Genomic DNA, 141,621 nt, shown 5'->3' on the forward strand with positions numbered 1-141,621 from the left:
CGGCAGGTCAACAGTAATCAGACTTGGCTTCTCTTTCCCCTGCTCATCCGTGGCTGGACGGGCTCCACTCATTTTCTCTGTCTCTATTTCCGGCAGGTAGATCTCTCCTTTTTAAAATTTATTATTATTTTTGATCTCTGCTTTCTTGGCTAAGCTGTTTCAGCCTGTTTTCCCTTTGCTCCACTTTTCCCTTTGGCTTCTACTGTTTTGTCCAAGATTTATTCAGCCTTTCCTGTTGCCCCCCCCCCCTTTTTTTGCAGGTGCAGGTTTCCCTGGCAACCACCTCTTGGTTTCCTCCTTCACTGCCCCATTGGCCGGTTGAGCTGACCTGCCCTTTGGGCATCTTGGCTGTGGGGAGGACACTTGCCGATGCCCATGGATCTCAGAGCACGGAGCGCTTTCTCAAGGCTGCTGCCTGGCTGCTGTGGCCCTGCCCTGCCGTCCAAGCGGTGAGGAATCTCGGCGGGGGAGGCTGCCTGAGGTTTTCTCCGCTGTAATCTTTATGGGATTGGACTGCCAGGCCTGTCACCCAAGAAGCTGCTGGGCACGTTCAAACAGCTGACCTGTCAGTGAGCCCTGAGCCACACGCCACCAGGGCTCCAGAAGCAAAGGCGTGGGCCCCACAGAACATTTCTGAAGCAGAACCTTTCCAGGCTCCAGCACTTCCCAGGGAGTTACCCCAGGACTCAAACCAAACGCCCTGTGCCAGTCAATACTGACTCACGGGGACCCGTTGTGGGTTTCCAGACTGTAACCACTTACAGGAGGAGAAAGCCCAGTCTTTCTCCTGAGGAGCTGCTGGTGGCTTCAAACTCCCAACCACGTGGATCTGAGCCCAACATGTACCCACTATACCACAGGGTCCTAGTCAAAGATTGGGATGGCTTAAAAGAGAAGTTTTGTAAGGGTGGAGATGCAGCCACCAAAATAGCACACCCATGTTTGCATCCACTCAGGGGCTTGGACAAAAAGGAGTCAAAAGTTCTGACAATCCCAATGACCGCATGCGAGAGGCCAGAGGTGGGTGGCCCAAGTATGGCCATGCCTCAAGGCTGGAATGAGGCCCAGAGAAAGAGCCAGAATAAATTTGTACTCGATGCGATAGTCATGCTCCCTGTGGGGGTGATGCTGTCAGTATCCCGGGATGGATTGACTGTGCTGGGAAAGGGGGCATGAAATCCCTAATTCCCCTTCTTGGTCCACAGGACCTCCCTTCCAGGATGGTTACCACGAGGGAGTCTAGTTTCAAGTCGCTTTTCTTGCTTATGGCCCTTGATCAACTCTGCTACATCTACGTAAACATGTAATAACACTTAAAGGTTTGTGTTAGTCTGCATAGACTAGAGAAACAAATTCATAGAGACTCATATGTGTAGAAGAAAGAGGTTTATATACAAGAGCCATTGAATATTGAGAAAACATCCCAGCCCTGTCCTGATCAAGTCCATCAGTCCAATATTAGCCCATCAGTCCAATACCAATCTATAAAGTCCCCTTCAGACTTACAAAACACATGCAATGACATGAAAGCAGGAAGATCACAGGCCAGTGGGTTGGAAGTCTTGTGGATTCAGTGGCGGTGTAAGTATCTCAGCACTGGTGGAGACCTTTACTTGGCTTCTCCGTCTCCAGAGGTCTGGCTGCATCAGGGTAGGTCCATGTGGCTTCTCCAGCTCCCAGGGTGTAGCACCATGTGTCTTGTCCGTAGAGAGTCTCCAAGGGAGTGAGTAGTGAGAGAGAGGATGTCTCCCACCTCCAAGGAGGAAATCCAAGAGTTCCCAGAATTCCCAGGAGAAGGCCATGCCCACACAGAGGCCTCATTGGCTATGATCCGATTGACAGACTAGACTCCACCCCTTCACTCTTAATCCTCTCAAGTCCCAAATGGATACCAGATTATGTAACCACCACAAAGTTGAAGGTCCTTTTGTACAACATCCAACTGCATCTACATCCGGGTCCCATAAGTTGTGTTTTGTTTTGTCTTGAATGAGAACAGCTCTCTCTGGGCTGATTATTTCCCCACTAACAGTGTGAAAGACCCCATACCTCAGCAGTACTGGACCATGGGCAGGATCCAGAAAGGTGAGACAGTGGACTTGACTGGGCAAGGGGTGTGTGTGGGGGGGAGGGGAGGGGTTGCTCTGTGGGAGAAGGGGTGGGGCTCTGCTCCCTCCCTCCCCCCTCACCTCTCCTGCCGCTGCTGCCCCCCTCAGGCCTCTGCCTGCAGCCCCAGCAGCTGCCAGCAGGATAACTGGAAGCAGACTCTCACACCCTTTTAAAACAGTGTTTGCCCAACATCCAAATCACAGGATGTCCTAGCTCACAGAACTTAGTGTGAAGCGACACGTACCTGTATTACATTTTAATTCCTTACCAGATGGCTAGAGTGGGCTATAGACTTTATATATTTTAACCTCAGAAAAATAAGGTATTTTACAAGCAATGTCGAGAAGCCAATATCAGAAAAATAAAATTTGCAGGTGGCCGGAGCCAAGAGGGGGTTCACTCTTCAGGTTCCGGTTTCACTTTCTTCGGGGGCCTCAGACTCCTGGGCAGATGCTTCAGGCTCACCTTTCTCTGTGACAACTTCAGACAGCTCCCTGGGGTAAGAAAAACGACAACGACTCTTATTCCTGAAAGGGGTAAATGACACCTTTCTAAGGACCCCCTCGCGCTACTTAGATTGCCTTTGCTTTGTTATTTTTACAGAGCATATACACAGCAAAACACACACCAAGGCACCCATCCTCATGGCTATACTTCAGTGGCACTGATTGCATTCTTTCAGCTGTACTATTTTTCATCTTCCTTCCCGCAGCTGGTCCATACTCATGAGCATAAACTTCCTTCCTCCGAGCTAATCTTTGAAGTTCCCGTTGCCTGCTTTGCCCCACTATAGACAGATCTTAAAAGAGCAGAGGCTCCAAACAGACACTCTGTACACGTTGAGCTGAACGGCTGTTTGGTTGGAAGAATTGCTCAGGGGATATTATCTCGGGACAATTGTTCCTCCAGCCTTGGTGGCTCCAGAAAGTCTGGACTCCAGGGGAATTTGAAATTCTGTTCTACATATTCCCCCTTTTAGTCTCTCTTCCTTGTGGGCAAGAAGCTGGCATTGCCCCTGGCCATTTACCCTGTGTCCTTGTTGAAAATCTCATCCTCATCAGAGGAGTCTTTGTCGTGTAGCTTCTGTGCCATGTTTTTCTTGCGAGTGGCATTGAGTGGTCTGTACATATCCCGGAGCCAAAGTGGCCGCCTTCTCCAAAAAAAGCCTCCCTCCTAGGAAAGGGAGGAGAGAGTGGTTAACTCTGCCCCACGCCCCACCCTGCGTCTTCTCCCACCCTGGCACTGGCCCCACCCCAGACGCACCTGATGTTTTCCATCTGATTTGCATTTCCTATGCAGCAGATTTCGGAAAAAGCCCCTTGGGGAGAAACACACACATACACAAGACAGTTAGTGCTACATGTCATTTCCCGGGGCCTTTAGAGAGCCCATCTCTAGTCTTAGCAGGGCTCCCATGTTCCCTCCAGCCATGGTCTCCACTAGCAAAACCACCCCAGGCTGGGGGCTGGAGAAGAACTCCAAGCATACTGGATTTCTGGGAGGTCTTTGCATCTGCTCACAGGCACCTCCGGTGTGGCTGGGGAGACGTTTGTGCATGGCTGGGCCTGGAGGCCAGGCTGACCGTTCAGTCTCACTTCCCTCTTGGGTCAAGTGTCCTTGTGCAGCGAACACACTGCACCACCATTCTGGGTAGCCCTCTCCAGGGACATTTCACAGTGTGTCAGTTCCCTTCCGATCTGGTGTCACAGGCTTCATCCTCTAGGAAGTGTGTGTGTGTGTGCGTGCGCGCGCGTGCGCATACGCGTGCGCGGGGACTTGGGGATGGAGGGAGGACATTTTCCTGACTACTTTATCCTTTTCCCTAACAATTTTTTTGGCATATAATTCACCTATCATATAATGCGGTTGTTCAATCACATCAAGAACAGTCGTACAATCATCACCACAATCAGTTTTAGAACAGTTTCTTCATTTGTATTAATTCCCTATTCCCCTCAACCTCTCCTGCCATCCCCCATCCACTGGCGCTATTAGAGATGAATCTATCTATCCTGGATGTGAGACACAGGAAAACATGAAACGACAAACAAACCAACAAGAATAACAAAAAATAAAACAGATCCAACCACCACAGAAGAGAAAGCAGAAAATACTAACAACCAGAACAAATTTAAAGGGATCATAAAGGAGACCAAAGGACAGGGCACTACATGTGAACCTCCACTTTCCAATGCGCGCTGCATGTTAGCAGGACTAGTGTCATCCCTGCTTCATGGTCCGAGAGGATTCACCAGGCGCATAATCCACATAGATTCCTCCTTCACCCTTTTTCCTTTCAATTGAAAAGGCTTTAAAATGAGTCAAAAGAGACACTAGCTGATAACACATGACGTTTTGACCGAACTGCACCTCCCATAATTGACTTTCAATGCTCTGTCTGATAATAGGGCTATTCACAGCCCTTAGCTGTCATTAGAGGGGAGTCTCGGGGGCTCAATTCCTGTGTGGATCCTACGAATGAATTTTGGGCTTCCTTCTGCAAAACTGGTGTTCACAAGCGCTGATACCATTCCCTCCGTCAGATGTGGATGATATTATTTACAATCCTTGAATCACACAGGCTGATGAGCTTCTTCCGTGTGGACTAGTTGATGCCTTGAGTAGATGGCTGCTTGTTTGAAGACAAGCCTTTAAGACCCCAGATGCTATTTTTTCTGATAGCCGGGCACCCTGAGTTTCTCCACCACACTTTGCTCTAGCACACATATGTTCAGTGACCTCGTCATGAGGACGACATAAGAGCTAGAATTAAGTGCAAGCCCAAGATCTAGTCATGAATCTATGGTTTATAGACGTCATTGCCATTTATGTTAGCATTAATTAACATTGCCAATCATGCCCCTGGGGCATCACTTCCACTGCCAGCGAGCCAGGGCATGACAGAACTGGCCCTGCGAGTCTCTGCAGTGGCTCCATGCTTAAGTCAAGCCAGCATGATGGATGTTCATAGTACGGGCATAGTGAGGGGGTTGTGGAATAAGGTCAGAAGGCATGACTAGGATCAAGAAGCAAACCTGAGCAGAACAGAAAATATCCAAGTGCCGTGTGTATAATAAGTGTGTCATTACAACTAACAGACAAATAAAAATGTTGCCATTGGGACATCATCTCACAATCACCACCCCCAGGCGTGTCAGAGTCAAACTGTGTCCGGAAGGGATGTCAGTAGCCGGCTTGTCAGAAGTAGACAGCCGGACTTTTCTTCCGGGTGTCTGTGGGTGGTCTCAAACTTCCAACTTTTCAGTTAGAGGCTGAGTACATTAACCGTCGCCACCACTCGGGGACTCCACGTTTGCTCTAAGAATGACAAGCACCTGTCCGTCTGTGTGGATGAGTCAGGACATGAGATGTAGTGACCCACCCTCTCATCCAAGCCCGTGAGGCCTCCCCTCCCTCCTCCTTTCCCCAGAGCCTCCAAGGAAGATCTATGGCCCAGCCAGCAGCCCACCAGTGGCGGGAGCAAACAGGTACAGCCTCACTTGCCCCCTGAGGGCCTGTGTGTGGCCCCAGCAATCTCAGTTCAGGGAGTTGATTTGGGTCAGACAAAGGGTGCAGGTGGGTATCTTCTTGCCTTTGGCAGTGTCCTCGCTGTGAATTGTGGGGCGTTGATAAGGAGCTCTGCACTCCCTCTGTTCTTAAATTCTAAACCTTATCAATGGATTTTGCTGCAAGCACCTTCAATCACAGTAAGTTTTTCTTGCTTTCATCATTGCCAGACCGATATTTACCTTTCGTGGTCTTCTTTATCTTCCTCGGTCACTGTTCTGTGAGAATAAATCTGTTGGGGGAGAAAGCAGGGTCATGAGTGTCCAGCCCGTTCGTCACTCCTTGCCTCTAAGAGTTCTCTTCCTCTGAGAGATGCTAACCCTTCTGAACACAGGAATCCCGTCCTGCCAAACAGTTTTTTTATATTTTCACTGGAGCTCTGCACACAGTATAATGTATCTTATCGACGGCTTTAGATCCCCCACAGCACGATTCCTATGAAAAACTCTTAGAAATGGGAAAAGGGGAACCACCTGTATCTTTTGTCAAATATCTACCAGACGCGCAGTCAGACACTGCTCTACAGTGAGGGCTCAGGGCCGGGCTACTGCTGCCACTCTTTCCCACCTGACCTCAAGATACTAATCGGTGCAATAAGAAAACCCAAATGGAGTATAGGGATCGGACAGACAGAGATAAAGATGTCATTATTTGCATCTGAGATGAGTTACAACCGCAAAAGCTAAAGACGGCAACGGAAAGTTTTGGGAATATGAGGATTTGGAAGGAGCCCAGAAGCACAGTAGTTCAGCACACAGCTGGTGCCCCAAAGGTGGGTGCTTCAGACCCAGCAGTAGCCCTGCGGGAAATAATGTGACAACCTACTTCTGCATGGCTTATAGTCTTGGAAATCCACAGGCCAGTTCCCCTCTGTACTATGGGGTCACCATGAGTCGGAATGTACCAGCTGACACTGGGTCCAGGCAATGAGGTGGCTGGGTATAACACCACGCCTCATGACAGCTTTCCTACATAGCACCAAGTGCCAGTTAGAAAATGTAATGGGACTGCAATGACAGCGATCACCAGCAATGATCTGTGACTCGATCCACAGGTACAAATGCAACCTGAACAGGTATGGGGGAGAGAATGGGTGCATGGGTACATATAGGTCTGGTGGAGGCTATTTCTACACATGTATTTGTACGTGTTCCAAATATATCCATGTGTATCATATAGGTGTGTACCAGAGCCTGCCAAAAGAACAAACAAAGCGGGTTGGGAAGAAGTACAGCCAGAATGCTTCTTAGAAGAGAGGAGGATGAGGCTTATGTCTCCCATGCTCCAGACCTGTCTTCAGGAGAGCTCAGTCCCTGGAGAAGGACGTCATGCTTTGAGGAACAGCAAAAAAGGGGAAGTCCTACCATGAAATGCACCCACAGAGGGGCTGCCACAAGGGACTCAAACTCCGTCCCTGTGGGGAGGCTGCAGCACTGGGCAGTGGCTGGTTCTGCTGTGTGTGAGTTGCTATGCGTTGGAACCAACTTGAGGGCACCTCACAACAACAACAACATATCTATGTATTTAACATATCCGAAAAAATGCGCATACTTCTCAGCCATCATCAAACGCCTTGAGGAGTCAGTGGGCCTGGCGGCTTAGGACCCCAGAGTCTGAGTCTGAGGCTGTCCAGGTCAACTGCCATTACCATAGCCCATAGACACGATGCTCTACATCCAACTTTGGTGAGCAGTGACTGGGGTTGTGAAAAGCTTACCGGCAGCTGTCCAAGTTTACAACTGTTCCGACGCAAAGGAGGAGGAAGACCAGACAAGCCATTAGTTCACAGGCCTGCTGGAGCACCCGGACCACAGCTTCTGCTAGCCCGAGACCAGACCAACTAGATAGTGTCCTGCTACCACGGTCAACTGCTCTGACTGGATCACAATAGCGGATCCTGGGCAGAGTAGAAGAAAGATGCAGAACAAAGTTCAAAATCATAAAAGAGACCACACCTCCTGGTCAGAGAGAGACTTCAAGCTTAGGAGGGACCCCCTCCCCAAGATCACCTTCCAGCCACACAACAGATGCATCTGTGGGATGTGCCGTCACAGCAGAGAGGAGCACGTCCCTCAAAACAAGAGCTGCGGGAGACCCACAGGGCAGCGTTCACCCCGAAACAAAGCTCAGAAGAAGAGCGAGCAGGAAAGACCGAAGGATGAACGAAAACCAGGAACCCGGGGGGAGCAGCGAGTCCTTATGTAGAGGCGGCTGCAGCTAAGGTCATGGAACAAATGTGCCTAGAGTGTTAAATGGGAAACGAATTTACTCTGGACACTTCCACCCAAGCCACAACTTTAACAATGAGAGAGAGCGAGAGAGAGAGACAGAGAGAGAGGAAGAGGAGCTGGGGTGGAAGAGAGATGCCCTTCACAGTCACCATGGAAAAGTGCAGCGTGCCTAGGGATAGCCGACGTACAAGACCCTCTAGTTCCGCGCGACAGTAAGAAGAACTGACACTGTGGGGTGAGAGGGGCCACGTTCTTAGAAAGGCTCCGCTCTCAAACTCATCTACAAGTTCAATGAAACCCCATTCCAATCCCAACACCGTTGCTGGTTTGCTTTCACAGAAGCTGGCCAGGAAAATGTGGACTAGTTTGACGGGTCTGAAGAGCAGATGAGGGGGCTGGCGCTCGCCCGATCAAATAGCACTCATGTCATAAAGCATCCGGGGCTGACCCGAACGAGGAGAACAATGAACGGGTCGGTGAAGCCGCCCAGAGTCCAAAGAAAGGCAGGATTTTAAATCTCCTTTGGTTACGCATATCCATCCTTTATTTTCCTCGCAGGCCAACATTTTAGGTTTTTTTTATTTTCCCCTCTCTTTATTTATTTATTTATCTATTTTACGTTTTAGGTTTTCACACTTGCTTTTGTCTGTAAGGAGGCCATGAATAACAGCGGCCAAGAGGGACCCAGGCTTTACGGTCAGGCGACTCTTGGTTCTGCGTTAGGTTTGGTCACTGGGGCCTTAAGTAGATCTCTCTCGTCTGTAAAGGAGGGCTGTTCTGAGGCTTAAACAACAACATGAACTCAGCCCTCCGTCCAATGGGTGGCACTGGAATGCGTGCTTGGTTGCTGCTCCTTGCCATCAAGCTGACTCCGAATGCAGTAGTTTAACCGAGTTACTTGGACACTTACACACTGGAAAGGAAGGAAGGAGTTAGGTGTGTCTAACCTCTCTCTGAGAGAACATCTATGTCTTTCTGTTAGGTCCGTCCCCTCCGGTGGACTGCACCACAGGATGGAACAGAATCTCGGGTCATCTCGGCCAACGAGGCAAGAAATCAGTGACAGAATGAAGTGAATACTTTGGGGTTGAAAACAATGTTGCTGTCTGTCAACGCAGCCTTATTTTACTTCTCAGAATAGCCTACTGGCCTGTTGTCTTGGCCATTGAGTGGAGTCCCTTCTTAGCCTCCCTGGAATGAATTTGGCAATAGGAGAACAAAGGGGATCCAAATTCCCGTGACCTGACCGACACAACGTAGCAGTGGGTGGGGAAGTGGCTTGAATTTTCAGGCTGCCGATTCTGAATCCGGAGGAAGACCAAGCCTTCTGCTCCCACGCAGTTTTAGTCTAGGAAACCATGGCGGGGAGCGGAGTGGCATTTCTACTTTGTCCTGTAGGGTGGCTATGAGCCGGAACCAACTAGATAGCACTTGGCTTTGGTTTCCGGGTTCTGACTCTGTTAGCGGCCGAAGAGATAGGTATTTTGGAAATCTGAGTTGCGTCAATTGTCATCCTTACCTCGATGAGACAGAAAATGATAATCAAAATCATCACCACCACCGTCACGGATATCGCCAAGATGAGCTTGTTGTTGTAACCATAGCCCGGAACTTGTTTTGTGAGCTGAGAGAGAGGGAGAGAGAGAGAGATGAAAAGCATCGACACTGACGTCTCCACGTCACAATCTGATTCTGCCAGGGAAATCTGCTTCACGGGTTTGTGAAGAGTCCAGTGTGATCAGTTGTCTTCCCGACTACACTAGGGAGAAGACGGGGCGTTCTCTGAACGAGCAAAGCGGGGAGTGCTTGAGCCCAAGGCAATGGGCCAAGCTGAGATATTCAGCAGGTGCTCGGGCACTCCGAAAGCATGCCCTGAACCCTGACGGGACGTCTGCGCCCCACGTTTCTAGACGCGGCCTCACCTCACTCGCCTCCTGCTCTTTTTGGTCACCCTGGACTTCTGTGCTCTCGTTGATATAGTTGTCCGTTTTCCACTGGTCTGTATCCCAATCCGCTTTTGAGACTCTGACGTCTTGCTGCTCGCTGAGCAGCTTCATCAGGAGGCCTGTCCTGGAGATGAGCTTGGCACAGGCCAGTTGGACACGGGGCTCGGAGCAGTCCATTTTCAAAGTCCGGATCACGTGAGCAATGAGCTTCCTCACGTCGTTGTTGGGGATGAGGGGCCGCAGCTGCTGGTTTAGCTGAATTTCAAATTCATCACCAGCGGACATGAGCGCGTTGTGAGTGGGGCCCTCAGCGGTGCTGGGAGGCAAGTCAGCGTCCGCGGTATGGTATTCCCATTGTGTTTCGTTGGTTTGCTCGACAGTGGGCAGTAACCGGTCTTCGGTCCCAGCAAAGTCTGCCGTGAAAAGATCGCGGGACGTGACGGCTCCCGTGGTCACCTCGCGCGGCTCCGTGGGCTTGGATCCAGTGGTGCTTTCTGGTTCTGAATAAAGCAGGAGTTCTGGAAAAGGGTTTTCGGGAGATCTCAGTTCCTCTGAAGACGCCAAAGCTTCTTGTGGAGGGGGATTGATGAGGCTCCTCAGTGCCGGGTAAGGGGGCCTCTTCCTGAGCACCAGCTTACGGAGCGACCCTGGCTTTCGGGGCCTTTGATTCGGTTTGGCCTTTCGTCTTCGGTGAGCCCTATGAGAGTGAAGTTTATGAAAGGTGTATTTTCTTCTCAAATGTGGTCTCACATGTTTGACTCGCGCTTTAGCATCTTCCAAAATAAGCATGGTATAGGACAGGTCTCTCGACTGGTTTTTCAAGTCAAGCGGGGCTCTTGCAGGCAGCGTGGTAGAAGGCCTGCCCACGGAGTACTGCTTCAGGAAGGAAGAGACGGCTGCCTTGTGGCCCTTCACGAGGGCCTTCGTGTTGAGGGCGTGGCCCCCTAACTTCCTGGGCCTCCGCACCTTGTAGTGCTGGTCCAGCCCCCCTGGGGCTGGCTTCCTGGGTCTTCTTGCCTTGGGGGGGTTCTTGATTTTCTGCTTTCTCATTCGGTGGAGGTGCCGTTTTGGCCCCCGCAGTACTCTGTGCTTCCTCTGCAGTCTTTTCTTGATGCCCGTTCGCCGGATCTTGGCTGGCTGGTTGTCCCCAGGCTGAGGCCTTTCCAGCTTCTTTCGGATGATTTGTCGTTTAAATTTGGCACCCAAGAAGCTGGGGGGTACCAGTCGGGCGGTTTTCTCTTTCTTCCTAACCTCGTTCATCTTCTCTCGGATTTCCGCATCCAACAAATTTTCCAGAAAATAGAGTTTCCTCAAATTGTTTTGGTACGCCGCCTCGTTGGATACGGACTTCCGAGAGAGGTCCCTCCTCGTGCTGTTGGGCGAGTTCTCCAGGGTCCTGTCTCTGTTCTGAACGTTTGAGAAGAGCAGTTTGATGAACGGTAAGAGTGTAGATTCCATATCGGCCAGGCTTCCCTCCGAGAAATACGGCAGTATGTAGTTGAGCGCGCTGATAACATCGCTCTCGTCACTGAACTCCATCGGCTCGATCAGGACGTTGGACAGATTGATGGCACTCTTGTCCGAGGACGTTTGCTCGGGCTCGATCGTCAGCTCAGTGCTGGTGTTCTTCTTGCGGACTTGCAGGGCCTTCATGAAGGTGCCCTCAGCATCCCCTATCGAGGCCTCTTCACCTGCCGGACAAGAGAGACACGTTGGAGCCTGGAAGACTGATGGCGCTGCCGCAGTTCCGGCTCGAACGGATTAGGAATTGAGAGTTGAGTGCCCTTTGGAGAGGAGAAACACCGACCTAAACGTCGGCCCGGCACTGGCAACGGCAGTGTTCTACCACGAGCCTGTCCACCGTGCCTTCCCTGGACTCCTTTGACTCCGCGGCTACCCACCCAACACGGGGCGGAAGGTGAAACCCGGTGATGGGGTCGGGAGCTTGGAGCCCTGGTAGCGCAGTGATCAACTAAGGGTCCAGTGGTGCTAACCAGGCGGTTGGCGGATCAAGCCTACCAACAGCACCTCTTAATGGAAGCCGGCTTCCATCAAGAGCCCCCTTTTCCCAGCCTTGGTAACTCTGGGGGCGCAGATGGGCTTGCTCTGAGACGGAATCCACTCGAAGGCACTGAGTTTATTGGGGATTATTCCTTTGCTCCTCGGGGATCAAGTACCTACTACTTGATAAGAGCCTAAAGCTGGAAAACAAGGGTTCCTGCACTCACTCAGCCCATCTGCCAGGTCTCCTCACATGTCTGTCACGTGCTGCCCTGCCTTGGATGCAGGCGGAGAGGCTTCCGCCCTCCACCTCTGTGTGTGTGCACTCCCGTCTTGCTGCCAGCACACACCACTGACTACTCTGAAAGACAGCAGGGCCACAGCTGCTGACGTGGAGCCCCCAAATCCCACTGCTCACAGGCCCGCATCGGGACAAGTCTTCTCCACCCACCGGCACACCTTCCTTCCCGGTCCCTGCTTCCATACTGCCTCGCTCTCTTAAAAAGATGCTCTCTGCGGCCCCGGCCTGTGCACGAGGCCCACCCTGAGGCTTCTCTGAATATCGGCCTGAGATGTCGGGAGTCGTGGGATCAGAAATGTTTTCCCCTTGGGTTCTATCATGACACTTAAACACGTCTGTTTTGCTGTTGTTGGGAAGGTACACAGCAGACGTACATTAGTTCAATCATTTCTATATGTTCAAGTCAATGACACTCTTCAAAGTGGGCAACCATCCCCAGTCCTCTTCCGAATTGTCCCTCCCCATTAACATCAACTCACCACGCTCTATACTGCCTATCTAAACTGCTGCCACCCCGCTGCACTGTGGACTCCTAGTTCAGACAGACAGTAGCAGACAGGTCATAGCAACAGAAAGAGGAGGCTGTTTGCTTCCATAACGATTTACAGCCTCAGGAACCCTAAATGGGGGTCCCTGTGGAGACCGGATCCACGTGATGGCAGTGGGTTGTATTTCCTTAGTCTTTGGAGACATCGTTGTCACCTGGGCCCCCTGTAAATAGTCCCTCAAAGAGCACACTGCTCAAGGCAGACATTATGAACTAGTCTACCTGAAGGTTTAAAGATGATCTCAGGGAAATAGTTTGGGGGTTCATCCTGCCTCCCTGGCTCTAGAGAGTCTTAAGTATAAGCGACTTTAAAATGGTGTTCTGCATGTTTTCCCTTTTGATAAGGATTCTTCTTTAGAACTCTTGATTAAAATGCTTAGTAACAGTGACTGTCACACACTCTATGAAAGAGTCATCCTCTGGAGAAAGAGCCCAAGCGGAAAGCAGGGTATGTGGCCATAGTTCCAGGCCAGCTGGTGACGCAGGGACTTTATTAGCTGACTCACCAGGGAGACTCTGACCTTCAGCAAGAGAGTAGTTCTTCACAACTACTGAATGGAGCTTAACAACTACTGGATAGGACTCTGAATGAATCGATCAACAAAAACAAAGCATTTCTATTGTTCGCTTTAATTCTTGCCAAGAAGCAATTCAGAAAAAAAAATTTTTTTAAAATGAAGCAATTCAGACTCACTGCAATGTGTGGAATTTATCAGACACCCGCTGTCACAATGTAGCTTGACTGTCTTGCAGACAACTTCAATGGTACTTTTAAATTGGCAGAGGCAGCAGGTCATGTGACTAGGTAGGATTCTGTAAGAGGGAAACGAGGAGAATTAACCGAGTGGCGGAGGAGTTTCTTGAGTCGGTAGAAGCAGGCCGCGGCCAGTGGAATGTGCAAGGAAGAGGTGTTTTCCTTAAATTTTGGGTGAAAATATAAACAGCTGACGATCCACCCATTCAACCTGGTCTACAGGTACAAGGGCGCTTCAAAACCTTCGTGGAAAAATTCCACTATCTTTTCATTCTGTTTTGCCAGGAACTTTCAGAAGTCCCCTCAGACAATTCATTAACGTTGGCGTTGTTCTTCACATTGCACCCCCACTTCCTCTCTCCATATTGTTTCCCCACCACTGACTTAAAGCCACCACCCACTATCGGCTCGTCCATGCTTTGCAGCCACTCCTGTCAGTGATCTCATGTGCAGAATTCTCTGAGACTACGACACTTGTGAATATTCTACACAAATTTTAGCTCAAGCGTGGTTTCATTTAAAGATGTCTTCAAAGAGTAGTAATTTCAGCTCATGGTTTGAAGATTGTCTCAGAGTGATAGGTTTAGGGGTTTCCCCTGGTCCCTTAACTAATCAAGTCTAGATTCTACAAGCATTTAAAATTCTGTTCCACACCAGCCCCCCACCCCCACCCCGCCGCCCTTGGATCAGGTTTCACCTACTAATTCCTTGATCAAAATGTTCTTTAATAACAGCCAGTTATCATCTAGTTCTTTTTTTAAATCATTTTATTGGGGGCTTGTATATCTCTTCCCACACATCCGTCCATCGTGTCAAGCACATTTGTCCATCTGTAGCCCTCATCATTCTCAAAACATTTGCTTTTGACTTGAGCCCTTGGTATCAGCTCATTTTCCCCCTCCATCCCACTCCCCTTTTTCTCATGAACCCTTAATAATTTATAAATTATTATTATTTTGTCATATCTTTCCCTGTCTGACGTCTCCCTTCACCCACTTTTCTGTTGTCCGTCCCCCAGGGAGGAGGTTATATGTAGATCCTTGTAATCGGTTCCCCCTTTCTAGCCCACCTTGTCTCCACCCTCCCTGCATCGCCCCTCTCACCACTAGTCCTGATGTGATCATCCACCCTGGATTCCCTGTTTTTCCAGTTCCTATCTGTACCAGTGTACATCCTCTGGTCTAGCTGGATTTTTAAGGTAGATTTGGGATCATGATAGTGGGGGCAGGGGGTGTTGGTAAGCATTTAAGAACTAGAGGAATGTTGTATGTTTCATCGTTGCTACACTGCACCCTGACTGGCTCCTCTCCTCCCCGCGACCCTTCTCTCAGGGGATGTCCAGTTACCTACAGATGGGCTTTGGGTCTCCACTTTGCACTCCCCCTCATTCACAATGATATGATTTTTTTTTTGTTCTTTGATGCTTGATGCCTTCAATACCTCATGATCACACAGGCTGGTGTGCTTCTTCCATGTGGGCTTTGTTGCTTCTGAGCTAGATGGCCTCCCTAGATGTCTGAGCTAGATGTCTGACCTAGATGTTTACCTCCAAGCCTTTAAGACCCAGACGCTGTATCATCTTTTGATAGCCGGGCACTATCTGCTGTCTTGACCACATTTGCTTATGTCATCCAGTTCTTCTAGTCGTGTGGCAAGCGGTTGGGGAAGGAGACACTTGGACCAGTAGTCAAGTTCCTAGAATTATTGGAATGCTGACTAGTATCTAGCTATTAATAACATATAAAGTTGCACTGAGCTGCCTCGCCCCTTTGGAGGAGCCCTGGTGGCACAGTGGGTTACTAGTTAGGCTGAAAACAGAAAAGTCAGCAGTTCAAAACTGCCAGTCACTCTAAGGGAGAAAGATGAGACTATCTTCCCGCGAAGATTTACAGTATTAGAAACTCACAGGGGCAATTCTGCCTTGTGCCCTTGGATCGCACGCAATGAGTCAGAATTGACTTAATGGTAGGGGATTTTGAGTTGAGCCTCTACTTAAAAAAAAAAAAAAAAAGAAAGAAAGAAATGGTTGTAAATAACTCTTATTTGGAAACGTACAGAAAAAGCTAACCTTCTTTAAGAGGCTGGGATGTGTAAATATCGCGTATGATGGAAGCAACGCTCACACACTTCTAGTGGGAAGGAAGACGGTCAGCCACTTCGGAAACCCGTTTAGTCGTTTCTTCGAAAGTTGAACACAAGGGGCTTTCAAACGGTTCATGGGAAAATTCCATTTCGTTTCATTCCCTTCCCCCGCAAACTTCTTCAAGCCCGCTCATATGCACAAGCGATGCCCCGCTTCAGTGTTTACCACAAGTAAAATGAAAGGTGGATTTACACCTATCCACGCAAAGACCCGTCCGTGGTTTCAGCACTTTTATTCACAACCGTCAGTGAGTAGAAAGAACCCAAACTGGCCACCGGCGGGTGAATGGCTGAACACGCTGCGGCACAGCCGTGTACCACTCAGCAATTCAGAGGAGCGGGCTGCGGGAGATGGGACGCACGGACAAGGATCAGAAGGGGTGTGCTAACAAAAGAAGTCAGGCCCAGAGGCTCCCTATGGTTTCATTCTGGAAAGACCAGTCAGTCAGGATGCACATCAGATCGCTGGTTGTCAGGGGCTGGTGGGAGGAGGAGGAGATTGAAGGCAAAGGGGCAACAAGGGGCCTGTGGGGAGGGACAGGATGCTCTAATTTCCATGGTGATCGCAAAACGACGTACATTTGTCGGAACTCATTGAAACGTACACTTAACGGGGCCAATTTCACTTTGTTGAAAATCGGACCAAGAAACGGGAAAAAAATCAATCTAAGAAAAACGGCTTACAGTCTTTCTAACTCGAGCGTCGTTATGAGGAGGCTCTCTACTGTCGCAAGTGACACCTGCGTTGTCCCCATGTCTCTGAAAGAGAAAGCCCAAACGTTAGGACACGGACCCACAGACGCTTAGAAGGCAGATAACTGCACCTCCCAGGACAGTCGAGTAGTGCCACGATCCCACTTCTCATTTCTATGTCGTATCAGCTTCTCCTGATCCCGTGTTCTTTCCCCTTGAATAATGTACACCCGAATCCCTCTACTGCTCTGAGTAACCGCCCTGTCTGGATTTATCCCCATATTCCGTTATCCACATGTGACCTCCACCCTGCCCTCTTCCCCTCTTGCTGCCTCGCCCAGTAGAGGCCCTTCCGTAGTCCTTTTCTCCGCCAATACTTAAAAAAAAACAAAAACTGAAAATGATGACATTCTTGCCTAAATGCAAACTACCCAACTCTCTGCTGCAAGTAAAAACAAAGAGTGGGCATCAGGCCAAGGCCCAGGAGATCGTGGCCGTACTTACAAGTACTTCAACGCTGGTAGTTTGAAAAGATACGTGTCTTCAACAGTCGTCAGAGGGTTGCGGTTGAGAATTCTGAAAAAGTGCAATTGGAATGAAAATGAGCTGCATTTCCAGTAATTTCCATCCAAGTTCATACGCATTTTTGGTTTGTTATGGTAGGGATGTGAAGGTTAAATAGCAACAGTAAGATTCTGTTTTTAACTATAAGTCACTTTAGGATTCAAAATGTGCCTTCCCATGGAGAACTCTAGAACAATAGAGGAGAGAGAGAGGGAGGCAGCACAGAAACACACACCCACAGGGTTTTGGCAGGTGACCCTGCAAGTGACCTCCCTCTGTAGAAAATACCAGGGCTGCTGTCCCTCAACGTGCTCTGGTCTCAGTCTTTAGAACTTCCAAACATGGCATGACTTAGTTCACCCAATTTTAAAAAGAGGGTCAATTCTTTGGCCTCGGAGCCAAAGAAGAGGGGATGCATGTGAGAAGGAGGAGGAGGAGAAAGCCATAGTTCTCATTGCTTACTACAGGGTCATTCTCGTGCCAAGGCCAGGTTACATGTGCGCCAGCCTCCCGAGGGCAGGGACCACAGGCCCCCCCCCCCAGTGCCATCCCTGTGCCTCGCACGGTGTCTGCTGTTTACTACAGGCACTTAACAAACATTGTTGAAATCACATTTTACTCACACAGTAATACATAAAGAGATTCATTTTTACACCAAGTCTTATGTCAAAATGCTAGAATAGAACTTCTTCTCGATTCTTACGAAAGTTAGAAAAGAAACAGAAAGCAAGGAAGAAAAAGAAGAATCTACTGGGCTCCCAGGTGCTATGGCCAACATTTCTTTTATTTTGGGAAGAGAACACCTTTTATTTATTTACTTACTTATCTATTTATTTATTTACAAATCATTTTATTGGGGGCTCATACAACTCTTATCACAATCCATCCATCCATGTGTCAAGCACATTTGTACATTTGTTGCCATCATCATTCTCAAAACATTTTCTTTCTACTTGAGCCCTTGGTATCAGCTCATTTTTCCACTCCCTCCCCCACTCTCCCTCCCTCCCTCCCGAACCCTTGGTAATTTATAAATTGTTATTATTTTGTCATGTCTTACACTGTCCGATGTCTCCTTTCACCCACTTCTGTGTTGCCCATCCTCCAGGGAGGGAGGTGACCAACATTTCACATTCAGTCCTCGCAATAACCTTTTGTGGGAGGTATTAATACCACTCTATTTCGTAAATAAAACTGAGGCTCAGGGAGATTGTAGGTCACCAAACTAGTAGGAAGCGGAGCTGGGATTTGAACTCAGTCCTGTCTGACTCCAAAAGCCTGTGTTTAACCGGTATGAAGAAAATGGGGTTTAAAATCAGTTACAGACAATAACAAGTGTTGGCAAAGACGCAGAGACGTCAGATCTCGCATCTACTGCAGACAGGGATGTCGAAAGGGCGCGTGCGCGGGAGGAGTTCGGCAGTTCCCCAGCAAGGTACACATCAACGATGGGCTTTTATCTATGACGGCTTTTATGTGCACATTATTCGTGCATATAGTATAGCCTCGCAAGTAGACTCGTAGGTATGTGCCCAGGAGAATGAAAAGCGTCAGTCCACACCAGCATCATTAATACTGGCCAAACATGGAAACAAACGACCTGACGATTAAGTGATGAGTATCATGAGAAAATGTGACCACGGGACACTAATTGGCCATCAAAAGGATGAAGCCGTGATACGTGCTGCCACACTGCACTGCGCGCACGCAGCCAGACACGATTGCCGCGTGTGTCCGGATTCCTTGACATGAACGGCCCCAATAGGCAAGCCTGTACAGACAGGCAGCGGGGGAGTGGGTGCCGGTGGCTGGGAGGAGGGTCTGAGGTTTATTTTTGTGGCAGTGAAACTCTCCCAGAGCTAGGGAGTGGTGACGGCTGCACCGCGTGGCGAACATGCTAGAACCCCTGAATTGGCTAGTTCCAAACGGTGAACTGTGTGGTCGGCAAATGGCACGTCACGGAGAAAAAAGAACCCCGTTGTTGAGGGACCTCGTCTCTCACCGCCGTCGAGTCCATGCTGACTCAGCGAGACCCCCGTGGATTTCGGACACTGGCACTGCTAACGGGAGCTGAAAGCCCAGTCTTTCTCCTGCAGAGCTGCCGGTGGTTTTGAACTGCTGCCCACGTGGTCCAGTGCATAGCCACTACACCGCCGGGCTCCATCGTTGAAATACGTAGGGCACCACTTGCCAGAAGACCACATGTGGCTTTTGTCCCCGCCCCCAGTTTGGCTGGCATATAATTCACATATTATGCCATTCAAAAGTTCCATCACACCGAACGGCGTGGTACCAGCATCACAGGGCAGCTCTAGCACATGTTCTTCCTTCTTGTCCTCCTCAGCGCTAGCTCCCCATTTCCCTCCAAATTCCTCTGCCCCTAAGCCAGGCGCTGTTCTCTATAGTCACCCATCCTGGGCCTCATGTACAGAGAAACATTCGCAAACAAACCAAACAACAATAACAACTCACAAGAAGAACGAAGGAAACCAAAAGAAAACGCCTCGATCAAAAAGGAAGCAGGAACTATTAAAAACTAGAACTCCATGAAAGGGATCCTGAGGGAGATCACACGAGAGGGTGCTAAATTTTAACCTCGCTGCACCTACACCCATCCCCTTTCCGATGCATTCTGCATGTTAGCAAGGTCAAGTGTCTCGAGCAAAGTTCACTTCCTTCCCCAAGTCAGCCCGAGCCGGAGGTGTGTGGCTGGGAGCCCGGAGCACTTGCTTGCCTTGTGCCCTCCCTATGCCTTCTATCTCAGCGCCTCCTTCCAGATTAGACGCGGCCCCGTGGACTGGCTTGGCTTAGACCCGCAGTGAACACTCAGTCCGGGGGCGGTATGAAGTTGAAGGTCCTGGTGACCTTGTGCTCTGCTCTTTTATCCAAGTCTTGACGAGAGTTCCCTGTGCTGGCACAAGAAAAAAGGGGCCCTCAGATTTCCGTCCCCAAGTTCAGAATCAGCAAATTAATGGCAGGAAGAGGCAGTTACAGCCTGGCACCTGCAGGACCTGTGAACTCAGCTCCAAGTGCACCCTGGACACCCCCATCCAACCCAGGCTGAATGGTGTCCACGAGACGGTCTTCCCCCAAGTTGGGCTGCGAGCAGCCTGACCGTCCGCTCCCCAATCCCACACTGAGCAGACCCATTAGGGTTTGCTGGCGTCAAAGAGAAATCAGAGTTTTCTAGCTGGAAAGGAGTCCATCCCGCACTCCTTGTTTGAAGAGCCGTCAGGAAAGGAAGCATTGGGAATTAGGCTAAAGGAAGCCATTGTCTTCTGGACCATTTTTCAGCATGATAGCTTCACACAGACGCCATCCTTCTGCGTGTTTCCGAAGTTCCTACTGCCCTAGATAAGACCTAACTTTTTGGAAATGCTATGTACTAAAAACAAACAAATACACCAACCCCTTTTTATTCAACTGAGCATTAGGTGAAGGTTTACAAAGCAGGTCAAGTCTCCCAGGTGGTTTTCACCATCTCTTCTTGTTGGATACTGTCTTCCCCTTCACCCAAGTTGACATCCGGGTCCCCGCTAGCTGTAGGGTACACAGCTGAACCCTACTGAACTATCCACGTCATGACAAGTTTTCAGGAAGTCACAATCTAAAAGAAGCCAATGGCAGAGAAAGGCCCCTGACCGTTTGTCCCCTGGAGGACTCTGGGCCACGGCTTGTGCGTGGCAGCTGTACATTGCAAACATTTAGGCAGCGAGGAACTTTACGTGTTAATTCAAAAATAGAATTCCAAGGGCCGTCCACACATCCCCGCAGCCTGGAGGGGATGCCCCACAACAAAGCTCATTTGCGTGCTACCTGCTTGGCGACTTTTACTGACTGCGCCAGGAAGATCCATCCTGGAGAAAGCAGAGGGCGGCACAGAGGGGCTCAGCACCTCCTCCCTCAACGTCTCTGTACCCAAGTCTCCTCATTGGAAGAAAATGGATCTTAAGACACACACCGTTCAGAATTTCTACCGGGCTTACAGCCAGCTGACCCAGGCGAGGAGATGTTTTTCCACTTAATAATCTTACAGAAATAAAGGATCTTTTCACATGTATCCATCTTCTCTTGCACTTACATCTTGTGTAAAAACTGCATTCCGTGCCATGCCTGAAAGGTTCCAAAGGTGAGTTCCGTAAGCAGATTGCAGCCAAGATTTCTAAAAAAAAATGATAGATACAAGCAAAGGGGTGGGGGGAGAGATTCTTTCAGAACACCCACTCTTTGGCAAGAACCCCCGCTGACCTACGATGAAAAATAACTCCCACACAGCTACCACTCACCAAGGAAATCGCATGTGCTCTGAGCCTATGCTTTCGGATCAACACACGTGATGGACTGGGCACCAACACGACATGATAAATACGGGGATTAACGGATTCTTATTTCTCTAGAGCGGGGTTTTCCCAACCTCGGCACTACTGGCATTTTGAGCCTGGTAAACGTTTGCTCCAATGACCAGGAAGACAGGGCAGGACCAGCAGCACTGTTCTCTTGATCATGGGTCACCAGGAATGACCGCCGACTCAGTGGCACAACCAGCAGAGGTTTCTGTGGTGGCAGTGGGAGCTGTCTGGGGCACCGTAGAAAGTTAGCAGCATCCTTCACACCCAAAGGGGGACCAGAAATGGCCCCGGACATTGTCAGATGTCCCTTGCGCACACACTCACTCCAGCTGGGAGCCACTGCTCCAAAATGACTTACTCTTATCTGTGAACGACTTTGCTAGGGATGAAGGAGGATTGGCTACAGAACTCTGGTGGGTTTCCACAAAAGGAACTTCGCTATTTCAACATGAATTGCCAAAAAAATTTTTTCACAATGCGATTTTTAAAATTCTAACTATAATTTCAGTTATATTTGTAACTTACATAAACTGCAAAAAGGGCAGTGGTTCAAATGTACGTCTTTCAATAGACTGTATTTTATTGCAGGACAAGTCTCTAGGAAAAGGGAAAGATTGCCTCAATTAGTTATTTGATACCAGATTCGTAGGAATAAATGTCAGAGTTTAGAATAACATGGAGTCAGTTTTGGTCTCAACTTGAAACCTTCGTCATGGTTAGCTCACCTTCCCAAGGCCCCTTGATTCTGCCCTCACCGCTCCCACGAGGCTCACCTTCGTGACTAGAAGACACAGTCACGGTCTTGCTAGATTTGAAGGTACGCCTCCTTGAGAGCCAGAAAATAGGTGACCTTTTGTGGTCCTATCAAAATCTAGGTTCAGTGGCCTTAAATGTTTTACTTCTTGGTCTAATTATTTTTTTCAATTTTATTTTCTTAATCGTTTTATTAGGGGTTCATACAACTCTTACCACAATCTAAACATACATCAATGTTGTAAAGCACATTTGTACATTCATTGCCCTCATCATTCTCAAAACATTTGCTCTCCACTTAAGTCCCTGGCGTCAGCTCCTCATTTTCCCCTTTGCTCCCTGCTCCCCCTCCTCAGTCTAATTCTAATGTGTGGCATTAAAAGGAACAGTCTCCTATTTAGCTGTTTGGTTCCAGCTTGCTTTCATGTCTCATGTATGCAGTTGCTGTCATGATACAGTGGGTGGCCTAGGAAAGACAACACGGTACTGGATTTTTGTTTGAAAATACACTTTCTGGACTACACTTCGTCCTCTTACTTCCGTGGCCTCTACTTTAGCCCCACTTTTCACCTGGATGGGTGTAAGGGTCTTCGGACGTCTGCACAGTCACGCTGAGCAGATGACCTCTCCCAGTGGTTCCTGAGCACTGACATTACCCGGGAGCCGACCGAAAGCACAAATTCTCGGCCCTGCTCCAGTCTTACTGATAGCGGTGAAGTCCAGAATATGTGTGTAACAGGCCCTGGCTCTGGTGCGGGATGAAAGCCTGGGAAGCAGCTGTCTTAGAGCAGTGCTGTGGTTATATGGCACCCCATCATGGCGCTGGGGCTTGGCAGTCACAGGCTAGAAGAGCTGGCTCCAATTTCTTACTCTCCTATGTGGGCCCACAGACACCCAGGGCATTTTTCAAACCCACAGTCCACTTCCTTCCTGCGAACCGCCTTTCCCTCACTCTCCTTTTGCACGCTGGAAATAGTCAGTAACCAGTGGCCCTTGGAGGCTCTGTTCAAATGGCTTTGCTCTCGTAACACCTTCCCTGATCAAACTGGGAGTCCTGGCTCCCGTGCTCCAGAAATCAGGGCCCGCTCCGTACCCTGTGTGTCTCCTTCTAATGTAGTGTGTCCGCATCCTCTTTCCTCCGAGCACACATTCCTTGAAAGCCTGGCCTAAGTTTTCCTCATCTGTGTTACATATAGTGTTTAAAACCGGCAGGTGGGTGTAAAGCACACTGAATCATCTTTTCTTTCTTGAATTTAAGGGATGGATGGTTAAGGAGTAAGAAAGGAAAATGACTCAACAGAAACGCAGGGTTGTCCCTTCGCGGCCCCTCCAAGCCCCTAGAGCACGTAGTCCTTGACTCAGTGCCGGTGTGGCCTGAGCTTGGGTGTTTGCCTCCCCTGCCCCACCGAGTACCTAAGCAGGCAGGACCCTGTGCTCAGGCGTCTTTGCACTGCCAGCCCTCAGCGTGCTGCTTAGCATCCTGCTTGTTAACTTTTTTCTTCAATTGCCATTTTATTTGACAACTGACAATAATACACCAATGAGCACGAAATAATTCGCTTCCAAAGCATTTCAAAGTACAAGTGATGAGGGCCTGCTCCCTTGAGCAGTTGTTCCATTCTTTTTTTCCCCCAAATCGTGTTGGCGAGCTTTGGGAGCCAGATGCCAGAGACGCCCAAGATCCCTGCAATACTGGTCTTGCCCTGAAGGCCTAGGGGGTTCATATTTAAAGAGCTACTTTGAGGATCATGGTGCTGAAGGAAGAAGTTCAAAGTGCGCGGATAAAGGCATTGGGCCAAAACAAGGCTCCGGGGATTGGTGGAATGCCCACCGAAATGCTTCACCAAGTTGAAGCAGCACCAGCGGCCTCACTTCTTTGCCAGGAAATTTGGAAGGCAGCTCCTTGGCCAACTGACCGGAAGAGGGCCATCTTGATGCCCATTCCACAGAAAGGTGCCCAACAGAATGATCAACCTCGAGAACGATGTCATTTGATACCGCACACAAGCACAATTTTACTTAAGATCATCAACCGCGGCTGCAGCAGCACATCAAATCGACAGGGAACTCCAGAGTTCAGGCCAGACCGAGAAGGCGACGTGGCACAAGGGGCCTCCTGACTGCTGTCAGATGGATCCTGGCTGAAAGCAGAAAATACCAGAAAGAGGTTTACTTGCTTGTGTTTCATGGACTAGGCCACGGCATTCGACTATGCGGCCCATCATAGACCGCGGATAGCCTGGGGAAGAATGGGAATTGCAGAACATTCGCTGCGCTTGTGCACGGGTGAAGAGCACAGAACAGGGAGCCCTGCATGGTTTAAAGCCAGGAACGGCGTGTTGGGGTTGGATCCTCTCACTCTGTGCGCTGAGCACATCATCAGAGAAGCCGGAGTCTAGGAGGAAGAGTGAGGCCTCGGGACTGAAAGAGGCTGATTGACGACCTGCGGTGTCCAGGGGACACAGCGTGCTGAAAGGGAGGCGGACTTGAAGCACTTGCTGATGAAGATCAAGGGCTGCCGCCTTCGGGATGGATGACAAAGCAATGTGAGGAAGACCCAAATGCCTAACAGCTGGACCAAGAAGTCACATCACGATAAATCAATGGAGAAAAGGTGGAAGTTGACAAGGACTTTGTCTTACTTTGACCCACAATCAACACTCCTGGAAGCAGCAGCAGCGAGACCAAAAGACGTACTGCATCCGGTAAACCTGCTGCACAGACCCCCCTAGTGGATTAAGGAGCAAGGATGCGGGAGGACGTGGGTGTGCCTGATCCAAGCCACGGCCTTCTCCGTTGCATCGTGTGCAGGTGAAAGTTGGACACTGAATCGGGAAGACTCAGTGCAGCTGATGTGTGGGCTGGAGAAGAACATCGGGAGCAGCGCGGACCGCTCCGAGGACAAACTCATCTGTGTCGGAAGAAGTACGGCCAAGTGCTCCTTAGAAGCAAGCCAGGGTGGCAGGACTTCATCTTACAGACTTTGGACATGTGGTCAGCAGAGACCAGGCCCTGGAGAAGGGCATCCTATTTGGTAAAGGGGGTGGGCGGCGAAAGAGAGAAAAAGGTCAAGCCCTCGACGAGATGGATTAGCACAGTGGCCGCAGCAATGGGCTCCGGCACAGGGACAGCTGTGAGGCTGGTGCAGGACCGGGCAGTGTTTTGTTGTGCAGGGCACAGAGTTGCTAAGGGGCAGAGCCCACTCAATGCACCTAACAACAAGACTCTTTAATGCCCACTTCCCTTAAGCCTCTATAACATGCAAGGAGGGCCCATTTGCTCATGAAAATCATTAGCTAGCTTCAGTCAGTCACTCGCTCACTGCCATCAAGTCCATGCTGACTCATGGTGACCCTACAGGACAGGGTAGAACTGCCCTGTAATCTACAGGAGTAGATAGCCTCGTCTTTCTCCTGAGGAGTGGGTGGGTGGTAGTTCCGAACTGTGAACCTTGTGCTTAGTAGACCTTCGTATGGGTTAATGATGCACATAGCTCTAGACTTCATGAACAAAGACTAAAAGTCGAGCTTTTGACAGATTATCTCCTTATCTCTAAACAGAGATAAATATCACACAGGTATTTCCTCCTCGGCAAAAGGGCTGGAGAGATCTTTATTACATATTTAGCAAAGGGTTAGGAATATTTCGCATACGCTAACTTAGAGGAAGCCTTTCTAGCGCAACTACTTGTTCTTGCTTAAAACATCTATTTGTGATACGGTGAAACAGCTCCTGCCCTGAAATCCTTAACGCCAGCCTCTTCTCTCGGCTGGTAGATGCGTTCTTTATATAATCCACCTGTGGCATTCCATCTTTGGATGTCAAGTTATTGAAAATGTTGGGGTTAATGCTATTCAAATTCATGATGGTATTCTATATTCACTTGTCCTTCAGGCAATACATAGAGGTTAACTTTTATTCCTCTGATTTGACTAAACTAGTTGCTCCACGTGTTTTCTGAAGGCCGGATAGCAAACATGTCAGGCTGTGCCAGCTGCAAAGAGCCTTGGTTGATGGGCTCTGTGAAAGCGGACCCTGGACTGCAGACTGACCACCAGCAGATGGGCACAGCGTTCATATGGGTGCCTATAATTACTGAGACCCTATTTCCACTTTTCTTCTCTCACTGAAGTCCCCCCCCCACACGCCCCTATCTGTATCTTGTCTCTAGAATTAAAACTGGAAATGCACAGGAGGTATGTAATGCTAGAGATGAGCCGGGCCCTCACAGACTTACAGAAATGCAGGAAACACATTTAGGTTAGCTGGTCTAAGATAGGCTTCTTACTCAGAAATAAATATGATGAACTAACTTACAAATACTGGAGGGAGAGCAGGCCTTCAAATGAGTCCTTATGTAATTCGCTCAGATAATTATCACTGAAAATTCTGGAAAAGGAAAAGGTTATTTGTGCATCAAAAATGCCAACCGAAGACAACCATGTGATACATAGGGCTATTCTACGAGGGAGGGGCCTGGGCACTGGTGCCGCACCAACCCCCGAGTTTGAATTGAATTAGCTTTGGTTCAAACCTTTCTTCCCATGTCATCCTGTGTCCATTGCCCTGCTCCATCCTCCACCCTGCCCCCACCTCCTCCTTCCACCCCATCCCCAGGACCCCCAGCCATCGCTCTTCCCACCAAACTATATATTTAGATCTTAGAGCTCAGCTCTGGGTGGCAGCAAGATTGGCGGAACTGCCATTTTCCTGGCTCTTCTCCAAAGCCTCGGGTGGAAGGCACACCTGGAACGATGTCGGGGCTGCAGGTGAGGTTCTTTGACTCACTCCCCCTTGAAAACAGCCTTTTTTGAGGACTCATACATAAAGTAAAGGGAACACGAGCGCGCCCCTTAACAACTGTAAGCACCACGTGAACACCATTCATACAGGTGTGGCTGCCGGGCAGGCGGCTGTGGCTGGTGGCTGGTTCGAGTTGCGATGCTCTGTAAGTGTGTAAAACACAGGCCAGAGCTCCAAGAATCAGTGCCCAACAAATTACATACAGCTCGCTGATATTTTCTCTTACATTCTGAAATGGTATTATTGAGTTAAATAAAATATAGGATCAAATTTATGAAAGAAGAGATTAGAGTGAAATGTTTAAAACGTTGAAAGGAAAACAAACAAACACCCTCTCGCCAACCTAGAATTCTGTGCAGCGCAATCACTGAGCAAGAGCGAATGGAGAGGATGTGTGGGCAGCAAAGCCGCCTTGCCTTGCAGGCAGTGCTAAGGAAGTTCTTCAGTGAGAAGACAATTGAGACCGGTTAGATCCTCTGTGGAAAGGAGCATCCACGAAGGAAAAGTGAAGGAAAATGAAATCCTTTTTCATTTCTGACTCCAAACTGGCCAGACAGCTAACAGGTTGCTTAAAACAATAACAGCAACAACAGCTTGCATGACGGTAGCTTACAGATGAGTGAAATGTTTTTGGTAGCAGTGTTGTTGGAAGACAGACTTAGAGAAATGCATACTGCAAACTCCAGGGAAACCACTGGGGGAAAATGAAGTATGATTGACATACGAAGGGAAGAGAGAAAATGAAATCAAACAATTAAAACCAGACAAAGGAAAAAAAAAGCCCTAAGAGAAAACTGCAAATATAAACCTATTGTAGAGCCTGCCACGTAAATCCTGACTCACTGGGGCCCCTCAGGACTGAGTCAAACTGCTTTACAGGATTCACAGTGTTTCTGAGACTGTACCTTTTCTTTTTTTTTGAGACTATTAATAGCCTCATCATTTCTCCCAAGGAGCAATTGGTGGGTTTGAACAAATGACCTTTCTGTTAGCAGTTCAGAACTTAACCCACTACAACAAAGTTTAGTTATATCTATAATAACTTAAGTGTGAATTGTCTAAGTGTATCAACAGAGAAGCTAAGAGTAGATTATATATAGAAAAACAAACAAAACACACACACACACACACACACATACACAAACCAAGACCCAACTGTAGCTTGTCAATTAGAGACCTCCTTTAAATTTAAAAGACACAGTTAGGTTAAAAGTAATAGGATGGGGAAAGATCTATCATGCCAACACTGATCAAAAGAAAGCTGGAGTAGCTATGTTAATTTCAGATGAGGCAGATTTCAGACATTAAAAAAATGTGTATGAATTGCTAAATGGGAGCCGTTATGCTCTGTGTATCTTCACCCAACTCACAGTAGAAATTTTGTGGGTCGTTTCTTTTTTTTAAGAGAGAGCTTACAGGGTATTAAAAAGCAATAAAGGAATCAATTCTGAGATATAACAACCCTTAATGTATGCTCTAAAAAGAGAGCATCAACAGTGATTGACCTGCATGGGGAAAGAGACAAATCCACTCTTAGAGTTGGAGACAGTAAGATCCCACTCCTAGCAATTGATAAGGAGCCCTGGTGACATAGCGAGTCAAGTATTGGGCTGCTGAACGCAAGCTTGGTGGTTCAAGTCCACCAGCTGCTCTGCAGAAGGAAAGCGAGGCTGTCTGCTTCTGTGGAGATCTACGTCTCCTTAGGTGGAGAACAGATGTTTGGAGAAGGATGAGGGCAATGAATGTACAGATGTGCTTGACACAATGGATGGATGGGCTGTGATAAGAGTTGTATGACCCCTAATAAACGATAAAAAAAAGATCTACGTCTCAGAAACCCTAAGGAGTAGGGTCTACTCTGTCCCAAAGGGTCGCTGAGTCTAATCAACTTGACAGCCATGGGTTTTGTTCTGTTGATGTTGCTATCCGTAATTGATAGACCACGGGCAGAAAATTCATAAGGGATATATCTGAGTTGGATGACCGCTTATAGGCTAGCTATCCAGCAGCAGAGTACGTTCTCTCCAAGCTAAAAGGGGACATTTGCCAAGATAAACCACATCCAGGCTCAGAAACACCCCTTAATCAACTTAAAACAATGAAAATAATATGATACATGCTCTCAAACCACAGTGAAGTTAACCTAGCAGTCACTAACAGAATGATAGTAAGAAAATATAAGACCTTTTCGGAGATTAGATAACACAAGTGATAATATACAAATTCGTGAGATGTGACGTGGGGACATTAGAATCCTTTCCCTGCTGGTGGGAATACAAAGTGGTAGCACCTCAAAAAGTAAAACTGGAACTACTACATGATCCAGCCACGAGGAGTAACGAAGTCTTGTTAGATGCTACCGTATGAACGGAACTGTAAGATAGTAAGTGGAATGAAATAAGTCAATCACAAAAGGGCAAACGTTGTTTGACCTCACTTACAGAGAAGAAATCTTACGAGCGGCTATCAGGGAATGGGTAAAGGAGTCCTGGTGGTGTAGTGGTTACCCATTGGGCTATGATCCACATGGTCGTCAGTTCGAAAGCCCCAGCAGCAACTCGGGAGAAAGACCTGGCTTTCTGCTCGCATAAGCAGTTACAGTCTCAGAAACCCAAGGTGGGTCACTGCGAGGCAGCCTTGTCTCCATGGCAGTGAGGCTATGATTTTTTTTTTTTAATCGGGAGATGGAGGGAAGGAGAAAGAGGGAGTTTTTGATGATGGAAATGCCCTATCAATTAAGGGTCCGATTTCACAGCCGAGTATTGATTATTGTCACTGCTCTCAATAACTGGTACACTTGTAAAAAGGTGAATTAGTGAAAGTCGTGTCACATAGTTACCAAAAAGGTGGGGGGGGGTAGTTGTTGAGGCTGCTTAAGTACAGTCAACACACCTTGGGCTCCAGATGCTTGGTTTATAGTTCCTACATTTAGCATCATGATTTCAGGGGACATTCCCGTGGATTAGTCTAATCATGCGTCTAGTGTTTCTGCTCCGGAGTGCGGGGGGTCTTAAAAGCTTGTTAGTGGCTCTCTCAGATCCAACTACTGGTCTCTATTCCCTGGAGCAACATAGGGAGGAGGATGTGGGATAGGATGAGGCTATTGAGTGTTGGCCAAATTGCCTCCAGCAAACACTACCTTCCTTTGCTATGAGACCACAAGAACAGAATGGTGCCTGGCTACCCGTTACTGAATACTTTGACTACAGATTCTAAAGAAGAATTCTGATCAAAACAGTTGAAATGTAGAACAGAATTTCAAATTCTCATGGTCTTCAGACTTTCTGGAGCCTTGAAGGCTGAACAAATTCCTGAGACTATTAACCAAAAATATACCCTGAATTCTCCTTAAGACCAAACAATAGTTTAGCAAGTATGACTGCCTGCCTTCAATAGTAAGCTATCTTATTTTTCACATTATTCTGCATACAGTCATCATCACAATCAATTTGAGATCATTTTCTTCATTCTTATACGTTTCCTATTGGTTTTCCAGTATGCCGCAACCTAACTTGCCAGGACTCCAAGGGCCTATTAATCTAGTTTTCTGTCTCTATAGATTTTACCTATTCTAGATTGTGCAAAAAGCAAATCATACACCCCCAAAATCCCATCAACAACCAAATGAAGCAGAGAAAAACCTCACTTCAAGAGAAAACAGATGATAGCAAGGAGAAAAAATTAAAAATGGATCAAAAAGGAAAGCAAGTGACGAGATGTTAAAGTTTAACCGGCTGCATCTGCAGCAAGTCTGTCGGCAGGCAGACTGTCCGCGCCCTGCGATGGCGCAAGGGGCCTCAGTGGAGGCTGAGCTCAGGTGGGCGCTACATTGGGATTTGCGCCTTTCCTGTTCATCTATAGCACTCTGCAAGTGGGTGCTCAGAATTTAAGCTCTAGTATGATTACCTCCTCTAATTTGGAATTTATTATCTACAATTCAGATCCACACCGGCTGATGTGGGTATAGCTGGTACCTCCCTTAGATGGTTGCTTATTTTAAAACAAGTCTAAACAATATGCTCTTTTAAGAATTCCGTATATGGGCTTTGAAAATGATGAGGGCAAAGAATGTACAGATGTGCTTTACACAATTGATGTATGTATATGCATGGATTGTGATAAGAGTTGTATGAGGCCCTAATAAAATGTTTTTTTTAAAAAAAAGAATTCCTTATATGGGATCAAATTCACAAAAACAACCTGAACGATAGAAACCTTATGGACATTTATGAGAATTTATGTTAATGGAGGAGGAATAATTCAGAAAACAAGGGTAAGAATATATAATGTGCAGAGAATAGGAGATATTTGGGAACTCTGTACAATTTTTATAAACTTACAAGTGTTCTGAAAACTCTATTAAAGAGAGAACCAGACAGACAATTAGACGTTGTCTTAAAAGAAAGAAAATCTGATTCAGTTGAACTGTCTGACAGTGAGGACTAACTTTGCCGATTAGATTATAAGGCATCTTCTACAAACAGTGAGTTATAGACTGAAAACACATGAGGGGCTGCAGATTGGAACAGTTCATGGAGAAACGGAAGGGGAAGAGAGTGAGAATAGTCTCTACTTAGAGTAGACTGTATGGTAAACTACTTTTATAAGAAGAATATTGACAGATCTCGTGTCCAAGGGCCAGAAGTGGACTCTACCCTGGCAAGGGCTTTTAGAAGGGGCTCCATCCAATCCGGCCTGGCTCCTGTTGCAGTCAGGGGCAGGCAGCCTCCATGCAAAGATGCTGGGAACACGCAGCTGGGTGTGGGCGCGGACGGGGCTTCCTGAGCGGCCAGCTGCAGAGACGCACCACCAGGTCCAGGGGGTGGCGGCTGGAACCCTCCCTTGTGTCATTGCCGAGAGACCCAGGGAATAAAGAATGAACCGCCGGAAATGAACACACCCAGCGGGCACCACTACCAGAGGGCACCAGCCCCTTCTTCACCACTCTTTCCCAACTTCCAAGAAGCTGGAGGCAGAGACGCGGGGCAGGGAAGCAGAGAAGCAGCCAGCTTGGTCCCCTCGCCACATGGCCAGCTTCTAAGTTAAACGAAATGCCCAGGCTGGGGGAAGGGCGAAGGCTTAAGTTCATGGCGAGCGTGGACGTCTTTTATCGAGACCTTGGACTGAAACTCAACACGACTCTTGTGACTGAGCGTCATCAGAGGAAGTTTATCATCGGGGTGATTGGAAGGTATAGAGCTCCCCAAGTTTCACCCATGAGATTCCCCCCACAGGACCTGTTCCCGTGTCCTCAAAAGAAAACCAGTGCGCCAGTAAACATTCCTCCCTGGAGAGAGAGATACAGCTACTATAAAAACAAACAGGCAAGAAGGCTTTTCTGCTACATGCGAACATGGAGGTCGGTAAATGTAGGGAAGAGAGTATAGATCAGGCTAAACACGAACCTCAGAGAAGCAGTTTCTTCAGGAGTGAGGATTAGGGAACAATAAGGGGCTGCACTATACCTTGAAAATAGAATTGTTTATCACTTACTGTCATGGAGTCAATCCCAACTCAGAGCAACCCTGTAGAAAGGGCAGTCTAGAACTGCCCCCTGGATTTCTGAGGCTACAACTATTTATAGGCGGAGAAAGCCTCATCTTCCTGCCTCAGAGCGGCTGGTGGTTTCAAACTGCTGATGTTACAATTAGCAGTCCATTACATCACTCACTGCACCAGGAGGGCTCCTCAGAATCACGTATAACTTGTTAAATAAGACGTCAACTTAAATACCTTACTGAAAGAGATCCCACCAAATGAAAATGTTTCCACTGCCGCAGAATGGTCATCGGTGGAGGTTGATGTGGGATGTGGAGAGCGCTCGAGAGAGACGGACCCCAACAATGCGGACCGAGAGGGGACTGGCACAAAGGCCCCTGCCGTACACTTGGTCACTCTCCTCCTGTTTGGACAGGATGTACTCACAGTCTCTCGGTCCAGCGGTATGCCTTCCAAACATCTTCATCGATATAAGAAATAGAATTTCCTTGGAAGTTTCTGTGAAGAAACAGTTTATATCTTTGACTAGGTAGGAAGAAGAAAGGGCAGAGTAAGTATAAAGAAGCATGACAAGCCTTTGGGGAATATTCCAATGCACAAAGGGAAATAAAAATCAGCTTTCTCATGTCCCTGGCAGTCAGCTGCCCAAATTGGCTCAATGATTAGTAATAATAATTTTCAAAAGACTGGTGGAGGGAGGGAGGGAGGCAATGGCACAAACGGTAAGGCCAGCCCCTCGGAACCTGAACTCCTATCTGTTTGGTTGCGTCTCCATCCGCAGCAGCAGCAAATATGTAGAAAGGAAATGCATGGCAGGCTGCCCCACAGCGTTGGCCCAGAGTCTTCTATGGAACCTTCTCTGGGGGTTGGAAGAATAAGGGAATTTAGAGATTAGCGGGACTCATGTACCAGGGTGGGAAAGATCTCTTAGACCTAGATCTGGCTTAGTGAAAAAAATTACAAGCCACCCAGCAAGAAATATTACATCATTAGAAACAAACAAAAAATGTATAAACACATCAATGTATGTAAATGCAAAGGGAACAGACTAGAAAGGCCTTATCTGAAAATGGCGGCACAGTTGACCTTACCAGTCAGAGAGAGGAGGGGTGGAAAGAGGGAAAGCGGGGTAGATTTTCCACCTTTTATCCTGTTTACTTCTGTGGCACTTCACGTCATCATTAGGCAGTGGGAGGGATCCCTAAGTGGCAGGTGTTTAAGACAAACTGTTAGATGCCTGAGGTCCAGTCACCACCACTAACCGTGATGGCTTTGAATCGTGACCTTCCGCTCGGTCCTCGTCCCTCGGCAAGTGAACCTATTCAAGTCACACCATTAAATAGGGGACATTTGCGTGAAAACTCAAGTTCTCTTGCCTGTCTGTGGGCATTTCCTCTCCACCAGCAGCTCCTTGCTCCCTTTCTGCTCTCCAATGAAAGGTGCCTGACCTAGAATCGGTCTTCCTTAAATGGACAGGCTACCTCGTTTCCATCGGTGTGGTCGCACGTCGTCAATCTCCTCCCCATCCGGGACAGAACATTGGGAGGCCTATTGGAGGTCTGCTCTTTGCTCTGTACCTCTCTTCCTCAATGAATCACAAAGAATTCTAAATAATCTTCCTGACTTAATTATTTATCGTCCTTCCAAAAGGTCTCCCTAGGGACCCTGTGGGTCGGCCGGCCTCCCCATCATGGCAGTGAGATCTGATACCCAAGGCTTCTCACAACCTTACCTTTCACTGCTTCCGCACCCAATTCGTGGCAGTCAGACTGGTCCATTACATCCTGACCGTTTCTGCCACCAGGCCTTGGCCTGGGCTCTGCTCCCTGTTAGTCTCTGTTTCCAAACTTCTGGTCATTCTTTAGGGTAAAGCTCGGTCTTGACCATGAGGCTTTCTCTGACCTTCCCATACCAGTAGTGACGGGTTCCGGTGGACTACTGTCCCTGTGGTCTGCATCTCTTTTAGTACTTAATTATTGATCATTTCCTTTTCATGAGTCTATCTCTTTTCTCCTGTCATTATCCTCATATTTCCAAATTAATATCTTGTACATCTGCAGCTCTCAGAACCTAGGTCTGAATTGAGCATCTCACAGGTGCTACATGCTCCGTGGACTCACACCTAGCAATACCCGTGAGGCTGGTGTAGGACCAGCCACGTGCATGGGGGCTCTGTGAGACGGAGATGACTGGGCAGCACCTAACAACAACAATGTATGAAAGCCAGGGACAAAGATGAGGCCTGGACAGGACTGAGGGACCAGAAACAATAATCGCTAACCCTCCCGTCTGCCCTAGGCACTGATGCGAATGCGTCACCTTTATGAGCTTATTGAAGTCTCACGGCAATCCTAGGAGATACACTGTTCTGGGTGAGGACACTGAGTCACAGAGCTGAGTTTAAACCCCAGCTCTGCTGTTGACCACTTTGCTGTATTGTCACCAGTGCAGTGGACAGAGAAACATGCCCCTGTGGAGAGGGTGGAACAGCTTTGGACTTGAGCAGAGGTTAAGGCATGAGCACTAGCCAGAGACCAGAGGAACTTAGCTGGTGCCCAGCTACCACTATGGCCACTCTGTCCACACTACCGGGTCCTGGACAGGCCTAAAAGTGCATGATAACAACCAGAAAAAAATCAATCACCTATGACCATAAGGGCGGCATTTGCCCCATCAAAAAAGCTGAGAAGGTAGGAAGGGGAAGAACAGGTGGGCAAACGGAAACAGGAAATCAGGGAAGAAGTGAGCGGAGTGCTGGTACAGTGAGGGGATCGCAACTACTGTCACGGAACAAAACGTGGATAAATTGTTGCATGGGAAACTAATTTGCTCTGTCAACTTCCACCCAAATCACACACAAAAGTGTTTTTACACAGGTAGGGGCAACTATTCCGGGAAATCACAGGGAAGAAGTGGAAAGGTGGACACAGTAGTCAGGAGAAGCATGAGACTGTCGGGAGACACACAAGGTACAAAAGCAAGTCAGTCAACTGGGTAGAGAAGATGAGGAAGCCCAGAAAGCACCCAAGGTCGAGAACAAATGAACAAAGGCAATCCTTACAAGACCGTGAAGGTGCCGTTGTACACGCTGGGCTCCGGCACAGGCACGTGGTGGAGCCTCCTCTCCGAGAGGAGGCCGGTACAGGACAGGGTCTCATCTTGGCAAATACAGAGCTCACATACGTCCACATTCGTTCTCCTGGGGGTGCTCTGCTCCCATTGCGTTGGTCTCTCTTTTGGGGTGTACTGGGTGGCAGTAGTCCCTTCTGAGGACACTGTTAAAGTCACATGCACCCTTTCTGGGAGGCTGTGTGTGGTGGCAGTCTGTCCCTCTTGCTCAGCTGGAGTGTGCCCACTTTCAGAAGACATTGAGATGCGCTGACGCAGGGAAATAGCTTCCTCAGACCATTCCAGTGGTGGAGTGACCGATTCCGGTTGTGGGGTGACCGATTCCAGTTGTGGGGTGACCGATTCCGGTTGTGGGGTGACCGATTCCGGTTGTGGGGTGACCGATTCCGGTTGTGGGGTGACCGATTCCGGTTGTGGGGTTACCGTAAACTCTAGCTCCGCAGGGTGAACTGTAATTGGCTTGGGAGATGTTGAGGTCATCTGCGGGGGGGTAGCAGGCTTCACCTCTGTAGCGGGCTCTGGAGGGATAGGGGGCCATATTTCCCCAGGCTGACTTGAGGCTTCGTTTGGAGGTGCTGGAGTCATCTGCAGGCTAGTAGCAGGCTTCACCTCTGTAGCAGGTTCTGGAGAGACAGTAGCCCATATTTCCCCAGGCTGACTTGAGGCTTCGTTTGGAGGTGCTGGAGTCATCTGCAGGGGCGTAGCAGGCTTCACCTCTGTAGCGGGCTCTGGAGATATGGTGAGCCATATATCCCCAGGCTGACTTGAGGCTTCGTTTGGAGGTGCTCTGGTCATCTGTGGGGGGGTTGCAGGGCTCACCTCTGTAGCGGGTTCTGGAGATACGGTGAGCCATATATCCCCAGGCTGACTGGAGGCTTCCTTTGGGGGTGTTGGGGTCATCTGTGGGGTGGTAACAGGGTTCAGCTCTGTGATGAGCTCTGGAGGGATGGTGAGCCATATATCCCCAGGCTGATTGGAGGCTTCCTTTGGGGGTGTTGGGGTCATCCGCGGGGTGGTAGCAGGGTTCAGCTCTGTGATGGGCTCTGGAGGGATGGTGAGCCATATATCCCCAGGCTGACTGGAGGCCTCCTTTGGGGATGTTGGGGTCATCTGCGGGGTGGAAGCAGGGTTCAGCTCTGTGATGGGCTCTGGAGGGATGGTGAGCCATATATCCCCAGGCTGACTGGAGGCCTCCTTTGGGGATGTTGGGGTCATCTGCGGGGTGGAAGCAGGGTTCAGCTCTGTGATGGGCTCTGGAGACACGGTAAGATCCACATCCACAGTTTGAGCTGTGACTTGTTTGGGAGATGGTGTGGTTTCCTGCAGGATCACAGAAGGCTCAGTCTTAGAAGTGAAGCCGGAAGTGATGCCAAGTTCCAGGTCCACAGGTAGAACTGTAGCTTCAGTCAGATTTGGGTGCTGCGTTTGAACTTGGCCTGCAGTTACAAGCGTCACCTTGGGACTCTCTGGAGAAGCTGTGACTTCTGGAGTTATGGCAAACCCCAGCTCCACAGATGTAATTGTCACCCTTTGTAAGTTTGAATACTCAGAGAGATTTTGATCGGTGGGTGGCACTGTCACCTCCTCATGCACTGGAACTTGAATTCCAATCTCCTCAAGTGACTCTGAGGGCTGAGTGGGGATCTCCTGGCTGGTTGGAGAAGGTTCGACTTCAGTTTGGGGTTCCGTAGTTAAGGTGAGCTCCAGATCCACAGGTTTAAGGGTGACACTGGGCAAGTTTGAATACTGAACATTATCTTGACCTGGAATCTTTGAGACCAACACCTCCTGACGTGCTGAAGAGTGAGCTACCATCCACGCGGGACGCTCTGGAGGCTGGCTTGCAGTCTCCTGCTTGGTTGGCGTCAGCTCCATCTCTGTATTGGGTTCTGTAGATATGGTTAGCTCCAAGTCCAAAGTGGGGACTGTGACGTGGTTTGGAGCAGCAGCTATGGTCTTTGGTGGAGTTGTAGAATATTCAACCTCGGTCACAGTTTCCGAAGTCATGGTCAAGTCGCCAGGCTTTTCTGTGACTTTGGGCAAAACAGAATAATACGTTTGACCCTGACTTGGGGACGGAGATGGGGTCTCCTGTAGGGTTGGAGAAGGCTCAACCTCCATATGAGGTTCTGGAGTGACAGTGGCCGCCAAGTCTGATGGTCGGACCGTGATTTCAGGCAGGTACGGCAGCTTGGTCTGAATCTGGTCTGGCTGCCCGAGTGTCACCTCAGGGTACTTTGAAGGAGGAGGTGTAGTATTCTGCAAGGTTGTAGACTGTTCATGTGGCACGGTGTGCTCTTCGGTTACGGTAAGCACCAGGTCCATTGATTGAGGGGTGGTGCTCGGCAAATTTAAGTGCTCGGCTTGGTATTGACCTGTTGGTAAAACTGTGACCTCATCAAATACGGGATATTGAGCCACACCTTCCTTAGGAGGCTGTGTTGGACCTTCCGGCTGGATTGAAGTTTCCACCTTATTAGGGGGCTCAGGAAGCTGATACGAGGTCTCTTGCTGGGCTGGAGAAGGTTCCATCTCCTTAGGGGGCTCTGGAGTCGGCACGTTGCTCTTTGGCCAGATTGGAAATGGCGGTACTTCTATGGGCTCTGGGGGTTCCTCCTGCTGGATGGGAAAAGGTTCAATTTCCTTAGAGGGCTCTGGAGGTGTGGTCGTCGAGGCTGCCTGCTGGGCTGGAGATGGTTGAACATTCTCCACCGGCTCTGGAGCCTCCTGCTGTACTGGAAAAGGTTCTAACTGCATGGGGGTCTCAGAAGATGGAGCTGGGGCTCCTTGCTGGGCAGGAGAAGGCTCGACCTCCTTTGGAGGCTCTGGAGGCTGAGACGGTGCCTCCTGATGATTTGGGCCCTTTTCCACCTGAGCAGCATACTCTGGAGGAAGAAGTGGGGTCTCCTGCTGAGAAGGTGGCTCTCCCTGAACAGACGATTCTGGGGGTTGCGTTAGTCCCTCCTGCGGACCGGGAACAGGTTCTTCCTTCTCAACGGGTTCTGGAAGATGAACTAGGGTTTCCTGCTGGACTGAAGAGGCTTCAACCTTTTCCGGGGGCTCTGGAAGCGGCGATGAACCCTCTAACTGGGTTGGGGAAGGCTGAGTCTCGGTAGTGGGTTGTGGCGTTATAGTGAGCTCCAGGTCCGCGGGTTTACCTGTGACACTGTGCAGCTCGGAATGGTGAGATTCGTTCTGACCTGTAAGAGGGATTGTCACCTCATGATGCCCGGTATGTTGAGTTACCATCTCTGTCGAGGGCTCTGAAGTCTCCGTGGGGGCCTCCAGAATGTTTGGAGGAAGTTCATACTCTTCCGGTGGCTCTGGAAGCTGAGTTGGAGCTTCCTGATGGCCTGCAGGACCTTGGACCTCTTCGGTGGCATCTGCAGGCTTTGTGGGACCCTCCTCCTGGACTGGAGACGATCCAATCAGGTAGGCGGAGGTAGGAGACTCTGGAGGCAGAGTCAGGGCTGGAAGTGGTCCATACTCCTCAGTGGACTCTGGAGGCTGTGAGGAGTCCTCTGGATGGTCCTGGGGAGTTTCATCCTCTGGAGGATGCTCTGGACTTTGAGCTGAGTCCCCCAACTGACCTGGAGAAGATTCGCCCTCATCAAGGGGCTCTGGAGCTTGAGATGTGGCTTCTTGCTGGACTGAAGGAAGTCGAATGTCTGTATTGGGTTTAGTTATGGTAAGCGTCACATCTGGAGAGTGAACGGTGACACCGGGCTGTGGGTGATCGGCTTCATTTGGACCCGGCGGTGAAACCATCACCTCTTGATACCCTCCCAATGGTGTTACAAGCTCTGTAAAGGGATCCGAAGATTGAATTAGGTTCTCTTGCCGGACTGGAAAAGATCCAACCCCCTCAGTGGGTCCTGGAGAGAGACGTAGGGCCTCCTGTTGAGTTATGGAAGTTTCATCCTCTGTGATGGGATCTGGGGGCTGAGCTGAGTCATCCAGTTGGATTGAGGAATGTTCAACCGTCTCAAGGAGCTCTGGAGGCTGAGTTGGGTCCTCCTGCTGGGTTTGAGAGATTACAACCTCCTTATTGGGAAAGTCAGGCGGTGGTGGGTCCTCTGGCTCAAGAAGAGGCTGCGATTCATCAGGGGGATCTGGAGGTTGAACTTGATGCTGTTGGCGGACTGGAGAAGGTTGGGAATCGTCAGGTGGATCTGGAAACTGATCTGCGACTTGCTCCTCCATTGGAAAAGGTCCAGTCTCCTCAAGGAACTCTAGATGCTGAATTGGGGCATCCCGCAGTGTTGGAGAAAGCTCAACCTCAGGTTTAACTGATACTTTAGGTAAGACTGAATGCTGAACTTTAGGATGACCTAGATGTTGAAGTGTTGCTTCATCACGCAGTGAAGGTAGCATTAAACCCTTCTTGCGGGGCTCTGGAGGCTTAGCTAGGTACTCTTGCTGGGTTGCAGGTCTCACCTTTTGAGGAGGATGTGGAGGCCGAATTAGGACATCACGCTGGATTGGATATGACTGGGTATCTTTAGTGGGCTCTGAGGTTATAGTGAGCTGCAGATCGGCAGGTTTAGCTGTAACTCTGGGGAAGCTTGAAAGATGAGGCAGATTCTGACCTGGTCGTGGAAGCTCATGACTCATGGGAGTTGGAGCTACAACTCTTTTTGGAGGCTCTAGAGGTTGAGCTGGGGCCCCCTGGTGGACTGGAGAAGGTCCAATGATCTCAAGAGGCTTAGCAGTATGAGCAGGGACCTCTTTCTGGTATGGGGGACGTTTGATTCCCCCCAAGGGCCTTGAGGGCTCATATGGAAATTCCTGGTGGCTTAGAGAAGGTGCAATACCCTCACAGGGTGTTGGGGGCTCTACTGGAGCTCCAAGTTGGGTTTGAGGTTTAACCTGGGGAGGCGTTGGGGCTCCCTGCTGGACTGGAGGGTACTCCTCAGAGGGTACTGGAGGATAAGCTGGAGCCTCCTGCTGGACCGCAGAAGTGCCAACTGTCTCTAGAGGCTTTGGAAGCTGTTCTGGAGCTTCCTGCAGGACTGGGAAGGATTCCACAGGTCTTGGAGGCTGTGCCTGGGTTTCCTGCTGCACCGAAGGTTTACACTCCTCGGGGAGCTCCGGCGGAGGAACTGGGGCCTCCTGCTCTGTGGTTGGCTTAATTTCTTCGAAGGATGTTGGCGGCTCAGTTGGAAGCCTCAGTCGGTTTAGAGAGGGTTCCATGCCCTCAGGAAGCTTTGGAGGGTGTGTTTGAACTTCATGATGTTCTGGAGGAGGTCCCGCTTCCCCAGGGGACTCTTGAGGGCAATCTGTGGCCTCCTGCTCAGTCAGAGAAGGTTTAACCTCATGGGGAGGGCTAGGAGCCTCTGCTGGGGCTTCTTGCTGGACTGGAGAAGGCTCTACCTCCTCAGGGAACTCAGGAGTGGGAGCTGGAAGCTCCTGCTGGCCTAGGAAAGGTCCAGTACCCTCAAGGTGCTCTTGGGCGGGAGCTGCAGCTTCCTGCTGGACTGGGTAGGGTTCAACCTCCTCAGGGCACTCTAGAGGTGAACCTGGTACCTCCTGCTGAACTGGAGAAGAAGGCTCCGCCGGGTGATTTGGAGGAAGAGCTGGGGCTCTGTGCTGGTCTGGAGGTGGTGCAACAGTCTCAAGTGAAGGAGCTGGGGCCTGCTGGACTGGAGATGGTCCAGACTCTTCAGGGTACTCTAGAGACGGACCTGGGGCTTCCTGTTGGACTGGAAAAGCTTCCACCTCCTCAGGGAATTCTGAAGTAGGACTGGGGACCTCCTGCTGGGTTGGAGGTTTCAACTCCTGTGGACGCACTGGAGGCTGTGTTGGGGCTTCCTGCTGGGTGGGAGGTGCTACAACCTCCTCTGGGCATTCTGGATGCAGAGCTGGGGCCTCTTGCTGAGCTGGAGAAGGCCCAACCTCTTCAGAGGGCACTGGGTGATGAGCTGCAGCCTCCTGATGGGCTGGAGAAGGTCCCACCTCTTCAGGGGACATTGAAGGCTGAGCTGGAGCCTCCTGCTGGCCTGGAAAAGGTCCAGCCTCCTGAGGAGGCTCTGTTGGAGCTTCCTGCAGGATTGGAGCAGGTCTAGAATCCCCTAGAGGTTTTGTTGGCTGCGCCGGGGCTTCTTGCTGGACCTGGATAGGTTCAAGCTCTTCAGAGGGCATTGAAGGTGAAGACATGGTTTCCTGCTGAGTTGGAGGTTTCGCCTCCTGGGGATGTTTTGGTGGCTGTGCTGGGGCTTCTTGCTGCGTCGGACATGACTGAGTCTCCTTAGTGGGCTCCGGAGTTACAGTAAGCTCCATATCCACGTGTTTAATCGTCGCATTGGGTAAGGTTGAATGAGGAGCCAGATGGTGGCCTGGAGGTTCGAGAGTCACCTCACGAGGCACAGTCCAGTGCTTCCGCTGGGTTTGAGAAAGCCCACTCTCCCCATTTAACTCGGCAGAGTGATCTGGGCTCCCCTGCTGAGGGCGGCCGAGAGACAGGTTGGAGTCCTGGTGATGAAGGGAGGAAGACTGCTCCTCCTCAGGAAGCTCAAGGTCTTCCAGTTTGGGCAGAGTGGGTTCCAGTTCATTCTCCTTAGGGGATTCTGCAGGGTGATCTGGGGCCCCTAAGAATCCCAGGGGCAGGGTGTCTTGAGGGTACTCTATGTCCACATTTGGATCTAGAAGATAATCATCCTTGGGTTGGTCTAGTTGGTTAGACAGTTTTCCAAATGGGCCTGAGGTCCCCACACCCACCTTAGCAAGCCGTCTATGCTGAGCTGGATCTTTTTTCGGGTTTGGGGGTGGAGTAAACTTTGCTGGCTTAGAACTGTGACTATCTAGGGATGGAACAATTAAGTCAAATGACTGGTGACCGTCAGCCCGAGTCATACCTGGCGTTTCGATCTGACTTTGGGGTCGAGGAGGGAGCGCTACGGCCTGATTCTCATCCCAATCTAACATTGGGACCACCTTCGGGAGCTTCAGATGTCCAGTTGGATCAGGCACGTCGTACTGTGTGCCGGCAAATGGATTCGGCCTTAGGGACAACTCGGGGTCCGAATCCGTGTCCAAATTCTCGGGGAACTCTTGAGGCTGCGCCAACATCTGGACCGGAGCCGAGGAGTCCACGTAGTCAAAGCCCCCCGGATCGGGCGGCGGGCTAAGCGTCTGGGGCGATTCCGGGGGGTGATCAGGGTCAGGCGAAGACCAGAGCTCCTCCAGCCCGGGGGGCTCGGAGGGCATCTGGTCCAGGTCCGAGGCTGACTCTGGGGGCTGGGCTGCGGGGACCAGCAGCCACAGCGGCTGCAGCGTGAGTAGGAGCCAAGAAGCCCAGACGCGCTGCAGGGACATGACATGCGGAGGCTCGGGGCGCCCGGGTGGCGCCCTTCGCAGGAGCGGAACCATTGTGGGGGTCGCTCCACGCATGCGCACCGCTGACCACGGCGCGCCCCGCCCCCCAGCCCCACCCTTTATTTACGACAGACGCGCCTTTGTTTACGCACCACCTTTATTAACTCAGAGAGCCTGTCCAAGCCATGATGGCCTCTAGCCCTTTTCCTGGAGCCACTGGGGCCCTGGCAAAGGGACAGACTTCATGTCCCCCCACTAGGCAGGATTAGGGATGTCGGTCCTCGCGCTCGGCGCCAGCAGCCCCCCTCCAGGCAGCCCAGAGGGCTAGCCCGTGCCTGGCAGCCATAACGCGTCCTCCTGGGCGCCGAGATGCGGACGGTCTTCCTCCCCGTGGCCGCCCTGCTCGCCGGCAAAGGAAGGGACCTGCGAAACGAGCGCCGCTGTTGGGCCGCCTAAGAGGCTCCCTACTCTCGTGGCGATCCCGCCGGCCGCGGACACCCGCAGGAGCAGCGCTGCCGGCCCTAGGGTCCCTCCCGCGGGTCGGAATGGACTCGGGGCAGTGAGTGAGTGACGAGGGGCGCGGACACACGCGCGGGATCCTAGTCTAAGGCTCGCCATCTCCGCAGACCCTGCACCCCCTCCCTCTGTGTTCCCTGGTTGAGCACTCATTCGCCACCCTTGGGTAGGGGCTCCCACTGAACGGCCAGACGGTAGGAAGGGTCTTGGGGTGGCCTGCAATCTGTCCAGCGTTTGAGTCCCAGAGGGCGGCACTGAACCTCTCACGGCCCCATCCCGCTCGGCCTCAACCAGCCAGCAATCTAGGAAAAGTACCCATCCCATCCAGGGGTACCTGGAGAAACGGCATGTCAAGGCTTTTCCTGAAACCCCACTTTAACCGATAACCCTTTTCTTGCTTTTCCAGTCCTTCCTCTTGACGGTTCTTTGCGAGAGGGTTTCCAAAAGTGAGGAAGAATCCCATTCTCGTTGAACCTTTTGAAGAGCTCCTTATGTTCTAGCAGCACCGTCCCTGGCTTGTGCGCTCTAAGATAAGGGGGGGGGGGGCTTCGGCGTCCTGGCCTGTCTGCTCAGCACCACAGGGCTCATTGGATGGGTCTTCCTCGGGCTCCTGACATCTTCAGCACTGATCCTGAACCTCATCTCTCACAGGGAACTAGACTGCTTGTAAGCCACAAGTTCCCTTGACTGGGATTTAATTTTACATGCAAAACAAACCAACAAACTCTGAATGTTTTTTTTTTCCCATAAAGGCAAGCCTTCTCTTTTTATCTCTTTCTCTTCTAAATAAAACAATTTTTAACTCTGGAGCGAGTTAAATAATCAAACATTGGGCCTGCCAATTAAGCACACGCAGGGGTGGCACTGTCGGCCGAGCACTGGGCTGCTAACTGCAGGGTAGGTGATGCAAACCACCAGCTGCTCCCCTGGCTGCTTCTGCAAAGATGGACAGTGTTTAAAACCCTTGATAGAGGGTCAACGTCAACTGGGTGGCTGGGGTTTGGGATCGACCCTCGTCTTTCCCCCTCTGACGTTCCTGCTATTATCCATATTACTAAAGGAAGCATCTTGCAGGCGGTAGTTTCTTTTGGAAATGGCCGTGCCAGGGTCATGCCTCAAGCATTCAAAGAACAGATTTTCAAAAGGTCCTTTGATGAAACTTTTCATACAATATTTGAGATGCTGAGACAGAGGCAAGCCGCCTTTATTCAAAGGCATCGTGCTTTTTAAAGCTGTAGGAGAATCAGGCTTAATTAAGACCAGAAATACTTCATGCCCAGAGCTCTGGGATCCTGTTTAAGGGGCACTCTCAAGAGGCCTGTGTTCACTCCGGCTAGCACCCATGATGTCTGCAGGGAGAGAGTGGCCCTCACCTGTGTCCATAGCCGTGGGAGGGCTCTGATGCCTCTCAGCCCTACACCCAAGCTTTAGAGAAGGGTCAGAGCTGAGGGCCAGGACGTCAGGAGAGCCTTAGCAATCCCTTGCACTAGGAGAGCTCTCTGCGTGGCAGCATGTCCCCAATCCTGCTGGTGGTTTGAATCACGGCCACACTACCCATGCAGCCCTCCAGCTTTAGCGCCACTTACGTGCATTACGTCCTGCAGCGACTCTGCTTCGGTTGGGGCATCTATGACCTCCTCACTGGGTCGGTATTCCACAGCTATTTTACCGTTTTCTGAAAGAAGATGAATGGACAATTCAAACCCATTCTTTTTTCCCTTCAAGTCCTTTCTTGCTCTAAAACTTCTAGCACACAAAAACACCCACCCAGTGGCTGGCACCGTACCCTCCAGTCACCTGGCCCTCAGATTAGCAGCCACATAGGATGGTGACACCCAATAGTTAGGCATTCTTTTGATCCCTAAAAGTGGAAGCACTCTTTTCCTTGAAGTTCCCTTGTCTCACACTGCTGTTATCGTAAGCACTTGTTGGTGATACGTGTTATCAACTGTGTTTAACTCAAAGGTTTATGCCACCTTAGAAACAGGAGCTATGATGTTATATAGGAATGGAAAGCTGTGGAAACAAAAATATTCAACTGCAATATGATGAGCTAGTAAGGCATTCGGTGGAGACAAGGTGAATCGAAAACTAGGAAAGAGGAGGTACTTCCTATGCGAAGTAAGTGCTGAGTGTCTACTTCCAGCAGATTTGGGGAACAACAAACTTTGGACAGAAAGAGGACATTTGCGTGCCTTCTTGTTAGTTGTCATCGAGTTACTTCCATTGAATTCCGCGGGGCTTGCTTAGCTGTAATCTTAATGAAAGCTGATTGGCCAGCTTTGTCTTGCAATTTGCCACTGAGTGGGTTCAGTGTGACTCTCCAACCCTTTAGGTTAGTATTAGTGTGCAACCACCTACGGCCCTCCCCTGACCAAGACTGACCAAGACTGAACCCACGCACATCAGAGAAGATAACTCCCCTGCAAGGTGCACAAGAGCCCTAACCAAGAGCTGGGTGTGAGTGTGTGTGCACAGTGAGTATGCCAACATATTGTTCACTGCCACACAGTTGATTCCAACTCAGGGGAACCCGTGTGTGCAGAGTGGAACTGCCCCACAGGAGTTTCGAGGCTGGGGTCTCTGGAAAATAGATCACCAGCCTGCGGCATCATTGAGTGGGTTCCAACAGCTAGCCTTTTGGGCTAGAGCTTAAATGTCTTATTCCACCAGGGACTTCTTCGCATATTAGGGAGATGTAAAGAACCCGGTCCTTTGGCTTGGTTCTTGGAGGCTGTTAGCCAGCGTCCAACAGAGTTGCTTGTGCTCCATGACCAGAGCCGTCAGGCTCACTGGAAAGGCTGGAAGGCACAGTGGCATCTCTCATAAACAAGCAAGGTTCTCTGACAAGTTAATGAGGGTTACTGAGCCTCTATGCCAGCAGGGTGATGAAGTAGGGGAGCAATTCTGTGTAAGGATTCTCTGCTCATCATAAAGTTTCCTTTGGGCCGTAGTCGATAACATTAACCCCTCCCCACCCCGAGATAAAAATCCAGAGAGCACAATCCATGCCCATCCAATCACATGACCACTTTAAAGGGCAGGTACAGACTCACACGAGAGCAGCTGACTCTCAACAGCTGAATCCCATCTCAATCCCATTGAGCACATACCCAATATGTCAGTGCCCGGAGGGGAACCAAAATGAAGATGCTTGATTCAGAGGACATACTCTAATGCTCTCTTTAATAAAACAATAATGATAAATAACAAAGTGAACATATTTGGCCTGTTTCCCATGTCGCTGGCACACTGCTAAGCTTGTTTCCATTGCTCATGTACTCTTGCAATGCCTCCATGAACCGGTAATTACCAAATCCTATTTTCCAGGTGAGGAAATGGCAGTCTAGAGATAGTAAATACTTTCAAATCTCTCTGGCTGTGAAAGCTAAAAATGTATCCACAGTCTAAAAGACAGAGCTGGGACTCACACTAAGTGTCTAAAGCATGTAATCACAACACCATTCCGCATGATAGGTGAGGAATCGAGAAAGAAGACTGGGTCAGACATTCTTACTGTGTGGCCTGAGACTAGTCGGCGTGCACCTGGAAAGGAAGTCGGTAATATTTGCTGTCACTTTTCTCACAGATGTGATGAATTTGAGACCGTTGCTATAAACCAGTTTGGGAAGTATAATAATCATCTGGAGTGCTCTAGATAGCCAAATGTCCATCCAATTCACTTTTCCAAATGAGTTCCTGTGCTCACTGAAACGGAAGCACCTCAGAGATCGTAAAGAAAGTCTTACCTAAAACCACGACCAATAGTTTCTGGAATGCGTTGGACAAAGCCTTCTGAATGGCCAGCTTCTGGGTCAGCTTCCTTTTCATGAGGATCGACAGTGGTCCTATTTCCAACCCAAATAAATAGATTAAAGTCTTAGCTGAACGATCATCTTTATGTCATGCGTCAAAAAAGAAAAAACATCCATCTGTAATTCTTAGAACATTATCTTGAAGACTAAGGGCAGGGACTGGTTGGACAGCTGTGTCGTAGCTACATCCTGGCGGGCAGAGGACACGCTTGCTGCTCCCTCTAGTTCAGAAGTCCTCAAAAGTATTGGAAAGGACTGGCCAGGAACTTAGCAAAACTCTCACATCTCACGATGTTTTTGACCTGACAAGTTGAGGCTCTACTCCCGAACAGCTGGCCTCGCTTCCCCTGGGTCAGGAGCTGGAATCGCACATCAAGGAAGCGCTGGGTGAGGTGCAGATGATATGGACTGCCCCTGGGTATCACCCTTGGGTGCCCACTCCACTCCACTCCCTACCAACCATGCTGACTTAAATCCCCAAGTCTGAGTGTCAGGCATTTGGGAAAAGTCCCAGTACTGATCAGTGTCCTTTCAGGCACTTACATGTGACGGTTTCCACTCATGTTCTTCCATGAGGAAGCCAAGGGTTGAATGTTTGCTTGAGTATATTTAGATCTGGGTGGTGATTTTGCTGGGCTAGCTGAAGACTATGAAAGATCTATAGATGGAAGACTACTTTAATACAAAACCAAGTTCTTATGCCAAAACTGGAAAAACAATATTCTTCCCTTCCACCAAAATGCTTTGCAAGCGGTCAGTGCTAGCATTACCAGGGGAAAGTTCTGCCTACCTACGGGTTAGAGGGAAATCTGCATTGTAAGGTGCAACAACTCTCCTGGGAGCTTTAGTGGTTAGCACAGGGAGGGGTGATGATCCCTCTGAAAGGAGTTTTAGAAAGAAAAGCCCCCCACCTCGGCCCCCTCGAGAAACAGACCCTCTTCCTGCTTATCCAAAGGCTCCTCCGCCAGGCCGGCTCCGGGACTCCTGCACGCATAGGCTGGCAGTACCACCTCCAGAGCACAGAAGAACCTCAGGCTCTGCTGCTGAGCTGTGGCCCTCTCTGCAGTTTCCCCTTCTTCCAGGTCAGAAAGATTCTGAAGCTGTGCGAATTTGAAATGAAAGTTCTTAAAATCTCCAGGTAGACTTCAAAATTGGTTCTTAGGAGAAGTCTCTCGCCTCCAGCCGTCTCAGTTCATAGTCGAAGTGTCTGATCACTTCAGATTCAGGCAAGAAGCACAAAAGAATGACTAAGATCCGGACAGCCAGCTCTCATTTTTTACCAAACAGTGGGGAACATTGTGGCCACTACCACCCACGGCGTCGAGACTAGGGGTTCATTAAGGGGGGCAGGCCAAGGCTCTGTTAACTTCCATGTCCTGCCTCCTCCTCACAGCTCCGTTCAGTCCTCCTCTCAAGTCTAGGATTTCCGTGTTGAGAGTCTGGTAACTCAAAAGCAAGCCTACAATGGTTTACCTTCATGATCCTTGTTGACCATCCGTTGAAACCAAAGTAGTAGTTTGCAAGTTCTTGGCATCGAGAGCTGTTTAGGGCAAGGGCCCGATGGTGAACTGCCTTATGTTTGGTGCCAAGATGAACCTAAAGACACAGGAGACAGGTCCACAAATACCGCAGTCTGATATGGAGACTTTACTTAGGGAAAACCTGCGATTTATTTGTGCTGGTTTCATACAGTAGTTGGAAAAAGTGTGATCACAACAAGCCCTAAATGTTATTTATTATGCTTAAAGAGCATGCTTTTCTGCGCCATCCCCAGGGCCCCTGGCTAACAGGCAGGTTTTCCCTGACCCCTGGTGGTGAACAGTGGAGGTGACCACATCTGAGGAAATCCTGCTGAAGCAAATTCTAGCCTGGTGACTTGCAGAGAAAATAAATGGTTTCTCTCCCCCCCTCAACGATGGAAAAAGCAGGAAGGTGGAACCTTAATCTGCAGTATGCCTCCCCTCTTTAGAAAGGGGAATACCCTTATCGGTCAATATGAAGACAGACAAAACAAAAAACTAATTGCTTTCGAGTTGATTCTGATTCGCGGAGCCTCCTGTGTGTCAGAGAAGCACTCTGCTTCACAGGGTGTTCAGTGGCTGATTTGGGGGAGTAGACCACCACCTGGCCTTTCTTTGAGGCAGCCTTGCGTGGATGTCAACCTTCAGTCATTTGCACCACAGCAGGTTCCTAGCTCAAAGCACAGAGGCTCATTTGCATTGGCAAGCTCCCTGAGAAAGCAATTATCTCCTGAGTGCTAACTCTATGGACAACTTAAACATTGGAGGGTCAGTCAAAAAGACCCTCCCCAAGCTAGATTAGGCTCAAACATAACTCTCGTGAGGACAGGACAGAGCAAGCAACGGTTTATGCGATTGCATAAACTCATGCCCATGGAGGTGATTCGGATGCGGACTGGTCTTGCAGAGTGGAACTGCCCTGTGGGGACCAGAGGTGGTAAGTCTTTATAGGGCAGAAAACTTCACCCTTCTCTCGTGGAGCAGCTGGGACGTTTGAACTGGCACCCTTGGTTAGCAGTCCCTGAGTTGGAAGCAATCGAACAAAAAACAATACCAGATTCCTTGATCATATAATGAATGGCATCATTCGTCCTAGCTGCTGCTTCTGATCTGCCACAGATCACAGGATGGTATGTGACTGGGCAGCAGTTTCCTTCGGTTTCTATGGGGTCATCCTGAGCCGGGGTCAACTCAGCAGCAGCTCAAGACAACAACATGCATTCCGTACATCATGAATTCTTTCTTAAATGTCTGTTGTGTATTTTAAGCCCAAGTGTAGTCTATGAATATATATTTTTAATATAAATCATTTTACCGGGGGCTCTTATAACAATCCACACATCAGTTGTATCAAGCACATTTGTGCACATGTTGCCACCAACGTGTCTATATTCTTATTGGCATCTTCCTCTTCACTGGTTTATAAGCTTCTGAAGGGCCGAGGGAACCATAGCTCATTCTTTACTTATTAGCAGAACTCCAGAGTTTTTAGGCATTTAATAGGGTCTGTTGAGTGAATGAGTATAGAAATATAAAATGACCCCCAGCCCACCAACCCCGAGGACAATATTCCGGCTCAGAGCAGCCAAGGCACAGAGGGGATCACAGGACCGGTCCCATCACGAGACAGGACGTGTCCCTCACTGACACAGCGCGCTAAGGGGGACAGCACTGGGGACATGGTGTGGGAGACGTGCCTGATCTGACCCACTGCACGGGTGAGCACTACGGGTGTACAGCAAAGCAGCAAGGGGAACAAAGCTACACTAGAAGGGTAAAGGGCGGGGAGTAATGATCGACATATGGTCCCCATTCCAGGAGAACGGACAGCAGAAAAGTGGGTGAAACGAGACAGCAGTCGTTAAGACAGGGGAAAATAAAGAATAATTTATAAATTATCAAGGGGACACGAGGAAGGGAGGGTGGGGGAGGGAGGGTGAAAAATGAGGAGCTGATGCCAAGGGCTCAAGTAGAAGATGTTTTGAAAAAGATGACAATAGACGTGTTTGACAAAATGGATATATGTATGGATTGTGGTAAGAGCTGTAAGAGCCCCCAATAAAATAAAATTTAAAAACATATACATATATATAAAAGGACTTTCCCAATCTGAAGCTGATGACTGGGATGGAGAGATGAAGGCTAACGTTCAAAGGTTGACTGCTGCCTTGGTTACAGTGGCATATTTCTGGGTAACTAGAGCTTCAGAGGAGCTCCGAGTTCCTGGGAAGCAGACAGCGGGCAGTTCTTGGGTAACCGTGCCACCGATATCGCTGGCAACTATGTCCCTCAAAATGCTCTCCAGTGCCTTGGGCCATTCCCGGATCTTATTTCAAAATTCCTCTTTCCAATATTTGTAAATGGTGAAAAAGACCAGAACTGTATATACTTGCCAAAGTATAAAAGACCACTTTTGAACTTTGGAGGATAGCAACCTAAAATACCAATGCCAAGCAATCCTGGGGGCACAATGGTTAAGCAGCTTGGTTGCTAACTAAAAGTTCAGCAGTTCGAATCCATCCCAGTGGCTCTGAGGGACAAAGAACCGGTTATGTGCTCTCTTAAAGCCTAGGAAACCCTGAGTTACTTATCCACCCGATGGCATCCAAAAACAACCATATACATGCCCTCCCATCTCATCAATGAATTGATCTTTAGAGGATTTCCTTCCCACTCTCTCAGCGATGGCCAAATGCTATGAAAAACCTACAAACCTACAGTGCATGAAATAGTCTGTGTCCACAGAGCACTAACAACTCACCACTCACAAGCAAACCCATGAACTTCGTCAGTCTTCCTGCTGCACTGTAACCGCTGAGTGGTTACAAGCAGGCAGATCGCAGTCTGAAAATTAAAGGGTGCCTAGAGGTAATAATTTCAAACACGGAGTGGAGGCAGGATTGGGGAGGCATTGAATAGGATCCCTGGACTTACTACCAGACAAGTTCCCAGATTAGAAAGTTATATCACTGAGGAAAGAAATAGGACAAGGATGGGGGAGGGAGGGGAGAGATCGCATGAGGGCAAAAGAAGGCTATCAAATTGGGTGCAGCTTGGGAAGAAGGTTTAATGCCAAAGGTTTAGGCTATCTAAGCCTCATTCACATATTCAGAGGAATTGAGAGAGTCCGGGATTAAGGAAGGGCCTTTGAACAGATGAAGGGGAGAGCGTTCCGGGCCTCTGGGAAAGTGTAACTGGCATATGACGCAGTGAAGGATCTTTTATCCGTCTTTGGGAACCTAAATGGAGCTCCAGATCGTGATGATGGTGATGAGGTAATGGAATTTAAAGCCCCCATAAAAGCCAAAGCAGGATTCTTCTTCTGAAGATGTTTAAAATTCAAGGGCAGCACAGAATGGCCTGCTTGTTAGCATCAGTACATTCAACTGCCATTGTGCCTGGGTGACTTAAGATCCAGGTGTCACTGCGCCTCACAAGGAGCACCTGCAATTTTTTTTTTAAAGAGAGGATATGAGAGGGGCCCATTTGGTGTGGACCTGTCATAAGAGCTACTAGCGGGTGTGAGTGGCCTCCAAGCCTCTCCATAGCCCTACCTACCCCAGGCCGGTCTCTGCACTTAGCTAACCTCCAGTTTCAACAATTATTGTCCTTAACCTTAAGAAAATCACACAATCACTCTGAGTGATTAAAAATGGGGAAATGGAGGATCAGTTCCCTGCATCTAAAAAATAGGGAACTCCAGGATCGATACAGTGGGCTTTGCATCCGAAAGCATTCTGTAAACCAAAAACCTCACTCCCGTGGAGTCGATTCCATTCATAACCCTAAAGGTCAGGGGGGTGGGGGAGATCGCCCCTGTGGATCTCCAAAAATGTAAATCTTTATGAAAGCCTCATCTTACTCCTGCGGAGCAGCTAGTGCTGTCTACCAAAGGTGGGGTGCAAATGTGGTTGGGTGCCACGGAGTCAGCGACCCCACGGTCAATCAAAGGAAACCATGCCGGATCCTGCAACGCCTCCTCACAATTGTTATGTTTGCCCCGTTGTTGCAGCCACTAGGTCAATCCATCCCGTTGGGGATGTTCCTCTCTTTTCGTCCACTTTACGCAGCATGATTGGCCTCTCCTGGCAACGTGTCCCACCTGAGGAGAAACGAACTCCCTCTCTCGCTTCCACGGAACAGAACTCCGGCAGTGCACACGCGCTCGCTCCTTCTGACGGAATTCAGCGGGCCACCCTGGTGGTGCTAGGAATTCCACCTGGAGACCTACCTTCACTGGAGAATTCTGAAAAAGCTGCTTCCGGTCGCATGCCTTTTGCGCTCTGCGAGCATCCCTGGCGGAATAAAACTTGACGATGGCATAGAAGCCAGGCCGGGCCACTGCGGCGTTGGGGAAGACGCGGACTGAATACAGCAGGCCAAACGGGGAGAACACTGCGAACAGAGAACGCTGTGGGGAGGGCCCACGCAGGTGAGTGCGGCAGCCCCTGGAATTCCCAAGCCCGGGTACCCCTCAGGGAGCGGCTCAAAACACTCCCCAGTTCCTGCACGCGTTTCCTCTGGGCGCCCCAACTCTGAGGAGCCTTACAGGCAATGTGTCCTGGAGGCGATAACATCTGGGGGGTGGGCAGGTGGGCTCTGCTCTAGAGAACGCAGAACCCGGTACCTGGGCATTCAAATGAGGGCAGGTAGCAATTCAGGACGGGCGAGGGGGGAACTCCAGACCTTGGGACCCCGTCAGTCACCAGGTGGGCGGCTTTCCCCATCCCGCCCTTCACCTTGGCCCCGGCACACCTGCAAGTCTTCGGCCGAAGGCCCAGAGCTCAACTCCCACACCACCAGGGTCTTGTCATTCTCGGTGGGGACCGCAAAAGGTACCAACTCCGCCATCCGGCCGCCACTGCGCATGCGCGGCTAAGCGTTACGTGCCACTGCGCCTGCGCCAGGGCAACCGCGAAAATTTAAAGGGAGCGCGCGGGGGGCGGGGCCCGTACGGCGTGGGCGGGGCGTGGGAGCAGTTGAAGGGCGTCGGCGAGCCCCGGGCCCATCCCTTGCCCCGCCCACTCCTGTCGGACCTGCGCGTTTAGTTCCGCTGCAACTGCTCGCCCCCCATCAGTGCTTACATTAAGGTGGGGTAGCGTCCAAAGGGTGGGTTTATGTGATCACAAAGTGGACATGCTTACAGGCCGGCGTCACCTTCGTTCCTAGAGCAGGGAACTAGAGAACGAGGTAGAAAGTACCTACGAAACTTTAAAAGACTTCCAGACACAAGTCTGGATAAAGTCCTTGGACTTGGCATGCTTACAAGGAGTTTAAACTATGCAAATAATCACTTGGTCTTTTTTTCTTCTTCTAGACATTTTTTCTTTTTTTTTTTTTTTAGTCATATTATTGGGGGCTCCTACAACGCTTATCACAATCCATCCATCCATTGTGTCAAGCACATTTGTCCACTTGTTGCCATCATCATTCTCAAAACAGTTTCTTTCCACTTGAGCCCTTGGAATCAGCTTATTTTCCCCCTCACTTCCTCCCTCATGCACCCTTGATAATGTATAAATTATTTTTTTCCATGTCTTACACTGTCCAATGTCTCTCTTCTCCCACTTTTCTGTTGTCCGTCCCCCAGGGAGGGGTTTGTATGTAGATCATTGTGATCAGTTCCCTGTTTCTCTCCCACCTTCCCCTTCCCCTCCTGGTTATCTCTGTTCTCATTATTGGTCCTGGGGGGTTTATCTGTCCTGGATTCCCTGTTTCCAGCTCTGATCTGTACGAGTGTATAACCTCTGGTCTAGCTGGATTTGTTAGGTAGAATTGGGATCGTGACAGCGAGGGGAAGCAAGCATTTAGGAACTAGAGGAAAGTTGTATGTTTCATCGGTGCTACATTGCACCCTGACTGGCTTGTCTCCTCCCCAAGACCTTTCTGTAAAGGGATGTCCAGTTGCCTACAGATGGGTTTTGGGTCTCCACTCCGCACTCCCCCTCATTCACAGTGATATGATCTTTTGTTCTTTGATGCCTAATACCTGATCTTATCGACACCTCATAATCACACAGGTTGGTGTGCTTCTCCAATGTGGGCTTTGTTGCTTCTGAGCTAGATGGCCACTTGTTTATCTTCAAGCCTTTAAGACCCCAGACGCTATATCTTTTGATAGCCAGGCACTATCAGCTTTCTTTACATTTGCTTATGCACCCACTTGTCTTCAGCAATCGTGTCAGGAAGGTGAGCATCATGGAATGCCAGTTTAATAGACCAAAGTATTCTTGCATTGAGGGAGTACTTGAGTGGAGGCCCAATGTCCATCTGCTACCTTAATGCTAAACCTATAAGTATATGCACATAGATCTATTTCCCGATCATCATATATACATATATTTGCATATGTACATACCTGTATTTAGACCTCTAAAACTGCCCTTTGCCTCCTAGTTCTTTCTTCTATTTCCTTTTATTTTCCTCTTGTCCTACTATCCTGTTCAGCCTTCAGTAATTCCTCTAGGTTATGTTGCCCTTGATCAAGCCCTACTAGGCCTCTTACACCCTCCTCACCATCAGTTTTGGATCAGTTGTTGTTCCCTTGTCCCTGGGTTTGTTAAGACCCACTTCCTCCTTCACTCCCCCACCCTGCCTCCCACTCACCCATGCCCCCCCATCCCTACCCTACCCCTCCATCCCCTGAAATGTTGGTCACGTTGTTTTCTCCTTCAGATTGTTTATCCTGCCTATCTTATCCAAATAGACCAATCACTAAGCCTTAACATTTTGACTCAAAACCCTTTAGAAGCATTCTGAGAGTCCTACATGATTCTGACCAATTATCTGTGTATGTTTGTGGGAGAAGGGTAAATGGGAAATTGGGGTTGATCTGCAAGATAAACTTGGATAATCTAAGAGTAGATCCAACCCCCCAATTGGAACTAGTGGTGCCTGAGGTGGGGTGTTTTGGGCATTTTGAAAGTCATTTATTTGCCAGAATAACACAAGGAGTTATTGGCTATATAAAGGTATTTGACTGTGTGGATCATAACAAACTCTGGATAACACTGAAAAGAATGGGAATTCCTGAACACTTACTTAATTGTGCTCATGCAGAACTTGTACATGGAGGCAGTTATTCGAACAGAACAAGGGCTGTTATTGAGTGGCTTTAAATCAGGAAAGGTGTGTGTTAGGCTTGCATCCTTTCCCCATGCTTATCTGATCTACATTCTGAGCAACTATCCCAAGACCTGGACTACATGAAGAAGAATGCAGCATCATGGTTGGAGGAAGGCTCATCAACAACGTGCGATAGGTAGATGACCCAACCTTGGAAAGCAAAGACGACTTGAGGCACTTCCTGACGGAGAGCAAAGACTACAGCCTTCGGTATGGATTACAACTCAAGGGAGGCAGAACTCCTCACAACTAGACCAACAGACACCCTGACAAACAGAAAAGATGGACGTTGTCAAGGCTTTCCTCTTACTTGGATCCACAGCCAATGCTCCAGAGATCAAGCGCATTGCACAAGACTCGTTCCATTGTGTGCTAGCAGAAAGAGACCTCTAAATTCAAATACAATATATTACGTCTTCAACGGGACAAAACAAGGCAAAGATTATCATCCAGATTAAAGAGACCATCAGACTGAGGCTATCATGCTGTCCAAGGATTCACCGTCCACTCAGCTACTTAGAGCACAAAGGAAACTGGGGACAAAATCCTGCTGGACACATCAATCATCACAGTTGCAGGTGGGACTACAGAATCAGGAAAGGGACCAGGATTGGAATATGTATACGTCGTTTTTAGGTACCATCAAGTCTGCTCGGACCCACGGTGACCCTGCGTGCAACAGAGCGAACCCTGCCCGCACCTGCACTGTCCTCGCAATTGTTCCGTGCCTGAGCGCACTGCTGCAGCCACTGCGTCTGTCCATCTCCTGAGGGCTTCCTCTCCTTCGCCGCCCCTCCACTCACCCATCACGATGCCCTTTTCCAGGGGCTGGTCTCTCCCGACAACATGTCCAAAGTAGGTAAGAGGAAGTCTCGCCAGCCTTGCCTCTGAGGAGCACTCTGGCTGTACTTCTTCCCAGACAGATGGGTTTGTCCTTTTCCCAGTCCCCGGTGCTTTTAACAGTCTTCTCCAGCACCAGAGTTCAAAGGCGCGGGGTACACATGTACCAAAAAGCTTGTAGGATTGGTCAGGATCCTCCGACCACCTTGGATGGGGTACGACTCATCACCATGAGTCTTAGTACCCCATTTTCCATCCAGGACACATATGGAGGAGGGGGACCCTCCAGACAGATGCCTTGAGTTTGGGATTTGGGACTGACACGCAATTAGCACCCACATGAGCCATTTTTCTTCACCCCGTGAGTTCTGTGTGGCACCTGCAGCGATTTTCAGACCCCGGGGACATGTGGGAATATACGGAGGGGAGGCTCGGTGGTTGATATCAGGGGTAACAGAAGGGTATAGCATTTTTGAAAAGTCGGACACTTGGGATATACTTAACCTTTACCTTCTTGGGACTAGTCTTGTGTTAATTTTCCTTAAAAGTTGATTTGCTTTTCACAGGTGGCAAACATACTTTGTCTCTGGGCAAACCTTTGCACAGATAATGGTCTGAAAGAACACAGTGCTAGTAGACTCTGTCTGAAGATTCTATATGTTCTGTGATGCTCACCCTCCCTCCCGACACGATCTCCGAAGACAAAGTGGGTGCATAAGCAAATGTGGTGACGAAAGCTGATGGTGCCCGGCATTCAAAAGATATAGCATCAGGGGTCTTAGAGACTTGAAGGTAAACAAGCAGCCATCTAGCAGAGAAGCAACAAGCCCACAAAGAAGAGGCACACCAGCCTGTATGATCATGAGGTGTCGACGGAATCAGCCAACAGGCACCAGAAGATCCAAAACAAAACAAAAAACATTTTGTTGAGAATGAGGGGGCTCAGAGCAAATCCAACACCCATCAGTAGACAATAGGACATCCCCTCACAGAAAGATCAAAAGCAAGGGCTGTGTCAACCATGGCCCAGTATAGCACCAATGAAACACAATATTCCTCTAATTCAGAGGTTCTCAACCTGTGGGTTGTGACCCCTTTGGGGGTCAAATGACCCTTTCACAGGGGTTGCCCAATTCATAACAGTAACAAAATGACAGTGATTTAGTAGCAATGAAAATAATTGTATGGTGGGGGGCATGGCATCACAACCTGAGGAACTGTATTAAAGGGTAGAGGCATTAGGAAGGTTGAGAACCCCTGCTCTAGTTCCTTGAAGCTTCCTCATCTCCCCACTATCATGACCCCAATCCTGCCTTTCAGTTCTGCCTAGACCAGAGAATATACACTAGTACAGATAAGAGCTCAAGACACAGAATCCAGGTCAGATAAACCCCTTAGAAACAGAAATGGGAGTAGAGATACCAGGAAGGTAAGGGGAAGGTGGGGGAGAAAGGAGGAACTAATCACAATGATCTACATATAACCCCCTTCCTGGGGGATAGACAACAGAAAAGTGGGTGAAGGGAGACATCAGACAGTGTAAGACATGAAAAAAATAATTTATAAATTATCAAGCATTTGTAAGGGAGGGAAGGGGAAAATGAGGAGCTGATACCAAGCGCTCAAGTAGAAAGCAAATGTTTTGAGGATGGTAACAAATGGACAAATATGCTTGACACAATGGATGGATGTATGGATTGGGATAAGAGTTGTATGAGCCCCAATAAAATGATTTTTAAAAATGATGGTAACATATGTACAAATATACTTGATACAATTGATGTATGAAATATTATAGGAACTGTAAGAGGCCCCAATAAAATGGTTAAAATTTTTAAAAGGACTCTTTATGGTTTTAAGACTTCTGCTCTAAATGGTAGCTCTCTGCAAACCCAGGGCTCAGGCTTTGAGCTCTAGTACAAGAAGTAAAAAGCAAGTATGTCCCTTGAGAAGTAATGTGCACCTGATCTGTGCTATGGTATTTTGAACCACATCAGCCATATGTGAAAGCTGGACAGTGCATAAGGGAGACAGGAGGGGAATTACATTAATTCCAGTGCATTAATTGTGTGGGTGGAAAATATTGGAGAGAGCAAACCAGTCTGCCTTGGATGCTGTTAGAAGCAAGGATGGTGAGACTCCTTATCATGTACCTTGGACGTGTCATCAGGAGGTACCAGTCCTAGAAGAAGATGTCATGTTCGTAAAGCCCCTGCCTGAGATGGAATGACTGACACCGTGGCTGCAGCACAGCAAGGAGTGTGGGCCTCATCGGTCCGGGCAGTATTTTGCTCTGTTGTCCACAGGGTTGCGATAAGCCAGAACCTCACAGCAACAACATGCCTCGAGGGAAAGTGTGTTCACGACACAAAAGACCTGATTTGTAGCAGACGGGACTGGCTTTGCCAACACGACAATGTACCTGCTCATGCAGCCAGCTCAGTGTGTCAGTTTGGGGCAAAAAACAGCAGGCCTCTCTTGCTCCACGCACCTTACTCACCTGACCTCGATCCGTGTGATTTCTTTTTGTTTCCGTGGATGAAGAGGGGCATGAAAAGACAGTGAAGAGATGAAGAGAAAAGAGGGAGGTGCTGCCAGCCATCCAAACAGAGGGGTTTCTGGGGGGAGGGGACACCCCCTCACACAGAGCCTCAGCCCCACTCCTGCCACCTGCACAAGATCTCTTCACCTTCTCTCACTTGGACTGTGGATCCTGAGACTGCGTCAAGCGCATCCTGGTAGGTTTTCTTCTCCATTGCAATGATCTGCGCGTGTCTCCGTGCCCCGCCTGGATTCCGAACACTTGAAGAGCAGTCCTTTTGTCCTGTTTCCCTTCTCGTTCCTAGCACCCTCCTATCATGTCAGGTACGTCACGCCACATGGGATTAATGATAACGTAACACAGTGTTTGTACAAGGATTACTTTAACAGTTTAACAAACCCAGACACTGCCTTGTGTTCCCTGTTGGCTTGCAAATGACGGTCGGTCAGGAGCCTGAGTTCTAGGCCTGGGTGATATGACCAGGAGGCAGCCTGGGAGAGCAACGCACTCCGGGGCCTCTGGTCGCCGTTAGGGGGGGAAATGACAAGAAGTGGAGGCAAGAGGAAGAAGCAAGGAAGCAGCCCCAGGTGCGGGTAGCAGATCTGCACAGCAAGCCCACGCCCCATCTCAGGCCAGGGAGCAGCCTGTCATCCAGTAGGAGAGGGGCCGCCCGGAACAGTGCAGCTTCCAGTTTATCCTGTAGGGAAACAGAGATGAGGCTCTCGGTTGCTGCTTCTCCACACACCTGGCCTCGCTCTGCCAAGCAGAGACACCCAGATTTCCCTCGGTCCCTAGCTTCCCTCTTCTTTCCCATTCAGCCTGTTCCCACAGTTTCCTGATTCAAAGAGTTGAGAATCCATCGGGGGTGGGGGGGGTAGGGGGCTCTCCTTGAGAACGGATCAGCCTTGAGGATAGTCGTCCAGGCATTGACCTCCTTCCACCCTCACCGTCGGAGCTCTGGCGAAATAGTTTTACGCATTGGGCTTCGATCCACATGGTTGGCAGTTCGAAACCACCAGCCGCTCCCCAGGGGCTTTCAACTCCCCTCCACAGTGACAGTCTTGGAAACTCCCAGGGGAAGTTTTACCCTGTCCTATAGGGTTACTATGAGTCGGCATCGACACGTTGGCAGTGAGCTGGGATTCTCACTGTCACCTGCAGAGCTCTGCAGCCAGTCGGAAGCACAGAGAGGTTGTGACCATCTCATCCCACGTGGCCCACCATCAGTGAGCTGACAGCTCCGGGGGTGGGGCTGCCTGCCAATGGACACCACCTTGGTTTCAGGACAATGTTGCTCTCGATTTTGAAGAGAGGGGCCCTGTGGCAACTAGGATGGTGTTACCTAGCTCCTCCCATGGCTGAAGCTGATTGGCCCTCAGGAAGACACCCGATCCAAATTACACCAATCAGATTCTTTATCACAGGAACTTGGCTTGGGTGATAGCCTCGTTAATTTAAGCCTATCTATAAGCTTGGGGCAGCCTCACTGTCGTGTGCCTGGGGGCGCAGAGAGGCTTGTGGAGGGCTGACTGAGGCCCGGCTGCACCCAGCGTGTGCACTCCGGGGTACATCTCTCATGCTTATAGAATGCATTTCCCTTAGCTAACTTTTTGTTTTCTGTCACTGAAACCAGGAGTCTTGTTAGGGAAAAAATGGGATCCCAGGGCTTCTGGGTTGGGCTTCCAGGCCCGTGCCCCCTTCACCACATTTCTCTAAATGCTGACAGGGAGCACAGCCACCCCAGCTGGCCCACTACCCTCTCTCTGTCTTGTTCAGGTTCTTGGAGGCGCTCTGCCCGCTCGCTCCCCCCCACAGCAGCCTGCTCACCAGTTGTTCAGCCCGCTCTCTCCAGACACGATCTTTTTTGCACAGTTGACGGTTGAGAGGAGGTCCGGGTTCAGCAGCTCTGAAAGGGGAAACCATGAGGGCACAGAGGGCCCTCCCAAAGGCAGAGAGGATGGAAACGGGGCCTCCCCATGCCACCCCACATGGTTGCTGGAGGTCAGGGCTGAAGAACATGCGGGTGGGGGGCCCACCAGGGCTGAGATGTGGGTCTGTTCACCTCCTTACATCCTAGCCGGGCAGGTGGTAGTTCCCCCCCAGGGTGTGTCTCCTGGGGGAGGAAATTCCAGAGCAAACACCACAGAGACCTACTGAGGGGGCTGTCCGGGTGGGGATCCCAGGAACACAAGCAGGAGGAAGTCAGGGGCAGAGTCATGGACCCTGAGAAGCTGCCTGGATCACCCTAGAGGTGGGGCGTTTGCACTTGGCCTTTGGTCAGGTTATGAGCCAAAGACAGTGGTACCCAGTGGTTGGAGCCAATGCTTCAAGGCCACCAGTCTAGCAGTCAGTCAGTCAGTCTCGGTGCTTTCTGGGAACCTCGGTTTGTTCATCTGTAAAGCGGGGATCATAATAGCTCCCATTGCATGGAAAGTTGGCAGGATGAAGACAGCTGGACATGGGGATGAGGCAGCTCTCAATAAGTGTTGGCCGCAGTCACTGCTGTCCTCCTCCTCCTGGCTGTGCAGAGCCATTGTGGACCCTGCTTGAGGACTTGCCGAATCTCCTAACTGGATCGACATTCCCTAATTTCTTAGGCCAGCCCCCTGCGGCCTCCCCAGGCTATGGTTCGAGATCCTGTGAATATAAGCTAGTGCTCCCCCCGCCCCCATCCCCTCTGCCCCCACCACCACCCCACCACCCCGCCATACCTGTACAGTCCGTTTGGCAAAGGTTTTCCGAGTGACTCAGGTAATCATTACACCAGTAGTGACTGTTGATCTGGAAGACACCGTAATCGAAGCTGCCGTCTGCATTTTCGCTTATCTTGGAGGTGTTGAACTTGCTTTCCACAAAAGCCAGGCACAGCCCTGAGATGGGGAGAAGGGGGTCAGGATTTGGAGACAAGGACTCAGAAGAAAGGAGCCAGGTGCCAGAGGGCTAGACAGAAACACCCACTGGCCTTTCTTCCCATCCTTGCTCCCATCTACCCATCCAGCTCCCTACTCAACAAGACAACACTCATCCAGCTGTCCAGCCACGCTTCCTTGACTCAGTGAGCACCTGCCACATGCCAGGACCTGTATAAGGCCCAGGGAAGGGGTATTAAACTGGGCCAGACATTGGTGCTGCCCTCCAGGGGCAAGTATAAGGCAAGCTATGAGAGGATAAAAGAACGGGACCGACAGTTCCAGGGGAGAAATGGGAGAGGGGGAGGGGGGGAAACGAAGTCGGTGTTAACAAACCCAGGGACAAGGGAAAAGTGATCCAAAATCTATGGCAAAGAGGGTGTAGGAGGCCTGGTAGGGCATGACCAAGGGCAATGTAACCAAGAGGAATTACTGAAATCCAAATGAAGGCTGAGCATGATAGTGGGACAATGTGAAAGTAAAAGGAAATAGAGGAAAGAACTAGGAGGCAAAGGGCATTTATAGAGGTCTAAATACAACCATGTACATATGTAAATATATTTATATATGAGGATGGGGAAATAGATCTATGTGCACATATTTATAAGTTTAGTATTAAGGCCGCACATGGATATTGAACCTCTACTCAAGTACTCCCTCAATGCAAGAATATTTTATTAATATTAATTATAATATTAATATTCTATTAAACTGGCATTCCATGATGCTCACCTTCTTGATATGATCACTGAAGACAAAGTGGGTACATAAGCAAATGTGGTGAAGAAAGCTGATGGTGCCCAGCTATCAAAAGATACAGCATCTGGGATCTTAAAGGCTTGAAGATAAATAAGCGGCCATCTAGCTGAGAAGCAACAAAGCCCACATGAAAGAACACACCAGCCTGTGTGATCATGAGGTGTTGAAGGGAACAGGTATCAGGCATCAAAGAACAAAAAATCATATCATTGCGAATGAAGGGGAGTGTGGAGTGGAGACTCAAAGTCCATCTGTAGGCAACTAGACACCCCCTTACAGAAGAGTTGCCAGGAGGAGACGAGCTAGTCAGGGTGCGTATGCTTCCTCCCCCTCACTATCATGATCCCAATTCTACCTTACAAATCTGACTAGACCAGAGGATGTACACTGGTACAGATCAGAGATGAAAACACAGGGAATCCAGGACAGATAAACCCCTCAGGAGCAGTAAAGAGAGTAGCTATACCAAGATGGTAAGGGGAAGGTGGGGGAGAAAGGGGGAACCAATCACAATGATCTACATATAACCCCCTTTCTGGGGGACGGACAGCAGAAAAGTGGGTGAAGGGAGACATCGGACAGTGTAAGACATGAAAAAATAACAGTAATTTATAAATTATCAAGGGTTCATGACAGAGGTGGGGGGAGTGGGGAGCAATGAGGAGCTGATACCAAGGGTTCAAGTAGAAAGCAAATGCTTTGAGAATGATGATGGCAACACATGGACAAATGTGCTTGACACAATGGATGGATGGATGGATGGATGGATGGATGGATGGATGGATGGATGGATGGGTGGGTGGATGGATGGTGATAAGAGTTGTATGAGCCCCCAATAAAATGATTTTTTTTATAAAAGACAGAAGCTATATATACCTAAACCACCACAGTGCAAGGGAGGAGGCAAAAGGGTTGTAAGACAGGTAAGTACCACTTCTGGACCTCGTGCGAGAGACAAAGGCTCATCCTCCTTCCACGGAGGAAGGTGGATGTTTGCACTGGCTGTCCCTCTCTCTGCAAGGCTGCTCCAGCAGACATCCCGTGACCTGGTTCCTCACTTCCTTCAGCACCGTTCAATGCCCCCTCCTCACAAGGCCATCCTGTCACCACCGCTACTTTCTTCGTCACAGCATTTGTCCCCACCAGGCAGACCTGGATCTCTTTGTGTTTGCTTACTGCCAAGCTCCTCTGCTAGGCTGACTGCTGTGAGGGCTGGAGGGACTTTGGACATCTCTGTTTCCCCTGTGCCTGTCGCAGCTCCTCCCACGGAATGCAGGCTCAGTTCATGGCTGCTGGACCAGGAGCCTGCCTTTGGGACTTGGTGGGGAGAGGAGGAAGGAGTTCACCCCGGGCAAGAGGAGGGGAAGAGAGGCAGGCTGGAGAAAGGGCACTCACAGTCATTCAGGGTGTAGCCCTCAAACCCATGCAAGTCCTCCTTATAAAGCAACTTGGCCATGTCACAGCGTTGGATAATTCTGGCTTGATGTAGGGCAAGGAGACAGCTGACCAAGGAGACAAGCAGCGCCCTTGTCATGCTTGGCGGGAGGAAGGTGGCACAGCCGAGGGTCTTCTCTGAGGGCCTGAAAAGCCAGGAGAATGTGGTCACCAAGCCTTGCTACTCACTGCCCCCTCCAGACTCTTCCCTCCCATTGCTTGAAAATAATGAGAATCTATAATAACGAAAAAGAATTATTTCTACATAAAAGGATTTTTAAAATATATGTGAAACAACAACAAAAAATATGAGAAACATCTATAAAAGAAGAGAGACTTGTATCTTGAGTCTTCACGCACTCAGGGCCCAGCTGCCATGACCTGTGGTGGTTCCTACCCCTCTTCTCTGTTCATGTTGATGGGTCCCCCTCGGCTCCGGGGGAGTGGGGGGCGAAGCAAGGCTACCAAAGGCCATTCATGAAGACCACGGTGGCACAGTCGTACCCAGTTGGGCCGCGAGGTTAGCAGTTCGAAATCACCAGCCGCTCCTTGGGAGAGAGGTGTGGCTTCCACCCCCCCTGGCTCCCCCGGCCCCCACCCCGCAAAGAGCAGGAGTCCTGGAAACTCAGGGGGCCGTTCTACTGCCTGTCCTAGAGGGTTGCTAAGAGTTGGTATCGACTTGATGGCCATGAGTTTGGTTGTTCTGGCCCAGATCTGGAAGCTTCCCTACTACTTATGCCAGCAGTTCTCAATCTGTGGGTGGTGCCCCCTGTGGAGGTCAAACAACCCTTTCACAGGGGTCGCCCAATTCCTAACAGTAGCAAAATGACAGTGATGATGTAGCAATGAAAATCATTTTATGGTTGGGGGTCATCACAACCTGAGGAGCTGGATGGAAGGGTCGTGCGTGAGGAAGGTGGAGGAGCACTGACTTGGGTGTCTCACGGAAAATGTGCTTCCGGAGGAAGCGCTTGGCCTCTGGGTGTTCATCTCCCTCCTGCTGTGGCCCCTGGGGCAATGCACTTCACCTCTCTGATCCTCATTTGCAAATGGAAGCTATGCTAATTAATATCAAGTACACACACTTCAGACTAAGAGGATTGTCAGTCTGCTTACTGAAGTGATAAGTACCCAGATCTTGGTTTTAAAATAATGTTCCCCCAAAAGGGAACCAGGACTGGAAAATGGCTGGTTCTCAGCTCAAGCAGGGAACAGTCTAAAGGCTGGGATCTCATGCCAGAAAGCAAGGACTGTCGGTGGATATAAAAGGCCTGCCCCCTGGCTAAATCTGGAACAATTATGTACCAATAAAATTTGGTAATAATGTTATTGTGATATAACAAATGTCCCAAATAATTCACTTTCAACTTTTTAGTACAGCTATCACGAGGCACAGTTTTTGTACATTTTCATCAGCCTGTACCCATCCACAGCCATTCCCCACGACCCTCTCCCGCAAAGCCCTAGGCAACCACTAATCTATTGTCTGTCTCTGGATTGACCTAGTCAGGCAACTTCACGTAAATGAAAGCTTATACTACGGGCCCTTTTGTATCCAGCTCCCTTCATTTAGCATAATGTTTTCAAGGTTCACCAGCTTGTATTCCTACTTTATTCCTGTTCCTCCTTGTATGAATGTACACAATTTATCCATTCATCAGTTGATGGGAATTTGAATTTTTCCTTTGTGGGGGGCTATTATTAGTAATGATGTAAACACCCACGTACAATGTTTTATAGGGGTATAAAATCTCCTGGCCACATGCCCAAGAGCAGCTTCCTGTTTTGTTATGTTGGTGGTTGCGGGAACATTATGTTCAACCTTTTGGAAAACTCTGTTTTCCCAGGTGGCGGTGCTATTGTACATTCCTGCTAGAAATCCCCGAGGGTCCCTGTGTCTTACATCCTTGGAAACACTTATTATGACCTCTACTTTTCATTACTGCAATCCGAGTGAGCATGAAGTGGTACCTCAGGGTGGTTTTGATTTGTGTTTCCCTCAGGCTGATGATGTCAATTGCCTTTTCAGGGGTCTATTGGCCATTTAGGAGCCCAGGTGAAGTAGCAGATACACTTTAGGCTGTGATCCCCAAGGTCGGCAGTTTGAAACCACCAGCCACCCCATGGGAGAAAGAGGAGGCTTTCTACTCCTGTAAACAGTTAATCTCAGAAACTCAAATGGGTAGTTCTACCCTGTGCTGTAGGGGTGCTATAATGCCAGTGAGTTTGGATTTGGGGTTTGTTGATTTTATATATATATATAAAACTTAATATATTTATATTTACCTAAATGTATTTGTATTTATGTAAATACATATTTATACAAATCTATATTACATTTATGTATAGAATTTAATTGGGTTATTAATCATTAATGAGCTGCAATAGTTCTTTTTTTGTAATAGTTGTTTAGACATAGGCATACGTTTTAAGAGATATGATTTGCAAAATGTTTCTCCAGCTCTTTGGGCTGCCTTCGCTTTGGCAATATGCCATTTCTCTACTTTTGTTGCTAGTGTTGTTTTTGTTTGGTGTGCCCCATCTGGGTCAAGCTTAAGGTTTCTCAGATCATCTGGGACAGTCTGACCATCAACATGAATAATGATAGATGCAAATTACAACCACTGGGAAACACAGAAATCTATGTGTCCATAATCACAAGTCAACAGATGAACGATACATATGAGGGTGGAGGGAAGGCTCTCCCTGACATCTCGGTCTGCTCAGTGGGAAGCCGTCAGGAGCTGGAGAATCCTTCTGGAGAAGGCCCCAGGGTGGCAGCAAGAACCATGGGTGGACGTTACCTTGAGGCGGTGGGAAGCTGGATGAGGAACCGAACGCGACCTACCGGTGTCCCTCCAGATGGCACCAGGGAAAAATGGAAGCGTAGTGCGGAGAGACCAGTTGGCACTCGGACCTTGCGCTAAAAATTGACAGCAGGAATGAGGGACCTGGGTCACTGTGTGCCTTCAGATGCGACCCCAGAAAAGGACATGGCAATCAGGTGCCACGTCTGCCCGATCCGAGGGCCACATCAGACTAGCCAGAAGGAGGAAAGAGCTAGGACACAATTGGCCTGTGACAGGCATTGGGCAGTGTGAAGGCTTACCATGCCCAGCCACTAGCAGAGAAGTTAGAGGTTCAAGTCCCAGAGGAGGGTGTGGTCATGGACTCCCTAGAGAGCAGCTATGGGCCACCCTGAGGGGCCCTGGTCTACTCTGACACACGTGGGTTGCCATGAGTCAGTATCCGCGTGATGCCAACTGGCTGGGTGGACTAGTCCTTGAACTGCTGGTGCTGGAAAACCGTGTGGGGAGGTGGATTGTACTGTGCGTGCATGCGCGTGTGGGCACAGGTGCTCTGCCTTAAGCTGGATGGCGTGTTCCTGAGGGCAAAGGCCAAGGATCCTTCACCCACCAGCGTCAGGGGTCAGGCCAGCTTTGGTGGACAAGACTGTGGCCCTGGTGGCTCTGTTTCCTCATGTGTCTTCTGAGTTGCCTTCCAAGACTCACTCCACCCTATCCAGAGCTTGGGGGAGGGGAGGGGTAAGGGGAGGGGCCATGTTTTTCCTTCTCTCTCCTTCCTAAGGGTTGTCAGATTTAGGGACTAAAACCTTCGGGTGCTCAGCTAAAGGAGACTTGCAGATCAACAAGTAGTTGTTGAGTCTAAGTATGACCCAAGCAATGTTTCTTTCCTGGGAACCCTATACCCCCAGGTCTCATGGGCTCCCCATCTCCACCCATAAAGCCCTTTCTTGGGGTCCCGTGGGAGAAGACAGACCAAGTCAGTGGTCCCAGCAGGTGGATTCCCACTTCTGTACGGAAGGTTAGCTCTCTCCCATCCCTCTCTGACTCAGGCCCCAGCTGGCCCAGGACTTCCTGTGGAACCAGGTGGTTTGAGATGTCCTCTTCCTCTTCCTCCGGAACTATATTCCAGCCCCGCCCAGCTCACAACTCTCCAGGTTCTAAGGAAGGCTGGCGCACTGGGGCCATCGCAGCCTTCTGGAACCTTAATCTCTATGATGTCACCCCTCTCATGGGAATATACTGCTTGAACCATGTAAATTGACGCAGACTTGAGACTCATGCAAGTTACAGCCCAAATGGCAGATGAGTCTTGAAGGGCAGGGGACAACTGTGTCTAAAATTTCTGGGTAGGATAGGGTAGAAGGGCACAACGTATTCAGTCTGCCCACCTTCATTCCTTTCGGGGAACAGCACCCCATTTCTCCCAACCCACATGCTCGGCATTGAGTTCCAGTGCGGCTGCCAGTCAGAGCCCTGCCCCCAGGCATCAGGGTATGTCTGTGCCCCATTAACCTGAGTAATTCTTAGTGGATCTAGCTTATCTGCGAGGATAAAGCCCCGTGGTTTCAGAGCAGAGTCCAGGCAGGATGTGAGCCCTGGAGGCCACCTTTGTCCTTCCTGCAGTCCCGGGAGTCAACCAGTGTCCCTTCATGCACAAGCAAGTTTGACTCGGGTTTCTATTTCCTGCAGCCGCAAAGGCCAACCTATTAGAGCCCCGGTCAGGTTAACCAACCCTCTGTGGGATGGCTGACCGGACAACCTGCTGCTGCCTCTTCCAGGCCGCAGGTGGCTCACTCTCGCTAGTCACCCAGGAAATCTGGAAGACACGCACAGCAGCTGTAGCGAAGAGGAGGGAAGCGAGAGAATGTTTGGTCCCAGGTGGCCAATCTCCCCTCGGAGACGGAATGATAAGGTCTGCCAGAAAGCAGGAAGGGGCTTTCTGTGTGGGCAGTGCCGTCCATGCCCCCCCTTCCCGCACCCTGTCTGGCTTGGGCTTATCCTCCCAAGGGGCAGCAGCAAAGCACACCCCAGACTATGAAGCCAGTGGCATCAGGAGTGCAGGGAGAATCCCGAAACAGGGCATTCTGGGAGCACCACTTCATGAGCATGTTAGACAGGGTTCTCTGGAGAAACAAAACCAGGACACTTATGAGCTTACATATATGTATATAGAGAGATAGACAACATACGAAAGAAACAGCTAATTAGTCCACAGAGCAGTACAAATGACTCAGTGCACTCACTTCCATGAGACAGCTAATACACTGGCAGTCCTTCAAGTCTTGAGGGCCATTGGGTGCAAGTCAAGGGAGCAGACCGCTGAGTGCTCTTTAGAGAAATTCAAGCAATCAGGCCACAGGCAGCAAACAGCAAGGCAGGTCAGCAACAGTCAGTCAGATGACAGGATCCAACAGTCCCCAGCTCAAGTGATGAATACTCCAGTAGCGTGGCAAAGCAGGTCTTGAAGGAAACTCAGACGACAGCGACACAGTCCACGGGTTAGGTGTCCCACAGGTAGTGTAGCTCGCAAGTTGAAGCAGAGAACCAGCTAAGGCAGCCGCACACTGGCCCGATCATCAAAGAGCAAGAGACAAGGAAGGCAAGGCTCACCGAGCCATCTACCTCTCTGCCCTTCAATGAATCCCACATGTGTTCATTGGCCAGGTTGGCACAATAAACCTATCACAATGAGCTTCGGCTAGCAGCCAATAAACTATAAGTGGCCTAGATAATGCAGAATAAACCCATCTCTGTAGAGTTCGTGCTCTAAGCAGGAGGTGCCCCTCCTCCAAGACCTGCTTTCAAACAGGCTCATCTCTCTAGGTACAGGGCTTAGGAATTCTGCATAATATTTTTTGGTGTGGGGGCAGGATAAATTCTATCTATAATGTCTGTTACGTAAAATACGGTAGATCTTTCTACCTTGACAATGATTCATCCAAAGTCAAACTTTTAAAATGCATGGGAGGCAATGGTTTCTCTGAATCCATGTGGCTTAGTGTAGGGCAATTCTACTTCAATGAGGCTGCTTAAAAAATATTTAGAAATCACTGCCATCTGACAAGACCAGATGTTGACTAAGGAGGTGGGAACACAAAATGGTGTTGCCGCTGGGGAAGGCAGCAGTTTTTTACAAAGACAAACATAGTCCTCACCATACAACCCAGTAACCACACTTTTAATGCCTTAACCAAATTAGCGGAAAATTTACGTGTATCAAGAAGCTGTCACATGAATGTTTATAGCAGTTTTATTCACAATTGCCCCAAACTAGGTGCAACCAATAGGCCCGCCAATAGGTGAATGGATAGGCAAAGTAGTATATCCATACAGTGGAAGATTACTCAGAAAGACATCAAAAAGAACTATCATATATATGATATATATATCATATTTATATGCCTTAAATACACATTTCTAAGTGTAAGAAACCAGCCTGACAAGCCTACATAGTATATGACTCCAACTATATGGCCTTCTAGCAAAATGCAAACCCACAGAGACAAAATCAAAGCGGATAGGAACAGGTGGGACGCAGGGGGCATTTAGGGCAGTGAAACCGTTTAGTATGATTCACGAAGGAGAGCTACATGAAATCATGCATTTGGCAAAACCCATAGTGTGGAGGAACGCAGAGTGAACTCTCATGCAAATGATGGACTTTGGCTAATAACAATGTATCTCTATTGGCGAATCAATTGTAGCAAACATACTACTCGATGACAAGATACAGGCGCCTTGGAGAGTAGTGGTTACACTTGGGCTGCAAACTACAAGGGCAGCACTTTGAAATGACCAGCCCCTCCTAGGGCGGGAGTTGAGACTTTCTACTCCCCTAACGAGTTACAATCTCAGAACTCCACAGGGACGGTTCTACCCAGCTCTACACGGTCTCTCTGAGTTGGAATTAACTGTGTCAGGGAGCGTGTTGGGTTTCTCGGGTGGAAAAACAGTTTTGGCTTTGCGCGAGAAAGAATTCACTCTGAAGCCTGGTTTGTGATCCAAGTGAGTTTTCTAAAGGGTGGAAATTGTTTCAGGTTTTACACAGGCCCGCTCAGGGCACTTCACACCCACACATGGGCAACCTAAGGAGACCACCGTATGGCCGCCTAGGAGCAGCTTGATTAAAAGAGGGCCTGGGGCTTCAGATTCTGGCTTTACCAGGCCCTCCACGGGGAGGCGTGGTCAACAGGACTGGTTGACCCCATTGGCTGATTTAAGCTCACCTGGCCCAGATTGGGGCCCACCCAGGTGTACCACCCCATCCTGGCTCAAAACCTGAATTTGGAGCGTGCCGGTGGACACCCTGGTCCCTGTTCTGGCTACCTAATGCGAGTTTCTTTTTCTTGTTTTGGGGTGTGTGTGACAATATATAAGACAATACATAATTCGATTCAAACCCACTAGCTCCTCCCAGGGAAAAAGATGTGGCCGTCTGCTTTCCAAAGGATGATGACCTTGGAAACCCAAAGCAACAGTATTCTTCAGTTTTTCAAGGTGCTATACGACTGAACCAAATTGTGAGCACCACACTAAGACAAGCTTGAGAGAAGGACCAGGCTTTCTACCTCCACGAAGAGTCAGAGTCTCGGAAACCCACAGGGCAGGTCTTCCTGGGCCTACGGTGTCACTACGAGTCCGTATTGCTCGACAGCAGTGAGCAGACAAAATATTTAGTGTGTATCTATCTATTTGGGGAGGGGTGCACGTGGGCTGTTTTCTGTTCAAATTTTCTCTAAACCTAAAACCGCTTTAAAAAATAAAATAGATTCATCTTTCAACGTCACTATCTTTACACAAAGCACTTTTTATGGAAAGGGGAGCTAGCTGATTCGGGCATGATTCAGAATCCCAGCATCAGGAGAGCGCTCACATTCCCATCTTTAGTCTGACAATTCACCCCGTGGCCACCAGAGGCCAGCAGCAGCCTGTGTTAAGTAGGGGGTATGGGACCGGGTGGTTGCCTGGCACGCAAGCATTAAGTACCAGCCTGGCAACCCAAACCCCTGCTGCTGTCCAGTAGGTTCTGATGGATAGCAAGCCTACAGGACAGGGTGGAACTGCCCTCCCCCAGGGGCTTCCGGAGACTGTAAATCGGTAGAGAAGCAGATGGGCCGTCCTCCCCCTGCAGGGCAGTTGCTAGCTGATTGTTTCCCATTGCACCACCTGGGCACCTACCAGCCTGATAAGTGAATGGAGAGCTGGGGTCTGGGCTGTGGTCTCCGGCTTCTGATTTCACCCTTGTTGGGTCTTCAAGACCACAGGACCTCCAGGCTCACAGCACCCTCCGTGCTGGCCTTCCAACCTTCCCTGGGTTGAAATTAGGCGACTTCCTAACAGCCTGGACAGCCATACACCTGCCAGTCAACCTCATTCATCCCCCAAGAAGGCTCCTTCTTGTTTTCCTAAAGACGTTGTTGCTTCTGATGTAACGGATGGTAGCTGGCTCACCAAAAAGTATCTTTTTCCTAAGGCCCGCATCTCTTGAACGGTGTCTCGTCCATGTGATTTCTTCTGCTTTACTGTCCAAAAGTCCACTGCACATTCTTGCTTTCCCAGGATTCGTTTCAGCTCAACCCTCTGCTGAGGACTGGCATTTATACTCCAGGTAGACTGAGTCAGAATCTGCGATTAACGGGACTGTAAAATGGTAACGTCACTGTGGGAGACAGGAAGACATGTTCTTAAAACAGTGGAAATAAACATGCCATAGGATCCAGCCATCCTACTCCCAGGTCTGTCACATAGAGGAAAAGGAGCCACGACATGAACAGGTACATGCACATCCGTGTTCAGGGCAGGACGTACCACCCACAGTGGCAAAAGGATGGAAGCGGTCCAAGCGGCCACCAACAGCAGAGGGATGAGCCCACTGGGGGATGCGGCGCACTTAATGGCGCGCTGTGCGAGGCTAGAGGGCAGTGGGTCTGTGGAACACGTCATCCCCCAGACGGACCTGGAGGGTGTGGAGCTGAGTGAAATCCATCAACCACAGAAGGAAAAGTATTGTAAGAGGCCACTATCATAAGAAGCCAATGTACAAATTATCAAGGGTTCATGAGGGGGGGGGAGAATGAGGACCCTAATACCAAGGGCTCAAGTAGAAAATGTTTTGAAAGTGTTGATGGCAACCTATGTACAAATGTGCTTGACACAATGGATGGATGGATGGGTGGGTGGATGGATGGATGGATAGATGGGTGGATGGATGGATGGTGATAAGAGCTGTAAGTGCCCCCAATAAAATGATTTTTAAAATATATGAATAAATAAAATAAAAAGCCAAGGAAAGATTTCCATACTAAAAGAAACAGCCTTTGATGGTGACGGGGTGGAAGGGGAGGTGACTCACCAGGGGGTAGACATATTCACCCACTTGCGTGAAGTGGGAGGCAGCATAGAATGGGCGGGAAGTCAGCCAAACCAGACAGTGAGAGCAGCTGTCTTGGGACGATGACAAGGGTTAGAGGCCACAGAAGAGCAAATCCCAAGCCCACTGCCACTGAGGTGGTTCTCGCTCAGGGTGGGCCTGTCGGGCAGAGCTGACTGCACATACTCCTTAGAGGAGCTGAGAGTGGGACTCTATGGGAGCAGACAGGCTCATCTTTCTCCCGCAGTGCAGCTGGTGGGTTTGAACTGCTGATCAGAAAGGCAGATACACACTTCTCTCTCTGCTACACATACCCTTTGACAAGCCACGGGGAGCTACGCTGATGAAGCCAGAGCCCTGGAGCTGGAGGAGCCACACACCAGTGCTTAGGTGCTTCCACGTCACTGGATGCACAAGACTTGCCACCCACTGGCCTGTGATCTTCCTGCATTCAGCGTCATTGCATGTGTTGCCTGAGTCTGAAGAGGACTAGACTGGTATCAAACATATGGACTAATATCTGATTTATGGACTTGAACTGGATTGGGATGTTTCTTCAATAAACAATTGCTCTGTCATCTAAAGCTCTTTCTTATACACACACACACACACACACACACAAAGGTAATTACAATTCTATACTCACTCACTGCCACTGAGTCGACGTCGACTCACAGCGACCCCTACAGGACAGGGTAGAACTGCTCCTGTGAGTTTCCAAGATGGGGACTCGTTTTCTCAGGCAGAGCAGCTGGCGGTTTTGAACCGCTGACCTTATGGTTAGCAGCCCAATGCGTAACCACGGCACCACCAGGGCTCCTTACAAGGGACTTCAAGAATTTTGTGAGGGCAGGGGTGGGGTGGGGGAAGGAATGAAAAGGTAATGAAATTTCCCCACCAGCTTTTGAAGCCCCTTCATAAACAATTCTGCAGTAGCAATCATCTACGAGAGGATGGACAGACATCAGCTGAGCAGGCATGGGAGGGAGAGGGACAGGAGGACATTTCTACTTATGTGTCTCCCTGATGGAGCCCTGGGATCTGTGTGGGCTGCTAGCGGCGAGGTTGGTGTTTCAAACCCATCAGTTGCTCCACAGGAGAAAGATGAAGCTGTTGGTGCTCGTCAAGACTGACAGTCTCAGAAACCCTGGGGTGCCCTTCTACTCTGTCCTGTGAGGCTCCCACAGGTCAGAATCAACTCGCTGGCACTGGGTGTGACTTGGTTTGGTGGGTATTTACCTATGTTGTCCAGAGATCTATAAATGTAGTAGAGAATGGAGGGGTCCGAGTTATGGAAACTCCTTAGCCATAATCAAACAGCTTGAGGGCTGGGCCTGTGGGTTCAGGACCATCATCTTGGTGTGGGGGGTACCAAGCCAGTTGGCATAACTAAGTCCACAGAGAAGTTCCACATCTTACTTGGGTGAGTGTGTTAGTCTGGGTACACTAGAGAAGCAAATCCACAGAAACTCATATGTATAAGACAGAGTTTTATATAAAGGGTAAGTGCATATCAAGAAAACATCTCTACCTAGTGCTGCCCAAGCACACAAGTCCAACATTAGCCCATATGTCTGACACCAATCCACAAAGTCTTCCTCCATTTCACAAAACACACACAGTGATGCTGACTGCAGGAGGAAAGCTGAATCAGTGAACGTGTAAGCATCTCAGCGCTGGCAGGAGTCTCCACACAGCTGCTCCAGCACCCAGGGCTGCATCGGGGTAGGTCCATGCAGTTTCTTCTAGGGGATGTCTTGCAGGAAGTGAGTTTTGGCAGTTGAAGCAGGGAACTGGCTAAGGCAGCTGCACCCTGGTCCGACCATCAGAAAGCAAAAGACCCCAGAACTGGAAAGATGAGGCTCACCGACCCAACCATTTATCTCTCCACCCTTCAATTAATCCCATCTGTGTTTATCGCCCAGGTTGGCACAATAAACTTTAACTGTCTCAGTGAGGATTGACTAGACTCTTTAAAAGCTTTTGAGCAGCCATCTGTAGGACAATTCTTAGTTTCTCCTCCTCTGGGGCAAAGAAAAGCGAAGAGATTTTGTCCGGTGAATTCATGGACCCCACATGCCTCAGGCTTCACAGCCCTGAGATAGGGAGTGTCTTGCTACCACCACGAACTCTTCTGAAAGAGTGTCAGAAGGTCCTGGATAGAACGGGAGAACAACGTAGACCCAAGCTCAACCTCACCAAAGAGACCAGGTTTACTGGCGAAAAGAGATTGACGGAAGCCCTGCAATGACGCCCCTTATCTCCGCTTCAGGTCTGGAAATGAACTCACCCCCATGGCTCGATTCTCAGCCCAGCAGCAGACAGGAGACAGTAACACGAGGGAGGGACACACGCCTTAGAATCATCAACCACTTGAGATCGGAAGGCAGCATCTGCCCAGGGACAGAGTTCAGGAGGCAGGAGGGAGGAGGGAGGAGGGAGGAGGGAGGAGGGAGGAGGAAGGCTCAAGGCCCTGGGAGAGATGAGGGGACATTTCGGGGCTCCATAAATAACACCAAACAGCATGTGAGTGGATTGTTGAATGAAGGCTGACTTGCTCTGTGGACCAGCGAAGCCACAGGGCAAAGTGGGGGTGCGTGGGGGATCACGTAGGGATCTTGTGAAAATATAGATTCTGATTCAGTAGATCTCTCCTGGAAGGGCACATTCTCAGCCGGGGGCACACTGGAAGGAAGTGACTCTGTTTTTATCAAAAGATTATAAATGGTCTATCAGCAAAAAGCAGCTTTGTAATACTTGCCGCAATTTCTCTTGAACTGGTGGTGGATTTGCAAATGTGTGTGTATCTGTGTGTCTCTCTCTTTAAAAAGTAGGTCTCTTGAAACCTCACCATGGTCGAGCAAGGCATCTTTCTACTCAACAGTCTTTCCGGGCCAAATGCCAGGCAGTAGGAGGGAGGCTGGAAGGGGTCAAGCACTCCTCTCTTTGGGGCCAGTCTCAGAATGGCACAAACCACGGCACTCACCTGCTAGTGGCCAGAACCAGCCACGTGACCATGCCTGGCAGTAAAAGAGGATGGGATAATAGAGTCATGGGCCAAGTAAAAAATCTGGGAATCTCTGCCCAACCCAGAGAGCAGTGGGCACCCTGCCATGTTCCCAACGACCTTAGATGCATGTGGCTGCATCCACCACTGGCCTGTGATCTTCCTGCCTTCCCAGGTCACCAGTCTGCATGATCAGAATGCAGCTAGGTGAGTCGGAAGAGACTTATGGACTAGCATCAAACGTATGGCCTTGACTTGGACTGGGCGAAGATGCCTTCTAGATATATAATTACAGTTTGATATAAAGCTCTTTCACATAAATAAAATAATAATCATCTGAGAACCAGTCACAGGGCAGCAAGAGACCACACCTGCAGTGGCCCCAGAAGTCCATGGGGACTTTGAAACCCAGGCCCAGGGCTCAGGCTGCAGCTCTCCTGTATTTCTGCTCTCCATCCTGGAGTCATGTGACTTTGGCTGCTGGCGGGGGTGGGGAGCTAGAGAAGCTGGCCACAGGGCCGGCCTGTTTGCCACCGTGGTCACTGCAGTAACAGTGGGCACTTGGCAGTCAAGCTCCACTTCTGCCCAGAAAAGAGAAGCGTCTGTGTTTGAAAGCAGCTTCGCCTGCTCATCAAGGACAAGCACAGGCTGAGAGGCAGCAAGTGCTTGCTGCTGTGAAAAGGAAGGCAAGTGCAGGGTCGCAGACTGCCTTTTCTCAAGAGCAGGGGATTGGCTGATGGCAGCTGCCTTTTTTTCCCACTTAAAAATTTTTTTATTTAAAGATTTTTTTAAAACTGTAGAATACATGCATAGAAAGAACACTTTGTGCTATTAAACTGGCATTCCATGATGCTTACTTTCCCGACATGATCACCGAAGACAAAGTGGGTGCACCAGCAAATGTGGTGAAGAAAGCCGATGGTGCTCGGCTATCAAAAGATATTGCGTCTGGGGTCTTAAAGGCTTGAAAGTAAACAAGCGGCCATCTAGCTCAGAAGCAACAAAGCCCACATGGAAGAAGCACACCAGCCTGTGTGATCACAAGGTGTCGAAGGGATCAGGTATCAGGCATCAAAGAACAAAAAATCATATCATTGTGAATGAAGGGTAGTGCAGAGTGGGGACCCAAAGCATCTGTAGGCAACTGGACATCCCCTTACAGAAGGGTCTCGGGGAGGAGATGAGTCAGTCAGGGTGCCGTGTAGCAAAGATGAAAATACAACTTTCCTCTAGTTCCTAAATGATTCCTTCCCCCATTATCATGATCCCAATTCTACCTTATAAATCGGGCTAAATCAGAGGATGTACAGTGGTACAGAAAGGAACTGGAAACACAGGGAATCCAGGACAGATGAACTACTCAGGACCGGTGAGAATGGCGATACCAGAAGAGTGGAGGGAAGGTGGGGTAGAAAGGGGGAACTGATTACAAGGATCTACATATAACCCCCTCCCTGGGGGATGTACAACAGAAAAGTGGATGAATGGAGATGTTGGATAGTGTAAGAAATGACAAAATAATAATAATTTATACATTATCAAAGGTTCATGAGAGAGGGGGTGCAGGGAGGGTGGGGAAAAATGAGGAGCTGATACCAAGGGCTCAAGTAGAAAGCAAATGTTTTGAGAATGATGATGGCAACAAATAGACAAATGTGCTTGACACAATAGATGTGTGTATGGATTGTAATAAGAGTTGTATGAGGCCCCAATTCAATGATTAAAAAGAAATGTTGATGGCAACATATGAACATGTATGCTTAATACAACTGAATGATGTATTGCTATAAGATTTGTAAGAGCCTAAAAGAGACTAAAAAAAAGATTTGTAAGAGCCCCCCAAAAAATTAAAAACATAAAATAAAGAAATAAAAGTGTACACAGCATAAATGTACAAAAATGAACACATCCAAGTAGCCCAGCACCAAGAGGAAGAACTGGAGCATGACCAGAACCCCAGACACCTCCCTCCACCCCTTCTACAGACACTGCTACCCTTCCTTCCCTCCCTCCTCTTCCCAAGTAAGGAAAACACTGGCCTGCAATCGGCAATTTTACATCTTCCCAGGTGGGTCCCAAGTCCTTAGGGACACCATGCTTGACTACAGGCTCATCTCTGTGTTTTTCCTAACTGAAAAGTTTCTAATTTCCTACGGTGCCGGCTCGTTTATATTTTTGTATTTATTACAAAAGAGATCATCTTCATGGTAGAAGACGCAGAGAATATAGCTAAGAGAAACAAGTCATCATCCACACTGGTCCCTGCTGTTCATCTGTGGGAGGAGCCCTGTTGGCATATTAGCTTACGAGTTGGGCTGGTAACGGCAAGGTCCCCATCGAGGGGGGACGCTGAGGCTCTCTATCCCCCGCAGAGATTTAGAGGCTCAGAACCCCCATGGCAGCAGCGCTGCTGTCAGAAGGCTGTCCGTGGTAAGGAGTTTGGTTTGGGTTCGTCGATGCCTGTCTGTGCCCACGCGTGCAGGAGCCCCGGTGACCCAGTGGTTACATGTTGAGCTGCTAGCCACAAGGTCCGCAGTGATGGAATCTCATCATCCTCGTTTCCAAGGAGCATCCGGGCTGTACTTCTTCCAAGACACATGTGTTTGTCCTTTGTCTGTCTAAGGTACTTGCAATATTCTTTGCCAGAGCCGTCATCGAAAGGCATGGATTCTTCTTGGGTCTTCCTGTAGTCATTGTCCACTTTTCGCATGCAGGTGAGGCTGCTGGAAATACTACGGCTTGGGTCAGGTGCACCTGAGTCCCCAAAGCAACATCCTTGCAGTTCGATACTCTCAGGAGGTCTTGCACAGCAGATTGACCCAATGCAACTCGCCTTTTGATCTCTTGACCAATGCCTCCAGGAGCATCGATTGTGGATCCCAGCAAGGCGACATTCGTGACCACTTCCGTTCTTGCTCCGTTTATCACGATGTTCCCTATGCTCCACACTGGAGGCTGCCACCCTGATCTTCACCAGGAGCCTCCCTCCGATGTTCTTCTCCCACAGTCCCACAGTATGCCCCCCCTCCTCTTTTACTGTCTCCCTTAGATCTGCATCCTACCTTTTCGCCTGGTTAATTAGCTAGTAACCCGTAAACTGGCCTCTTGGATGCCAGTCCACTCTACCACCACACGGCAGCAAGAGTGATCATTTTCCTGTGTTTGGGGCAAAATAATATTATTCCTTCGGATGATAGAAGTTACACACATTCCTTACCAATTAAAACAAACAAACAAAAAAAAAACAGGACAGGCTCTTGACAAACCTATACACAGCAGCTGTGGTCGTGGATGCCAACCCGCGTGCGCACAGCAGGGATGCGCTCCACAGGATTCTTCAGGCTGAGGCCTTTCAGAAGCAGGCTGCCAGGCCTTTCTTCCGAGGCCCCTCTGGGTGGGCTCGAACTTGTCAGTTTCAGTCAAGCACTGAACTGTAGGCCCGGCCTGGGGACACATGTAAGTATCCGTTTTTAAATCCCTGTAAAATGCCAGATTAGCAGTGCCTCCCTCTTCCCCCAGTAGGCTGGCACCTGCCTTACTCTCCTGACCCCTCCTCCTTCTCACTGCCTGCTGCCTCGGGTTCCTCCACTACCTGCCTCTGAGCCACTGCAGGTGCTGGTCCCTCCATGAGGTTGCCCTTGCTGCCCAACTCTCGGAGCTCTTCGACTTCGCTCTCTCCTCTCTCCCGGTCTTCGCTCTCAGAGCTGAACGTGCCAGGGCAGTGGAGGGGAAACCGCCCCACGTGGGGTTCCGTGGGGGTCGCCTGCTTGCCCATACAGCAGCTCAAGTATTTTCCTCCCTCCTCTCTCTGGGGTCTCAAACGCCCTCCATCGCGTCCGAGCTACACCAGGACCCCGGCTCACCCGCACACTGTCAGGATGGGTGGGCACGTTGTTACATTCCCCGGATGAGACGCCTGGCCGTGAGGCTGGAGCACGAAGGGGGGGCCCAGAAGGCAAACACTTTCTCTCCCCCTTTCCTTCCTCCGGGTCTTTCTCTCTGCTCGGGAAGCCAGATGCTTTGCAGCGTAATTACACGATGCAGCTGGAAGCCCAGAATGTCAGGGCTGGAAAGGAAAGACCTTATTATCAATAATAGCTACCAGCATTTACTGAGCACTTACTCTGTGCCAGCATGGCCGTGCCAGGCCTGATGCCAGGCACAACCTCATTTAACCTTCCCACCGGGGCTGGGGCCACAGGTGCATTGCTCTCCCTGTCCTAGGCGGAAGGAAACCGAGGCCGAGTGACGCCACGGGACAATCCCCAAATGGTGACACAGAGTACCAGTTGGTGTTTAGTCAGAGAGCGGTCCCGGGTCCACGATTGCCTGCCACACCGAGTACTGTTAGGAGCTGGCCAGTGGATCCCCGCTTGTGCCACTCGGTCCTTCCTCTCACAGAGCCACTCAGTGGATTCCAAGGGTTAGCCTTTCAGTCAGGGGCCACGTGCTTACCTGGCGCACTGCCAGGGCTCCCGACAGCCTGCACACTCCCTAGGGAATTCACAAGTATCAGCCCTCTAAGAAGCCCCATATTAACGATGTCTCTTCCCTGCCAGGGCAGACCCCCCTGAACTGGACTCTCCAGGGAGCACCATTTGGGGAGGGTGGCTACTGACTAACCCCATGTTACAGATGAGGTGATGGAGGTCCAGGTAGTGCTTTTAAGGGCCAGACCAAGCCAGACGTGGGCCCCATGTCTCTGCCCCCATTGGGTCTATCACTTGTTTTTGAAAATAAAGCTTTATTGAAGACACTATGACCCCACCCCCTTGACCCACAGATGAGGCAATCAAGGAAGATGGCTGGCTTGCCCCAGGTCACCCAGCCAAGTAGGGGCCCGGGTCGAATTCAGTGCCAGATCTCCCTACCCTGGGTGGTCTCGGCCCTCCAAATCAGACAGGTAGTGGGAGTTGGGGTGCGAAGCTTCACCGTCCTGTCTCTGCTCTTCATGGTGGGGCAGGAGGTACTCAACCCAGGCCCACCCCCTCTCTACTTCTTTTTAAAGATGATTTTTATTTTCTTTTCAAAATTGCTATCGAGAGTGAATACATGTATCATGCCACGCCACATAGTTCAATCACATCAAGCAGTATTGTACAATTGCAACCACTATCAGTTTCCAGTCATCCCTTTTCTTCCTGGAAACATTGTCTCCCTGTTACCCACCCCTTTCTACTTCTGCAGAGAACCCCCCACCTCCAATGCATTCCTGCTGCTTTGGGTAAAGCCCCCTGGGCCACACTCTGGGTGAGGAGACCAGGCAGGGGCCAATTCCAAGGTTTAGATTAAGGAGCAAAGGCTGGGCAGGGTCATGCTTATTCACTTCTGCAGCAGGTGCAGTAAAATCACAGTCTCTTTCCACTAGCCACGTAGAAACGGGAGGTCATATGGACAGGAACCCGGCAGAGCTAACCTTTGCCCGTTTCAGGAAGCTTCGTGAAGCCACTGGATGGAGCATGCACAATCCTGGGACTATTGCAAACCACTTCCGGGAATAAATGATGCTCGATGGCTCTGGGGGCTCCCTGAAGTATACGGACCCATAAGGCCTGTTTTTCGGGGGGGGGCAGGGTGTAATACTGGAATATGCAAATCAAATCACTCTTGTCCTTTCATCCAAGTGGTTCATACCAAGAGCAGGTCATTCACCTGGTTTGAAATGGGAGCTTTGGCAAGCTCTGCAGATGTAAGCTTTTACTTAAACAAGGCCTAGCCCCAGTGTAGTAACCGAGGGGATCAGGTACTCCCTGCATGGGGCAGGGAGGGAGGGGGCATTTCTTACCGGCCTTGGCTGGCCGAGGCAGGCGGAAGAGCTGAGGTTTGGCTAGAAACAGCTGCAGGGCACAAATGGTGGCCTTCTTGTGGAGCCGCTTCCTGGGGCAGCCAGACTGCCCAGATGGCCCTTCCAGAACCGGGAGATGCAGACTGTCACTGAGGTAGAGGGTAAAAATAGTCTCGTGTGGGTGGCTGCTGGCCCTGGAGGACTCAGCGTGCTTGTCTCTCCAACAGGAGGAGGGAGCCTAGCCTAGAGCCACCTCCTTCCCGCTCTTAAGCCCCTCTGAGCCCTCAGGGCGGAAACGTCCCTAACTACTTAGCAGCCTGCCCTCTACTAGGTGCTGGAGAAAGCTTGGACTTGGTTGCCAAGCAGCAAAGGGCTTAAATCCGGGCTCTGCAGGCACCGGCTTGGCTCAGTGTCTCTGGGCAAAGCTTCTCTCCTCTCAGGGCCTCTACTTCCTTGTTGGTTAAACGGGACTAGCGACTTCTCTCTGCAAGGCTGGCTGTGAAGATTAAATAACGACAGCTGCCACCAGCCTCCTTCTGCAACCTCACTCTTCCAAGTCCCTTTCCTTCCTACACGATGCTCGCCTTCGAGCACCTTCTTCAAGAATGGCTCCGAAGGAAGCCAGCTGTCCTGTTGAGAGTCTTGTGGTCTTGCTGACAACTATCAGGCATGGAGGTTTCTCCACCGCCCCCATTCCCCCACCCCCACACAGACAACAGCCACAGGAGGGAATCATCTCGGAAGCCTGCTCTTGAAGCCCAGTCAAGCCTTCAGACGCCTGGGCTACAACCTCACAAGAGAGTCAGGGCCCGAACACGGTCCAGCCAAGCTGCTCTGGAATTCTTGACCCGCAGCAACGGTGCGAGAGAATAAGTCTTGCTTTTAAGCTGTTACGTTTGGGAGTATTTTGTTACCCAATAATAGGTAGCGAATGCACTTTCATTCAGGGATCACAGGGATTCAGCATCAGTCCATCTCCTAAGGTAAAGGCAGTACCTGGGCTGCACATGTCTGCCTCACATGATTCCTACTTGTCCTCTACTGCTAACAGGAAGTTGTCCTTACGTTGAAACAACCGAGGAGCCCTTGTTGGGCTGCTCACCTCAAGGTCAGCAGTTCAAAAACACCAGTCACCCTGCAGGAGGAAGAAGAGGCTTTTCACTCCCTTACCCATCTCGGAAACTCACAGGGAGCAGGTCTACACTGTCCTACAGGGTCACTCTGCGTCAGAACGGACTCGATGGCAGTGAGCTGAAATAAGCGAGCCAACCCTCTCAAACCCCAAACCAAACTCCCTGCCGCCGAGTCGATGGCCACTCAGAACACTCTCTAGAACAGCTCTGTGGAACTGCCCCTCTGAAGTTAACTGTTTGCCGCAACAGAAAGCTCCATCTTTCTCCCGAGGGGCAGCTGGTGGTTTCAAACTTCACACCTTATGGATCGCAGCCCAACGTGTCACAACTGTGCCCCCAGAGATCTTGCAGCAGGTTCTTATCACAATGGTTGTCACTCACTACACATGCCGCTTTGACATCGTTGAAAAGGCTTCCCGTCTTCTCGCGGTAGAGGAAGGCTAAATCAGAGCTGTGAGCAATTCTTCCAGACCACCTACAAATTCCAGCGAAAGATACAGTTAGGACCTGCTCTCGTTTGGAACACGGGACTGCCCGGCGGTTCTTACTCAGTGTGGTAAGTAGTGTTTGGGGTCTCAAGGGCTTACACGCAGCCATCTAAAGTGGTGGCCGTTTTTCTGGAATAAGAGGAGAAACCTAAAGAATCAGAGGAGGAGCCCTACTACACAGCCAGCTGTCCTCAGGGACCACCGTGCCCAGAAGAACTGGACGGTACTCAGGGACCACCGTGCCCAGAAGAACTGGATGGTACTCAGGGACCACCGTGCCCAGAAGAACTGGACGGTACTCAGTGACCACTAGTGACCACCGTGCCCAGAAGAACTGGACGGTCCTCAGGGACCACTAGTGACCACCGTGCCCAGAAGAACTGGACGGTACTCAGTGACCACCGTGCCCAGAAGAACTGGACGGTACTCAGTGACCACTAGTGACCACCGTGCCCAGAAGAACTGGACGGTCCTCAGGGACCACTAGTGACCACCGTGCCCAGAAGAACTGGACGGTACTCAGTGACCACCATGCCCAGAAGAACTGGACGGTACTCAGTGACCACTAGTGACCACCGTGCCCAGAAGAACTGGACGGTACTCAGTGACCACTAGTGACCACCGTGCCCAGAAGAACTGGACGGTACTCAGTGACCACCGTGCCCAGAAGAACTGGATGGTACTCAGTGACCACTAGTGACCACCATGCCCAGAAGAACTGGATGGTACTCAGTGACCACTAGTGACCACCATGCCCAGAAGAACTGGATGGTACTCAGTGACCACTAGTGACCACCATGCCCAGAAGAACTGGATGGTACTCAGTGACCACTAGTGACCACCATGCCCAGAAGAACTGGACAGTACCCAGTGATCACTAGTGACCACCATGCCCAGAAGAACTATATGGTACTCAGTGACCACTAGTGACCACTGTGCCCAGAAGAACTGGACGGTACTCAGTGACCACTAGTGACCACTGTGCCCAGAAGAACTGGACAATACTCAGTGACCACTAGTGACCACCATGCCCAGAAGAACTCGATGGTACTCAGTGACCACTAGTGACCACTGTGCCCAGAAGAACTGGACGGTACTCAGTGACCACTAGTGAGCCTCGGGACCCAGGACACAATAGATGGAGCCTAGCAACACCAAAGGAAAATGAGGAGCAGAACTTCACATTCTTACAGAATACAGACTTACAGGGCCCACCTCGTGAAGCTGGCCTTCCAAGTCTCTGGGAGAAGGTCCTGAGCTACTCTCCACACTTTGAACTGGAACTGTCCCCTGAATCACCTTTAGACTAAAGCACAGGTTAGCTCGAACAGTAAAGACTGTCATACCTGGGTATTACACTCTTTAAAAAAAATTAAAAACAGCTAACCCATCATCTACAGAAGACCAAATGGACGGCAGCTACTTGAACTCTAGACGAAAAGGCTGGGGAGCAGAGAGGTTAAGTTAACCGAGGGGAAAAGGCTAGAAGACAAAAGGAAACCCAGAATAGTGACACAATGTGAGGTCTGTAACTAACGTCACTGTCATTATGAACACGCGCTTCTGAGTTTCTGGGGGGAAAGAGGAGGAAAAGGAAAACTGAAATAGATTGGGGGTCTTTAATGACAAGTTCATCGCAAACAAAAAGACACTTTTGAGTGAGACTGAGTTTTCCTGTGTACAAGTGGGTTTCAAAACATTCGTGGAAGAAATGGAATGAGAAGAAAAGAATCGGCACACATTAAACAGCAGTCAGACAAACAGGGATCTAAAAGGGCAGAAGAGAGAACAGAGCAGGAGCATGCAGCTGGGCCCAGACCAGGCAGGGACCCCACTCATGAACTTGAAAAGGAGTTCAAGTTCTCTTCCCTTCCTCCTGTAACGCCAAAGTAACCTCTTCCCTTTTTGCCCAGGTCTCAGGAGAAACAAGTTCAGGAGTGATAGAAAAGAGGAGGGCAAGGTAATTTAGAGAGGAACATCGGGACAGGCCAGATCAGGGTTTGAATCCTTGCTGCGCTGCCTAACTCGCTGTCTGGTCTTGAAGAGGTCAGCTGAACTGCTCTGAGCCTCTGAGCCAAACTCCTACCTCCCACAACCTCTTGCTAAGCACCAGGGTCCCATAGCTCCCCTTCACTCAGCCCTACTTCTTCCTAGCCAGCCGCCTGCCTCACCGAGATGCAGCCAAGGGCATGGTCTCCAGGTTCAGGGTATGTCAAAGATCAGGGGCTGATCCCAGGAGAAGGAGGAGCAACCTTTCTTGAAAGAAACCCAAGTGGCCCAAAGCAGAGGACAAAACGTCCTGACTGGCTACCCAATGTCTTACTGCTCTGTACTGGCTCTGAGCTGTGATCAGGTCAGGGAGACCCGGGCCCAGAGCACTCTGAGTGCCCTGATGTCTGGCCAGCTTTCCTGGAACTGGGAGGGCAAGTCGGGCCATTCCCAGCCTGTTCTATGTGTGTGTATGCACCTCCATTTCTTCATCTTTACACTGAGACTCTTCCTAGCGCACCAGGATAACTGCACACATGAATCACTGCTCCGCCAGAGGGTTTTCCTTGGCTGTTGCTTGAGATGTCTTTCTTCCTGGTCCGTCTTAGTCTGGAAGCTCTTCTGAAACCTTGCCACGCCAAGTGACCCTGCTGGTGTTTGAAAAACAAACAGTGGCAAAGCTTCTAGAAACACAACAGCATGCAAGCCACAATAGCCCGACAGAGGAACTGCGCACTCAAAATACACCACACAAAGATGGAGCAGATGGTGCAGGGCCAAGCATTGTTTTGCTCTGTTATACATACAGGTTGCCAGGAGTGGGAAGCAGATCAATGGAAACTAACAGTGTGTGTGTGTGTGTGTGTGTGTGTGTGTAGGAGATGACTTTTAGATGCTTGTAGGTTGGGAGACCTGAGTCCTTCCCTCATCTGAGCCCGACTCCCTCCACTTATCTCCTCCCTCACCATCAACTCTGAAACACAAGTTTCCAGTCAACTACTTTGCCTTACTGTTGCAAAAAAACTGGTGATGTAAGGAACCCTGGGCTGCTAACCGCAAGGTCTGAAGTTCAAAACCACCAGCTGCTCTGAGGGAGAAAGACAAAAGACTGGGCTTTCTACTCCGGTAAAGAGTTACAGTCTCGGAAACTCACAGGGACGGTTCTACCCTGTTCTACTCGATGGCAATGAGTTTGGTGTCGGAGTTGCAAAACCTCCTAAGGATTTCCCTTTCTTCTCCAAGACAAGCATTCAAATTATGAAAATGAGCCCAAATGTGATCAAGCCTCCCCCATGAACTCCAGCAAAGATTAAAAAATAATAATAATGTAAACGACCCAGAGAAGGACATCTCGTTTGGTGAAGTAGTGGCATCGAAAAAAAGGGCAAGACCTTCCCCCAGATGGACAGATTGACACAGTGGCTGCATCCCTAGGCTCTCGCATAAGAACAATTGTGAGGACGGTGCCCGGCCAGACAGTGTTTCCTTCTGTTGGGCACAGGGTTGTTATGCTCCGGACCGACTTGGTGGCACCAAGTCATGTTGGGGAGATGGGTCCGCTGCCCCCAACCCCACCCCGAAGCAGTTAACTGGAATGTTTTTGGTGGGACATTTGGAACGATGTACTTTTCCATTCGGTAGGTCCATTTTCCAAAATGTAATCTACATTTTAAAACGACAGTTTCGGCACAGAGCTTTGGTGGCCCGACTCCTTATGGTAATATTATTTCTCCTGAAAACAGCGCGCCCCCCCCCCACCAGCCCGATCACCACAATAAAACACCTCTTAGACATTCAAAAACAGGGGGCCTCAGCCATTGCTGGAAACACCATCCTGCCTCTAAAACTGACCGGCAGCTTTCACACCCCCTGGGAATTTGTTACAAATGCGTGTTCTTGGTGACTGAGAAGCCTTGGTGGGGTCCAGGAATCTGGGTTTTAAACCCCTCTGGGAAGGCTTGCTCCAAACCCCATGCCCCACCGCCATCCAGGCGATTCTGTCTCCCAGTGACCAGAAGGCAGGGCAGAACTGCTCCTTAGGGTTTCTGAGCCTCTTCCTGGGGGAGATTGGGGCCGACTTCCCGGAGAACCTGACCGCTAAAAGCGCCCAACCCCGGCTGCACAGCTAGGAGGTGTTTCCAGTCTCCAACCGACGGCGGCTGACCTAGGGGGCCGAGCTTTCCCATTGGGAGGACGGAGATCAGAGATCGGCCCGGTCTCAGCGTCCAGGCAGCCCTAGAACCCTGGGGCGGCTGCGCTCGCCTGGGGGTCCCCGCCCCCCGGGGACGCGGCAGGGTCGGGGGCGGGGCCTCTGCTAGGGGCGGGGCGGCCGGGAGGACGCGGAGAGCTGCGGGCGACAGCGACGGCGACGCGCGCTCTGCTCCCCGGCTCCTGCTTCCGCGCCGCCTGTTGCTCCCCACTCCGGGGCGCCGCTTCCCGCCGGGTGTCCAGGGGCAGGCGGCCTGAGGGGGCTTCGAGGGCGCGGCCAGCTTCGCCTCCCCCTGCCCGCGCCCGCGCCGACGGTCCCGCCGGGAGCGTCCACCCCGCCGAGAGCCCGGCCATGAACGCGACCTTCCTGAACCACAGCGGCCTGGAGGCGGCGGGCGGCGTGGGCGGCAGCGGGGTCGCCCTGGGGAACCGCAGCCACGGGCTGGCCACGTGGTTGGGCTGCTGCCCCGGGGGCGCGCCGCTGGCCGCCAGTGACGGGGTCCCCGCCGCGCTGGCGCCCGACGAGCGCAGCCTGTGGGTGTCGCGCGTGGCGCAGATCGCCGTGCTCTGCGTGCTGTCGCTCACCGTGGTCTTCGGCGTCTTCTTCCTGGGCTGCAACCTGCTCATCAAGTCCGAGAGCATGATCAACTTTCTGATGCAGGAGCGCCGGCCCTCCAAGGACGTGGGCGCCGCCATCCTGGGGCTCTACTGAGGCTCCAGGGCCCTGGCCCGCGCGGCGGCGGCGGGAGCGACCACAGCAGGACCCCGGCCCCCGGCCCAGCGAGGGTCAAGGCCGCGCTTCGGAGCCCCGGGACTGGAGGCGGCGGCAGCGCGCGAAGGGACTTGGGCGCCGGCTGGGTCCTGCGCGCGCTTCCGCGTGAGGGCTGCACAGGTGGCCGGTGGGGACTCGCCATGGCTTTTTAGCTGAAGTTCGGGGCGGGGTGGGGGCAGTCTGGGGGCTGCGTGTGCTGGGAGCGGGACCCTGGGGGCTGGTCTCGCTCTGGGCCGGGGAGAGTTGCAGATCCCGAGCTGGGGGCTTTGTTGCCCTGGTTTTGCATGGTAAAAGGAACGTCGTAATAAAACTGCAGCCGGTGGCCCTCCGCGGGGCTTCCCAGCCGCGTCTCTGCCAGGGTTGTGTGTGTGTGTGTGTGTGTGTGTGTTGGGTGTGTGGGTGCGAGGGGTGGGCGTGCGGGCGGGCGCTTGAGAGCCCATATTTTGAACTGTTCCGGGAAACCCAGCCCTTGCAGGGAGGCTGCTGGTGGGCAGAGTCGCAGCTCGGAGCCCCGAGGGAAGAGCGGCGGTTTGCTCCCGCTTCGTGGGCACTCTCGCGGGCAGGGTTTGCAGGCCGGTGGCGGCACAGGGTGGGATGGCTGAAACCCACCCGGAAATCTGAGCCTTATTTCGTAAAGGGAGGGGGAAAACTTCTGTGAGTTGAGTCTTCAAAGGGGCAAACAGCCCACGAATACATCAGGACAGAAGACAACTCGCATTCTATTTACGGAGGAGACAGCCTACTTTAAAATTGCAATTATAGGGCAAAAGCCCCGCCCCATCTAGGGGCTGGTTTGGGCCCCTCCTCCTAAGGAGCAGGTGATCCTCCTTTGTGGAGAGCAAGACCCAGGGTGTTAGGCGGGGTGGGGGAGGGGGCGCCGGGAAGAACCGCCCACTGTGAGTTGGCTGTAGCTGTGCCTTACTTCAAGGCCGGGAGAGAGAGTGGGAGGGTGGGGCACTTCCCTCTGTAGACAGGGCTGGCCTCTGCGTGCCCCAAACCATAATGCCAGGGGCACTGGGGCATTTGGTCCATCATCCCCTTTGCCAGTGGGGATGAAAAAGAATAAGAAACTTGGCCGAAGCCTTAACTGGCTTTAGGAACAGAAGAGAAAGGGCTGTGGCTTTGTTACTGGTTTCATGGGGTGGGGGTGGGCGGGCAGAAGGTGGGTCTACTAAACTTCTTTAGTAACTAAAGTGGATGGTCCCTGACCATGAAGGATCTGGAATCGTCCTGGCTCCCTAGCCTTCCTGGGCCATTAAAATCACCACAAAGTGTCCCCATTCCCACTGCTGCTCTAACTCAGACCTGGGCACTTTTGTCCAGCTGGGCACCACAGGCCAGCAAAGGCCAGTGGCTCAGGGCCCCAGCGAGGAGAAGGTGTCATTGATGGTTTGGGAAGAGCATTCCTTGGTGATTTAGGCCACATGGATACTTGGCTTCCTGTAGGACAGGTGGCAATCCCACGGCCTTAAGGGCACCAGTCAGACCGCCCTGCCATCGAGTCGATTCCGACTCAGCCACCTGATAGGGAAGGGCAGAACTCCGGGACTGTCACGCTTAGCAGGAGTAGAAAGGCTCATCTTTTTCCTGAGGAGCAGCCAGTGGTTTCGAACTGTTGGCCTAGCTGTTAGCAACCCAATGTGTAATTCACCACGCCACCAGAGACCGCGTGGTCAGTCCGAGTGACTGGGAGATGTGGCTTCTGGAGGAACAGACTGATTTCTGTCTGCTGGCTGCCTGAATGGTGGAAACATTTCCTCTGATGTCCCGGGTCTGCTGGGAACTGCGACTGGGGGAAGAGGAGGGTTATTCAAGGGTTAAGCTCCCTGAATTGTTGCTGGGAAGGGAAAGCCTTAGTGGGAGAGATGTGCATGATCTTCTCGCTGCTTACAAAGAAGACCACAGTGAGGACACGCGTGTTTGTGTGCGTGCTAACACGTGTGTCTTAGGCCTTCCATCCCATAGCTAGACACCATCGGTGTCCAGACGAGCACACAGAGCACACCCTCCCGGGCACAGGCATTCTAACATAGTCATGAATTCAGGCGAGAGCAAAGGCACAGGCAAACCTCAAGCGTGGAGGAAGGCGGCATGTGCCTTGGGGTGGGAGCAAGAGATCACTTTTGTAGCCCATGTTGGTTTGGTTTTCCCGAAGCTCTAATGTCCTGCAGCGTGTTTACTGAGCAGCCTTATATAAAACGAGGGGGCGGGGTGAGAGCGCTGCATTACATAAGAGTGGATGAGGCATCGTGCTGGGGGAAGGGCCAGACTGGATCAGAATCCTCAGCTTGGAGCATCCTGGTGGAGCTTACAGACGTGCCTCCTTTCTCAGAAGCCTTGCCCCCACCAACCTCCAGGCAGCCAAAGCTCTTCCTTCCCAGTCCACCCAAGACATAAGGCCAACTCTCAGAGGGTCCTGGGCTCAGGACAGAGAAGATCTGACATCCTAGCCTTTGACATCTCATTTCTTCTGCTCCCGTGCTGGGTGGCTTTTGGGAAGTACCTCGGGCCCTCTGTGCCTCAGTTTCCTCATTAAAAACCGGAGCCATACACTCCATAGCTCATGTGACAAGTGCACCAATGTCCAGCACAGTACCCGGCACCCAGTAGATACTCAGGGAAGATAATGACTGTGGGTACTGTTATTTTTGTTTATTTATGGACACTTCTCCCAATCAAACGCAGCATACGAGGGGGATCCAAAACAAGTGGAATGACAAGATCATGGAATTTTCCCATGAACTTTTTGGAAGCCCCCTTGGACATCTCAGCCAGACTTTGTGTGAGGTTCAAGGTTAGCAGAGGATGTAGGGAAAGTTCCGTTTGGGCTGGGTCAGCACAGAGTGAATAAGTGGTTTCAGATGGGGCCTGCAGGCGAGGCCAGCGTGAGCCCCCGGGGGAGGCTCAATTAGAACCCCGAGCCAAGGATGGCAGCGGAGCCAGGCCATTGACTGGCAGCACAGAGGGGATAAAGAGCCCAATCTGATCGTGGTTTCCGCTAAGATTATAGAAGAGTCACGGACACGGAGAGCAACGCCAAACAAGAGGGCAGCCATGGCTTCATGGCAGAGTTCGCATCTGCTGTAAGGGAGACCACGGAGCCCTGGTGGGGTAGTGGTTACGGCTTGGGCTGCGGTCTGCATGTTCGACAGTTCCAAACCACTAGCCGCTCCACAGGAGAAAGACTGGGCTTTTTACTCCCGTGAACACTCACAGTTTTGGAAACGCACAGGCGGTCATGTTGAGTCAGCATGGACTCGATGGCCGTGTGGCAAGGGGAGACCCAGGTTCGAGTCCGGATCCGTGCTCCTCACATCAGAGGAGGTGTGTGTGTTCCAATCCCAGCGGGGCGCCCAGACTGAGACCACGAAGAAAGGCCTGGCGATCTGCTTCCAAACATCATCCAGCGAACACTCCTTGGTCACAGGGAGGGTTGGGGGCCAGCGCAGGATGGACCAGCGTTTCATGCCGTTGTACACGGGGCTGTGGTGAGCTGAGGTAGCTCGGATGGCCAACGACAGCAGTGAAAAGCAGTAGCAACCGCTTTGCCACCTAGAGCTGTTGTGAGGTGCTCTGACCCACAGCGACCCGGGCACATCAGAACGGGACACCGCCCAGTCCTGCGCCGGCCTCACCACGGTTGAAACGAGAGTCACTTCACTCTTTGCCCTGCGCCCTTTCATGGTCAGAGAAAGTTAAGATGGATTTTCTTTTTTAAAAAAAGGTGATCGTAGGACCGGTGCAGATTCGAATGTGTACCATGGTGCTGCTTTTCCTTCGCAGCTCCTCAGGGGGGTGGCTTCCCACGGCCGTAATGAGTGTCCAGGCCACCGCTGTTTTAAGAATGACACTGGTCTCTCTTCTGTATGTGTGACACTTTCTTTAAGCAGTCCCCTCCTGGGGGACACGAGGCTGTTTCCAGGTCCCTGTTCAGGTCCCTGCTTCTCAGGTAGCAGCCATGGAAAGGTTTTAGCTGGGGACCAATGGCAGCTGGTGTCCCCTGCCCCAGCTCCTCTCTGTCTGCTGTCCTGAGCTCTAGCAGGGACTGTCTTCACGCTCCAGGACGAACCTGCAGCGACTGGAAAGGGACCGGAGTGACCCAGATGGGGGAAGGTGGGAAGGACCCAGCAGTCACAGCGTCCACCTGTTAACCAAACACTTTACCGAGATGTGGCCGGCCGTTAACTCTCCCAAGAACTTTCTGCACGAGGAGAGTCCTATGTTACCGATGGGAAGGCTGAAGCTTAGGATTCGGTCCTCGCATGCCTGACTTCAGTGCCTGTGACAGGCCATCACTAGGGGAGCCAAGGGTAAAGTCAGAGTGCAGAGTGAGTAGAGCCAACTAGCCAGCTCCTGGTGACCGGCTCCTCTCTCGCATCCAGACACGAACGAGGTGGGACTGGGGTGAAGTTGCAGCATTCCCAGTATTCCCATGGCTCAGAAACCCTGATCCTCAGAGCAGGCCTGGAAACGCCCAGAGGCGCCCCATCACATTGGCTGACAACTACTCACCATGAGCTTCTCTGAGTTCTTTGTTTTCTCCCACGAAGTCCTGAAGTACTCGTTTTAAGGCATTGATCTGCCAAGCCCGCTCCCCTTGTAACAGAAGAATGGACTTGAGAGCCACCTGCACTTGTCCACTGCCACTGACTCAGTCCTGACTCGGGAGTGACCCCACGACCAACTGCCCGGTGTGCAGTCCTAAGGCCTGCTCACAATCGTTGCCTATCATTGCAGCCACGGTGTTGATCCAGCTGGTGAAATAGAAGAGGGGCTTCCTCTTTTGAGCCAAACTGCTATTTACCAACTTTATCGTCCTTATCTGGGGATTGATACCCCCCCCAATAAATTATTCTAATGTACATGAGACAAAATCTTTGCATCCTCGCTCTGGCCCTGCTTCTTCCAAGACAGATTCTGGCCCTGCTTCTTCCAAGACAGATTTGTTTGATCGTCTCATAGCCCCTGTATATCCAGTACTCTTTCCCAACACCATCATTCAAAGGTTATGATGCATCTTGGGTCTTCCTTCTATCTTGCAAGCGTAGGAGGTAGCTGACGACACTCTGGCTTGGATCAGGTGCACCTTAGTCCTTGTCTTTGCCTTCTAACACTTTAAAGGGTGTCTGCAGTCGATTTGCCCAACGTAATACGTCGTTTGAATCTTAGACATTGTTTCTGTAGGCATCGATGCATTGATGGCCATCTATGATAGCTAATAACACTGTAACCATCAGGAGAGAGCCCCCAGCATTAAAACCTGAAGGCTGTGCAGCTGTCTGGGGTCTCTGGACTCCAGAGAGTAGCTCTGAGTTCTCCGTGGGGCCTCCCTCGCAGCCCACTTACTGTGGAACAGGAGATTCCGAGGCCCAGCTAAGGGAGGAGTAGAACCAACACTTGCCTCAGTGGCTGCCTCATTTCTGGCCACTCTCACCCCAGGACCCACTGCCCCCTCTCTTGTCCAAACCAGTCAGCCTCCCTGCCCTACTTTGAGTGGGCTTCATGGGAGGACAAACAGGATTGAAGCTCTGGCACCAGGACCAGGGAAGAAGCAGCTTTAAAAAATTCTGATGGCTGGGGGGGGGGGGCACTCCAGAACAACTAAATCAGCATCTCTCGGGATGGGGTGGGTAGGGTGGGGTGAAATGGGCATCAGAGTCAGCAGTCTTTCCCAAGGTTCTGTGATACCAGCGGGTGCTAATGACAAGAGAGAGCCCTTGGCATTTCAGCTGTATGTAGTCCCAACTTTTCTGTCTGTGTCATGGAGCCCCTTGTGATAAAGTGGGCAGGGGTGCTGGGCTGGGTGGCAGTTGGAGAGAATGGAAGGCGTTCAGATTTTAAAATTACACAGGATCAGCTGTGTACCCAAGAGAAGATGGGTTCCTTTCTCTGAGCCCCCTTTTTCTCACCGATCTAATGGGGCCATCAAAGGGGCTGACCACCCTTGCTTCTCAGGAGCGTTCTGGCTGTTCTTCTCCCCGGACAGATTTCTTTGTTCTTCTGGCAGTCAAGATTCAGTGTTCTTCATCAACATCATCAATGCCTCTTTGGTCTTCCTTATTTAGCGTCCACCTTCCACATGTATATGAAGTGATTGAAATGACCATGGTGGCTTTGGTCAGGCTCACCTTGGTCCTCCAAGGATCGTCCTTGGTCATTAATACATTAGAAGTCTTTTGCAGGACAGCTGCCCAAATGCAATATGTTGTTCAATTTCCTGACTGCTGCTTCCCTGAAGCTCCAGGCAAAATGAAATCCTGGCCAAATTCAGTCTTCCCCCACTAATCATGATCATGTGTATGGGACCAGTTGTGAGGATTTGGGCTTTCTGTATGTTGAGCTGCAACCGGTAGTGAAGGCTGCGTAAGTCTTCGTGCTGAGCGAATGACATAAGAAGCGAGACTCTATGAGGGAGGATTGGAGGAAGGCTTAGTAACAGTCTGTTGGCGAGCATCCTGGTGACTCCCTGTCCCCATGAAAAAAATGACTCGCCATTGTCTTTGGAAAAACTCTTAAGCTGAATGTTTAGTTGTTGTCTATAAACTCTGAAAGAGAGCTCAAGACGGTGGCCTAGAGCCCTCTGCCAGCCAGATCAACCTCCTAATAAACACCGAGACAGCTGCCCAGAACAATTTGCAGCATTTCTGAAAATAGAAAGGATCTTTCCAGTGGATGAGAAACCACGAGGTCTTCCTGGAAAATGATAGCAGATGAAGGGGGTGTTCACACTCTTCCGGTCAGGGAAACAAGATCTGCAGCGGAAGATGGGAACAGCCCTACCGGTCCCAAAGCAGGGCTGCGATGGACAGATGGCGCTCCCAGGGCATCCTAGAGGTCTTTCAGCCAGAAGAGTCGGCCCCTTCCCTTCTCACTCCAGCACATCCTGCCTATGGACGCAACTCTGATCCCCTTGGTACCCCTCCACGGGCAATACGGAAGATGTAGAGAGGAGACAGTATTTATGCTCCCGGTGGGCCTCAGATGCTCAGGGCCGCCGAGACAGGTGAGGAGGTCTGGGATGGCAGAGGGAGGGCAGAGTTTCCAACGGCCACTCTGGGTCCTCTTCTCTGGGCCCTGGACCCTGATCCCCTCTGGGACCTGCCCTGCAGACGTGGATAATGAAACACTCCCCTTCTTAGAATGTGACTTTATAGGAATTTTTTATGGAATGTACATATGGCCAGGCGCCTGCGTATTTACCAGAAGGGTGAAAAACTCCAATGAATTGCCATGGCGATGAAACCTGGAGCGAGGTTGCCATAGTAACTAAGTTGTTTCTGAAAGATCACATCACCTTGGGGGAGTAGGAAGCTCCTGTCAAGGACTTGGCAGTTCGAGGCCAAGTCACAGACCTTCCCACCGTCTTTGTAGTTGCCTCTGTCTACTTTTCTCCTCTGCCCAACCCCTTGGGGCAGAGGACTGGGATCCTGGAGATCTTGATTCAAGCTCCCACTGAGCCACTCACAAACCCTGGGGTCCAGGTAGCTGAAGAGCCACCCCCGCGGGCTCTGCTACAACTCAGTGACCTTAGACAAGTCACGTCTCTTCGCCTGATTCTGGGCTGGCCACTGTCCTAACGAAGGGACTGGCTTTGCTGTTCTCTAAAGTCCCTGCAGTTCCTTCAGCCCGCACCGGGACGCCGTCTCCCTGGGCAACTGGCTTCGGAGCTGTCCGCGGTACCGAGCGCTCACGTGACTTTAACGTGTGGGCTGCAGAGCACTTTCCAGGGCAGGCTGCGTCTGCTGCAGCTGGAGAGGAGGCTCCCCGGGAGCTGTGAACTTCAGAGAGCCCGGGAGCCCGAATTTGGAGCTTGTCCCTAACCCGACTCTTGTCGTTTGTCCTCGGGTGGGACCTATCGTGCGGACCTGTCTCCCCACGTGTGAGACGGAAATGGGGGCTGGCCGTTTGCCTGGCAGTGGGGGCACGGAGGGCCCATAGGGTCTTAGCCATGCCCCACTGGCCCGGAAACTCAGGCTTCTCTGGTGGGGACTGTGGGCGGGAACAAGACATGCTCCCTCGTCAGGAGCATGTGTTTTTCTGTCTGGAAGAAGCAGCAGGCTGTGAGCAGATGTAGCATTTACATTTTCTCAAACGACAACTGAACGCTGCAGATGATCAGTGCCTGTGATGAAATGTGTCAAAACTATTATAAAATCTCCAGCTTATATCATCGGCCTACTTAGCTGATCATCTTTTCAGACTCCGCCACACTCCTCAGTGGCACAGGATGACAAGACCAGGGAGGGAAAGCTCAAAGGGAGTGCACCCTAGGAGGCAAACGGCCCTCGGAGACTCACTCTGGAACATCTTGTCTCTGTCATCCAGAATTCTCCCACTGGGCTGCACAATGCCATGGTTGGGCGTGTGGAACCCATGATCAAGAAACCTAGTCGCAGCATCTGTTTCTGCTCCTTATTAGCCGTGTGACCTTCTCTCCAACCTTCAGCTTCTTCCTTTGAACACGGGGGTGAATGATACCATGTGCCTCTTCGTATGTTTTTTGGTCGTTATCATGCTTAGGTTTTATTATTGACTGCCCTCAACAGTCAGACATGTGTGAAGGTACCTCTTAGTATTGTTGAAAGGATTAAATAGCATCATGATTAGCAAGTACATGATCTGCCACACACGGAAGGCGATTGATTTGGTTATCTGTCGGTGCACAACACACGACCTCAAAACGTTCTGGTTAAAACAACCCCATTTTATGATCTCTGAGGATCCCGTGGGTTGACCGGGCTCAGCTGGGCAGTTCTTCGTCACGTGACATTAGCTGGGGCTGCAGCCATCTCAGGGTCAACCAGCGGAGGTGACCAAGCTGGATCGTGGATAACGATCTCCTAGTAGTCTCCATCCTCCAGGTGCTTCTCCACCTGGAAGGTGATCGCAAGCAGAGCAGTCGACCTTGTTTCCCGCCCCAAAGCAGAAGTTTCCAGGCCTTACAACGCTTAGTTCTAGAACTGGAATATATTCTCTATGTGTGAAATCGTATTTATCAAAGCAAGTCATAGGCCTGTCTGCTTCAATGTGGGAGGCATTGTGTATTTGGGAGGCCTAATTTATTGGGGGAAGTGCGTATTTGGGAAGCCTAGTTTATTGGGGGAAGTGAACATCTTTGAAAACCAACTGGCTTTTATTTTGAAATTCCAAGTATGTTTCACTCCCTTATCCCTTTTTAAAAGAAATATCTCTAATAAGCTGGCACAGAGGTACTGAGCCGAATCAATTCGACGTGGCTCTGCTGCTACTCGTAAAGGTCGCCACTGGCCGTTTTCTTTCGCAAGTAGCCACCAGGCCCTCCTTCCAAGGCTGTCTTAGTCTGGAACCTTGGCTGAAATATATTCACCACATGGGCATCCTTGCTGGGAGTTAAATATCGGTGGCATCCTTCCAGCACCCCGAAAACACACAAGCCACCACAGTAAGATAAACTGACAGATGAATGGCCGTACACAAGGTCACTGTGGGTCAGAACCAGCCCGATGGCATCCAACTCCAGCAAAACAAAGACATTCACTTGGAGTCACTGGGGCCGTCGCCTCAGAGCGGAGCTTCTGTTCCTTCCAAATCAATCCACAGGCCGGGGGCGGGGCGTGCTGGCCCAGGTAGACTAGAGAAACAAATTCATAGACACTCATATGTGTGTAAGAGAGAGGTTTATTTACAAGAGCAATTAAACATTGAGAAAACATCCCAGCCCAGTCCAGATCAAGTCCATAAGTCCGATATTAGCCCAAATGTCTGATACCAATCTATAAAGTCCTCTTCAGTCTCATGAAACACATGCAATGATGCCAAATGCAGGAGGACCACAGGCCAGTAGGTTGGAAGTCTTGTGGATCCAGTGGCGTTGTAAGCATCTCAGCACTGACAGGGGTCTCTATGTGACTTCTCTGGCTCCAGAGGTCTGGTTGCATCAGGGTAGGTCCATGTGACTTCTCCAGCTCCCAGGGCATAACACCATGTGTCTTGTCAGTAGAGCATCTCTCAGGGAGGGAGCAGAGAGAAGTGTCTTCTGCCTCAAAGGAGGAAAACCCAGGAGCTCCCAGAATTCTCAGGAGAAGGTCATGCCCACATAGAGGCCTCATAGGCTATGATCCAATTGACAGACTTGACTCCACTCCTTCACTCTTAATCCTCTCAAGTCCCAAATTGACGCCAGATTATGTAACTATCAAATAAAAGGGGCACAGTGGGGAGGACACCAGTTTTCTTTGGGCCCATCTTCTCATGGTGTGTCATTTCTTTAGTTTGTTCCTTCCAAGGCTCCTGTGCGGTTCTAGTTTCGGCATGAATCACATGACTGGGTTCTGTAAAGGCCTGATTGGTTACTGCTGAGTTTCATCTGTGTTCCATTACTGTGCTCACTGTTTGTGTGGACTTGTCTCGGCCGTCTTACTTAATGTTGCATTTTTATCATCTTTTTATTTGCTTCTTTCGTGCTTTCTACTTCTCTGGAAGTCATACGTTTTCTGTTTTCAGTCGTTATTCCTCAATTTCTAGTGACATTCTTGACAAAGCAGTTAAAAATGAATCAATATCTGTAGCTTCATCTTTTTAAAAAATCACTTTACTAGGGGCTCGTATAGCTCTTTTCATAATCCATCCATCCGTCATGTCAAGCACATTGGTACACAGGTTTCCATCATCATGTTCAAAAGATTGTCTTACAACTTTAAGGACTTCAAATGTTTAAACCCCAATTACGTCTTCCGTCTACCAAGTTATTTTTGTCTAGGATTTTATTCCAACATTTTTTCCCAACGCTCCCAAATTAGTCATTATAAATAAATCTTTGTTGTTGCGGTAAATGTGCTTACAGTTCTGAGGTGGGGCGGATGCTCGGGGTCTTTCGATCGCAGACACAGCCACGCTACAGGGCAACCCTGGAGTCTCAGGAAACCTCCCTGTGCTGAGTGAAGTCAAGCCCTCCCACCCTCGTCCCTTGATCTCCCCCAAGGGGCCTTCTTTTCTAGACTCTCAGGTCACAAGACGCGTCTGATTGGCAGCCTGCTCCTCTTACTTAGCTGAATTCCGTGCAAGTTCACCCTGTTGCTGCTGCCCGTGCCCCTGGCTTCCCTCTTCCTGCCAGGTAGCTTCCACCCTGTGACGGTTTTCCCCATTTATTTATTTTGTTTTAATCTATCTCCAGCCGAAGGCCATTTGTGTGGTACCCAGGGTTAGGGAATCATAAAGGAAGGCATTGTCAATATTCATAAGCCGCCCGTTTTTACTAAAGGCCGTTCCTCCTGGTCTGTGAAGACTTACGAGTGGGATTGCCGGCTCATCTAGCAAGTGTGTTCAACTCAAGACCCCACTCGTCTGGCTTCCACAGCAGACGCTCCGTTTCCCACCCTCACCCGCCATGGTGCCCCCCCTCCCTCCTCCCTGAAAAGGGTCCTGTTCAGGTCTCAAAGGATTTGTTTTATTCCTCTTTAATGAATTAATTTTACATGGTTCTCATCTTGGGTTTCTTTTTTCTTTTAAAAAACCATTTTATTGGGGGCTCTTACAACTCTTCTAACAATCCATATATCCACACTTGTACATTCGTTGCCATCATCATTTTCAAAGTATTTCCTTGGTATTAGCTCCTCTTTTTTTCCCTCCCTCCCCACTCCCACCTGCGGAATGCTTGATCATTTAGAAATCATGTTTATTTTCGTCTTTGCACCGCCCACTGTCTCCCTCCCCCCACGTCGGTCTTCAACGTTTCGCGATGTTCGTTGAAGAGCCTGACAGACGTAGGGCGTGGGAGCAGTGGGTCCTCTGCTAAGTGACCATGCTGAGCGCCTTTTCACGGGCCTGCTTGCCACCCAGACAGCTCCTTTGGTGAAGTCTCTGTTAAACATAGATCGGTTGTTTTTCAAACCAGGTTGTTTTCTTATGGTTGGGTCTGGCTCATTCTTGGCATCCTTTAAATACAAGTCCTCTGGCAGCTGTGTGGACCGGTTGACCTGCGCTGGGGTGGTGAGCTCGGGTCCCTGGCGAGCCCAGCCAGCCACCCTTTGCCCTGCTCTCTCGCTTCCTGCTCAGCCTAGAAAGGGAGTCAGTGACCTGCTTGGGGAGATTGGCTTCTGAGACACCTGCACGCCCACCCAGGTCCGGAGGGCTTTCCACCGCTGGGGAAACAGAGAGAGAAGGAAGAGTTCTGGAGGGGTGGGAATCGAGAACCTGGGATGGGAAATGTGCCTAAGAAACGCTCCCACTCAGTCCCTTCTAACCTTAACTCGGTGTGAGGGGGTGGCTAAGAAAAGTGGCACTTTAACAAAGCCGCTGAATTGCATGTTGCTAAGTCAAAGGAGGATAAGGGAGGTGGCTGCCCACGTAGGACTCCAGCTACATGACATCCCGAGAAAAGCTCAACTTTAGACCAGCGGCTCACAACCTGCGGGTCCCAACCCCTTTGGGGGCGTCGAACGACCCTTTCACAGGGGTCGCCCGATTCATCACAGTAGCAACATGACAGTGAGTGATGAAATAGCAACGAGAATAATTTTAGGGTTGGGGGTCACCACCCCATGAGGAACTGGATGAAAGGGTCGCGGCTTTAGGAAGGCGGAGAACCGCTGCTCTAGACACAGTGAAATGATCACCGGTTGCCGGGCTTCGGGCAGGGGAAGAGGGGTCCCTGGGGGAGCCAGGGCATTCCCAAGGCACCGACACGCTCTGTCCCAGGCTGTCATGGTGGGCACGGCACAGGGCTGTGCAACACTGAGAGGGCCCTCGAGTTTTCAGTGGCAGCCCTGTGGAGCGTGGCCACGCAGCCTCGATTTTTTGACTTTGGTCACAGCGTTTCCCATCCCCTTTGCTGCCTCCTGCGGTTCTGTCATAGCTCCAGATGGCCTGGACATTTCCCTGCGGGGGAAACAGAGGGGTCACACAGCCAATCTGAGAGGGGAGGAGGCTGGGGCTGTTCTCTTGAACCCTCGGCTCACAGGCAGCCGCAAGTTTCCTGGAGGAGGCTCGGGCAGCCCAGCAAACAGAGGCCGGCCTCTTCCCCTGCCCCAAGCCCTCTGGCGGCCAGGTGACTGCTCCGTGTGGGAAGCTGACTCCCAGGGGGCCAGGCCTCACCACCCACGGGCTGAGGCAGGCTCCAGGATACCCTGGCCTGTGCCCACAGCACTTCCTTCAAGTTGAAGAAGAAGCGGAAGCCAGGCTCTGAGCCTCCACAACTCTGTTCCCACCCCCGGCTCGTCTTTGCTGGCTCCTGCTGCTGCGACTCTCAGGAGTGGGTTTGTGGGGAATCGTTGCCATGGAAACTCTCGAGTTCTTGTGAAGCCCTATTCCAGCTTTCTCCTTATTTGGTGTGTGGTGTGGACGCCCCTTCAGTGTAGATGTGGAAGCCGCTTTCCCCTGTCTTCTCCATGAAGGTCGGCCCATGCCAACGTCCTGTGAGGGCCCTTGGCCAGCCACTGCCAACGGAAAGAAGTGCCTGACTAGCTGAGGACAAGGAGGGCGCTTTCCACTGGTTATGGGTGAGGAGGCTACAAGTTCATGACATTTGGCAACAACTGACCCCCCCCCCACCAAGATAGCCCAGACTCAATGGCACTCTGTCCCTTGAGGGAGCACTGAGCTGGGGCTCCCCGAGCCTCCTTCCAAGGCTGTGCACACAGTTCTGCCAAGATGTGCAGCCCATCTCCAGACTGAGGGGCACTCACCCAGACCCGCCACTCCGCCCTGCGTCCGGACCATCACCACACCGGTCCCTTTGGCAGAACCCCAGGTTAGGGGGTCCCTCCCAAGTAGACCCGTTGTCTTTCTTTTGATCAGTCTCTCTGCTGTCCGAAAGCTGGGACATCTCCCCACCACTCTTTCTACCAAAGCCCGTCGCCACCAGCTCTCTAGGACTGCCACCAGCTCCTTCCTCGCTCACCAAGCACACCGGCCCTCCGGGGCCTCCCCTTGGCCTCTGGCTCTGTGCTCCCTGGATTTCTGATGCAGCTCTCTGCAGGCAGCTCCCCCATCTCCCACCCGCTGCCCTGGCTAAGACTGGCACGCCTTCAAGACTCAATGTGGGCATCTGACTGCACCAGCTGCTCATTGGTTTGCGGCTCCTACTGAAGAGGCTCTAGGCTGGGAGCAGAGAGGGGATGAAGCTAGAGCCAGCAGAGTAAGAAAAGCAGGGCTCTGGGGTCCCCCGCCCGCTGTCACTGCTGCCGGCAAGGCCAGCTGTTCCAGGAGCTCCAACAGGAGCTCTCAGCTACCAAACCAAAAGCTGCCCCCTTGACATCTACTCAAATGTGACAAGCTGCCCGGTGATGGGATTCCTCATGACATGCCTATAAAGGAAGAGCAAGAGGGAAAGCCAAGAGCCAACGCTGGCCCAAGGTGGGTGGAGCTCTAGGGCCTCCCTGGAGCTGAGTTGGTGATGAACAGGTCCTGAGCAGATTCATTTTCTTCTTGGGAGTCACGGTCAGAGCTGAGCCTGGCTCATGGTGACCTTGTGCGCCATCTTCCCGATTGGTGGTGGTGGTGGGGGGGGGGTTTGAGGTCATTTCCGTGGCAGTAGTGTCATGACATTTGAGGGGGGGTTCAGCTGGGGTTGGCTGACCCGCTTTTTTCTTTTTTAAATTTAATAAATCTTTTTATTGGGGCTCAAACAACTCATCACAATCCATACATACATCAATTGAGTGAAGCACCCTTATACATTCGTTGCCCTCGTCATTCTCAAAATTCGCCTTCCACTTAGGTTCCTGGAATCAGCTTGTTTTCCTTTTGACCCGCTTTTTTCTGCCATTGATTTTTCCCCCCTGATGACAGGCCCCAAGGCAGAGAGCCAGCCTCCCCACCCATGCTTCTACGGAGCCTTCTGGCCGTGTTTCTTCTCTGACTGATGTGTTCTTGTGTTTTTTGAGTTACCGACCTAATCTTCCTGGAAGGTTAAGCCAGACTCCTTTTATAGCCACTCACCGTTTCTTTTTCTTCTCTCACCCCCAGTTCGACATAGTTGGGGTGCAGGTCATCCTTTGTTTCTCTTCTGCTGAGGGTCCATGAGGCATGGAGAGACGGTTTGTGATCATGCTGTTCCTACCCACGTGACCGGGAGAGGGGCTCGTCCCTGCTCGCGGGAAGTTCCTAGTCTGAGGTGAAGGCATGAGACACACTTAACTGTACTCACACGACACATCTAGCCAAGTACCTCTGGACCAAGGCGGTAACAATAGGAAACCATCCCGATGGTGGGACGGATGCTGCTGCCAGGATTGGGGCTGGAAGGTTTCTTGGAGCCAGTAAATGCTGGTGAGAGAAGGGGCTCCGTGCCACTCACCGCTGGGCCTGAGACAGCACGGGGGACTGATGAGCTGTCCCAATGGGGAGTCTAGTTCAGGAACAAAGTCCTTTCAAAGTCGTCCTTGCCTCTGGTTGAGTAGAAGGATGCTTTGTGCTCAAAGGCTTTTTGAATGCCTGTTTATTGTCTTCTGCGCCCAGGATCTCCTAGACAGGTGACTGGGCTGGGGAGCAGGAAGAGCCTAACTGGTCCCAAGGAGGGTTTCACTCAGGACTCTTTCACTGCGAGAGACAGAATCCAAGGAAAACCTGCCTAAGAAGAAGGGGAATGAATTGGTTCCCCATATTGGGAAGTCTTGAGGTGGAGACTGCCTTTAGGTGTGGCTTAGTCAAGGGGCTGGCTTATCCACGTGATCGTGGTGTTCTCTCTCTCTCTCTCTCTCTCTCTCTCTCTCTCTCACACACACACACACACACACCATCTCTTGGCAATGTCACTCTCAGAGAGGTTCTCCATGTAACTGGGGAAAATGCTGGACCCCACAGAAGAAGTGGTCAGTTGGCATTGAGTCTAGAAGGGCATGCCAATTGAGAGTCTTTCTTTGGAAACCCTCTCCCAGAAGTCCCTCTTATGGATTGCCCGCATCTTATTGGCCAGACTGGGTGACATGATCCCCGCTGGTTACAAGAAAGTCGGAGGGGGTGAGCCTTTGTAAGTGGGCTTCCTGACAGACCAATGAACTTGGGGTTCCATTAGTACGACACAAGGGTAGAATGACAATTTCATCAACTCGTCAGCAGTGTTGAAAGCGATCCCTGGGAAGACTCTGAGTGGCTCTGCATGGTCATGGCCAATCTCTATGGCCCATTGATAGAGTCCCTTGATTGGCACTTATCCCTGTGAGAGGTGGCAGCCCTACCTGAATCCCATGAGATGGGCTTTCCATGGGAAGATTAGATATTACCAGCACAAAAGGGCTTGTAGTCTAAAGAGGGGGTGCTGGGCAGACGAACCACAGACGTCTACTACAGGAACTGCCCAGTACAGGGGAAAGACACCGACATACAGCGTGGGGGGGGGGAAGGGGGGGAAGGAGCTTCCAGAACTCCCCCTCTCCCTGATGCAATACCCATACACGAATCAACTATCGCTACACTGTAGGTGCCAGAAAGACGGTCTGAAGAGGAATTCGCTCCTGCTGGGAGTGGATGTGGAGCTGGGGCGTGAAGGTTAGTGCCTGGAGAGAGAAACAGAGGCCAAAGCCCAGAGGCAAAAAGCAGCAGAGTGAGGGGCTGGGCGGGTGGGAGAGGGAGGGAAGATGGGCCAACACATCCCCGTTTTCCCTCCCAGTGGGGCCGGGGAGGTCCAGGCAGCTGGGAGCTTCCTTTCCCTTGGGATCAGCAGCTGGCTTGGGGTGGAGGGGCAAGAAGCAGCCAGTTGAAGCAAGTTTCTAATCCAAGTGAGAACTGAGGGCCAACATGTTGCAGGGTGCTGTCTGTCAGTCGGCTCCAACCCACAGCGACCCATGAACAACAGACATCCCGTGTGGGCCTTGCTAGATCGGAGCTCACTGTTACAGCAAGCAGCTACATTGTTTCACATTCCTGTAGAAGCCAGCCACGCTCTTCTGTGTGGGGGTCCTCTATGCAGATCGAAGCGAGCTGACACTCGGGTCCAGGCCTGGCGGCGTAGGGGTTACACAGGTCAGCATTTTAAAATCATCAGCGGCACGGCAGGAGAGAGATGCAGCTCCTGTGAGAATTTAGTCTGGAAACCCACGGGGCAGGTCGACTCTATCCCACAGGGTGGCTGTGAGTCGGAATTGACCTGATGGCAGTGAGGGATGGTCTATGAACTGCGCACCCGCATTCTGAAAGTACGAGATACTGTGAGAACGACCAAAATATGTCAGAGACATGAAGGGGACACGCACTTTTGGGGAAACAGTGCCTGTAAACTTGCCCAAGTCAGGCTTGCTGCAAACCTTCAAGTTGTTTTACAACACACACACACACACACATACACACACACACACACACACACATGTGCGTGCAGTATCTGTGAGGTGCAATAAAGCAAGGTGTCCTGTATGGGACTTTCAAGGTCATGCTTGTTAGCAGGGCCCTCCCAGGCAGCCCACTGGCCACAACTTACTCACCGGAAACCTGGGAGCTGGCGCTGGTGGCTGAGATAGCAGGGTGAGGGGCCCAGGCTCAGCCAGCCAGGTTGGAAATCTTGAAGGACGGAAATGATGGATAAGGAGCTTGCGGTTGCCATGGGAACTGACTCTGGGTGGATGAGACATGGTCAGATGGGTAACCCGTGGGGAAGATGCCACCCACCACTGCTTCACCTGCACCTGTGGATCCCAATGTCCCAGCCACGTGCAGGGCCCTGTGCACCCCATCTGCCTGCCTCCTATGGGGGGAACCTCACAGCCTGCAAGGTTCATGCTGGATCATGTTAACATATGGTGTGGGGGGCAGGGGGCGGGAAGCACGGCAGGCTGGGAAGACATCGCCAAAGCACCAGAACCTTTGACACATGCCTGCCAAGGAGCCAGTACAGGGTCAGGCTGAAGGCCACCACCAAGGCCTTAGGGTGGTGGCCTGGTCAGAATGTCCACAGGCAGTAGGGTGAGATAACAGAAGAGCAGTCTGGGAGGGGCCCTCCACTCTGAGCCCAGAGGGCTGACCCTTGGCAGCTGCCCGCCCAGCAGCTCAGGCCCGGTGCCCACTATTCTGGGCTCCTCTCAGGCTACTGTGGAGGGGCCCAGCCAGCAGGATGCAGGGGCAGCGATGCTGTCCTGTCCCCCCACCAATTGCCTTGACATGATCCTGACTGCCCCCCAGCTGCCCTGGCATGATCCTGTTCCCCCACTTGCTGCCCTGGCATGATACTGACCCCCCCCAGCTGCCCTGGCAGGATCCTGCCCCCCCCTCACTGTCCTGGCGTGATCCCGTCCCCCCACCCCCAGCAGCTGCCCTGGAGTGATCCCAGAGAAGTGAGACTGCTACCCGTTGCAGTGACTCCTCGATTGCCAAGAGGTGCTATGCTAATTGGGCCTTTCCTGGGACACGTGTGAAGGAAAAAGCAATTTGCTGAATGGGCTCATGGGGACTCAATTCCCTCTGCAGCCAGCCCCCAGCAGCTGGCCAGCCTAAGAGGGGCAGCTCCACAGTTGGGAGGGAAGCTGTCCAACCTCAAAGGGCGGTGCTAATAGTCCCCACTTCTGCAACATCCCCCCCCCCCCCAGACTGCAAAGCCTCCTGGCCGACCCACCCAGTGCTTCCCAGCTTCCCACAGCCCACCCCAACCCCAACCCCGGCCAGCAGAGAGCTGAGCCCTCTCGAAGCAGCTCCTCCCCCCAAAAGCAGACAGCTCACAAAAACCAACCGGCACAGTCCGACCTGCCTATCCTTTCTCCTCCTCCTCCTCCAAGAAGCCTCCCTGACCACACCTGCCCCCTGGTCCAGAGTTGTTTCTGGCCCACTTGCTTGGCACCCCGTTGCTACCTCCTGGCAGTTCTCACCATGATTCAATTGACTTTTGATGCCAGAAACTAGGCCTGGGTTGTGATTTGCACCCCCTGGGTTGTGATTTGCACCCCCTGGGTTGTGATTTGCACATCCAGGCCTCCTACATCTTTCATTTCTGCTGTCCCCTCCCAAATGGTGACTCCCGAGATATCATCACCCCCTCTCTTCCTTATGCCCTGACCTCCCTCTGGACTTCGGCTCAGGGTCCACCTCCCCGGGGCCTCCGGGCTGCGCTTGGACAGTTTCCTGGAGAAATCACCATGGAAATGGAATCGATGCCCACTGCAGGCCTCAGCCCAGGGCGTGGACAGCACCCAGGACCATGACTTCTGATACAGCACCTGCGGGGGCCTAGGGGCAGAGACGTGCCATGGGCCCAGGAAACTTTGAGCAGTCACGGGGTTTGGATGAAGAATGGGGAGTTCATTGGTGGGCCGGGGAGAGGAGAGGAGGGGAGAAGTCGCCTTCTCACAGCCCCTGCCTGCCTGTCTCTGGTGGGTACTGCTCCGGGATGGGATGCAGGGGCACCCTCTGGCAGCAATCACCTGTGCCAGAGCCAGGCAGGGGGCTGCTAGAGTGAAAGGCTAACAAACCAGGTGCCCTTGGGGCGATTCTGGGCACAGCCTTGCCAGTGCTGCCCTCCACCGGGCTTCCAAGGCCGTGACCTTTTAGAAGTAGACTACCAGGCCTGTCTTCCCATGTGCCTCTGGGTGCAGACTGCCTGCCAGTCTTACAGCTCACTGTCATGACTCGACACATGTGCCACTGGAACGCCTAGCGGTGGATTCCAGGCCCCACAAGGAAACCCACTGCTGTCAAGCCCGTGCTGACTCAGCCACCCAACGGCAGGCACAACTGCCCTCCCTCTCCCCCCCAGGGCTCCCCAGGCTGCGCCGTGGTCTGTGGAGCAGTTGGTGGGGCTGAGCTGCTGTCCTTTGAGTTAGCAGCCAAACAATCACAGGGGCACCAGGGCCTCTCAAGACTGACCAAACTAAAGCTGTCACCACGGCGTCAATGCCGACGCAGAGGGACTCTGTGGGACAGGGTAGAACTGCCCCCGGGGGTTTCTGAGACTACGTCCATACAGAAATAGATGACCTCGTCTTCTTCCCGTGGAGTGGCCCAAACTGCTGCCCTTAGGGTTGGCTGTCCGATGAGTTTCATTCCCCTAGCCTGTCCCCTTCCCCTGAAGCTTTCCCCAGTCATTTCCCAAGAGCTGGATCTAGCCACTGGCCCCAGCGCGACAGCTGTTCTGCACCACAGTCAGCCTTGGGGACCTGTGACCTTGACCTCTGGTTGCTTTCCATGCAATTTTCTCTCTCCAGTTCCAGTCCTTAACAACCCATCCCACCCATCAGGCAATGAAACTGGCCTAGGAAGTTACAAAAACACCTGAGACCCAGACCACACTGCGGACCAAGGAGTGGGAAACCTCAGGGGGTGGAGCCTGGAGCAAGGATTCTTAAGTCCCCCCAGGTGTGCTATTTAAGGTGTTGTCAGCTTGGCTGGGCCAAGATCCTCAGTGGTTTGGCGGTTACGATGAGCTCTCCTCAGAACTGCGGCCTGCTTCCAATGGAAGTGATTGCTATGGACAAGCTTGCTTGCTTTTGGCTGGGTCTCGACCCTGCATCTGGCTTATTACCAATCTCTAGTTCTTTGTCTTGAGCGGGCAGCCTGCCATCTTGCCCACTGGCCTTGGGAGTCATCAGCAGCTGCCATCTTCCATGCTGACCTTGGATTCAGTCGTCTCTGCAGCCAGGAGCCTCCCTATCTTGAGCTCATTAGCCCCCAAAGCAACCTGAATCAGCTTACAGCCTGAAATCTGACCCACAGACTTGGATCTTGCCTCAACTTGCCTTGTATAAACTTCTCTGCACATACACACACATAAGGTCGTTGGTTTTGCTTCTCCAGAGAACCCAGCCAGACACCAGGTGAATCCAGTAAGCAGCTGAAGACGAGAACCAGAGGCTCTCTGGAGCTCACTGTAAACAGGCGGCCACAGGGGCTTTGTGCCACCGAGGGGAAGCATGTGGGGCAGGTGCGACACGAGGCCATGACTGGGTTCAGGATTCTATTGCTGTGCTGCTGTGAGCACTGGAAGGGCAGGGCTGTCTCCAACCTCTGCCCCCTCACAGGCAACCAATAAGGTGCTGCCAAGCACAGAGGCACTGAGTGACGGGCACAGTAATTAAAAGTGAATGGCCTAGCCAGGAGCCACTACCCACTCCCAAGGCCTGCCGGGGCTGCCCAAGCAGGCACCAGCTCTCTGGGACAGCTCCCTGCAACAGGCACCAGTGAGAGGCACAAGGTCACTCATTGGGTCTGGGTGCCAGCCTTGGAAGCCAACTGGGCAGAGCGAGGCACACCGGCAGACTAAACATAAGGTTAGGTCTCCCCCCAGTGGCAATGCCCTGGTACAACGCCCGCCTTCCACTTGGAGCAGCTGTGCTCCTGCCTTCTCCATCTGCCACCCGAAGTCCAGTTGTCTGCGAGTCAGCTTCGAGCTCTGTGCGCCCCTCCCCGGATGAACACCCCCAACCGGAGCACCAATCAGTATGGCAGGCAGGCAGGTTGGTGCAGTGGTTATGAGCCTAGGTCACAGAACCAAACAACTAATTCTGAGGGGCTGGCTGGGCTTCTCTGGTTCCCAGTGGGGCCATGGCAAAGCCACAGAGCCTTGGAGAGCTTGGGAAGACAGTGGGATGGCTTCCAGGGAGGGCCACAGGTAAGGGCCCAGCATCACACATTAATGAATGAATGGGTCGAATGACCGTTTCACAGGAGTCGCCCGATTCATAACAGTAGCGAAATGACAGTTTGAAGTAGCAACGAAATCAATTTCATGGTTGGGGGTCACCATGAGGAACTGTACAAGGGGGCACACGACATTACAAAGGTTGAGAAGCACTGAGGGAGACCATAGTGGCTCTGGCAGGGGCTGGCAGCCTCAGAAACTGGAGAGCCACTGTGTGTGTGTGTGGGGGGATGGGGGGTGTCGGCTAGATGGCAGAGGATTTGGCTAAGGATTTCTGATAGTGCTGTATAGTAGGAACTGATCTGCTAATGGAAAGATTGACTGTTCAAATCCACCAGTCACTCCTCGGGAGAAAGATGAGGCAGACCACTCTGGTAAAAACCGTCCCACCTCAGAACTCTAGACAGCCCCTCGTCATGGGTTGGAATGGACCCGATGCGAGTGGTCTGGGTACAAAGACAAGTGTGATGAGAAGACTAGTCTGCAGCCCCCGCTGTTTGCAGACACGTGTGAGCATTGCTTGGAGTTAAGCCTGCGCACATATGGACTGGGACCCCAGCAGCGTTTTCTTGGTGAGTTAAGGGAGGACACAATCAATAACTCATCTTGACTGGTTTTGTTCCAGCACGTGCATATGCTCAGCACACGTTTTCAAATGATATTATCTTTAAGACAAAGTCTTCTGTCACAACAGAGGGGGGTGAAGGGAGACGCCGGACAGGGCAAGATATGACAAAATAATAATCTATAAATTATCAAGGGCACATGAGGGAGGGGGGAGCGAGAAGGGAGGGGAAAAAATGAGGATCTGATGCAAAGGGCTTAAGCGGAGAGCAAATGCTTTGAAACTGATTAGGGCAAAGAATGTACAGATGTGCTTTATACAATTGATGTATGTATATGTATGGATTGTGATAAGAGTTGTATGAGCCCCTAATAAAATGCTTTAAAAAAAAGGTTTGTATTGGAGACTGTGGCTTCAAAATATACCTTACCTTGAGACCTTAAGAGACACAAACTAAAAGCCCAAGCCCCCCAACTCCTGGGATGGGGAGCTTGGCCAGCCCAGCTCTGGAGCACAGGGAGATGATAGCTTGTTGTAATAATGAATGACAAGGGCCTTTACAAAGCCTGGGTTTCTAAGTAAAATAAATCTCAACTTTATTCAACTGATGCCCTAAAGACCAGGGATGGGGGTAAATCCAAATTTGCAAATCAAACCCAGTGAAATACATGTGGGCACCCTGCAGGGAAGCCTTCCAGAAAAGCCAGCCTGTTTGGTCTTTGCACGTGGTTTTCCTTGAAGTGGTCGTTCCTGGAGTAAGCTGGTGTGCCACCAAAGCGTCCCCAATGCTTTGACACGGTCCTGCATAGGCCAGGTGTCAGCTGGTGTTTCTTGCCCCTGGCCCTAAGAATTCTCCGCTGCTTCCACTGGAGGGCGCCCATCCCTTGGCTCAGGGCTTGCCCTCACTCAGTCCAGGGCTGTGGGAGCATGGGGCGCAGGGGAGGTACCCATTTCTCAGGGGGCTTTGAGGGAGAACTCGAGAAGGAAGTGTCATAATGTTATGCCGCCTCAATACCCGTGTCCCTTGACACTCTGCCATGCACCCTTTGCCCTTACTAGTGAAGACCCAAAGCTGCCCCCCAGTTTTTATTACAAAGTAGGGGCCGAGGCTCAGGAGGTGCAGCATAGAGGGGAGTCTTCTGGCTCAAGGTCAACAGGCGTCACAAAGGCAAGTGGGGCCATGCTGCGTCACGGGCACAAAGCCATCACAGTGGTCAAAGAAGTCGGGCTGGGGTGGGGGTGGGGCTGGTTTCCGCTGCCAGCGTCCACATCCAGTCAGTTCCCCAGCTCCTCGCACTCCTTGCTCCTGGGGTGCCGTCTGCTGGATGCCTCAGGTTCCCGGGCTAGGATGGCCGGGCCCCCTGTGGAGACCCTCTGTCTACCCTCCTACCTCCTGAGTCCACCCAGGGCCCGGTGCCTCTGTGAACCACCTTGGAGCCCTGCGTAGCTTGGTATGCCGGAAGCTAGTGAGGGCAGGGTGCCTCAGTGGGAGACCAGTGCCCAGGGCACCGACCGTGCCACAGACCTGGGACTGTTACAAGGAAGTCACCCAAAGGGTGCTCTGCCACAGACGGACCCAAGGAGGCCGAGGTGCCATAGCAACACACAGAAGGGAAGTGAGGAGAGCATGCTGTGGACAGAAACAGGAAGTGGGGGCGGGTGGAGCCCATGGAAGGCTGGGTTCCCACTGGCTAGCTCTCCAACTCTGGAGAAGTCTGAGGGTCACTGTCTATCTTGCCCCAAGGTTGTCCATCCCAGAGGGCTCGGCCCTGTGACAGATGCCCCGGTTGTCCTGGCACTTCTGGGGATTGCAGATGGCTTGGCTTTACCATCACTTCCTCACACACAGCCTCACTCCACACGGGGCGCAGCGCAGGACTCGGGCTTGGCCTGCACGTGGCCTCACACAGACCTGTGCTCCACAGACCCTGGCCACACTGGTGGTGCTGAGCAAGGGGTAGCCGGGTAGCTGCTGAGAGACTTCCAGGAAGGTAAGCCAGTCCAAGTCACTGAGCCCAGGCTTTGCAGCTCGGCCCACCGCTGCCTTCCACAGGGCACAAGCCCCTTGGCCTGGGCAGAGCATGGGTGCCAGGTTGCACACCCCAACCCCTTCGGCAGGCCATTCTACACCAGCTTGGCAAGCCAGAAAGCATGGTCTGGAGGCTCAGGGCGGAGCAACACAGTCTCACTTCAGGAAGAAAAACAGCCGTCCACCCCCCTGATGTGTAAGTCTCATTATCAGCTGCAGCATGGCTCTGCTCGCTCTGGGTGGCTGCTTCTGGGGAAGGGGGACAAGGAGCAGCAGCAGGCTGAATGTAGTTTTTCCCAGGGGGGATGGGGATCTGGTTCAAAACAAGGGTGTACACTGACCGACTATACCAGGGCAGGGAGAGGGGGACACCCCCTCGAACACCTTCACTTCTGCTTCAGCCAGGTAATGGCAGAGGGGACAATTCCATCTGCAGGGCTTCTCGAGAGCCTTCCTGGGGGGCATGTGCTCTGGGGATGAACCCCATTGGCATTCCCTTCTTCCTGCACTCTTTCCCCTTCCTGACTTCCTCTTCCAGTTGAGAGAAATGGAGATGGGGAGGAGGGGGAAGAGAGCAAGAGATGGGTATTCCTAAGCACTGTGTATCTCAGTGGCATTAGCACCCTCTCCAAGATGTCACAGGAAACAGCATGTTTGAAACTCCCACAAGGTTACAGAATCACATCAACAGGCAGCCTCTTGGTCCCCACTCTTGCCGGCGCATATGCACGCAAGCACACACACTCGCACACCGAGGGCGCCATCCGGCTGCGGAGTGGGCGCAGGCTGGCTCACGTCAGGTACTGCACCACGAGGAACATGAGCAGGCAAGTGAGCAGCATGCCGCCGAGCATGAAGTACTTGTCCTGGAAGGCCCGCTTCTCGATGAGCCGCATCACAGTGTTGGACAAGCCCAGCATGTTGGCGATGTCCAGGACCTTCTTCTGAGTCCCCTGGTGGGCACAAAACGAAGAGAATTAGGGAAGCTGGGTTAGCTCCCCAGCCCAAGTGCTGGGGTCCTACTGACAGGCAGTGTCTCGGTCGAGCTGGGCGCAGGAGGAGGGCAGTGTCCCGCCGACACAGATGCACTCTCCCAGCTCCACCGGCGTGCCTGAGCGACTCCTCCCGGACCGACAGTGACCCTGCACACAGGATGCAGCAGTCCCTGTGCGCTCCCGAGGCTGTAACTCTTTACAAGAGTAGAGACCCTCATCTTTCTCCAGTGGAGCGGCAGGTGGTTTCAAACTGCTGACCTTGCTGTGAGCAGCCCCACTGGTAACCAGGATGCCTGCCCTCAGGACTCCTCGCGAGCTCCCCCAGAGGGAAGGAAAAGCCTGTCCCACAGTGGGCTGTCACGCCAGCTGTGTGACGCCTCACGGCACCTGGATGTACCAGAGGGCTGCAGGGGGTTCATAGCAAAATGGAATGGAGAGAAGGGGCAATTTTTCTACAAACTTTGGAAGTTTCCTCATTTACGTGTGTATGTGGGTAGGTGAGGGGATGAACCTTGAGTTCTAATATGCACAAAACACAGTTTATCAAGAATCAATCACAGAAACAAACATAAAAGTGAAAGGTGAATAAAACCTCTAGAAGGAAAAACAGGAGACCATGGGCGCCCTGGGCACAGTCCACATGTTTACTAACAGGAGTGCAGATAAACAAATTAGGGCGTATCTCCTTGGCAAGAGAAAGGAACACAGTATCAGCACAGACACAGAACAAACAGGAATGAGCCTCACACTCATTACCAAGAAGGGACAAAAGGAGTCACCGCAACCCTGTGGGGTTCCAAGACTGAGGCTGTCACTGTAACCGGAGTAGAAAGCCTCACCTTTCTCCCATGGAGCAGCTGGTGGTTTCGAACTGCTGACCTTGAAGATCGCAGCCCAACATGAAACCACTACCCTTATCAATCTATCATCCTCCTATGAGAGGAAAAGTCAGACGCAAAATAGTAGTATGAGAACTCACTTACATGAATGTCAATAAAAGGCAAAACAGCCTGGGTGAAATAAAACAGAACAGTCTGCCAGAATGTGCATGTGTATATGTATGTACGCATGTATTTATGTGTGTGTGCACATGTGTGTACTGTGTTATACCTGGATTGGGAAGGGTATGAGGCATCTCTCAGGGGTGACAAGAATGCTGGGTATCTTGATAAGAAAGTATTTGTCCAGATTTATTCAACTATACAAATAAGATCTGGGCACGTCAATATAAATAATTAGTCGATAACCTTTTAGAATCTTCTGTATTAAAATAAAAATAGTACCTGAATGTTTTCTCTCTGCTCCCTAGCTGATACCAGGCTGTTCACTGTGTGACGCGAGTCTAACCCTGGGAGGCTGCTGAGTACCACAGGGGATCGTGTGCTCATGAGAGGCTCTGCGGGTGAGCTGTCTGGAGAGACAGCTGACAAACCTGACTCACATGCCTTTAACAGATGCCACCACATCAACAAAAGGCTATTTTATTCCTAAACTCCCGGTCCCAATCACCCACTCTACCCTCCCAGCACAATCTCTCCTGCAGCGCCCAACACCAGCAGCCGCTGGGACAGCCTGCCCGCTGCCCAGTTAAGGCAGCATCTCTCTGCAGCCCCGACATGAAAGGGCTTCGAGGCCAGAGAAGGAAGCCCACCGCAGAGCGTCACGGGCAGAGGTGGGAACCCCATCCTGCACACCGCTTGGCAAGCCTGACCTAGAAAGCTCTATCGAGTCAAATGTTACTGCTGGCAGAGGACACCTGAAACAGCTGTAACAGTGACATTCAGATTCTCGCTTAAGATCCTGCCTTAGCTCTCAACATGGATGAACCCATGGCTGCGGGAGGCCCAAGGCGCAAGCTTCCAGGATCACCTGAAAAGCATCAGGCTACTTTGGTCCAGGCCCCACACTGGCTCTATGAGCCTTTCCGAGAGGCTGGGCAGGAAACTCTGACAGGTGGGGTGGGAGAAGGGGTTGGAAAACCAAGAGACAAAAGACAAGTAACAGGAGGTCTGTGGAGACAAGTGAATCAGAGAGACCCTGAATTCCAACCCTCAGCCAGACCATCGGCATCCCTGCACCTGCCCTGGCTGACACACAGTCTGGACTCCTTGGTGCGGCCTGATCTCAGCAGGAAGCCTGTACTTGCAATCAGGATGAGCTGCATCAACCTATGAGTGACCCGAGCATCTTGCCCTAAAGGGCTCGACTGGTTTTCTGAGACATGGGAAGGAGGGCCAGCAGTTTCCTAAAGCACAGGCCCATCAATGAGTCGGTGTCTATCTGTGCCCATCACTGCAGGGCTGTTCTGAGGGAGGCACCCAGAGCACCTCAGGTGCTCCCACAAGGCCCTGGGAGGCCACCTTGCCAGGCCTCCCAAGTGCTGTGACTGGGGGGGAGGCCAGTATCCCGCAGCAGGGCTGGCCTCTCCCAGGTGCAGATGGCAGGGGCAGCTCAGAAACTGCCTAGGGCAGTGGAGCTGACAGGCTCCCAGCAGTCCAACAAAAACTCCGATAAAGCTCACACTTCCTTGGGCTGGTTCTCACAGTTCAGTGGCTGGGAGGACTTCGTTCACAGGGGACCACACCCTGATAACAGGCCTATCCCACACCCCACTATCCACTGGGGCTGATACAGGAAAAGGGCTGCGGCTGAACCATCCTCACTAACACCAGTCTGTGTAATGTTTCTGTCAGCCACTCCCAGGGGACCAAGCCCCAGAGCAGTGCCCAAGGGCAGGGCTTCTGGGAACACCTGCGCGCATGGAGGGAGGGAAACGCCACATGTGCACTAGATCCCTCTGCTGTCAGCTCACCAGGGCAGCCCTGGAGCCCCTCACAACGGGTCTGCTATGAGGACCCCCACCTTGGCGTGAGGCCCCAGAGCACCGCCACGTGTCCACACTCAGGAAGAGACTCAAAGTACCGTTCCCCTCAGAGCCCTGCATGGGGCACTCTGTAGGCATGGCTATGTCCACACGGAGTTCAGAAAATGGGAAAGACCTGGATACCAAGGGAGGCCGAAGATGGTCCCTCTCAGCACAAGACGAACTGCTGCCAACAGGCACCTGGTTGTGTATGGGTTCAGAATCATCCAGCGCCAACGAGCAGGACCCCACATGGGAGGACTTGGGCTCACGACACCTCATCATGGGGCCAGGGGGAGCACATCATCAAAACGCACACAAAGATAGGCACTGTCGGAGGAGGCCCAAATAAGAGGCCTTCTCCTCGCCCCTGAGCAGGGACCCCACCTTCAAGGTCAGTCTCTGGGCCCTCAGTCCCTCCAGAATACTGTGGCCGCCTCCAATGAGGTCATCCATGCCGTGGTGGACTTTCTGGAGGGAGGAGTTAAACTGCAGAGATTCGTCCATGGGGATGGTGGTGTCAGAGTCCTGTGGAAGAGAGGCAGGGCCTGGTTAACATGGCTTGCTGCTCACCTGGGGGGCCGCCTGACTGATGAAAACCTAGCAGGCAGGAGGGCCGAGAGAAACACACGAAGGTCTGGGATGGCCTCTGTTTCCACGAGCCTCTCAGATGAGTCACTCCCCAAGTCAGCCCTGCCTCTGCCGCTGCAGTCTCCCAGCCAGGACACGCTCACCTCACCTGGCTCCTGTCAAAGGCTCCAAAGGTCCCTTGGCTTGACTTCCCCGAGAGCAGTGTTAACTATGTTAGTTGCTGGCCATTTCATCTAGTGTCTCTCTCCAATGTGAGTCAGATCGACCAAGGGCAGAAGGGACTGTGTCTTCTGTTGAAGCCTGGATGGTAGTTGATGGGATTCTGTTCCAGGCAAAGAACCCGGATGGCACAGTGGGTAAGTGCTTAGCTGGTAACTAGAAGGTTGGCAGTTTGAACCCACCAGCTGCCAAGAGAAGGATGCAGCTGGCAGTCTATTTCCATGAAGCTGGAGCGCCTTGGACACCCTGTGGGGCAGCTCTACTCCGTCCCATGAGTTGGGACAGACTCAAGAGGACAAGTCTGCTCAATCACGGAAGGGCAAATGACTAGCCCCAAGCCAGTGCTTCCCGGCTCCGTACACCAGTCCCGCGAAGTTGTCATCTTTATCCCCACTCTACAAATGAAGAGACTCAGGCCTGGAGGCATGGAATACCTTTTCCAAGACCCCGCAGATGATGGGGAAGTTGTGGGGAGTGTAAGCTCTGGGACTGAGTATAAACCTCGTCCTCTAACCACACCAGAGACATGCCAGCCCAGATGCTGGCGGCTCCACCTTAAACTACAAGCCAAATAAATCAAAGAAAACACTGACATCTAGTCAGTCTGACTCCTGGTAACTCTATAGCGTAGAGTAGTGCTGGGTGTCTCAGACTGGACATCCTTATGGGAGCAGAAAGCCTGGTCTTCCTCCCAAGGAGCATGATTGACCTTGTGGCCAGCAGCCCGATGTGTAAGCACTGCCCCGCCAGGGCTCCTCAGCCAGAGGCTCAGCCACCTTGCTGCTGTTCCAGCTCAGAGGTTTTTAGTCCCTGATAGTACTGGGGGCTTCTCAGGTGGGCAGCAAGTCTTTGGCTTTAAACTTAATTCATGAGACAGTGCTCTGCATCAGCTGGAGCTCAGTGGGTCCAAGGTTCCCAGGGTTGAAGGTCTCCGGTAGAGACTTCTGTTTATGATAAGCACTTATTGTATGCCTTTCATACACAAACCTTCCTCACCTGCTACCCGACAAGAGTATGGCTGATGGGCTACAGTCTCTCTGAGAAAGGCATCCTACTCCAGAGAGCAGTAGGACCAGGAAGGCCAGGAGGAAGCTCAGGGAAGTCCCACCTACAACAGGACCAGTTAACCCAGAGGCTCTCAAAAGACAAGTAAGAATTACATCATCCTCAGGAGCTCCCCTGGGACTCAAAAAGACCTGACTGGGGTCTTCACTCTCAAGCCCTTAGCTCGCTTCACGCACTGTGGTCTGCTCCCCACCCCCACCCCCGCCTCAACCAAGAGCAGAGGCTGGACTTCTGCAGACCCAGGCCTGCTCCCAACCCTGAGGACAGCCTTAGGAAGCCAACACCACTCACCACTTGAAAAACTGAACCCTGTGTCATTAAAAAGCCCAAACACTAAGATCAGACAAAGGAGCCCTCACTGGGTGGGCTTCGTCATGCAGTGCACAGAAAAGGGCAGCATGTTTGCAGCGGCTGGGTGGGGGGTTTGTTGCAGGGACAATGGAATGGTGCTGTCCCACATCAAACACCTCACACAGGCTCAAGTCCGGCAGGCAGTCCGTCTCAGACTACATATCTGTTAACAAATTCCTCCAAATTGCTGCTCAGACCAGGGGCAAAAACATTTCACTGACACTGGGACCCCTGCCCCTTGCCCCTTCCTCCACTCCCACCACAACACAAAGGCAAGTGCCTGAAGGCAGCTCTGAAATGCTGCTTCCCCCACCCCACCCCCCAAATGGTCTCGGGTCTAATCATCTGGCTTTATCTGATCAGGGAGCATTTCCACAGGAACTCCCAAACCAGGGCGCCCTCACCCCTGCCCTTTGCCCTAATTGAATGGCTTCCTCTTCAGGGTTTTATGTGAGAGAAGGAGGCTCCCCGTGGAGATCTAGCCCATGTGGGTGCACAAAGTGCCCCACTCCCACCCTGGTCCTTTCCAGTTGGGCTTGCTTGTCCTCAACTGCAGAGGACAGCGCCCAGGGCCCTTCCCGCGCCAGCTTACGTTGGTGGTGAATGTGCGGGACAGGAGCTCCTCTCGCTGCCTCTCCTGCTCCTCCCTGGCGCACCGCTGGTGCTGGAAGTTCCGGAGGGCAGTCTGCAGGTGCTGGACATCATACTTCAGCTGGTCAACGCGGCTGCGATGGAAAGAGACAGAGATGCAACTCCAGGAGCCTGGCCGTGTGCGGAGGGGAAACCCCCGTCCAACTGCGATCCCCACCCCCAGGGGGCGAGGAAAGACGCCGCCTGCTGCGCACACTGGGCCAAGGCCCACCAAGAGCTCTGCAGCTTCCCTGCAGCCTCTGCTGCTTTCTGAGCAGGCCAGTGACCTCTGCCTGACCTCCCAGGGATTAGACGGAGCTCCAAGAAGCCCACGGGCACCTTCAGAATAAAGTTTCAGCCAACTTTGAGGAGCCTGGACTAGGGCTGTTGGTGGGGAGGGTGGCTTCACTTTGATTTTTTGGGGGTGTATCTAACACGAGATCAGAATCACATTATAAATAAATGAACGAAACAACGAAGAGAAAGCTTTCACCGTAAGCCGAGAATCGGCGTGAGCATGGCAGCACCGAGCTGCACGGCCTGGCATGGCCTCAGGTGGCTGTGGTCTGGGTAGGAGACCAGTCATGGAGGCGGAAGTCCAAGGGGCACAATGAGGCCCCAACTGCATAGGCTTCTCACTGTGAGGATAGCGCTCGGACAGGACAGGACAAGGACATCACTATCCAAGGTGGCAGTGGAGTTTTGGACGATTCTAGCCTGCAGTGAAGGGCCGGGGACGTCAGGGCGAGGGTAAGGCCGGCACTCACAGTTTGGCATTCTGCCTCTTGTTCGGGGGCTCCTTGCTGGACAAAATCTCCAGACGGTCTAGCTGGCTGAAGATCTGGTCTATTCTCGCTTGGATTTCGTTTTCCACTACTGCATGAGAGAGGAGGGGAATAAAATGAACAACTGCTAGAAAAGAGATTGTGAACATGTCAGAACGATGAACCGAGTAGATCTTTTTCCCCCATGTTCAATAATAAGTTAAAATTAAGTCTTCCAAACTGAGAAAAATGCACACATTAATCAAGGAAAATATTTCAGCGTGCATTACATGCCCTATGTAAGCTGCTTTAGAAACACGGATGAATTAAAATTTTCATAGCTGTCAATGCCATTAGCAGTGTAAATTTTTTAAGAAGCTGAGGGCTAATCTGTGGAAATAAATGTCTTGTCATTAAAAGGGAAACATGTCTATATATATATTTTTTTTTCAAAATGCATATTTAAAGGTTGTCCAAATGAGAGACAGAGGGGAATACCCGGTAATGGCCTGTCCGTAGCAAAGAGGTTTAGAAAGTCCTAACGGGTGATGATACCCCCTGAGGTTTCCATCATAACCCACTCGGGTGGGCCAGGCGACACTGGAGTCCCCCAAACAGCCCAGTCCTCGATAGGATGGGCAAGGGCCAAGATAGGATAAACACAGCCATTTCCCTTATCCCAGTGGATAAGCCAGCTGCTGTGACCCGCACTGAACGTCTAAGCAGGACACAATGGGCTGGTGGGGAAGGCAAACAAAGGCAGGTGGCAGAATTGGAGTCCAGCACAGAGGTGGCTTGCCCTGATGTGGAGTGACAGCAGCGGGACTCAGCCCCTGCCCAGGAGCACCCAGCCAAGATTAGAGCCAGGCTCAGCCCCACATCCAGCTTTAGAGGCTGTGGAAGGGGGACTGGAGGAGCTGGGTGAGGTGGATTTGGGGGCTGACGGGTCCCCATAACAGATGCCAAGAAAGGCCTTTTCCTAAAACAATTAAAGACAAGAAAGGCCCTTCTCTCCAAAGCGACCACGGTGTGGGAATGAAACTAATGACTACTGCCATTCCTTTCTGCATAATCCCCTACACAGCCCTGTTCTCAGCTCAGAAGAAACGGCGAGCGAGCCCTCCCCTTGCACCCTGTAACTGTTCTGGAATACATTCCTCTACGGACTGGGTAATTAGATTAAGACAGATGGAGGGGCAGGCTCCCATTCCCGAGGGGCCTGTCAGGTTGAGTGGAGGGGTAATGGGGGGTAAGACCAGTGGGATTCCACAGAGCACAATCAGGGAAATCAGGGACATGACTGCCCTTGCGCTGGGTCCACCCTCACCACAAACTCATTCCCGTTGAATCATGAAGCCCTGAGGCCAAAAGGCAGGCAGGAAACCCAGCCCATTAGCACTGTGTCACCCAGAGAGGACTCTGGTCTCCCAGTTAATTACTCACTGTGCACAGACTGCTTGTCGGCTGTCTCCAGGCGTCCCATGTGAGACTGGATCTCGTGGACCTGCCTGTCAGAGAGGAAATGAGGGAGACAGGAGCAATCACCAGTACTTCACTAAGGAAAGCAGATTTTTCTGATGCCAACACATAACGGATTGAAGTGGACAGCATTGCTGAACTGTAAAATGTGTAGGTGAGACCTGAGGCCAAACGCTTTGGCACAGATTACCAAAATGTGACCATTAGTCACCGGAATACTGATAGGCAGCATTTATCGGTGGTTCACCACGCATAAGACACTCTGACAAGTCGTCAAGACTGTGAGGAGGGTATTACGGGAACCCTCATTTTAAAGAGACCATGGAAGCCCAGAACAGGAGTGATGTAACTTGTTCAGGGTCACACAGCACGTGCCAGGGCTGGATCTGCACCAGCAAGTCCCACTCTCTGGGCTGCGTCTGGGGACAGAGTTCTTCTGAGCATCACTTAGAATGGAGACACAGTATGGTGAAAGATGTGAAGGAAATGAGAATGGGTCACAAACCGAAACACCAAACTCACTGCCATCGACTCGACGGCGACTCAGTGACCTTCCGGAACAGTGTAGGAACTGCCCTTGTGAGACTCTAACTGTTTATGGGAATTGAAAGCCCTGTCTTTCTCTCAAGGAGTGGCTGTTGATTTTGAACTGCTGAACTTTGGGACTGCAGCCCAAAGTGTAACCACTGAGCCACCAGGGCTCCTACGAGTCATACTCCGGTTGGCCTAGAAGTCAGGTCAGAGCTCCAGGAAACCACATACGAGGAAGACCCCGAGAGATGGTGCTCTTCTGCTGAGTAAATGCTCCCTGGCAATAGACACCAGATCTGAACAGCAATGTGGCAGCCTGTATGTCCACGGTGGCCCAAGACAAGACATGAGGCCCTGGAGCTCAGTCTTTATGGACCTGGAGTTGACCCAGAACAGGGAAAAATGTTCACTGTGGCTGCTGCCCAAAGGACTCAATAGGTGGACGTGTCAAAATGAGATTTTAATGGAGCAGAAAAACCAAGAACAAATATGAAATGTCTCCTCGAGAGAAGCAAAAAGAAAAGTGCTTCTTCATGTTTACCAGGAGTCTATATATCACACATCATATATACGAGGGGACACCCAAAAAGAAGCTCCCCTGGGCAGAGCTTTCGTAGTACGCATTTTTCCTGCTAGGTGAGCATGGAGCAACTGGCTCTGGGTTAGAGTACCCAGTGGCGTTGCCTGGGAGGGTTTTCTCTGGTCACAGTGAATTTTTTTGTAAGAGCAGCTTCGCTCAAACCTCATTTTTTGTGATGGCGGCTGTGAAATGTTGTTTCCCACTCGAGAAAAAGGCCACAGAAATGGCTGTGATGGTGAACACAGCTTACCAGGGCAGCGCTATGGGGAAAACTCAAGTGTACAAGTGACTTTCCTGTTTCAAAAGAGGTGAAATGTAGATTGATGACAAACCTCGTCTGGACGTCCAAACGAAAATGTCAACACAATTTGTGCACTTGGGCTCAAAGACTGGAGATGGACCATTGAAGAGGTGGGGACGTTATCTGGACCATCTGGGAGCTCAGTTCAGTGAATCTCAATGGAAGAATGGGAATGAGAAGGGGCGCTGCTAAATTTGTGCCTCAAGTTCTGACTGACCAGGAAAACGTGGAAACAGCTGTGCTTTGAAAGAACAGCTCTGAAGCGACCCAGAATTTTACCCAAGGTCACTACTAGTGACAAGACATGGTGTTATTATTATGACCCTGAAAGCAAACATCAATCAAGCCAGTGGAAGACGCCATCGTCACCTCACCCAAAAAAGCTTGTCAAGTGAACTCAAAGATCAAGACAATGCTCATTTGTTTTTTTTAATGTGAGGTGGTAGTGCATTTGGAGTTTGTTCCACTAGATCAGACTGATAATCAAGTTTTCTATTTAGAGGTTCTGAAAAGATTGCGTAACAGTGTGCAACAAAAAAGGTCTGATTTGTGGCAGAAGGGGAACTGGTTTTGCCACCAGGACAATGCACCTGCTCACACAGCCATCAGTTTTTGGCAAAAACCAGCATGCCTCTTTTGCCTCAAGCACCTTACTCTCCTGACCTCACTCTTTGCGACTTCTTCTTGTTTTCGAGAATGAAGAGGGGCATGAAAGGACAGCAATTTGATGACAGAGAAGAGGTGAAGAAAAACAGGAGGGGGGTACTGTCAGACATCCTAACAGAGGAATTTGAAAAATGGTTCCAAGTATGGAATCACTCACACACAAAAAAGAATGGAATCACAGGTTTGATTATTAAGTGTATTTGATGTATTAAGTGTAATGGAGAGTACTTTGAAGGTGATAAGGTTGTTTTGTGGGAAAAAACATACATACATAGCTAGCTTTTGGGGGGTTCCGTTTTTTTGGGGGTACCCTCACATTTGACATATATCTATAGAGTACAGCTGACAGAGGGGCTTCCCAGTCTTCGGAAGCTGAGTGGCTTGGCAGCCCCTTTTGGTTTTGAAGTCCTTTGAGGCCCATCAGGAGAGAGATGCCACACCCACGAGCCCCAGTAAATGTATGGCTGGGCCATACTCTTTTTTTTTAAAGCTACAAAGGATAAACTTTAAGAAGTTGCAAGGCAAGATTAGGGACTTTTCCCACCCCCATTTCCAGTTGCTTTGAGTGAACTAGAGAAGACAAAGCTAATAAAGTGATTCCAATCTCTCCATTTCATGCCTGAGAGGAAATAAATCCCAAACAACAAAGCAAGTATGAACGGCATGGTGGGAACAACACGCCAAGTGGAAAATCTGTTTTAAACTGAACTGGAATTCAGGCCACACACTCGGAGCCCATCAGGAACTGGTGCCAGGCAAGCAGGACTTGGGGAGTGCTGTGGAGCCTTACCTGTTCCAGCAGGGCGTCAGTGGGTTTGGGTGATAGCACAACCAAGGAGAGAGCCAGAAGCAAGTAGGCAAAGGTTATACTGTGCCAATTTGCTTTTTCAAAAGGGATTTAGAGATCCAGAAAGCATTGTCAAAAGGAACTGCTTATTAAAAGTCTATGAAACTACTTCTCCATCCATCACATTCCGCAAGGCTGCATCCTCCATGTTGCCGCTGACGGGCCAGGGTTGAAGTGCTAGTTCTGTAGACAAGCTGAGGGAGTGTGCGCCCCTTTTATGGCGCTGGTGCTTCAGTCTCCTCAAGTGTCAAACAGTGACACTGATGACAGCAATGCCTTAAAGGATCTTAGATCCAAACACAATATAAAGCATCGTGTAATCTACACAGCAACATACAAAAGCTCATCTGCTATGTTGACTTAACTCTTTTTCCCCCTAATTTTTAAACTTTATTTTTTAAGTCATTTTATTGGGGCTTATACGACTTAACTCTTACAAGTAGTAGGAACCATCTGTTTGCTTTTACCTCACCCACTGTCTCTTTACCTAATCTGCTTGCATTTAGTCTTTATCTTGTCAGAGGGCAAAATCTAGATGGGAAAAACTGGTCTTGAGGTGAGGAAACTAGTTCTCAAACTAATTTTTTTTATCAGTCACCTTGAGAACTCGTTGACAATAGAGCTTCCTGTATCCCCAGCCTAGTAGATCAAACTTTTTTTTTGGGGGGGGGGGGGGAATGTCCTGGGTTCAAGGCCAATGCAGGCACATTTTAAACCACCACGATTTCAAAAGCCTGACTATTAGTCCCTGTAAAACTCAACCAAACGTCTATTACTTAAAACACAAAACATTTGTTTTTCAGCTCCTCTCCACCTCCATTAGCATTCAGTTGCTTCAGAAGTCTCTAAGAATTGTAACTTTAAAATGCTGATCTAATTCCAAAGGACTTTCAGGGGCATGACAAGAGATAATCACAAACTGGGTTCAAAGTTCCAATAAAATCAATTCTGAGCACTGCTGTGTCAATTCAGCTACAGTTACTAATTTCTGTGACAGCAAAACCGAATCACTGCAGCTCACAGCACTTTTTGTGCTTCCTTTGAAGGACACACACTAGTCATGTGATCCACGAGTAGCCTTACAGTTGAACCAACTCGAAGCTGTCAATTGTGAAGGAAACAAGACAAAGGCTTCTGGAGCTACTGTGGGTTCAGTCCTTGAAGGGAAAGGATGATTAAGGTAAGCCCCTGAGGGCAGGTCTACACTGTCTGCGCTGAGAATGGTGGTGCCTCATAAAATCAGTAGCCATCAAGTTGATCTCAACTCATGGTGACTCCATATGTGAGGCAGAGGCGAACTGTGCTCCTGTTTTCAGGAGAAAAGAGTTTTCAATGGCTGATTTTTTCAAAGAAACAGATGGCCAGGCCTTTCTTCTTAGTCACCTCTGGTGGACTCCAAGCACCAACCCCTCAGGAAGCAGCAGAACATGAACCATTCATACCATGGAGATTCCTGACCCACATGCACTGAAGAGCAGCTGAGTTGTGGCAGGACTAATCGTGCTGGAAAAGGGGGGCCCACTACTGGTTTCTGGAAGTAAAGTTGTATTGTAACACAGGCACTCCACTTGTTTTCACAGATTAGGCTGTGGCTGAAGCTTCCAGAGGCCATATGGCCCATCAAGCCTAAATGATTTACTATCTGGCCCTTAGGAGCCTAGTGCAGTTGGTGACATGTTGGGCTGCGAACCAAAAGGTCAGTTGCTACTGGCCACCCACCTCATCACAGAAGAAAGATAAGGCTATCTCTGTCCGATAGGGCTACCCTGAGTCAGAATGGACTTGACCGCCATTAGTTTTTAAAAAAAAAATAATTTGGCCCTATTAAGAAAACTTTGGTGAATACTGGCGAAGAGTACGTGTGGGTGTGTGTACTGAGTGGGGTGGGGTGACTGTGGTGGTGTTTGTGTCCTTGGCCTACACGGGTAAGTGGTTCATTTATACCCCACAATCTTGTTTTGGACAAGTGTGTGCGGGATTGAGTCACACACATTTCTCTGGGATCAGCTGCCACTTGCTGTGACAGAGGCGCTGACTCTGAACCAAAGTACTGAAAGGAAGCTGGATCACATTCTCCTTAGCAACATCCATTAACCAACTGAACTGGATGAGACTGCACATCGCAGATCAGTTCCAAGGCACGACTTGCTCCTTGAGCCTTGCTAGCATAAAAGATCAGCCCTTACGAACATGAGCAAAACTGGTTGTTTCATTTGTTCACCAGGTCTGGGTTTTCAAGCCCTTTCTTATCATTCTTATATGAGAATTGGGTCCCTCCTGTAAGAGCAAATTCCACTGTTTTCATATTCCTGTGAAGTAGGTTCTGTATATTTGCCAACCCAAACCAAACACCTCATTGCCAAAGTAAAAAGAAAAAAAAAAGTCCATAAATTTAGAAGATAAAAGGTAAGCGCACCTTCTTCCTTTAATCCCCGATGCTCTACAGTGTTTCCCGGGTTGTGAATTCACTACAGGGGTTGGGGGCCTATTTTATTCCAATTCTGGACACAGGGGATATGGTTTTAAGCATTCTCATCCGAACAAATCAGTAGCATACATTTCAAAGTTGTTAAAACCGAATCAACATTTCCTAAGACACCTATCTCTGCAAGTTCTGCTCAGCAAGGCCACTACCAAAGAAAATTGGAAAATAAACGAAACTTCGATTGCATGAAAGGTACCCCAAAGCCACATGAGTTTTACAGCAAAAATAACTGCTACTTGTACAGTAATATCTTTGTACAGTAAAGAAGATGGTTTACCAAATCAGGGTAAAAGAAAAAGAAAAAAAATTATGTGTTGGCAGCAATCAATTCAGGGCCAGTCCTGAGTAGGGAATGACATCATTTGGAACTGTGAGCTACAATGAGACTCTCCCTGACCTCGGCCCAGTGTTGGACCCTTCGAACACGCTTAAGGAAATCCTGCTTGTCCTGCTCATTGACCCTCCGCCCCATCCTGTCACACGTTATTTTCCCGAACGTATCTTGACTCTCCAATTAAGCAGGAAGCTCCAATGCGCAGGGGTCATGTCTCTTACTTCCCATGTCTCCCCCTCAAGCTCTGCCAGCCGGAGCACCGAATGGATGGGTGCTGGACAGAATTGTGACCATAAGGTGCGATTTTTCCCTCCACCGAGTCGGCTCAGTAGGTTGTCACAGGCTCGCAGGCTCGACTGGCGACCCCACAAGCCACGGGCCCAACGTTTCCAGGCCCGAGAACGGACGGGCCCTCCTCACGTCCACCGCTGACCTGGCCAAGGCGCCAGGGATTGAGCGACCCCGGCGGCGGGGCTCGGCGTTCACACTCGCGGACGCCCCAGATCCCAGCCCGGGGTGGAGGCGGTGTCGCGCAGGCTGGCCTCGCCCCCTCCCGCGCCCCACCGCGGCCCTCACTTGTGAGTTTGTTGGTACAGCGGTTCCATGACGCCGGCCCTGCCGGCTCCAGCGCGGGCTCCTCAGAACACGTCCTCACAGTACCCCTTCCGGCTTCCGGCTTCCGGCTTCCGGTCTCAGGGCCCTCCGCCCCGGCCGGCCGGGGCTGCCCGCCTGCGCGCCTGATTGGCGGTGAGAAACAGAACGGGGAAGGAGAGCGGGAAAAGAGGCTGTCAGGGGGCGTGTGGTCAGAGGCTTGGCTCACATGGGGGGAAAAAAGAGGTGTAGATTTGAGGGGAAGGTTGACTTCAGGATTGAGTCCGACATTGACAAGGACAGCCGTGAGGGACATGAGGTCCTCCGAGTGAGGTTCCCGACAAAGAGGCTGCTACCGTGGCTTTCCTGCTAGTTATTGGGGGGCAGGGTCCATGTGTGCTTATATATCGGGAGATTTCGCTGTTCCCATGATCCCGGGCGCAAGCTTCGCCTCTCTTAACTTTGCCCGTCCACTCGCTCCATGTATCCATCCCATAAACCTGCGTTGACTTGAGTGTGATATACCACGTGTACGGTGGGGGGAACCAGTCCCTCCTACCCTCAGAGGTCGCACCCTGGGAAAGAAAATCACTTCTATACGAAAACCATTCTACGAGGTAGACAGCCCACAGAGATCCACAGATGGAGCCAAGTTGGAGTCGGGCTAGTGGGAGAGTCAGGCTCTTCAAAGGAGAGTTGGAAATGGAAGGATCTGCACACTTGGCTCTCTCCAGAGCCCTGACTCACCTAGCCAGTTTCCATCCTCCCAGGCTTATCAGCAGTCCTTCTCAAGGGAGGAGAGGCTCCTGTTCCTTTGACAAGTCGATGCTTCCATTTTCCTGTATCCTGGAACCCACCCAGTTTCGTGCCCCAAGAGACTGTCCACCCATGTACATTTCTTTCCCGAACATTTTCCCATTTATCCTACTCTATGCCAGACACAGGCACGGGAGGTAAGGTAGCAATGCTGTGAATTACACTGCCATGCTTTTTCAGAACCAGCTTGCATTGAACTAGGTAGAGCTGCTTGCTTCTCCAGTACCTAATGTCATTCCATGCTAATTATGTCCTTCCTCAGGAGACTGCAGTAACATTCATGCTTCCCGTGAATACTGGTTTCCAAAGACTTAAAGATTATTACTGCAGCAGTGTTTTATTGATGGTGACCTAATGGAGGAATTTCACTTCCCCTCACTCTGAGCTGGCCTTTGTGACTTGCTTGAGGGTGACAGAGGCGAACTTTTGGGACTTCCACGGCTAAGTCATAACAAGATCTGCAGCTTCCACCCAGCCTCTTGGTACACTAACTCTGAGAGCCCTGAGTCTGACCACCCTGAAGCTACCATGCTGGAGAGGCCACGTGTTGTCCTCTGGCCAATGGTTCCAGCTGAGCCGTCTTCCAGCCATTCTCACAGAGGCACCAGACATGAGGGAAGCCATTTTGTACCCTCCAAATTAGTCTTTCCACCAGCTGAATTCTACCAACTGACCGCTATAGACACCATATAGAACCGAAGAATCGCCCAATGGAATCCCTGCCTGAATTCCTATCTCAGATCAAGAGAGATCAGAAAATATCTGATGTCTTAAGCCAATGAATTTGGGAGTCCTGTGTTATGCGGCTATGCATAAGGTTATCAGCGGCTACTTCCTCTCAAGTGGACAGCCCAGTCTTTAGTCTGGAAGCTCTGTTGAAACCTGTTCACTTTGGGTGACCCTACTGGCATTTGAAATCCCAGTGACATAGCTTCCGGCATCACAGCAACCCACAAGCCACCACAGTATGACAGACTGACAGACAAGTAGTGGCAAGGCTTTGTCTTACCTACTTTGGACAGGTTGTCAGGAGAGACCTGTCCCTGGAGAAGGATCGCATGCTTGGTTAAGTGGGGGGAGGGGCAGGGAAAAAGAGGAAGGCCCTCAACAAGATGGATGGACACAGTGGCTACCACCCAGGGCGCAGGCTCAGGAACCATTGTGAGGCTACCACAGGACCAGACAGCGTGTCATTCTGCTGGGCGCAGGGTCACTGTGGGTTGGAAGTGACTCGATGGTACTTAACAGCAACAGGTGCAGCAATAGCCACCTGACCTCAAGTAGCCCGTTCTCTATTGTGAGACACAGACCACAGAGCAAAGGTAGCAAAGCAAGAAAATGTATGCCTATGTTGTCATGAGTTTGCTCTTCCCTGTGCTTTCTGAGCACCGGGAGCCCCAGGTCAGCACTCGTCACCGGGGTCCCAATTCTCTGTCCACCAGTCTGCTTCCTCTGCCAGACTGTGAGCCATCTGGGGGCAGCAGAGATGCCTTTCCACCCTGCCTTTTCCCAGCATCCAGCTCAGTGCCTGCCACAAGGCCGGTGCTTGTAATATATCTGTCACCTTGCAATGGACTCCACTTAATGAGCCCACTGCCCTCATAGGTGACCTGCTTGACACTTGAAGTCCAAAAGTATTCCAAAATTGATGGATGTTAAGGTTTTTATAAACTTCCAGCAGCAGGGAGGCCATGCTTGCTGAAAGAGTCGTCACTCAAAATCAGCGCAGAGTGTGGCATACAAGAGAGAGAAGACGTTCTTGATTACTTCTGTCATTCTGTGCTCACAGCCACCTGGAGGCCAGCAGGCCAAGGAGCACCGTCCCTGTTTTCTAGACACGGATGATGACTTCAGAGAAACGAGTGTTCGCCACCGAAGCTCACCTGGTAGCAATGGAGGATCAGCTGCCATCACGTTCCTCCAGGTCGGCCTGACCCTCCCACCCAACAAGGGCCTTGTGGCCACACGAGGGTGACCATTGCACAGATAAATAGGACCCTTTGTGTCGCGTCGCTTCTGCGTCGGGCAGCCATGGCAACCCTGGTCACATCCCCAAGCAAACCTGAGAAACCTAATCTCACCGCTGCTCCCTGTCGGCATCAAGCTGAGCAGACAGAAAGGATGCTATTTCAGAATGAAGAACTGCCAGGAGTTGAGTCCCCCCAGAACCCACCAGGTGGAGCGATGTTGCCCCGGGTGCTAGAGGGGTGGGGAGGGGTCTCCAAGGAGAGTCCATCAGCAAATTGTCTCATGTAGCCATAACAGCCAGGAGCAAGGCAGAGGGACAGGGTTCCGTCCAAGGAAAGCCAGTGTATTGTAAACAGGATAAAAGGGTTTGGAAACCCACTTATCACTGCCTAATGTGTCCCCAGGTCATGGGGGAGCTGGACCCCTGCCAGCAGCCCTGAGTGAAGGAAAGAGAATTCCCGATTAACCCCATCACCTGTGAAGGGCCAGGGCAAAGGTCTGGCTTTTTCAGCTGCTAACTGATTCCCATGGTCCTGAGGTGCTCGCAGGCTCAGCCCAGAGGCAAGGCAGCCGTGGGCCAGGTAGGAGACATGCCCTCACAGCCCCCTGCTCTTTGGGGCCACATGGAGCAGGGACTGAGTGGGGGGCCGTCTGTGGGAAGAGGAGCAGCCTGGGGAAGGCAGAGGTGGCATGATGTGGGCAGCACAGGGGGAGGGCAGTGGACACCTGGTCACATCCAGGCTGGGGGTGATGGACGCTGTGTTTGGCTTAGCTTAGACTTGAGGTTCTGACAAGGGATTGCTCCCTCATGGGTCTTACTATTATTCCTCTCATTCATTCCTTACAGCTCCCTTGTATGGAGGTAGCTTACTGTCCAGATGACAAAACGGGGGCTCACAGGGATCAGCGGCACCAGTTGAGTATCTAAGTATGAAGACCACTGAGGGATGCTGAGCCAAGTGCATATACTCCCCCTGCCCCCACTCCCATTCCCACCCCACAGGATCCTTCGTTGACTAACGTGGTTTTCTTCTTTGGGGTCTCCATGTTCCCGAACATTGAGACATGGGCTCTTGGAAATAATCGAGGTTTTGGAATCAGAGAGTCCAACTTTGAGTCCTGATGGACAAGTGATCTAATTCCTCGGAGCTTCCGTCTTTGAAATCTGTCAAGTGGGGACAAGGATAGCCTTTGCTTATTCCCGAGGCAGAAGGAGGCTTCAGTGAGAACGGGGGGGGGGGGGGGGGGCGGGGGCAGGGATGAAAGGGCTTTGTGTACAACCAAGTGCGGGTCCAGCATTGGGGTTGGCGTGGCAACTGTCCCGGGGCAGCTTGACTGAGTTTCTCTCTTGAGTTTCTCCGCTCCGCTCCCGTCTCTCTGGGTCTGTCGCCTTCAGAGTCACCGGTCTCAAAGTCGCCTGCATGCATTTCCTCTCCTGTTCAGAAACCATCCTCAGCTCCCAGCTAGTGCTTCCTAGCCTGGGATTCCACCTGCCCTGGAAGGGCTCACCTCCCACTCTCAAACCTGCACCCTCTGCTGCCCGAACCTGCCCAAGGGTGGCCTCAGGTCCCGATAGTGCACTGTGGGTCCCACGAGTGAGCCTTCGCTGGCTCCTTGAAATGAGCTGTTGCCTCTTCTAAGGCAGCTCAGGTGCCACCTCTTCCTCCAGCAGCCTTCCCCACCCACCAGCCTCTGGCAGTCTCTCCACCCTCTCGTCGCCATCATTCTCTGACCTGCAGTGTTCTCGCCTCTAGTGTCATCAGACCCCAGGTGAGACCATAAACTTCTTGAGGACATAACTGCTTGCCTCTCTCAATGAGCATGCCCAACGGATTCAGGCCAAAAGAGGCATGGGATAAGAGGCTGATGTGCTCAGCCCCAGGCCCATCTACACACTGGACACTTTACCCCACCGTGTTCCAGCCATGAGGACCAGTCCTGAGAGGGGTTGGCACACATACTGTAGATTGTCTGTGAGATGTGGCAGGCCAGTGTGGAAGGCACACATTGTTTTTGCCAAGGGCAACCGAGCCATTCCTAGTCTACAACCCCAGAGGGCTTGCTCTGAACACACGGGGACCCTGTGTTATCCCATCCGTCTCCATCATTCCCCCAAGTCATTGGGATTTGGGGAGTGGGGTGTTGTTGAGTCATGACCTTCTGTGTTCTAGATAAACCATGAAATGTGAACGCCTCCATCAGCCTGCTCATTGAGGTCCAGAGAGGGGCCATGACTTGGCCGAGTCATCAGAAGGAAATTAAAGCCCACCTGTGCTCCATCTGGGACATGCCTTCCTTCCCCACGCTGCCTCTTGGTGACTCCTGGCCACAGGCAAGGTTGGGCAGACAAGAGGTTCCAGCACCCAAAGTTTGGGAGCCAGAGCCCAGGAATCAGACTTTCATCCAGATTTCCTTCCACCACCTAGGAAGTAGAGTAGCCAACACCGGACAGAAATGGGCCCAGAAAGAATTGATGCCTCTCTCCCAGGTCCCCGAGCCTGCCGTGCCTGTGTGAACGAAAGGAAGGTGCTGTCTCCACATTATCTACATGGTCCAGCACAGCAGCCAGTAGCCGCATGTGGCTGTCAAGTGGGAGGGTGCAGATTCAGATGTGCTGTCCGTGCGGAAGAGACCCAGCGTTCACAGAGTTAGCACAGAACGCAAACAGCTCCGTAATGCTGAGGCTGAAACCATCCCAGTCTTCATGTATGGGGTTAAATATAATGCTATTGAAATAATCCCACCCGTCTGTCCCCCTGTTTTCTAATGTGAGACTGCTGGGAAATTAAAATGTAAAAGGTGGCTTAGTGTGTGGATCCCATGGTTCTGTTGGACAATGTGCCTTCCCTGGGAGGCTATAGATGCTTTAGATCAGCGGTTCTCAAACCTGGGGGTCTCGACCCCTTGGGGGTCGAACGACCCTTTCACAGGGGTCGCCCAATTCACAACAGTAGCAAAATGACAGTGATGAAGTAGCAATGAAAATAATGTTATGGTTGGGGGTCATCACCACATGAGGACCTGTACGAAAGGGTCGCAGCATCAGGAAGGTTGGGAAGCACTGCCTTAGATGGTACCTCCCTACTTAAGTCCCCGGCACCTGCTCCCACTGAGGCAGGATTGGGTCTCCTTGGGGGTCGCTCAGATTCAAACAGACTCAGGTTGGGTAGGAAGGGAGATGAGGCAGGCTCGCTGTTAAGCAGATTAGGCTGGGGGAGCAGCATTAGGACTAGGTCCGCGGTATCATTTCTGGGGTGGTGCACGTACTAACCTCACACCTCCACTTGCCTCACCCTAGTCCTGGCCCTCTCAGAGGCAGGTTGGGTGGCCCCAGTGGGACTCAGGTGGCAGCCTCAGCTGAGCTCACAGCAGTCCTGGGTGGTAAGGGCCCTCACCCTCACTGGCAAAACACCCATCCAGTGGTCTGTGCTCTTCCCCTCCCCCTCCCATACCCCAAACCCAAACCAAACTCACTGCCACCAAGTCGATGCCGACTCATAGTGACCCTATTGGGCAGGGTTGAATTGCCCCTGTGGGTTTCTGAGACTGTCAGTCTTTACGGGGGTAGAAAGCCCCTTTCTCTTGAGGAGCATCTGGTGGTTTTGAACTGCTGCCCTTGGGGTTAGCAGCCCAATGAGTATCCACTTACACCACCAGGTCTCCTGTTCCTCCTCTCATGCTCAGTCCCAAATAAGCCAGCCCCAGTGCTCTGTTCTCCAAGGCCAGGCACCCCAGGTCTGCCCCTCCCTCGCCTTACTTTCTGGGACCTAAGACACTCATGGCGGTCCTGTTGCAGCTTTAAAAGGGAAGTGCCCAGGAGCCCGCGGCGTGATCGCATGGTAGAGAGGAGCCCTCCGAGGAGAGGGCCAGACGCAGGCGTCCCTCAGAGGGCTCCGTCCCGCTGCAGGCCATGGGGCCAACGTGTCCCAACATTGACAGGCCTCCTTGCACAAGCCAGACCTCACAGAGTGAAGGGGCCACGGGAGGAGGGGGCACTCGGGGGCTCGGCAGCAGGGTCGGGGCCCATCCATCAAGCCCCGTCAGACAGCAGGGCCACAGGCCTGTCCCAACGTCAGGCTTTTTAAAGGGGCCTTCGGCAGCTCCCCCACCCCAAACCCTTAGCTTCCTGGGACCAGGCGCATTCCACTGACGAAGGATTAGGGGGTCGGCAACCCAAGCTGGGCTGGCCCCCACCCTGCTCACCCAAAGAGCCAGGCCTGCACTCCCCCCACCCCACCCCCAACTGGAATGGTGGCGAAGGGGCCCAAGGCAAAATGGGAATTGGTGGGGCCTCTTTGTCTGCCCCTGCTTTTAAGAAAATAGCACACAGTGGGAGAGGCAATCTTGATTATCTATTTCTTCCATCAAGGAGGCTAAGTTGCAGTGGGGGTCTGCAAGACCTGGTTTATGCCAAGAGCTGGGGGTGGGAGGTGGGGGTGGGGGATCCCTCGGAGAGGATCACCTGCACCTGGCCCACCTCTGTGCATCAGGGAGGCCTGGTGGTCAGCCTCCTGGGAGCTCGTGTGCTCTCTGCCACCATGGCCACCCATCCCCAGGTGCCAGGTGGGCTGAGAACATGGTCTCCCCTTCTGTCCCTCCCGCTAGGGCAGGGGTTCTCAACCCATGGGTTTAGGCCTCTTTGGGGGGGTCAAACAACCTTTCCACAGGGGTTGCCCAATTCTTAACAGTAGAAAAATGACAGTGATGAAGTAGCAACGAAAATAATTTTATGGTTGGGGGGTCACCACCACATGAGAAACTGTATTAAAGGGTCGCGGCATCAGGAAGGTTGGGAACCGCTGCTCTAAGGAGCAGCCGGGCAGGGAGATTCCCAGCCTTTGCTCGCCATGGTGTCAGACAGACCTGGGTTGGAACTGGGCTCAGCCTATTGCCTATGTGACCTTGGCTGACCTCAAGGTCACATGAGCGGACCAGTGCTTGCGGTACCCTGCTGGTTTCGTGGAAAGGCACCTGCTGTGGCGTTCATGGGGCTCTGGGGCGGACCCCTCGCTGGCTGTGCAGCCTGGCATGAATTGTTTGACTTCTCCGACCGTCAGTTTCTGCAGGATTTTGTGACGGTTCCTTGGAACCACGGCCTCGTTGAGTTGGGGCTGTCATCTGAGGGAATTCACCCCTCGTCTCCCTGCCTGCCTCCCTTCCCTCGGCCGTTGCCCCACACGAGCCCTGGTCACCCTCAGCATCCTGCCCGCAGGGCAGCTGGGCCACAGGGACTCTGGTGGTGCTGTGCTGTTTCTGTGCCTTGGGAGCCAGCCGCCAAGAGCGGCCTGGATTCGAATCCTGACTCTGTGGCCGGGTGCCACCAACCGCGTGTGGATTTTCTCTGCCACTCGACGTCCTCGTTTGTAAAACAGGCAAAATAAAGGCCTTCCGTCCCAGGGTGCCGAGCAAGCCAGGGTGTAGAAAGGGCTTGGAGGCGGGCTAGAGGAGAGCTGTGTTGAAGAAAGTCTCTCAGCACCTTCTACACCCAGAGGGGTTTGGGCGGCTGTCTGTCTGTCGGCCTCCGCCTAGGCCTTCGGCAGGCTCTCTGCCGTTCACTCAGGGAAGGCCTTTTGGACTCTGTGTCCACTGCGTGACTGGAGAGGAGGGAGCCAAACTGCAGACGAGGCCAGGGTGAAGGCCTTGGCTTGGCCTCTGTTCCTCGCCTCCTGCCTCACCCGCCCCTCCCGTCAGCACTGGTCAGAAGCCAGGGCTGAAGGCTCCTTCCCAGAGCCCACTGGTGTGTGTCGGGTGGGGTAGACGAGGGGGCTGGGCTGGGCTCGGGGAGCCGCTGCTCACAGCTCCGGAAGAGGACGACAGGCAGAGAACACATTTGTAACCACCCAGCGGTCAGCACAAAGGTGGCCTCAGGAGGAGCTTCCTTTCCAGGAGGAAGGGAGAAGGTCAGCGGCCCCCATCCGGCCCTGCCCGTTCCTCCCAGATGCAGTGGAAAGAGGCCGGGCCACATGGGCTGGCTGGGCGGGGCTGTTCCTTACCAAGGGGCCAGGCCTCCTGGAGGAGCCTTGTCTGCAGGGCTGGGCCCACACTCCGTGCCCCCCCACTCTCCGTCTGGGGTCTGTAGGCTGTAGCGACCAATGATTGGCTGGCAGTTCCCACTGTACAGTGGACTGTGTGTATGTGGGTGTAGGTGGGTGTGGGTGGGGGTGTGGGGGATGCCTAGTGCTTAGTTGTCAGAGTTCATTGCCTAGGAGGTCAGGGCCTTGGGCCAGTCCCATGATAGGGTGTGGATTTCCCTCTCTTCCATAGCCACGGGCGCCACCCTGTGCCAGGGCTTGCTCCCTCCTACACACGTGACTAATGAGATCAGCTGGTCCCTCAGCAGAATGAACTAGGTCTTCTGACTGCTGCCCAGTCTTGCTGGGGCGGGTTATTTCAAGCGTTGACTTTACAGGGGCCCCTGGGTTCCGTGGTACAGGCTCTGAGGAGCCGTCTTACCGGGGTGCTGTGGTTCCCTTTGATCTAACGGAGAAACTGAGGTTCCGGGTATGTGGAGGCGGCCTCCAAGATCCTTCGTGGAGAGGTGGGGCAGTGCCTGCCCTGTGTGTGGGAGGTCCAGAGGGACAGGCGTGCTTCATCACCCAGGGAGGGGTGAGGCTACAGGAGACCCTGGGCAAGGGTTCTTTCTGAGATCTTCGCCAGCTCGGGCCTGTCTTGTGCCAAAGCATCATGTGCGTCTCGAGCCATGGACGTTAGGCCCCTGACCTAGACTGAGGCAACAATGAGACCCAGACATGAGCCTGTGTACATCAGCTCCTAAGAACAGCTGCCAGCAGAGATGATGAGTACCTCCAGTCAGCCAGCCCCTGTGACAGACCAGAGCCCTTGTGACCGGTGGACAGGGCACTGGGTGCTGGAGACGCAGAGATCAGGAAGATACTGGGAGCCCTTCCTGGAACTCATTTTCCAGGGAAGTCTTCACAACCTCCATTAGGAAGCAGCTTCCAGGAGGCCGGCCTGAACTGGCTCCAGTTAGCAGGAAATCATTATCTCACAGGACAAGAAGGCCAGCGGCAGGGAGGCTCCCCCGTTGGACCATGCAGGCACAGTGACTACATAGAGAACCTAGAGTTCTTCGATCTTCCCTCTGGACCTTCTGGTGTCAAGATGGCCCCCATGGATCCACATGGTGAAGGACCGTACCGTGCAACAAAAAAGCCAAAAGATTAAGAGCGAGGGAGAGGCCTTTCCGATGGGCCCCACGCAGAAGCCCTCTCAACTGTCAGTCTCACCCTGGCCACTTGTCCGTGCCCACACTAATCTCTGAGAGAGGAAAAGAAATGACCACACCTGGCTTCGCTGAGTCAGGGTTTCACCCTGAGCTGGGGGTGGAGATCCTTCCTACGGGAAGGTGGCTATCTGATCTAAGCTGGAGTTCTCCATCTCAAGAAGGGGAAACTGCTTATTGGATTGGCAGCCTCTGACGTCCATCCTTTCCGGAGACACAGCCCGTGTGTCGTGGGCTCTGCTCCCTCCCCAGAAGCAGCATGGCAGCCTCGCTGGCTCCCTCAGCCCCCTGCTCCCATTCTCTCTCTCTCTCTGCCTGTTTATTTTCCCTTCTCCTCTGCCTGCTTGACCACAAACTGCTCCTTGTTTGTTGATAAAACGTGGCCAGGTGAAAACTTCCTGACACCAAGTCCTCTCCCCTGCCCCCCACTAGGAGATGGAATTCCTCTCAAGGGGGCTCATTCCTGCACTTCATCTGCCAGCCACCGCTCCTCACCACCCTCCCCAGCCAGTTCCGGCAAGGTGGCCCCCAGAAGGCACCTATGAGCCTGCACTTCTTCCTGAAGTAGTTGCAGCCCAAGGCTGGGCTTGACCACCACCTTTGCTCATGTACCACATGCGGTGCAACCAGTAGGCAAGCACTTCTGAGGCCAGCATCCAGGATGGCAGGCTGAAGGCCTGGCTGGGTCCAGTGTGGGCACCAGAATTCATCTCAGAGTACAGCCCAAATTCTGCCTAGCCTGGACTCGGCCCATGGCAGCCCAACACAACAGACGTGGCCAAGGGATTGGTCACATGACCCAACCCTCACTCGATTGCCTTAAACAAAAAGAGACCCCCAGCTGGGGGCAGTTGACCCCTGCACAGCCCCAAGCAGACACAGGGTTTTGTTGTTGCTGCTGCTGTTTGGAGCCACGTGATGCCAATCATCTCTGTGTGAATGACAAACGGCAGCAAAGAGTGGTTCCAGGGGACCCGGAAGAAGTGCCACGATGACCCTAGAAGCAGAGGACAGTCGTGACATCCCGAGGAAAAGCCGCATGGCTTGCTAAGTCCCGTAGATTGAGGTCTGCTGCGGCGGTTAGCTGCCAGCTGTGTCAAGATAGGCACAGATTAAGGACCGTGTGTCCATCCAGGCTGACTAGACAAGCAAATTCAGACACTCATGTGTGTGTAAGAGAGAGCTCTAGATCACCGAGTAATCGTGCATTAAGAAGACAAATGTGCTTGACGCGATGGGTGGAAGGATGGATTGCGATAAGAGTAGTATGAGCCCCCAATAAAATGATTAAAAAGAAAAAAAAAAGAAAACATCCCAGTACAGTCCAGATCCAGTCCATAAGTCCGATATTGGTCCGTATGTCCCATACCAATCTATAACATCCTCTTCAGTCTCATGTAAAACATCCGATGGTGCCGAACGCAGGGAGAGCGCAGGCCAGTGGGTGGAAAGCCTTGCAGATCTCGTGGCGGTGGAAGCATCTCAGCGCTGGCAGGGGTCTCCACGTGGCTCCTCAGCTCCAGGGCTCTAGCGTAGCTCCATGTGTCTTGTCAGCTGGAAGACAAAGCAGAGAGGGTAAGAGTGTGGATCTGGCCTCCAGTGAGCTATTTATCTCTGTAGCACCGTCAAAGGAGGTCATCAGGCTGCATCCTGATGGACAGGCTAGACTCCACCCCTTCGCAAGTTAACAGGAGATTATATAACTACCACACCACTATTTAAAAAAAAGAAAAGATTCACATTGAAACGTTATTTTTTTTAAAAAAAAAGGAGATTTATGTCGAAAACCTTGTGCTTTTAAGAAAACACCTATTTACCACCTGTTGAGACTGCAGCTTTTGCGCAGCTGCAGCACCTAACACATGTCATCACGGAATATGTGTCCATCAGCTGTTGGGGTTATCGGTAGGGCTGCTAGGCCACAGTGGACTATTAGGAGGGAAGTTGGGGGGGCAAAAGTAACTTCCGCTTTTGACTGTGGGGAGTGAGCACCCCTAACCCCTGAGTTGTTCTAAGGGTAACTGTTTATTGCTGGGGATTCTGCTGTTACCTTCTGCTCCTCTACCATCAGAAGGTCCCAAGAACCACCCCACCGCAGCTGCTGGCTGCCCCTGGAGTGATGAGTCCTCCTTTTGGCCTGGAGGCAGGGATCCGAGTTCCAGGTGCTGGCATGGCCAGGCACCCCCCAAAGCTCCAGGAAAGAGCTTTGTCTTTCTCTGCTTCTCGCAGCCCTGGGCAATCCTGGTTGGGCAGAGCCAGTCATGGGCAGGGGCAATCTTTCTGTGCCTGGGTCTGTCTCCGTGTCTCTTCTCCTCTTTGATAAAGAGACCACGGCGATAGCAGTTCTGGTGGCATGGGAGTGAAGTGCCTATCTGTGAACCAACAGGACAGTCGTCTGTTTAACCCCTCCAGTCACTCCACCAGCGGAAGAGGTGGCAGTCTGCTCCGTGGAGACCCTCTGGGGGCAGTTCGACTCCGTCACGAGGGGTGGCTGTGAGTCCCAATCGACTGGACTTGCACTTAACGCCAGGATCTTGAACCAGGTCATGTTCAAAGGTCCTGGGGTCGGGACTTGAATCGACAGCAGCAATCGCTTGCACTAGGACATGAAACAGACCCGCTCATGGGGTAGCCGGGCCCCTGTGGACCGCCTGCCTTTCTCCCTGGTTGGCTCCGCCCCAGGCAGGTTGCCTTCTAGCTGCTTCTAACGTGGGCCAGCCCTGCTCCTCCATCAGGGTCTCAGCACACAAGTCCCAGCCAGAGCCAGGCTTTGGATGGAGTCTGCAGAGGCTGGCCCCTCCCCGCTTTGTTTCTTCATTGCATCTAGCTTATCAGAACCTGTCCTTGATTCATTTCTTTATTACCTGCCCCCACCTCCGGCTCCGGAGACCAAAGTCCCCTGAGGACGATCGAGTGGGCTGTGCTGGTGGGGTTAGAACATGGCCTGTAGGTGGTGCTTAATCTTGAGGAGTGACGGCTCTGGCTCGGACCACTTTTCTAGAAGGGTCATTTTTAGAAAGGTACGTAATCTGCTGGACAAGTCCCTGGTGGGGATTGTTGTAGTTGGTGTTGTTGGTGTTGGTTGGGGTGGTGATTAGGTGCCATCGGATCAGCTCTGGCTCATAGCAATGCAACGTGCAACAGAACAAAACACCGCCCTGCCCCCCGCCATCCCCACCATTCTTCCTATGCCTGAGCCCGTGGTTGCAACCCCTGTGTCCAGCCAGCTCTTCGAGGGCTGTCCTCTTCATCACTGCGCCTCTGCTTGACCAAGCATGATGTCCTCCTCCACGCACTGGTCTCCCCTGACAACACATCCACAGAATGGAAGAAAAAGTCTTGCCCTCTTTGCATCAAAGAGTTGAGTCAGAAGTGTCCATTCCCCCCCCACTACCAGGTCCTGGCGGTGCCGTTAGGTAAATGTGGGACTGGCAACCGCAAGGTCAGCGGTT

At 51.3% G+C, this 141,621-nt stretch overlaps 4 protein-coding genes across 13 annotated transcripts; 1 reads left to right on the plus strand and 3 right to left on the minus strand.

The window, feature by feature from the left end:
- Positions 1–1,381: 1,381 nt before the first annotated feature.
- On the minus strand, positions 1,382–53,442 carry LOC142459948 (RAD52 motif-containing protein 1-like). 10 transcript variants are annotated; one of them, XM_075562000.1, is made up of 13 exons: positions 35,321–43,022; positions 32,686–32,757; positions 21,730–21,801; positions 20,937–21,017; positions 16,796–16,867; positions 16,283–16,357; positions 13,397–13,515; positions 9,830–11,544; positions 9,427–9,531; positions 5,859–5,908; positions 3,373–3,427; positions 3,137–3,282; positions 1,382–2,603 (listed from the first exon to the last, which is right to left on the minus strand). In XM_075562000.1, the coding sequence occupies exons 1-13, from the start codon at positions 42,775–42,777 to the stop codon at positions 2,513–2,515; spliced, it is 10,110 nt and encodes a 3,369-aa protein (XP_075418115.1). In that variant the 5' UTR covers positions 42,778–43,022; the 3' UTR covers positions 1,382–2,512. The 10 variants fall into 10 exon arrangements, 8 of the variants coding, with proteins under 8 accessions (XP_075418115.1, XP_075418116.1, XP_075418118.1 ...); XM_075562001.1 differs by lacking the exon at positions 21,730–21,801; XM_075562003.1 differs by lacking the exons at positions 20,937–21,017; positions 21,730–21,801.
- Positions 53,443–59,687: 6,245 nt separating this feature from the next.
- On the minus strand, positions 59,688–64,262 carry LYZL6 (lysozyme like 6). The gene is made up of 4 exons (XM_075559398.1): positions 64,124–64,262; positions 61,772–61,930; positions 60,888–60,966; positions 59,688–59,757 (listed from the first exon to the last, which is right to left on the minus strand). The coding sequence occupies exons 1-4, from the start codon at positions 64,260–64,262 to the stop codon at positions 59,688–59,690; spliced, it is 447 nt and encodes a 148-aa protein (XP_075415513.1).
- A 24,039-nt stretch (positions 64,263–88,301) lies between these two features.
- On the plus strand, positions 88,302–88,661 carry RPRML (reprimo like). The gene has a single exon (XM_075559399.1). The coding sequence runs from the start codon at positions 88,302–88,304 to the stop codon at positions 88,659–88,661; it is 360 nt and encodes a 119-aa protein (XP_075415514.1).
- Positions 88,662–111,400: 22,739 nt separating this feature from the next.
- GOSR2 (golgi SNAP receptor complex member 2) lies at positions 111,401–128,260 on the minus strand. The gene is made up of 6 exons (XM_075562009.1): positions 128,128–128,260; positions 121,772–121,836; positions 120,332–120,440; positions 119,527–119,659; positions 117,096–117,236; positions 111,401–113,803 (listed from the first exon to the last, which is right to left on the minus strand). Exons 1-6 carry the CDS (start codon positions 128,154–128,156, stop codon positions 113,642–113,644), a joined length of 639 nt encoding a protein of 212 aa, XP_075418124.1. The 5' UTR covers positions 128,157–128,260; the 3' UTR covers positions 111,401–113,641.
- Between the last annotated feature and the right edge of the window lie 13,361 nt (positions 128,261–141,621).

The sequence above is a fragment of the Tenrec ecaudatus genome, chromosome 10, assembly GCF_050624435.1.
Source record: "Tenrec ecaudatus isolate mTenEca1 chromosome 10, mTenEca1.hap1, whole genome shotgun sequence".
NCBI lineage: Eukaryota > Metazoa > Chordata > Mammalia > Afrosoricida > Tenrecidae > Tenrec > Tenrec ecaudatus.

Bases quoted from the DNA above. Each gene is read 5' to 3' on its own strand.
- LOC142459948 (XM_075562000.1), bottom strand. From the start codon at position 42,777: ATGCGTGGAGCGACCCCCACAATGGTTCCGCTCCTGCGAAGGGCGCCA. The intron at 16,868-20,936 runs GTAAGTGCAAGA...GCACTTTTTCAG, and splicing joins ATGCAGTTTTTACACAAGAT to AATTCTCAACCGCAACCCTC. The intron at 16,358-16,795 runs GTAAGTACGGCC...TTTCTCTTTCAG, and splicing joins CTACCAGCGTTGAAGTACTT to AGACATGGGGACAACGCAGG.
- LYZL6 (XM_075559398.1), bottom strand. From the start codon at position 64,262: ATGACAAGGGCGCTGCTTGTCTCCTTGGTCAGCTGTCTCCTTGCCCTA. The intron at 61,931-64,123 runs GTGAGTGCCCTT...TCCCCATCTCAG, and splicing joins GGGCTACACCCTGAATGACT to GGCTGTGCCTGGCTTTTGTG. The intron at 60,967-61,771 runs GTATGGCGGGGT...TTCCCCTTTCAG, and splicing joins TTGCCAAACGGACTGTACAG to AGCTGCTGAACCCGGACCTC.
- RPRML (XM_075559399.1), top strand. From the start codon at position 88,302: ATGAACGCGACCTTCCTGAACCACAGCGGCCTGGAGGCGGCGGGCGGC.
- GOSR2 (XM_075562009.1), bottom strand. From the start codon at position 128,156: ATGGAACCGCTGTACCAACAAACTCACAA. The intron at 121,837-128,127 runs GTGAGGGCCGCG...CCTCTCTGACAG, and splicing joins CTGTACCAACAAACTCACAA to GCAGGTCCACGAGATCCAGT. The intron at 120,441-121,771 runs GTGAGTAATTAA...TCTCTCATGCAG, and splicing joins CGACAAGCAGTCTGTGCACA to TAGTGGAAAACGAAATCCAA.